The following is a 113,955-nucleotide window of genomic DNA, read 5'->3' on the forward strand; positions in this document are numbered from 1 at the left end:
ATATGACCTGCTGACTTCAATTATCTGCAGCTGCATTCACACATTTAACCGAACCTGCTGCTGAACCAGGCAAAAACTACTGAAAAGGTGAGTTTATTCCTGTTTCTGACTCAAAGAATAACCTTTTATGTCTTCTTCTGCTTTTAAGGCTTTTTGTCATTTAACTTGTTTTGCACTTTACCTGAACTAACATGTTTCCGGGTTATCAACGTGAGCAGGAACGATTCCCAGGTGGTATTATATCACTTTTACTTAATTAATGTACTTCTAAAACCTGTAATGTGAGCTGTTTATTGGTTTGGCTGTTTGAAATCAGCTGAAAACAAACTACTAGAGTTTAGCACAAAAATTCTCTCTCCACCAAACCCCGCTCAGTTAGACTACAAGTAATATTTGCTTTGTCTTTGTGTAAAACCAAGACATTAAGTAAACACATGTATAGAAATTTTCGGATTAGAACCCCTTTCCTCTCAATTCGGCAGAAAGACAATCAACCTCAACCTTTGCTACCTGGTAGAAATCCTGTTTCTGACTCGTCCCCTTTAGCACTACGGCGCCGTGATCAACAAACAGCCGCAGACCTCTGAGTTGTTGGACAAAGTGAAACCGACTTTTTTTTAATGTTAGTTTGAAGAAGTTTTCAGAAAACATATTACATTTGATGATAAAGGAGAGTTTCCGTATGAGTTAAAGTCATCTGTGTTTATTTGCATTTAGCATGAGTGTGTCTGACTGAGGCACACAACGTGATATGAAACTGCTGACGCTCTGCGCTCACATCCACCGTCTCCCCCCAGACCTCATTTAAAAAAACCTTTAATCTGTTATAGTTCCTCTCTGGGAGAAGAGATTGAAGTGATTCACTTAGGATGAGATATGCTATGAATCAGTATTTTATAGTGACAAAATCGGCTTCTCAAAAATTTAAATTGATACCTCACTTCTTGAGTTTTGCATGTTTAAATATTTTACTCAGGGTGCTTCCTTATCTTTATGCGTCCAGTGCTGTATCTTATAAAAGGCTTTTGCAAAAGCACTCTGCCTCATGAATGTAAAAATCAAAACATAAAACATAAATACATTTTACTAAGAGACTCTGGATGTCATTGAGTTGGTTCCATAAACTCATCATCTGCATCGTCATGGATCATTTCGCCCAGTTAGCAGTTTCCATTTAATCATAAGACACTAGTTTCATATCCTGGTTTATATGATTATAATATGATGTCACATTTGCTGTTAACCAGATGCAGGCAGCGTTGCTGTGTTGCTTCCTGTTCTCTTTGCTGGGCAGTGAAGCGGCTCCAGCTGCAGATGAGGTGACCTACCTGCCCGGTCTGCAGAAACAGCCTAGCTTCAGACAATACTCTGGATACCTTAGTGTGGCCAATGGAAAACACCTGCACTACTGGTCAGTAACACACCTGACACATCAGCATCATAACAGCTCACAGCACTTTATTTTACCTTAATTCAAAATACAAATGCGGTCACATCCTCAGGTGAGAAACACTTCATAATTACACTTCTTATGGAGCTCAGGTGTTGCAGACCGCACCCTTTACCAACAGGAGTTCACAACCATGCAATCAATTGTAGAAGTGTAACACAGGACTTTCACCGGATCCGTGTCCGGTCTGTCTCCGATTCGATGGGGTCCGGCTCCATGCTCTCGTCAGTCAACACCCACTGGTTGCGTTTTCAGAATGCAGCATGGAGCAGGACTGCAGGACAGCTGGAGTAATGTGACCGAGGTTTTCCCACGGTAATCACTGAATCAAGCATTCTCCGCCCCCTCTCCTCATCCATGTTGTCTTTACGGTCCTCTGAAAACCTCTGACCTGTTGACTCCAGGCTTGGCTCCACTCATCATGACGATTTGCTGTTGTAGTTAAGTGAAATACAATCTGGTGATAACAGTGTTTTATTCTGAAAATTCACTGTAAGTTTTCTTTTTTTTTTTGGTGCCTGACTTCCTGTCCCACACCATCTGCTCTGTTGAGATTGATCCATTGTGCTCTGGCATCCTGCAAAGATAGAAGTCTTGCGTATCTGATCCGGAGGGCTCTGGCGTGCCGAATCAGAGACGCAGCCTGAACACAACAGAGCGGATCCAGTGGGAGTTTACACATTGACTAGAATAGAAACCTATCAGATCCATAGCTGTGGATCAGAGGCAGACCGGACCTGGATTTGGTGGAATTTGGCCATCAGAATTCATTTAATGGCAACACTAGCTGAGAAACCCAGAGTACCTGCATGAACACCTGCATGAGTCCTGAGGCTCACTGCATCACCTGCAAGTCCAACTACGGGGCTAGACAGGCAGGTGACATAGTAAACCAGTGCCACAACATCACCAACAAGTCTACCTGAGAAGCCCCAAGTACTCGCAGGTCCACCTGATGCTCACTTCATCACCTGGAAGTCATCCTGAGGCCCTGCTACTTCACCTACAAGTCTAACACAGTCACAACATTACCAGAGAACCTCCAGGTCACCTGCAAGTCCTATTGAAGCCGACTCAGTCACCTGCAGTTTTATCTGAAGAGACCCAGGTCCCTGCATGTCCACCTGAGTCTTACTATTTCACCTTTAAGTTCACCTGAGGCTGGTCATGCCCCTACAAGTGTGGCTGAAACTCGGTGGTAACATCCACCTGCCCCCCTCCCTCACCTGTCCTCAGGTAAACCAACCCTGTTCTTGTTGTTTTCAGGTTTGTGGAGTCTCAGAAGGACCCGTCGGCTGACCCAATGGTGCTGTGGTTGAACGGTGGCCCAGGATGCAGCTCTCTGGACGGACTCCTGACTGAACATGGACCCTTCCTGGTAGGTCACCTGTGACTCCACCCACAGTCACCTGCATCTGTGTGATGTCAGACACCTGCTGACCTCTGACCTCTGATGTTTCAGATCCAGGATGATGGAGTGACGCTTCAGTACAACCCGTACTCCTGGAACAAGGTCAGTTCATCTGTCTTTACCTGCTTCCTGTCAGGGGACTCAGCAGGTGTTGAGATCAGCGGTGAACATAGGAAGACTTCCTGAAAGCTGATTGGTTAATTTTTTTTCTGTGCAGATTGCCAACGTGTTGTACCTGGAGTCTCCAGCAGGTGTCGGCTTCTCTTACTCTGACGATCAAAATTATGTCACCAATGACACCGAGGTCAGTCGCACTCTGCAAATTGGCTCCTGATTGGTTCTCAGGTGTTCAGGCAGGTGTGTAAAGTTTTTGGTTTTTTTCATTCCCTCCTCAGGTGTCCATGAACAACTACCTGGCACTGAAGGAGTTCTTCCGCCTGTTTCCAGAGTTCAGCAAGAATGAACTTTTCCTGACCGGAGAGAGTTACGGAGGAATATACATCCCAACGCTCGCAGAGAGAGTGATGGAGGACGCCAGCCTCAACCTGCAGGTACACACCAGTAATGAAGCTCTCCTAACACTGCAGTACCACACTAATCATGCTAGCTGTTTCTCACCTGTCTCATCTGTTCTGCAGGGCATTGCTGTGGGAAACGGGATGTCAAGTTACGAGATGAACGATAACTCTCTGGTGTACTTTGCGTACTACCACGGCCTGCTGGGGAGCCGGCTGTGGAGCGAACTGCAGAAGTTCTGCTGCAAAGACGGACAGTGCAACTTTTACAACAACCACAACCAGAACTGCTCACTCAGCGTGAGTATCAGACAACTGGACCTGGTTTATTTGTCATCTGACACGCGTCGACATGTCTTAACCAATCTGAACTGGTTGATCATAATCGGGGTTAGACCACTTTATCTGTTTTCAATAGAGTAAACAAAAGGAAGGTGAGGTTATCTGGCTAATCCTAAATCCTGCCCTGGAGTAGATTTAGCTGGATTCAACCATGCAGATTGTGTTTTTTATTTGCAAGACAAACAGACACAAACACTGATGTAGGAAGACAACTATAATCGGGAAATGCGCAGATTTCAAATTTCTGACCACTCCAAAAACTGTGTTTAATGATAATTGGTTTGTGTCTGTGATTATGGACTTGAAGCAGAGAAAGAATCTTGGATGGTTCTCTGGCAGTGGAGGTTCATGGTTAAAGAAAACATAAAAAATAAGAAACTCAAGAAAACTTAAAATGAATAAATATATTAAATTATGTATAATTACTATAATCATCACCATAATACCAAAAATAAAATAATACAAGTTAAAAAAAATAGAATAAGATATTGCTGGATTCAACGATGCAGATTGTATTTTTACTCAATTCAAAGCTGCAGTGTGCTGTTGTCCAAAAGAAGTCTGAAAGCTCATGGTTTGATGGGAAACGGGAACATGAACCTGGATTAAATGTAATCCAGTCCTGGGTTTAATCCAGTTTGTGTTTTCAACTTTTGAGAAGAATTTTGGTAACTTTAATCCTAAATTAAGGATTATCCTGGTCCCAGCAGAGAGCTGGATTCAGTCTGGATTGCAGGAACTAAATGTCAAACAAAACAACTTTTTTACGATCATGCTCATAACTTTGACATTTTTTTCTTTTTTCTTTTGAATTTTTTAACTTTAATCTACAGAGACATGAAATAAACATAAAGGTGGTGGAAAAAGAAAGTCTTTTAAAGTGAACGTCAAAGCTAGAATATTGTGAAAAAGGTTTTTTTTGTAATAAGTCAAAATTGGTCAAATAACTTAAATAGAAATATTAAAATTTTCTCATGTTTACTTTGGAATGTGAATGTTATTACAAAAATGAATATAGAGAAATGCTTTAAAAAATTAAGTTTTAAAAGAAAAGTCTGAAATGTTATATTTTCACTCTCTTAAATAATGATGGAAAATATTATAACTTATTGTGATCTGAGATAGGGATGGGACATGATTCGAGTAATCAGTGTTAATGTGAAAATTATCTCTTAAAAACATAATTTTCCATTCTTTTTTCTGGTTCCCTGGTTGTAATGTCGTACTCCCACCAGATGGTGTCTGCAGTGCTACTGGAAGAAGATTAAGGCCCTGTCCCATTTCTCCACACTTAGCGGAGTGTGCTTTGATATGGCACACTTTAGTGATGTTTTGCCACGTTACAGGAACATTTGCATATCGTGTTTAAGCACTTATTCAGAGATCAAGTGTGCAGGTATTTTTAAAAGTAATTGGAACACACTTGCCGACACCCTTTTCATCACGCAGTAGATTGAGTAGATAACAGTCTGTAAGTCAAATATGCAGCTGATTGTGCTGGTGTTATTTGGCACTCTGCTTGGGTAATTTCTTCAGCCCCTTTGCCCCCCTTGGAAAAAGTATGTAACCCAATTCAGTGCCCTGGTGGTCCAGATTTATCAATCCTGAAGAGTCTGCTTCTGGAGAAGGTTGATCCAGTCCAGTGTCTTTTTGAGAAAGAAAGAGACATGATTAAAACAGATAAGCCAGAAGACCGGGTCAGCTGGGCCGAAGAGGTCTGACGCTTTTTCTACGTCAAGTGTAAACCAGTTTGTCTGCAGCTGGATTACACCTGTTTAATCTGGATTAAGTCTGGTTTTATCCAGTTAAGAAATTCAATCTCAGTGGTTTGTTTGTCCTGCAGCTGTCTGAGGTTCAGGACATTGTCTACAGCTCAGGACTGAACATGTACAACCTGTATGCTCCCTGCCCAGGTGGAGTCCGCCAGAGAGTCAGGTGAGCTGTGACCTCTGACTCATCTCTACATACTGTGGTGTAAATTCAAACAACCATGTAGTCCATAACTGTTACCTTAAATAGGAGCTCACCTGCCCGTGCAGATTACACGTGCTGGGCGAACAGGTGACAGTGTGGCTTGTGTTGATTTATTTCATGTATTTGATTGATTGTTATTGTTTGTCAGTGTTGAAGAAGGTCAGCTGGTGATCAGGGACCTGGGAAACTCATTCATCAGTCATCCGTGGAATCAGCTCTGGAACCAGGTGTGTATTCACCCACCTGGTGTCTTTACATTAAAGTCCACTTATCTAGACATGCATGGATACCTGGTTGTCCTCTGACTCTGTGTCTGTGTGTGAATAGAAGTTACAAGGTCTGGCGGCTCTCCACCTGTCCGTCCGTCTGGATCCCCCCTGCACCAACTCCACCCCCTCCTCCCTCTACCTGAACAACCCATACGTCAAGGGTGCCCTGCACATCAGCCCCAAGGCTCTGGACTGGGTCATCTGCAGGTAACACAACTGAAAAAACGAGCAGTACACACTTCTTCTTTGAGACCTTTGAATACAGTTTTAAATTAGACCTCTGACTTCTCTTGTGTTGCAGCTCTGAGGTGAACCTGAACTATGGTCGAATCTACATGGAAGTCAGGAAACAGTACCTGAAGCTGCTCTCTGCTCTGGTCAGTGAACACACCTGTGATGACTGCTGTTCTCTTACAGATCTAACTTCATTCACAGAATTAGCATTTTTTTACTGCCCAAGTCACAAAGACACACATGTACACTAACATCAGTTCTGACCTGGTTAATCCAGAGTGGATGGGGCTTATTTATCCAGGTGGGTGGTGTCTGTCCTTGTTAACAGTTTTATGTCCTCTCTGCAGAAGTACCGGGTGTTGGTGTATAACGGTGACGTGGACATGGCCTGTAACTTCATGGGGGACGAGTGGTTTGTTGAGTCTCTGCATCAGCAGGTAACTAAGGATCAGACTTATAAACGATGAAGTGATTTAAATGGTGAATCCAGCTGTGAAACACCTGCAGTGTTTGCTGTGGATTCAGTTGAACTGATGATTGACTTAGACAAAACAGTCTGTATGGAGAGCAAAAGCAGGAGAAACACAATCCAGTGTAATGACATCCTGGCTCCCATGGTTGGTAATCTGAGGAGGATGTATTTCTCTATATAAACAGATATCTGTATGAAGACCAGCTAAAAATCTGTTCTAAATCAAACATTTACACTGAGACACAAATCTGCTTGATGCTGTGTCACTAAAGACAATCAGCGTTGAGATTTCCTGACTTCCTGGAATGCATCAGAAATAATGGATCCCACCTCCATTCAACAAACAAACATTGTAAAAGTAGTTTTCTTCTCCTCTTGATGACAGACCTGACAAAGCTTTTTACTCTCAGTTAAAACTAACCTGTAATTATAGATTCTGCATAAACATGTTGAATCTGTATCTCAGGGTCTGGATTTTAATCTGAGAAGACTTCTGGGCTCTGTCTGTAGTCTGAGTAGTATTGACCAATCGGGTATCTGCAGGCTTTGGTGTCTGAAGGAAAAATAGTATGTATGGAGAGCAACAGCAGGTGTTAAAGAATTCTGAGAAAAAAACTGAACATTCCCTGAAGGTCAGACCTAAAAACATCAAAGTCTCTAATCCTCTTTCATAGACCTCCATTCAACAAACAAACATTGTAAAAGTAGTTTTCTTCTCCTCTTGAGGACAGACTTGACAAAGCTTGACTTTTGACTAATCTGCATCATGATGTCGTTATTACCCTTAATTACAAGAACATCAGTTTCTGTTTCAGGTTCATACCGCTGAAGGAAGCCAGAGTGAAGCCTCTGTGGAACTTAATGTTTACTGTGAAACTGAGACTCACCACAAACTGATACATTGGTTCTCCAACAAGGGGATGTAATGAACTAAGAACTGATGTTGTTTATTTTGCAGACATATCTGATTATAGTCAAGACTAAGGGAGTTACCCTTGATTTGATCAAATGCATGTTGACTGTGGTGATGCGATGCATACAGTGTGTTAACGTAATTACACTTTGTTATTGAAAACATGACATTACAGCCCCACAAATTCTCATACATTAGCTGATTACCTAGCTAGGTTTTTAAAAAAGAGCGAGCATCATGACACTGAAACGTAGTCTCAACAGACGAGGCTTACCTTCCTTAGTGGTAGACTTCACAGGTGGAGTCAAATACCTTTTTTTTAAAAAAAGCAGAAGAGAAAACATTCTGTAGTTAGGTGTGATTTCAGGCAGCCTCCAGGTGTGTTCACCTCTCTGATGTCACTCTCAGGTTGAGGTTCAGAGACGCCCATGGCTCTATGACGATGAAGAGGGTCGGCAGGTCGGAGGCTTCGTCAAAGAGTTCGACAACATCGCCTTCCTCACTATCAAGGTAAAACAGACCATCAGGTGACCCTCCTTTAAGACCTCATGATTTCATCCAGGGGGCAAGGCTCTGCAGTAGATCACCTGTTAGCTTCTATCCACGTCTGCATGGAGCTGATGATCAGTGACTTTATTTAAACCCTGCTGCTTACCTTTGACCTCTGTCATCCTGCAGGGATCTGGCCACATGGTGCCATCAGACAAACCAATTGCTGCCTTCGCCATGTTCTCCAGATTCATCAAGAGACAGCCCTACTAAACCCTGACCTCTGACCTCTGCTGGTCCCCCTTCAGGCTGCCACATTTTAATTTGACTTGATTTTTTTCCCACTGCCAGTCAATCAGCTCAGCTCTGCTCCGCTGCAGAAATTTAAGCCTCAACCTCCACCAATCACATCACTCCTCCAGGTCTACTTGCAGAAACGTGCACTGCCCTCAGTCTGTATTATATTTAATGTGAAACTTTCTTTGGTGTTTTTGTTGATTCAAAGGGAAAATAAAGTATGACTTCTTTACTTCACTCTGTTTTCATTTCGTCCTGAGCAGCAGTTTGGGAAAAAAAACAATTACTTCAAAAAAAAAAGACACTGATAAGTTAGACTATTGTTGTTATGCTCTTGAATTGCTACCTTGATAAACAGATACGGTTCCCTTTCAGTGTCAAGAGGTGCAAAAAAAAAATATTTAGAGCCGCTGGTAGGATCTTCTAGTTTGTGTGGATTTTGGCTCCCCCTGTGGACAAAAAAATGTAGCACATAGTCCCATAAGAGCTTTGGTAATCTTCAAGAGTCTACATCATTAATTGTATTTCAGTGTGGTCCGCATGCCTTCATCTCTTCCCCTTCTTAGACACGAAAGCCAAAAAGCTGCCTCAATGGGCACTGGCATTGTACCGCCCCCACCAAAACATATTTAACTCATAGATGAAGTGTCGCTCCCTCAGGGGGTCCAGTCCACAGCAGAACAGATTGTTGTGTGGGTTTGAAGCAGAAATGGTTATGGAAAGTTGAATGACTCTTGTGTTAGTGTTTGTTACGTTTCCTCTACTCTGATAATCTGATGCACACAGTGCTGCAGGAGCCTCATTGGTCAGCAGAGCTGTCAATCAATGGAGGAGAATTCTACCTGATCTCAGAATTACAAGATTCAAAATTCTGAAGAAAAGTTGGATCTAAAAAGGAAATCTAATTTGTTCCTTTCCCTCTTTCCTACTTTATAGCCCTTTTTATATCATCAAATAACTAATTCAAAGTAAACTAGTCAGTAAAATGAACACTGACACAAATCAGCATAAGAACTAACTATGGTCACAGAAACCATGTTTGAGAAACATTTATTTTACCTGTATATTAAATTTATATTCTGACCCATGTCCCATTGGTTAAAATGGAGGAGGAGGGCTTTACGACCTATACTGCAGCCAGAAATCAGGGAGAGCTCTAAAAGTTTTACCTTCACTTCTTTGAGTAGTGTTGCTCTGTTGATGTTTGATAAAGTCTATGGTACCTGGATCATGTAGATCCTGTCCAGGTTTTCAGTGAAAATACTGGTACAAAAGATGGATTAGCTGATCCTGGAGAAAAGGAAAGCTGGATCATACATATCCAGATTAAACATTTGGAATATCCAGGCCCGCTGTCACAGCAGCCAGCAAAACCTAAGACTGTCATTATTGTTCTGTTATGTAAAGCCTTTTCTGTTTATCACTGAAACTGGTTCAGTCTGTTTATTGACAGTAAACTTAATCAGGGTTTCTGTACAAATCAGTTTTATGTGAGGTCTGAGCCTGGCAGTCACAGCTCAGGGAGAAGAGGACACAGCTCCTGGTTAAAGTTTCCCAGCCGTCCCTGAAGGCAGCAGTGACAGCAGGTGAGTTTTAAGTTCAGAGTGTTGACATTCAGAATGACCTGACCGTTTTAACTGTTGGTCTGTTAGCATTTTAGCTCACCTTTGTATCAGTGAGTAGCTTTACCTGGACTCACCTGTACAGGTAGGACATTTATCTTCATTCTATCACATCAGTTTGACATTAGAGACACACAGCTGTGTTTAGAACTGAATGTTTGTCATACTTAAAACTGCCAATACCTAAATTGTGCCTTTTTATGAATAAAAGGAGAAGACATTTAAATATGTTTTATATTGTGGGATTTAAATACAGAAGGGGACATTAACAGAGTATTTAATCAAATAGACAAACTATAATATAAATGGTGGTGATTATCAGCTTATTTTATATTCATAAGAGGGAGAATGTGATCTTTTTTTTTTTTTTCTACCTCAGACCTTTTTCTCCCCGAAAAAAAGTTGAGTTTGCAAACCTAACTTTTGTCTGCAGGTCGACCTTGTAGACTGCTTGCTTGCCTCAAACCAATGATAGCTTCTTTATAACCTTACAGGCAACATCTAATAACCAGAAATGAGTGCTGTTGTTAGCTCACACTTATATGTGTGACCTCGCTCTGCAGAGGATATTTAAATCAAGCTGAAAGGGTTAAAGTTAGGTTCTTATAATCCTGGCTGAACTGTAAATAGTCACAGTCTCCGTTAAAGTCCAGATGTGTTAATGAGTCTGAGTGTCATGTTGCTTTAATTCAGTGTTCAACCAACACTCATACTCTTCAATGACTTAATTGTCATGAAATAACTTCCCTCAGTAAACACTGCTGTCACTGTATTAAATGAATATCATAAAATATCCAAACAGACTTCAGACAAATTTGACGAGAGAAGGTGTGACACGTCAAAGTAAATAAGCATGATTAAACAGGTTCTGCAGGGTTAATGTCAGAGTCATTACAGGAGATGAAGAATCAGAAGTTATTAAAGGACAGACTCCAGGACGTGTCAGTTTGTGTGTGACGGAGGAGAGTCATTGAGGGGTTTGTCTTTAAGTGACAAGTGGAAAGACTTGTCACTCTGTGTGGCATAGAAGCAGTCTAACAGTACTGTACTTTACTGTACCGTACTGTACGGAGACCCTCCTCTGACGTTTTTGAAAAAGTTATTTGTGGCCCCGATTTAGTTATTGTCTGTGACTTCTTGTTAACACATCCAGAAGTGATGCATACAGTGTTTTCCACCGTTGTACACACACTTTCCCTTCACCTTTAAGTTTATACATTTTGAAAGCATCTAATGCAACAATGAACAGTCTGAACTGAAGAAGTGTCTTCCTCTTGCATTTGGGCTCTGGACTTTTTAACAAGTTTTAGTTTTGGCGGCTGTTTAACATGTAGTTTTAGTATCAAGGCCAGAGATATGCTTGCAGTTAACTATGCATACGCAATCACAAATTTGCTGCCACGCGTCCCCATTGTTGGTTTGGTGCTTCGACTCTGCATGTCCTCAGAACTTAAAGTGCCGTGGATGTGAGGTGCAGTACCTTTGTTAACAGCAGGGGCAGTGTAGAGGCACCATGAGCGACACATACTCAACCTCGTCCCGTCTGGCTTTATGTAGTGGCCTTGCATAAACACAGCTGGTTGAACTCTGCTTCTCCTCATCCTTCAAATTATCTCCTCTTTTAAAACGGTGTGCCATGACAGCCGCTCTTTTATGTTGTACTTAACACTGACTCAGAGCAAGGAGTAAAATTTAAGATGTAAATTATGCCAATGTTGGAACTATCTCAGCCAGTGCAACGCCCAAAACGTTAGTAGAGAGTAACCTCCATCCTAAATTAGAAATTACGTTCAAACTAGGCTACGTTTGATATATATTAATATATTAGATATTTTTACAGTTACGCTCATCACGCAGCCAGATTTGTACACGAATGTAAGGGTACACAGCAAGTATATCTCTGACCAGAGACAGATACGTCTGTTAGTTTTAGTCACGTTAGTCTTTTATGTCCTTTATAGGTTGAGTCTAGTTTAATTGGATGATAACTCATCCAAATATTTTAGTCATTACTTCCAGTCAAAGCGTTCTCTCTCTTTAAACTTGTTCATTTAGTCAATCAGTTATTTGGCTCAAGGTTTAAATATGCAACATTTAACTCTCTGAACACTTTTGTTTGTGTGTTTCTTGGATTTCCTACCTTAATTGATAACCTTTTAAACAGCAGAAAAAACATGTTTGCTAATTAAACTTCTGTCTCTGTCTGTCTGTTACTCTTTAACCCAGGTGAGGCCTGATTGGCTGGAATGGACCAATCACTGTCCAGTGGGCGGGGTCATGTGAGCGTACTTAGTTGTTTCCCGCCTGGCGTGGGGAAAGATGTTGCTGTGGCTTTGGTAAAGCCCCTGAGAGCTGGCCTGGGAAACCCTGATACCCGCAGCCTGCTCCGCACAGACAGTCAGGTGTGTGTGTGTGTAACCTCTATGGTAACTGTACACAAACACTAAGTGTTGATGTGTAATCTGTGTTCAGTGTTTGCTCACAGCTGAAGTTGAGTGTGAAGATCATTCACCCAGTCAGGGAACACTGTTCATTGAATTCTTTATTTAAAACGTGGACGTAACAACAGTGACACCTGTCTCACCTCACCTGTAACAGAGGTTGCAGCAGCTGCTCAGTCCTCCACACATACAGGTAGTCTGCAGCAATGGGACATTTAATACTAGTCGCTTTCTGTCAGTACATCTCCTCCCCTTCCCTTTGCAAAAAAAGTAAAGCCAAAATCCCCCTGTGACAGGAGCTGATGTACACAGAACACATCCTTAACTCACCATTAAAGTGTCAAAGCTCCCCGAGGTGGATCCAGTCCACAGCAGAACAGTTTCTTGTGTGGGTTTGAAGCAGACACTCACGGTTATGGAAAGTTCAATGACTCTTGTGTTAGTCTTCGTTACATTTACTCTGATAATACGGTACATACAGCGCTACAGAAGCCTCATTGGTCAACACAGCTGTGAAAGAATGGAAGAGAATTCCGCTTGTGCGATCAAATTGATCCAGAATTCCAAGAAAAAATCTAAATTCTGAAGACTACTTGGATCTAAAAAAGATATTTAATTGCCCTTTATACCTCTTTTTATAGAATCAGATAACAAATTCAAAGTAAACTAGTCAGAAACATGAACACTGTGACATAAATCAGTATGATAAGAATAAACAATTAAAGCCGCAAGCGGCGATGAACGGGCCCTCGCACACCTGCAGCTGCCGCTTACGCGAGCCATCCGCCACATGTAAACCGCCGCCTGATATTTGCCACCACATGATGTGAAAACAAGATCTGAGAGTATATACTGCCTGTGTCCCTTGGGTGGTGCAAAATGTTCCAAGTTTTTGGCAGATTGCCAAGAAAACCTCAAACTTTAGAGTCTGCCACGCCCACAATTTCAGTCTGAACAGAATTCCTTTAATAATTTTTACATTTCCACATTGAAATCTGTATGTGCATTGATGCACTCCCTGAAAGTCAGCATCGCCTGTTCTGGCCACCGCCTGATGATTTTTGGAGATTTGGGCATTTGAAAGTCTTAAATAGACATTTTTTTGGTTTATGTTGAGACTTTTGCTTTAATTTGAATGCAAAGTTATTTGGAGAAGTGTTTCGGCGGTTTGATGTTAGTGTTTGGAAGGTTGTTTTTATTGTCCTGGTCAATAGAATGTGAAATACATGTAACATGTGTAACAATGAGCGTTGTTCTTAGTGTTACTTTGGATAGCAGTGATGTGAACCTTATAGTGTTCATATTTATGTATTAATATGTTTCAGTCAGAGATGATATGAAACAGACTGATTTTTAGAAAACAGACATTTATTACCAATTTTAAGAAGAACTCAAAGGAAATACAAATAAGAGCATTTGACATATGTAAAAATAATTGTGCCCACAAAAACAATATAACACATTAATAACAGTAATTGACATGTCCAAGAAATAATATATTACCAAAAATTAAGAAACAGCTTAAACACAACAGTATTTGTACATCTGGGAAGTGGTTCATCAGCAAGGTGCTGGCATCTGATCAGGTGGCCTCATGGTGAGTGAGCTTGTCTGTGGGAAAAGCTAATAGACATATTATCAGTATAAATTGTATATTATAATGTGTGATAAGAAACACTAGAATCACTTAAACACGAATTGGTATATGAATGAAATTTGTAGGAAAGTACCATCTGCACTGTAAGATGAACCTGTTTGTCCTTCTTTGTCATTTATCCAGTCTGCATCCACTGAAGAGTTGAAACATAGAAAGATACATTAGGCAATGATGTTTTCCATGGAAAGTGTGCATTGTTTGTTCAATTGTGTTGTTGTTGTGTTGTCACACTGCTTTGTTCAAGTCGTAGGGATAGTTTGATAATACCAATGTTTGTTCATGTCTTGTTTAAGCATTAATTAGTAACTACATGAATTGTTTTTGAATCAAGGATAATGAAAGTACTTACTTCCTTCGGCAAATGCTTGGACAAGTATTTTAGTTTCCTCCATTTTGTTTTGTAATTTTTCCTGTTACTTCTGGATGGTGTTGTCCTTTATTTCCAGATGTGCAGCTTGACTCATCACAACAGATTTTTGCTGCTGGATCTCCTTCCTTGCATATTTTAATGAGTTCTGCAGGGCTTGTTTCTCCTTTGCGTTTTGATGCACCGCCTGAAAGTCTGCCACACCCACAATTTTTGTCTGAACTAAATGCCTTTAATGGTTTTATAATCGTCAATATGTCTGCTATAGAATGTGCCTTGTTTGGACTGAATCGGAGAAAAACTCTAGTAGGAGCTCTCAAAAGTATGCACCCTTATTCGGGCTTCATTCTTCACATTCAAAGCTGTATGTGCGTTTGATGCCCCGCCTCAACAGCTGCCACGCCCACAATTTTTGTCTGAACAGAATTTATTTAACAATAATTTAATCGTCAATATGTCTGCTATAGAATGGGCCTTGTTTGGACTGAATCGGAGAAAAACTCTAGGAGGAGCTCTCAAAAGTATGCACCCTTATTTGGGCGTCATTCTTCACATTCAAAGCTGTATGTGCGTTTGATGCCCCACCTGAAAGTCTGCCACGCCCACAAATTTAGTCTGAACGGAATTCTTTTAATTCTTAAAACAAGTATTAATCGTCAATGTGTCTGCTATAGGTTGCCCTTGGTTTGGAATGAATCAGAGAAGTGGCTTCAGAGAAGATAACGAAAGTATGCACCCTTATTTTGGCCCCGTTTTTCATGTTCAAAGCTAGGTGGCGCTCTTCCTGTTGAGTTTGGGATATGGGTGCAAGAGGCTTTTTTGTGCGTCCTGATGCCATGAATATGCGTAAAATTTTTCAAGCATGTAGCTCAAAATAACCCCTACGGGGAGGGGGTTTTGAAAACTGTAGGGGGCGCTTGTGAGCACATTTTTTCTACATTTTTTGCGAAACCCCAAAAATGTCGCAATTTTCCCAGGACTGATGAGTGTGTTGGAAGAGGTGAGATTACGTGCATTTTAAAGTCACAAAATTCCATTTTCCGACGTTTTTTTTTTTGATGCCCCGCCCCAAACTCTGACACGCCCACAACTTTCGTCTGAACGGAATTCCTTTAACAGTTTTTAATTGTCAATGGGTTTACTATAGATTATGCGTAGTTTGGACTGAATCGGAGAAAAGCTCTAGGAGTTAATAGCAAAAGTATGCACCCTTATTTGGACGTTTTTGGACGCTTTTTGGAGCCATTTTTGGAGCCATTTTTGATTTTCAAAAATAGGTGGCGCTCTTCCTGTTGAGTTTGGGATATGGGTGTGAGCGGCTTTTTTGTGCGTCCTGATTCCATGAATATGCGTAAAATTTTTCAAGCATGTAGCTCAAAATAACCCCAATACGAAGGTGTTTTTAAAAATTTTAGGGGCTGCTAGCGAGCACATTTTTGCAAAAAAAAATTTGAGACCCATAAATTCGTAAATTTTTCACCAGGCCCGATGAGTGAGCTAAAATATCCATGCTTTCTTTCACGTTCAGGGGTCCAAAAATGCGTTTTAAGTGGCAGAAGAAAGGAGAAAAATAATCCTTAGGGTTATAATAGGGCCTTCGCCACCAGCGGTGCTCGGGCCCTAATTATAAAGTATAAATGCCGAACATTGCAAAACATTGATAGATTACGAGTCTGTCACACTGGTATAATGTCATCACTCTTGATTGATGGAAAACTGAGACAGTAGATAGCTTTAATGTGCAGGGACTTCAGGAAATATATATGTTTAACTTTTTACCATCATGACTTGAATTTTCTATCAAACTGGACAATAAGGTAATGCTGAAGTAACACTGATACCACAGCTGCCTGATAGAGATGATGTGACAGATGGAGGTTAAATCTGTGTGTGTTTTCAGGTGAAGTGGACAATGGAGGTGTTGTGTTACGGTTTGACTCTGCCATTGGACGGAGACACAGTCAAACACTGTGTGGATGTGTACACTGATTGGCTGATGGCGCTGGCTTCCCCGAGAGACTCCATCCCTCTACCAATCATCAGAGAGCCCAACCTTTACGTCCAGAAGATCCTCAGACACCTGTGCAGCCTGTTCCTGCCTAGGTACTCTGACACACATAGACTGAACCCTATAGTGGAGAAACCTTTCTATTAAAGATTCTAAACGATGCTCCCTCCCCCTCATAGGTCAGACCAGGTGAGCGCGGTCTACCTGTCTCTCTGTCAGCAGGTGTTGTGTGCAGTTCAGTCACTGGCCAGAGAGAGCGCTGTGATGAGCAGAGACACCTGGGAGACGCTGCTGCACTTCCTGCTCCGCATCAACCATGTAATGCTGGCTCCGCCCACCTCTGCAGGTCAGTCAGTGGCCCCACCCCCTTCTGTGTCTTCACCTGTTGGTGTCATAGGGTGCATCTCAAAGCTCTTAACGTCCATCCTCGCGTCGTTTCCTTGCGTTGTTTCCTCGCGTCTTAGCCCCGCCCACCAGAGATGCGAGGAAATGAATCCAGAAGAGAGAGGAAAGAGGAGATTTGTATTAAGAGAAATGAGACGTCATCTCCTGCGGAGCGTCACGTGAAGCAACATCGGTTTGTGATGACAGCTTTACTTCACATGAAGAGAATCTGCTCTCTGTTTATTCTGTCCTGACGCATCACAGATCCATTCACTTTTAAAATGCCTCATTATCAAATTATTTATTACTTTAAGGGAAAATAGAAACCATGCACCTCTTTTCAAACCCCGGGCTTATTAATGATCAGCCTCATGAAACTTTATTTACCTGACAGGAAATATAACAAGTGTTTTTACTAACAGACAAACTTTACTGTCAGACTTCTCTTCATGAAGAAAACGAGAACAAACGAGGAAACTAACAGGAGGAATAACTGATCATTAATATATAATCTATCTATGATATTAGACTCTATTACTCTATTTTGTTAGACATTGAATCTGACAAAAACAATCAGATATAACATAATCCATCCTCTGTTATATTGAATTTATGATTTTATGTTCAGTATTTTGTTTTAAAATCTCACATCAAACACTTTTCAATCTCAGCTCATCACATATAGACTGTTTAGAAACCGACGTATGTTTATTATCTGTTTCAGGGCACCCTTAGTGACTGTTTTAAGGCCCGTCTTTTCTCTATTATTAAACTCAAGTGACGTGAAGTCCGAGCCGCTGCAGCGTCCAATCAGTGAGTGATATTCGATAAGGGGGCGTGTCTGTCAGAGAAAAGACTTCCATGAAGTCTGCTCTCATGTTTCCTCGATTATCCCTCCTCCGATCAGTCTCCTCGCTCATCGCTCCTCTCTCCTCCAGCAGCGTTAAGAGCTTTTGGACGCAAGTTAAAATGGCGGGTCAGTAACTACTTCGGGTTCGGCCGAGGAGTGGACGCAGCGAGGGAGGAGCGAGGGAGGAGCGAGGGAGGAGCGAGGGAGGAGCGAGGGAGGAGCGAGGGAGGAGCGAGGGAGGAGCGAGGGAGGAGCGAGGGAGGAGCGAGGGAGGGGCGGCGAGAGAGGAGCGGCGGGAGAGGAGCGGCGGAGCGGCGGGAGAGGAGCGGCGGGAGAGGAGCGAGGAGCATGACCTGTCCTGTCTGTCTCTTACCTGTCTGTCTCTTACCTGTCTGTCTCTTACCTGTCTCTCTCTTTGTAACCAGTGTGTATGAGCAGACATCTGACTTGTTTGTCTGTCTCTGTCTTTTAGCTGTCTATCTCTAACATGTCTGACTTTCTGCAAGTAGTCAGTCTCCCATCTTTCTTTCTCTCACCTGTCTGTCTCTCACCTGTCTGTCCCTAACCTGACTGTCCCTCACTTGTCTGTCTCTCACCTCTCAGTCCATCACCTGTCTGTCGTTCACCTCTCACTTACCTGTCTCTCTCTCACCTGTCTGTCTCACCTCTCTTTCTCTCATGCCTCTCTAACTGGTCTCTCTCTAACCTGTCTGTCTTACCTGTCTGTCTCTCACCTGTCTCTCTCTCTGTAGGCAGTCTGTCAGATCAGCTGTCAGAGCTGTCGATGGCGGTTCTGTTTGAGGTCTGGTTGCTGTCTTGCTCTCGATGTTTCCCTTCTCGCTCTCTGTGGCAGACAGGCAGACAGATGTTGAGCAGCTGGAGACATCAGCCTGCCATGGTGGAGCAGTGGTGTCGGGTCGTCTCCGCTCTGACCTCCAGGTGAGCAGGTAAACCGGTGAACCTGTAGTCCTCCTGTAGTCCTCCCAGTAATGTATGTCTGTTTTGTCTTCAGATTGCTGCTGCTGACGTTCGGCCCGTCCTTCCCTCAGTTTAAAGTCCCAGATGAAGACGCAGCTCTGATCCCTGCTGACATGGACGATGAACGAGTCTCTCACACCTGGTTCAGATTCTTACACCTGCTCAGGTAACACACAACCCTCTGACAAGATAAAAAACAGTCGCTGCTTTTTTAGGTTTGGAATTGAAAAAGGTAAAAATGAAGCAAACATTTATTAGACGGATAAATATTATTTTATGTTTTGTTGTCTATGTTAGCCTCAGTTCAGCCTTGGTTTAACACAAGACATTTCAGGTTCTGTCTCTGATGTTGACGACATCAACATCAACAATTGTTTGTTTCAGTAACCCAGTGGACATCAGTCGCCCGACAGCTCCTGGTTCATCTCCTTCCTCTCTGGAGGAGACTTCAAGAGGAGACAGTCAGCTGCCGAACATCTTCTTCAGAGCCATGAGAGGAGTCAGCATGCTGGTGGACGCCTTCCTGGGTACATTGACCTCTGACTATGTCTCTGTAAACAACCCTGACAGTCTAACTGTTGGACTCCAGCTGAGGGGGAAGAGTTCAGAGAAAAAATGTTAAGATTAAAGCTTTCAGAAAAGATTAGAGGGATAAATTAACTTTATTAGATATCTTAAGTATGAACAGATGGGTGACAAACTGCTGGAAACAGTATGTGATAAATAAACATCAGCTGAGGGGACAAAAAAAAGATAATTTGATTTTCCAGCCTGAATTGTGTTGTTTTTTTACTTTACTTTGTGTTTCTGCAGGTGTAGCTGTGGCCGACAGAGAGCCAACAGAACAACTGCTGTCACAAGCTGGTAAACTAAACACTGATTTCGACCTACATACTCTATTAATGTTGAACAAAATGTACAGGTTTAGGAGTGACATATGCTGCCATCCAGACAATGCCTTGTTCAGGAAGACCTTACATAATTACGCAAGACTATCCCAAACCTCATTATGTACGTATTACAACAGCATGGCTCTGTAGTAGAAGAGTCCAGGTGCTGAACTAGCCTGCCTGCAGTCCTATCAGTGTTGTTTTTGTCGCTGTTGTTTCTCATGTTGCTGTCATTGTTTGTCTTGTCATTGTCATTTAATGTTGCTGTTTCAATAATTTTAACTCTGGTTGCAGTCATCGTTGATGTCTTTGTCCTTCTGCAGGAATAACATCGCGGACTAATTTCAGAGATCGGTTGCCTTCTCTTGGTAAACAGATAAACCCAAACTGATCAGGCCAATTTGATTCATGATTTAATAACAAGAACGTGGTCTGCTCTGAAACATGTTGACTCTATTAATGAAGTTGATAAAAAAGTTAAGTCCCTGTATCATCCTCATACATTCAGATTTCTGTTTCAAAATTTTTGTTTTTTTAATCATCCCCTCCAAGGAGTTTCTGTGAGCAAGAGCCCGTTCAGAGACCGCATCCCCTCCTATGGTAATCCCGCCCTTCTACCCTGATGTGATTGGTGGTTTTGATGTCTGGAAAGAGAGCCTTGAGGTTCACGTCATTTACTCTCAGCAGGTCTCTCTCGCCCTCGTTCTGGCAGTGCCCCGCCCACTCCAGTGAACGTACTCAGCCTTCCCACTGCCCCGCCCTCCTCCACCAGCTCCCCCCCCACACACATCAAACGACTGAAAGCTGTCAACGTTTCCAAGGCAACAAGCAAACCTCCAGTGGTACGTCACAAGGTACCAGGTACTGCAGCAGGTATCTTTAAATGTCCCAGAACATGCCTCTTTACCTGCATAGGGTCAGTTTCATTCATGTCCAGGGAATAGTTTCTTTACATGTGCAGGTATTTGTAAACTTACCCGTTTAGCTGCATGTCTCATCAAATACTTTACCTGTACAGGAACATGTCTTACTACCTGTCAGGGTAGATTTATCTTTACCTGTCCAGCTACACCTCTCATTTCTGGTAGAGGGACATTGTTTTGATATAACTAAATTTATGAATATTACTGTCCATCTACATTCTTAAGACCTGTCCAGGTACACATGTCTCTACCTGTCCAGGAACATTTGCCTGTCCGGGTACATCTGTCTCTACCTGCACAGCCACATGTTCAGGTTGACTTCTCTTTACCTATTCTGTTGTACGACTCTCTTCGTTCCCTTTCCGCTTCTCTTTAACTGCACAGGTACAGACTCTTAACCTGTCCTTCAACAGCTTTCATCACCAGCTCTGGAGCATTTGTTTTTACCTGCACAGGTACACCAGTCTTAAACTGTATACCTTCACATGTCTCGTTACATCTTTTTACTTGTCCTGGTACAAGCTCTGCACCTGGCCAGGTAAATGTTGCTTCACCTGTCCAGCTTTGTGTTTATTTCTGTATCTCTCTATCACCTGCCTTGGTACAAGTTTTTGTAACTGTGCAAGAAATTGTCTCTTTATCTGTCCAACTACATCTCCTTACCTGCACAGGTAAGTGTCTCTTTGCCTGATTATGTCTCTATGACTGTGCAAGTACTTTTCTTTTTGCATGTCCTTCAACATTTCTGAACACCATCACGAGTACATCTCTCTACCTGCCCAGCTTGCCTGTTCATTATCATGTCTCACTACCTGTTCAGGTCCAAGTGTCTTTACCTGTGCAGCTATATTTTTTACTCACCTGCACAGGTAATGATTTCTTAACGTTTCTCTACATCTTTTATACCCAGCATGGGAACAGGTGTTTTTCATTTCTTTACCTGTCCAGCTACACGTCTTGTTACCTGCACAGGTAAAAGGTTTGAGCGATGTTGGGATTTATTGTCTTTATCCTCTTTTCCCCTTTTCTCAGGTGTCCTCATCCCAACATCCCTGGAGGGCACCCACCTGTCCTCCTCCCTTCTGCCCACCTCTATACTCCTCCCCCCGACCATCTCCCTCCCCTCTCAGGTGTAATGTTGACTCTCTCCTCCACCTGTTTGGCTCCTGGCTGTTTGATGCTGCTCTGGTCAGCAGAGACCCTGGTCTACCTGGTCAGTAGTTTATACAACATAACCACATAGAGTGCTACTGCACATAACACAACACCTGGTGCTGCATGCAGTACATGGAATAAAGGTGTTTTATCCTCTATGTATTGCTTCAGTGAAGCAAACCTCTATGTGTGTCTTCTCTAGGTGATCATTGTGATGTCATTGGGATGTCAGAGAGGTGGGCGGCTGGACAAGCCGAGGCCTGCGGGACAATCTGCAGGATATTAACCTGTAAGAAAACCGCAGAGGACATCCTGCCAGTCTACCTGTCCAGGTACATTTCACTTTACAGTGTCGGTCCAGCTACGTGTCTGCTTACAAGTCTCTCACAGTTTGGGTACCTGTGTATCTTCACTTCTGTCTACCTGTCATGGTACCTGTCGGTCTGTCTAAGTACACACCCTGTCTGTCCACCTATCCAGTATAAAGTCATTTTATGTGTTCATCTACACTCCCCCTTTACCTTTAGTTTTCAGGTAACAGTCTAACAGTCTATGTTCTTCTGGGTACTTGTTTGTCCACCTGTTCAGGTACAGTCCTCTAATGCTGGTGGGCGGAGTCAGAACACCTGAGATAATCAGCTTGTTTATTTCTGATTGATTTGTCTTGATAGATAACTAAATTCTGTTTGAAGTGTGTGTTATTGTCCCTCTGTCCCACCTCCAGGTTCTACCTGGTTCTCCAGCAGAGTCTCAAGGTGCCTGAGGAGGCATGCCCCCCTGTTCTTGCCTCCATCCTGTTGAACTCTACCTCTCTGTTCTGCTGTGACCTGAGAGGAGTCAACGTGCTGCTCCCCACCTTCATCTCCACTTTGGAGAGCGTGCTGCTCGACAGGTAGATAACACACACAGGGCTGAGGCTGTCATATCTGAAACCTCGACCTGCAGGTGTGTTTATGACCAGATGTCACCTGCAGGAAGAGAACCTGTGACACCAGGTAAGTGCTCTCTCTCTCTCTCTCTCTCTCTCTCTCTCTTTCTCTCTCTCTCTCTCTCAATTCAATTCAATTCACTTCAATTCAAAGGGCTTTATTAGCTTGGAAAACATACATAATCATTGCTAAAGCTTAAAAAGAAATAAAACACAAAATTACAAAAAATTACAGAATAATAAGATTCAATGTTAAACTAACAGAGCTGTATAGAAGAAAGAAAATATATGAATATTAAAAATAATAATGATAATAAAAATAAAAATAACAATAATAATACTAACAACAACAAAAATAATAATTACAACAGTAATACTAATAACAACAACAATAATAATAATAATATTTTCATTTATCTTTTACAGATGACTATAGATTATTTACAGAAATGTAAAATTAAAATATAAAGATTTTAAAGAGGAAAGATGTTCAGCTCTGTGATGTGTGTGTGTACAGGTCTGTGATGTGTGTATGTACAGGTCTGTGATGTGTGTGTGTTCTCTCTCTCTCTCTCTCTCTCTCTCTCTCTCTCTCTCTCTCTCTCTCTCTCTCTCTCAGGGAACTGCTGAGATTTAAGGGTTTTGTGAACCAGGTGGATTTGAGGCGAGGTTCAATCCTCATCCTGCTGTCCCTGCTGCCTCTTCCACTGCACTTCCCTTCTGTCCAATCACAGGTGAGCTCCTACCCAACATCTACACAAACTTGTGCAGAGATGACTGTAACAAACGACTGTGTTACAGGGTTCCTCAGCCGAATGACCATAGTAGATGCCACTGTGAGCACTCCTTTATTTTAAAAACACAAAACACAAAACTACTTCTAATGCTTTTTAGAAGCGATAACTCAGAAGCTGCATGGCAGGAGACTGCTCTTGCTCCTGTGGCTCTTCTCTCCTGTCTGCCAGGTCCAGCATGCCACTGCAGGGGAAAAGGGGAGCAATCAACAAACAGTCTTCACCTGTGTTAATTGCCCTTGCACGGTTCCCCCCAACACCTCCCCCACATCTCTCCCTTGCAGCAATTTTATGTTTTTGAGTTCAGCACCGAAATCAGCGCAAGTCATGTCAGACCCAGTGACATTCAACCGTGTGTGTGTATTCAGATGCTACTGGACAGGCGGCTCAGTGGTGATCACATCACAGCAGCTAGCTTCCTGTCCCTGAAGCCTCGCCTCATCAGTGTCCTGATGGGAGCTCTGCAGACGGAGACAGACACCTTCAACACACAGATCATCCTCTGTGAGTCTCAGACTTCTGACTCCTGCTTCATAATGATATCTTCCATATGAAAAATGGTTCAACAGAGCTCATGTACATTTCTAACTTCGTAACCCAATCAGACATTTCTAGACCGACCCTGTTTAATGGAGGTGGGAAGCTGATAAATACCAATATATTGTTTTAGCTAGTGTACCTGACTTATTATCATGGGTTACATACCATATTAATGCTAATAAATAACTTTTCTAACGAGTCTAGTTCACTCCACGAGGACAACTGATAGTGATACCATATTAAAAATGTATGCTGAAGCAAAAAGTTGATGTGCAATATGTAAATTAACAGTTTCTTAATAACAACAAAACATTGTTTACCCAACATGTTGATGACTAATGTTACGTCAACTCTGTAAGTCAGGCACCAAAATCTCACCTGAGTTGTTGTTCCAACTGGAGTAGTCATTCACATGCTTTTTCCAATATGGTACCTTGTGTTCCGATTTGTCCAACACCACATTAATGGAGCATTAAAAAGATTGCAGTGAAGCCACACCCCCTTTGGATGAAAATTGGCCGACTGGTAGGAAGCTAGGAAGCTATGGATGATTAGCTGGAGTTGACAAGCAGTCTTTCCTGTGTTGGTGTCTCCCTGCAACATCTGTGTATTTGAATACAAGAAGATCTTGAAAAGTGAACTACCCTCTTCTATCTATCTTTACTTTCTGTAACTTTACTTTTAAAAACAACATCTGGAAACTGCTCTAACGTTGTAGACTTTTACTTTGGAAAGAAACCTGCACAGTACTCAACCCTGCATGACAGCAAACATTTGACAGATTCACCGACCGTCTAGAGCAGGGGTTTCAAGCTAATTTCAGTTCAGGGGCCACATACAGCCCAAGTTGATCTGAAGTGGGCCGGACCAGTAAAATCATAACATAATAACCTATAAATAATGAAAGCTCTACATTTTTCCCTTTGTTTTAGTGCAAAAAAAGTACAAGAACATTCTGGAAATGTTCACATTTAATGAAGTATCTTTCTACAAAAACAGCTGTTGTATTTTTGCTATGATGAGTCTCATAGTGGGGCGGAATATTTTACTCTTTAAGCCCTGAAACCTGCTGCGAACACATCAAACACACAGGTTACCCATTCACCTGACACGGAGTGAAATGTTTATATGTTTGTATGCAAGGGTGTAGTGCTAGTATTTGTAGTGACAGAGCGCACCATGCACATGTATGGTAAGCATGCGTACAATATGTGGCCCCATTTGAAAATTGTGGATCCACCGTTCAAATGTGACAAATGTACATATACGTAAACTTTAGAGTTGATTGGATCACAAAGCACTCTAAAAAGTCTTCCGAATTTCAACCGAATTGTGCAAACAGCAAGTAATCTATTTTTCTACTTTGAGAAAAAAAATCCCGGAGAGCCGTTCTGGTTCTGGTGCACTCCGTCAGTATTATGATTTTATACGACCCCAAGAGGACTAATTTGAAATATTAGTTACTTTTACAATTTAAAAATTGCAGTTAATTCTCTGTAATTATTTTACTTTGCAAAGTTGTCCAGCGGGCCAGATTGGCACCTCTGATGGGCCAGTTTTGGCCCGCGGGCCGAATGTTTGACACCCCTGGTCTAGAGGACTTAGATAATCTTTATTTTTATTTTGTTTTTTATGTTTTTTTTTTTTTACTTTTTTGCCTTTATTTTATAGGACTGCTGAAGAGAGACAGGAAGTGTGGGGAGTAGAGAGAGGGGAAGACATGCAGGAAATATGGGGAGTAGAGAGAGGGGAAGACATGCAGGAGATGGTCAACCTGCCGGGAATCGAACCGGCGACCCCTGCGACGAGGACTGTAGCCTCTGTATGTGGGGCGCTGGTGGCCTAGCGGTCTAAGCAACTTAGATAATCTTTAGAAGAGGATCAATAGTTTCATTATTAATATTGGACATTAAGAGTCAAGATTACACCTGAATGTGGAACTAATGTTTTTTGTAGCGGCCATGTTGAACCTGGTTCAGGACTCGGCTCTGTTGGAGGCAGCAGGACAAATCCAGCAGGTCGGTACCCAAACATTCAATCAGATCTACTGAATATCGTAAAACTCTTAATTCACACTAAGTTAAATTAAAATCCTGAACTTTAATAAAACATTTGTTATCAGTAAATGAAATTGCTCGATCTCTTTGTTTTCCAGAAAACTGAATCCCAGCGCAGAGGAGCCATACCAAATAAATGGAGCAGAGGAAACGGTAAACGATAAAACTATGATGATTTCAATTAGCAGCAACTCAATTGTGTCTAAGTTTTTTCAAACCTTGTGTGTTGCCATGGTCACCGACAGTCCAGTCAGGCTCAGCGGGGATCCTCTGGGTTCAGTTTGTCCGCCTGCTGACTCAGCGTCTATCGGCTCAGTGGAGGAATGACTCAGCACTTTGTCTGTCAGTACTGGAAGTGCTGGGAGGACTGGCCAAGGTGGACACACACACACACACACACACACACACACACACACACACACACACACACACACACACACACACACACACACCACAGACAAACATATAAACACAAACACACACAAACACACACAACAAAAAATACCTGTTCCTCCCTGTGATGCCATCCTGTGGTCTTGCAGGTGCAAGTGAGCGTGGAGGAGAACGAGAGGAGGCGAGCGCTTGGATTGATCTGCAGTCACATCGTGTTTCAATGCAGTCGTCCTCCTCCGCTTCACTCCAGAGATCTGCACTCAATCATTGTAGCTGCTTTCTACTGTCTAAACGTCTGGTTAACGCAACATCCATCAATGCTCCACAAGCAGGTAACTCATAGACAGGTAGATATCCAGGAAACCCCAAGACAGGTAGAAATTCAGGTTATTTAAAACAGAGATATCCAGGTCACCCAAAACAGATAGATATTGTTGTGGAAGTTTTTCCCGTTACTGGTGAATAATGAAATAGAGACTTCTGCCAACCAACAAGGTTTTATTTTCTTTGCAAAGAAAAGGTCAGTCAACACACGAGCGGTTAGAGTGAAGAAAGACCCCGAACATGGGGAAAGCTTAAACATTTATTTTCGGGGTTGTGTATTCATAAAGGAGGTTTCAGGGGTCTAGACGTCACACTTAAAAAAACAAAGGAAAATGATATCTTTGTTAGGGGACAGGAGACGGGGCGTCTCAGGCAGTTAACCACAAAGAAACCAAAATTACCATTACAATATGCAGGTAACTCTAAGACAGGTAGATATCCAGGTAAATAAAAAACAGGTAGATATCAAGGTACCAGGAGGAAAGGTCGAATCAAATGTATTATTATTAATTATTATTATTATTATTATTATTTATTATTATTTTTTTTTTTAGGTAAATATCAAGGTAACCGGGTGAACAAAAACAGGTAGATATCCAGGTAACTCTAAGATAGATTGATATCCAGATAAACAAAAACAGGTAGCTATCCAGGTAACTCCAAGGCAGGTAGATATCAATGTAACTCCAAGACAGGCCGATATCCAGTAAACTAAAAAAGAGGTGGAAATCTAGGTAAAAAGAAGAAAGGTAGATATCCAGGTAACTCCAAGTAAGGCAGATATCCAGCTTACTCATAGATTGATTGATATCCAGGTAAACAAAAACAAGTAAAAATCCAGGTAATTCCAAGACAGGTCTATATCCAGTAAACAAAAAAAAGGCAGATATCTAGGTAACTCCAAGATAGATTGATATCCACTTAACTCCAAGTAAGGCATATATCCAGGTAACTCCAAGATAGATTTATATACATGTAAACAAAAACAGGTAGATATCCAGGTAACTCCAAGACTGGCCGATATCCAGCAAACTTAAAAAAGGTAAGTATCCAAGTGAAAAGAAGACAGGTAGCTATCCAAGTAACTCCAAGTGAGGCAGATATCCAGGTAACTCCAAGATGGATTGATATCCAGGTGAATAAAAACAGGTAGATATCCAGGTAACTCCAAGATGGATTGATATCCATTTAAATGAAAACAGGTAGATATCCATGTAGCTCCAAGTAAGGCAGATATCAACAAATTCCAAGTTGGATTGATATCCAGTAAACTCAAAAACACATAGATATCCGGATCATTAACACACGTAGATATCCAGGTAAATCCAAGACAGGTAGATATCCATGTAACTCCAAAACAGGCCGATATCCAGTAAACTAAAAAATAGGTAGATATCCATTTAGATCCAAGTAAGGCGGATATCATAGTGAAAAGAATACAGGTAGATATCCACATATTCCCAGCAAGGCAGATATCCAGTAAACTCAAAAACACGTAGATATCCAGGTAACTCAAAGATGGATTGATATCTAGGTAAACAAAAACAGGTAGATACCCATGTAAATCAAATCAGGTAGCTCCGAGACAAGTAGATATCAAGGTAACTCCAAGGCAGGTAGATATCCAGGTAACTCCGAGAAAGATTGATATCCAGGTAACTCAGAGAAAGGCGGATATCCAGTAAACTAAAAAAACAGGTAGAAATCCAGGTTAAAAGAAGACAGGTAGGTATCCACGTCATTTCAAGTAAGGCAGATATCCAGGTAACTCCAAAGTGGATTGATATCGAGGTGAACAAAAATAGGTAGATATCCAGGTAAATCAAAGACAGGTAGATATCCATGAAGTTCCAAGTAAGGCAGATATCCAGGTAAAAAGAAAACAGGTAGATATCCAGCAAACTCAAAAACACGTAGATATCAGAATTACTCAAACGATGCCGATATCCAGGTAACTCCGTGACATGCCGATATCCAGTAAACTAAAAAACAGGCAGATATCCAGATAACTCCGACATGGACTGATATCCAGGTGTAAAAAAACAGGTAGATATCCAGGTTAAAAGAAACCAGGTAGATAGCCACATATTCCAAGTAAGGCAGATATCCAGCAAACTCAAAAACACGTAGATATCCAGGTAACTCCAACATGGATTGATATCCAGGTGTAAAAAAACAGGTAGATATCCAGGTAAAAAGAAGACAGGTAGATATCCATGTAGCTCCAAGTAAGGCAGATATCAAGGTAAAAAGAAGACAGGTAGATATCCACATATTCCAAGTAAGGCACATATCCAGCAAACTCAAAAACGCGTAAATATCCAGATTATTTAAAACACGTAGATATCCAGGTAACTCTGAGACATGTAGATATCCAGGTGACTCCAAGGCAGGAAGATATCCAGGTAACTCCAAGATAGATGCATATCCAGGTAAAAATAAGAAAGGTAGATATCCATGTAGCTCCAAGTAAGGTATATAGCCACATATTCCAGGTAAGGCAGATATCCAGGAAAATTCAAAAACACGTACATATATTCTAATTACTCAAAACATGTATATATTCACTTAATTCCGAGACATGTAGATACCCACGTAACTCCAAGGTGGATTGATATCCAAGTGAACAAAAATAGGTAGATATCCAGGTAAAAAGAAGACAGGTAGATATCCATGTAGCTCCAAGTAAGGATGATTTCCAGGTAAAAAGAAGACAGGTAGATATCCACATATTCCAAGTAAGGCAGATATCCAGCAAGCTCAAAAACACGTAGATATCCAGGTAACTCCGAGACATGTAGATATCCAGGTAACTAACAAACTGGCAGATCCAAGTAAGGTTGATATGCAGGTAAAAAGAAAACAGGTAGATATCCACGTATTACAAGTAAGGCAGATATCCAGTGAACTCAAAAACACGTAGATATCCAGATTATTTAAAACACGTAGATATCCAGGTAACTCTGAGACATGTAGATATCCAGGTAACTCTGAGACATGTAGATATCCAGGTGACTCCAAGGCAGGAAGATATCCAGGTGACTCCAAGATTGATGCATAGCCAGGTTAAAATAAGAAAGGTAGATATCCATGTAGCTCCAAGTAAGGTATATAGCCACATATTCCAGGTAAGGCAGATATCAAGGAAAATTCAAAAACACGTAGATATTCTGATTACTCAAAACATGTATATATTCAGTTAACTCCGAGACATGTAGATACTCACGTAACTCCAAGATGGATTGATATCCAGGTGTACAAACGGGCAGATATCAAGGTAAAAAAAAACAGGTAGATATCCACGTATTCCAAGTAAGGCAGATATCCAGCAAACTCAAAAACACGCAGATATCCAGATTATTTAAAACACTTAGATATCCGGGTAACTCTGAGACATGTAGATATACAGGTGACTTTAAGGCAGGAAGATATCCAGGTAACTCCAAGATGGATTGATAGCCAGGTAAACAAAAAAAGGTAGATATGCAGATAAAAAGAAGAAAGGAAGATATCCACGTATTCCAAGTAAGGCAGATATCCAGTGAACTCAAAAACATGTATATATCCGGATTACTCAAAACACGTAGATATCCAGGTAACTCCGAGACATGTAGATATCCAGGTAACCCCAAGGCAGGTAGATATCCAGGTAACTCCAAGAAAGGCAGATATCCAGGTAACTCCAAGATAGGCCGATATCCAGCATACTAACAAATAGGTTGATCCAAGTAAGGTTGATATCCAGGTAAAAAGAAGACAGGCAGATATCCACATATTCCAAGTAAGGCAGATATCCAGCAAGCTCAAAAACACGTAGATATCCAGGTAACTCCGAGACATGTAGATATCCAGGTAACTCCAAGGCAGGTAGATATCCAGGTAACTAACAAACAGACAGATCCAAGTAAGGTTGATATCCAGGTAAAAAGAAAACAGGTAGATATCCACGTATTCCAAGTAAGGCAGATATCCAGTGAACTCAAAAACACGTAGATATCCGGATTACTTAAAACACGTAGATATCCAGGTAACTCCAAGGCAGGCCGATATCCAGTAAACTAAAAAACAGGCAGATATCCAGGTGTACAAACGGGTAGATATCCAGGTAAAAAGAAGACAGGTAGATATCCATGTAGCTCCAAGTAAGGCAGATACCAAGGTGAAAAGAAGACAGGTAGATATCCATGTAGCTCCAAATAAGGTTGATATCCAGGTAAAAAGAAGACAGGCAGATATCCACATATTCCAAGTAAGGCAGATATCCAGCAAGCTCAAAAACATGTAGATATCCAGGTAACTCCGAGACATGTAGATATCCAGGTAACTCCAAGGCAGGCCGATATCCAGTAAACTAAAAAACAGGCAGATATCCAGGTGTACAAACGGGTAGATATCCAGGTAAAAAGAAGACAGGTAGATATCCATGTAGCTCCAAGTAAGGCAGATACCAAGGTGAAAAGAAGACAGGTAGATATCCATGTAGCTCCAAGTAAGGTTGATATCGAGGTAAAAAGAAAACAGGTAGATATCCACGTATTCCAAGTAAGGCAGATATCCAGCAAACTCAAAAACACGCAGATATCCAGATTAGTTAAAACACTTAGATATCCGGGTAACTCTGAGACATGTAGATATCCAGGTGACTCCAAGGCAGGAAGATATCCAGGTAACTCCAAGATAGATGCATATCCAGGTAAAAAAGAAGACAGGTAGATATCCATGTAGCTCCAAGTAAGGTTGATATCCAGGTAAAAAGAAGACAGGTAGATATCCACATATTCCAAGTAAGGCACATATCCAGCAAACTCAAAAACACGTAGATATCTGGATTACTCAAAACACTTAGATATCCAGGTAACTCTGAGACATGTAGATATCCAGGTAACTCCAAATCAGGTAGATATCCAGGTAACTCCAAGATAGATTGATATCCAGGTAAACAAAAACAAGTAGATATTCAGGTAATTCCAAGGCAGGTAAATATCCAGGTAACTCCAAGACAGGCCAATATCTAGTAAACTAACAAACAGGTAGCTCTAAGTAAGGTTGATATACAGGCAAAAGGAAGACAGGTAAATTTCCACGTATTCCAAGTAAGGCCGACATCCAGTGACCTAAAAAACAGCAAGATATCCAGGTAACTCCAAGATGGATTGATAGCCCGGTAAACAAAAAAAGGTAGATATCCAGATAAAAAGAAGACAGGTAGATATCCACGTTTTCCAAGTAAGGCCGATATCCAGTGAACTCAAAAACACGTATATATCCGGATTACTCAAAACACGTAGATATCCAGGTAACTCCGAGACATGTAGATATCCAGGTAACTCCAAAGCAGGTAGATATCCTAATATTCCAAGTGAGGCACATATCCAGGAAACTCGGAAACACGTGGATATCCAGGTATCTCTTAGACATGTAGATATCCAGGTAACTCCAAATGAGGAAGATATCCAGGTAACTCCAAGAAAGGCAGATATCCAGGTAACTCCAAGATAGGCCGATATCCAGCATACTAACAAATAGGTTGATCCAAGTAAGGTTGATATCCAGGTAAAAAGAAGACAGGCAGATATCCACATATTCCAAGTAAGGCAGATATCCAGCAAGCTCAAAAACACGTAGATATCCAGGTAACTCCGAGACATGTAGATATCCAGGTAACCCCAAGGCAGGTAGATATCCAGGTAACTCCAAGAAAGGCAGATATCCAGGTAACTCCAAGATAGGCCGATATCCAGCATACTAACAAATAGGTTGATCCAAGTAAGGTTGATATCCAGGTAAAAAGAAGACAGGCAGATATCCACATATTCCAAGTAAGGCAGATATCTAGCAAGCTCAAAAACACGTAGATATCCAGGTAACTCCGAGACATGTAGATATCCAGGTAACTCCAAGGCAGGTAGATATCCAGGTAACTAACAAACAGGCAGATCCAAGTAAGGTTGATATCCAGGTAAAAAGAAAACAGGTAGATATCCACGTATTCCAAGTAAGGCAGATATCCAGTGAACTCAAAAACACGTAGATATCCGGATTTTTTGAAACACGTAGATATCCAGGTAACTCCAAGGCAGGCCGATATCCAGTAAACTGAAAAACAGGCAGATATCCAGGTGTACAAACGGGTAGATATCCAGGTAAAAAGAAGACAGGTAGATATCCATGTAGCTCCAAGTAAGGCAGATACCAAGGTGAAAAGAAGACAGGTAGATATCCATGTAGCTCCAAGTAAGGTTGATATCCAGGTAAAAAGAAGACAGGCAGATATCCACATATTCCAAGTAAGGCAGATATCCAGCAAGCTCAAAAACACGTAGATATCCAGATATTTAAAACACTTAGATATCCGGGTAACTCTGAGACATGTAGATATCCAGGTGACTCCAAGGCAGGAAGATATCCAGGTAACTCCAAGATAGATGCATATCCAGGTAAAAAAGAAGACAGGTAGATATCCATGTAGCTTCAAGTAAGGTTGATATCCAGGTAAAAAGAAGACAGGTAGATATCCACATATTCCAAGTAAAGCACATATCCAGCAAAGTCAAAAACACGTAGATATCCGGATTACTCAAAACACGTAGATATCCAGGTAACTCTGAGACATGTAGATATCCAGGTAACTCCAAATCAGGTAGATATCCAGGTAACTCCAAGATAGATTGATATCCAGGTAAACAAAAACAAGTAGATATTCAGGTAACTCCAAGACAGGCCAATATCTAGTGAACTAACAAACAGGTAACTCTAAGTAAGGTTGATATACAGGCAAAAGGAAGACAGGTAAATTTCCACGTAGTCCAAGTAAGGCCGACATCCAGTGACCTAAAAAACAGCCAGATATCCAGGTAACTCCAAGAAGGATTGATAACCAGGTAAACAAAAAAAGGTAGATATCCAGGTAAAAAGAAGTCAGGCAGATATCCACATATTCCGAGTAAGGCCGATATCCAGTAAACTAAAAAACAGGCAGATATCCAGGTAACTAACAAACAGGCAGATCCAAGTAAGGTTGATATCCAGGTGACTCCAAGGCAGGAAGATATCCAGGTAACTCCAAGATAGATGCATAGCCAGGTAAAAAAGAAGACAGGTAGATATCCATGTAGCTCCAAGTAAGGTTGATATCCAGGTAAAAAGAAGACAGGCAGATATCCACATATTCCAAGTAAGGCAGATATCCAGCAAGCTCAAAAACACGTAGATATCCAGGTAACTCCGAGACATGTAGATATCCAGGTAACTCCAAGGCAGGCCGATATCCAGTAAACTAAAAAACAGGCAGATATCCAGGTGTACAAACGGGTAGATATCCAGGTAAAAAGAAGACAGGTAGATATCCATGTAGCTCCAAGTAAGGCAGATACCAAGGTGAAAAGAAGACAGGTAGATATCCATGTAGCTCCAAGTAAGGTTGATATCGAGGTAAAAAGAAAACAGGTAGATATCCACGTATTCCAAGTAAGGCAGATATCCAGCAAACTCAAAAACACGCAGATATCCAGATTAGTTAAAACACTTAGATATCCGGGTAACTCTGAGACATGTAGATATCCAGGTGACTCCAAGGCAGGAAGATATCCAGGTAACTCCAAGATAGATGCATATCCAGGTAAAAAAGAAGACAGGTAGATATCCATGTAGCTCCAAGTAAGGTTGATATCCAGGTAAAAAGAAGACAGGTAGATATCCACATATTCCAAGTAAGGCACATATCCAGCAAACTCAAAAACACGTAGATATCTGGATTACTCAAAACACTTAGATATCCAGGTAACTCTGAGACATGTAGATATCCAGGTAACTCCAAATCAGGTAGATATCCAGGTAACTCCAAGATAGATTGATATCCAGGTAAACAAAAACAAGTAGATATTCAGGTAATTCCAAGGCAGGTAAATATCCAGGTAACTCCAAGACAGGCCAATATCTAGTAAACTAACAAACAGGTAGCTCTAAGTAAGGTTGATATACAGGCAAAAGGAAGACAGGTAAATTTCCACGTATTCCAAGTAAGGCCGACATCCAGTGACCTAAAAAACAGCAAGATATCCAGGTAACTCCAAGATGGATTGATAGCCCGGTAAACAAAAAAAGGTAGATATCCAGATAAAAAGAAGACAGGTAGATATCCACGTTTTCCAAGTAAGGCCGATATCCAGTGAACTCAAAAACACGTATATATCCGGATTACTCAAAACACGTAGATATCCAGGTAACTCCGAGACATGTAGATATCCAGGTAACTCCAAAGCAGGTAGATATCCTAATATTCCAAGTGAGGCACATATCCAGGAAACTCGGAAACACGTGGATATCCAGGTATCTCTTAGACATGTAGATATCCAGGTAACTCCAAATGAGGAAGATATCCAGGTAACTCCAAGAAAGGCAGATATCCAGGTAACTCCAAGATAGGCCGATATCCAGCATACTAACAAATAGGTTGATCCAAGTAAGGTTGATATCCAGGTAAAAAGAAGACAGGCAGATATCCACATATTCCAAGTAAGGCAGATATCCAGCAAGCTCAAAAACACGTAGATATCCAGGTAACTCCGAGACATGTAGATATCCAGGTAACCCCAAGGCAGGTAGATATCCAGGTAACTCCAAGAAAGGCAGATATCCAGGTAACTCCAAGATAGGCCGATATCCAGCATACTAACAATTAGGTTGATCCAAGTAAGGTTGATATCCAGGTAAAAAGAAGACAGGCAGATATCCACATATTCCAAGTAAGGCAGATATCCAGCAAGCTCAAAAACACGTAGATATCCAGGTAACTCCGAGACATGTAGATATCCAGGTAACTCCAAGGCAGGTAGATATCCAGGTAACTAACAAACAGGCAGATCCAAGTAAGGTTGATATCCAGGTAAAAAGAAAACAGGTAGATATCCACATATTCCAAGTAAGGCAGATATCCAGTGAACTCAAAAACACGTAGATATCCGGATTTTTTGAAACACGTAGATATCCAGGTAACTCCAAGGCAGGCCGATATCCAGTAAACTGAAAAACAGGCAGATATCCAGGTGTACAAACGGGTAGATATCCAGGTAAAAAGAAGACAGGTAGATATCCATGTAGCTCCAAGTAAGGCAGATACCAAGGTGAAAAGAAGACAGGTAGATATCCATGTAGCTCCAAGTAAGGTTGATATCCAGATAAAAAGAAGACAGGCAGATATCCACATATTCCAAGTAAGGCAGATATCCAGCAAGCTCAAAAACACGTAGATATCCAGATTATTTAAAACACTTAGATATCCGGGTAACTCTGAGACATGTAGATATCCAGGTGACTCCAAGGCAGGAAGATATCCAGGTAACTCCAAGATAGATGCATATCCAGGTAAAAAAGAAGACAGGTAGATATCCATGTAGCTTCAAGTAAGGTTGATATCCAGGTAAAAAGAAGACAGGTAGATATCCACATATTCCAAGTAAAGCACATATCCAGCAAAGTCAAAAACACGTAGATATCCGGATTACTCAAAACACGTAGATATCCAGGTAACTCTGAGACATGTAGATATCCAGGTAACTCCAAATCAGGTAGATATCCAGGTAACTCCAAGATAGATTGATATCCAGGTAAACAAAAACAAGTAGATATTCAGGTAACTCCAAGACAGGCCAATATCTAGTGAACTAACAAACAGGTAACTCTAAGTAAGGTTGATATACAGGCAAAAGGAAGACAGGTAAATTTCCACGTAGTCCAAGTAAGGCCGACATCCAGTGACCTAAAAAACAGCCAGATATCCAGGTAACTCCAAGAAGGATTGATAACCAGGTAAACAAAAAAAGGTAGATATCCAGATAAAAAGAAGACAGGTAGATATCCACATATTCCAAGTAAGGCCGATATCCAGGTAAAAAGAAGACAGGCAGATATCCACATATTCCAAGTAAGGCCGATATCCAGTAAACTAAAAAACAGGCAGATATCCAGGTAACTAACAAACAGGCAGATCCAAGTAAGGTTGATATCCAGGTGACTCCAAGGCAGGAAGATATCCAGGTAACTCCAAGATAGATGCATAGCCAGGTAAAAAAGAAGACAGGTAGATATCCATGTAGCTCCAAGTAAGGTTGATATCCAGGTAAAAAGAAGACAGATAGATATCCACATATTCCAAGTAAGGCACATATCCAGCAAAGTCAAAAACACGTAGATATCCGGATTACTCAAAACACTTAGATATCCAGGTAACTCTGAGACATGTAGATATCCAGGTAACTCCAAATTAGGTAGATATCCAGGTAACTCCAAGATGGATTGATAGCCAGGTAAACAAAAAAAGGTAGATATCCAGATAAAAAGAGGACAGGTAGATATCCACGTATTCCAAGTAAGGCCGATATCCAGTGAACTCAAAAACACGTAGATATCCGGATTACTCAAAACACGTAGATATCCAGGTAACTCCGAGACATGTAGATATCCAGGTGACTCCAAGGCAGGAAGATATCCAGGTAACTCCAAGATAGATGCATAGCCTGGTAAAAATAAGAAAGGTAGATATCCATGTAGCTCCAAGTAAGGTACATAGCCACATATGCCAGGTAAGGCAGATATCCAGGAAAATTCAAAAACACGTAGATATTCTGATTACTCAAAACATGTATATATTCAGTTAACTCCGAGACATGTAGATACCCACGTAACTCACAAGATGGATTAATATCCAGGTGAACAATAATATGTAGATATCCAGGTAAAAAGAAGACAGGCAGATATCCACATATTCCAGGAAAGGCAGATATCCAGGAAAATTCAAAAACACGTAGATATTCTGATTACTCAAAAACACGTACATATCCAGGTAACTCCGAGACATGTAGATATCCAGGTAACTCCAAGATGGATTGACATCAAGGTGAACAAAAATAGGTAGATATCCAGGTAAAAAGAAGACAGGTAGATATCCATGTAGCTCCAAGTAAGGTTGATATCCAGGTAAAAAGAAGACAGGTAGATATCCACATATTCCAAGTAAGGCACATATCCAGCAAACTCAAAAACGCGTAGATATCCAGATTATTTAAAACACTTAGATATCCAGGTAACTCTGAGACATGTAGATATCCAGGTGACTCCAAGGCAGGAAGATATCCAGGTAACTCCTAGATAAATGCATAGCCAGGTAAAATAAGAAAGGTAGATATCCATGTAGCTCCAAGTAAGGTTGATATCCAGGTAAAAAGAAGACAGGTAGATATCCACATATTCCAAGTAAGGCACATATCCAGCAAACTCAAAAACACGTAGATATCCAGATTATTTAAACACTTAGATATCCAGGTAACTCTGAGACATGTAGATATCCAGGTGACTCCAAGGCAGGAAGATATCCAGGTAACTCCAAGATAGATGCATAGCCAGGTAAAAATAAGAAAGGTAGATATCCATGTAGCTCCAAGTAAGGTTGATATCCAGGTAAAAAGAAGACAGGTAGATATCCACATATTCCAAGTAAGGCACATATCCAGCAAACTCAAAAACACGTAGATATCCAGATTATTTAAACACTTAGATATCCAGGTAACTCTGAGACATGTAGATATCCAGGTGACTCCAAGGCAGGAAGATATCCAGGTAACTCCAAGATAGATGCATAGCCAGGTAAAAATAAGAAAGGTAGATATCCATGTAGCTCCAAGTAAGGTATATAGCCACATATTCCAGGTAAGGCAGATATCCAGGAAAATTCAAAAACACGTAGATATTCTGATTACTCAACACATGTATATATTCAGTTAACTCCGAGGACATGTAGATACTCACGTAACTCCAAGATGGATTGACATCCAGGTGAACACTAATAGGTAGATATCCAGGTAAAAGGAGGCAGGTAGATATCCATGTAGCTCCAAGTAAGGTTGATATCCAGGTAAAAAGAAGACAGGCAGATATCCACATATTCCAAGTAAGGCACATATCCAGCAAGCTCAAAAAAACGTAGATATCCAGGTAACTCCGAGACATGTAGATATCCAGGTAACTCCAAGGCAGGTAGATATCCAGGTAACTAACAAACAGGCAGATCCAAGTAAGGTTGATATCCAGGTAAAAAGAAAACAGGCAGATCTCCACGTATTCCAAGTAAGGCAGATATCCAGTGAACTCAAAAACACGTAGATATCCGGATTACTTAAAACATGTAGATATCCAGGTAACTCCAAGGCAGGCCGATATCCAGTAAACTAAAAAACAGGCAGATATCCAGGTGTACGAACGGGTAGATATCCAGGTAAAAAGAAGACAGGTAGATATCCATGTAGCTCCAAGTAAGGCAGATACCAAGGTGAAAAGAAGACAGGTAGATAGCCACATATTCCAAGTAAGACACATATCCAGCAAACTCAAAAACACGCAGATATCCAGATTATTTAAAACACTTAGATATCCGGGTAACTCTGAGACATGTAGATATCCAGGTGACTCCAAGGCAGAAAGATATCCAGGTAACTCCAAGATAGATGCATAGTCAGGTAAAAATAAGAAAGGTAGATATCCATGTAGCTCCAAGTAAGGTATATAGCCATATATTCCAGGTAAGGCAGATATCCAGGAAAATTCAAAAACACGTAGATATTCTGATTACTCAAAACATGTATATATTCAGTTAACTCCGAGACATGTAGATACCCACGTAACTCCAAGATGGATTGACATCCAGGTGAACAATAATAGGTAGATATCCTGGTAAAAAGAAGACAGGTAGATATCCATGTAGCTCCAAGTAAGGTTGATATCCAGGTAAAAAGAAGACAGGCAGATATCCACATATTCCAAGTAAGGCACATATCCAGCAAGCTCAAAAAAACGTAGATATCCAGGTAACTCCGAGACATGTAGATATCCAGGTAACTCCAAGGCAGGTAGATATCCAGGTAACTAACAAACAGGCAGATCCAAGTAAGGTTGATATCCAGGTAAAAAGAAAACAGGCAGATCTCCACGTATTCCAAGTAAGGCAGATATCCAGTGAACTCAAAAACACGTAGATATCCGGATTACTTAAAACACGTAGATATCCAGGTAACTCCAAGGCAGGCCGATATCCAGTAAACTAAAAAACAGGCAGATATCCAGGTGTACGAACGGGTAGATATCCAGGTAAAAAGAAGACAGGTAGATATCCATGTAGCTCCAAGTAAGGCAGATACCAAGGTGAAAAGAAGACAGGTAGATAGCCACATATTCCAAGTAAGACACATATCCAGCAAACTCAAAAACACGCAGATATCCAGATTATTTAAAACACTTAGATATCCGGGTAACTCTGAGACATGTAGATATCCAGGTGACTCCAAGGCAGGAAGATATCCAGGTAACTCCAAGATAGATGCATAGTCAGGTAAAAATAAGAAAGGTAGATATCCATGTAGCTCCAAGTAAGGTATATAGCCATATATTCCAGGAAAGGCAGATATCCAGGAAAATTCAAAAACACGTAGATATTCTGATTACTCAAAACATGTATATATTCAGTTAACTCCGAGACATGTAGATACTCACATAACTCCAAGATGGATTGACATCCAGGTGAACAATAATAGGTAGATATCCAGGTAAAAAGAAGACAGGTAGATATCCATGTAGCTCCAAGTAAGGCAGATATCCAGCAAGCTCAAAAACACGTAGATATCCAGGTAACTCCGAGACATGTAGATATCCAGGTAACTCCAAGGCAGGTAGATATCCAGGTAACTAACAAACAGGCAGATCCAAGTAAGGTTGATATCCAGGTAAAAAGAAGACAGGCAGATATCCACATATTCCAAGTAAGGCAGATATCCAGCAAGCTCAAAAACACGTAGATATCCAGGTAACTCCGAGACATGTAGATATCCAGGTAACTCCAAGGCAGGTAGATATCCAGGTAACTAACAAACAGGCAGATCCAAGTAAGGTTGATATCCAGGTAAAAAGAAAACAGGTAGATATCCACGTATTCCAAGTAAGGCAGATATCCAGTGAACTCAAAAACACGTAGATATCCAGATTATTTAAAACACTTAGATATCCGGGTAACTCTGAGACATGTAGATATCCAGGTGACTCCAAGGCAGGAAGATATCCAGGTAACTCCAAGATAGATGCATAGCCAGGTAAAAAAGAAGACAGGTAGATATCCATGTAGCTCCAAGTAAGGTTGATATCCAGGTAAAAAGAAGACAGGTAGATATCCACATATTCCAAGTAAGGCACATATCCAGCGAACTCAAAAACACGTAGATATCCGGATTACTCAAAACACTTAGATATCCAGGTAACTCTGAGACATGTAGATATCCAGGTAACTCTGAGACATGTAGATATCCAGGTAACTCCAAATTAGGTAGATATCCAGGTAACTCCAAGATACATTGATATCCAGGTAAACAAAAACAAGTAGATATTCTGGTAATTCCAAGGCAGGTAAATATCCAGGTAACTCCAAGACAGGCCAATATCTAGTAAACTAACAAACAGGTAGCTCTAAGGTTGATATCCAGGCAAAAAGAAGACAGGTAAATTTCCACGTATTCCAAGTAAGGCCGACATCCAGTGACCTAAAAACAGCAAGATATCCAGGTAACTCCAAGATGGATTGATAGCCAGGTAAACAAAAAAAGGTAGATATCCAGATAAAAAGAAGACAGGTAGATATCCACGTTTTCCAAGTAAGGCCGATATCCAGTGAACTCAAAAACACGTATATATCCGGATTACTCAAAACACGTAGATATCCAGGTAACTCCGAGACATGTAGATATCAAGGTAACCCCAAGGCAGGTAGATATCCAGGTAACTCCAAGAAAGCCATATATCCAGTTAATTTCAAGATAGGCCGATATCCAGCATACTAACAAATAGGTTGATCCAAGTAAGGTTGATATCCAGGTAAAAAGAAGACAGGCAGATATCCACATATTCCAAGTAAGGCACATATCCAGCAAACTCAAAAACGCGTAGATATCCAGATTATTTAAACACTTAGATATCCAGGTAACTCTGAGACATGTAGATATCCAGGTGACTCCAAGGCAGGAAGATATCCAGGTAACTCCAAGATAGATGCATAGCCTGGTAAAAATAAGAAAGGTAGATATCCATGTAGCTCCAAGTAAGGTACATAGCCACATATGCCAGGTAAGGCAGATATCCAGGAAAATTCAAAAACACGTAGATATTCTGATTACTCAAAACATGTATATATTCAGTTAACTCCGAGACATGTAGATACCCACGTAACTCACAAGATGGATTAATATCCAGGTGAACAATAATATGTAGATATCCAGGTAAAAAGAAGACAGGCAGATATCCACATATTCCAAGTAAGGCAGATATCCAGCAAGCTCAAAAACACGTAGATATCCAGGTAACTCCGAGACATGTAGATATCCAGGTAACTAACAAACAGGCAGATCCAAGTAAGGTTGATATGCAGGTAAAAAGAAAACAGGTAGATATCCACATATTCCAGGAAAGGCAGATATCCAGGAAAATTCAAAAACACGTAGATATTCTGATTACTCAAAAACACGTACATATCCAGGTAACTCCGAGACATGTAGATATCCAGGTAACTCCAAGATGGATTGACATCAAGGTGAACAAAAATAGGTAGATATCCAGGTAAAAAGAAGACAGGTAGATATCCATGTAGCTCCAAGTAAGGTTGATATCCAGGTAAAAAGAAGACAGGTAGATATCCACATATTCCAAGTAAGGCACATATCCAGCAAACTCAAAAACACGTAGATATCCAGATTATTTAAACACTTAGATATCCAGGTAACTCTGAGACATGTAGATATCCAGGTGACTCCAAGGCAGGAAGATATCCAGGTAACTCCTAGATAAATGCATAGCCAGGTAAAAATAAGAAAGGTAGATATCCATGTAGCTCCAAGTAAGGTTGATATCCAGGTAAAAAGAAGACAGGTAGATATCCACATATTCCAAGTAAGGCACATATCCAGCAAACTCAAAAACACGTAGATATCCAGATTATTTAAACACTTAGATATCCAGGTAACTCTGAGACATGTAGATATCCAGGTGACTCCAAGGCAGGAAGATATCCAGGTAACTCCAAGATAGATGCATAGCCAGGTAAAAATAAGAAAGGTAGATATCCATGTAGCTCCAAGTAAGGTTGATATCCAGGTAAAAAGAAGACAGGTAGATATCCACATATTCCAAGTAAGGCACATATCCAGCAAACTCAAAAACACGTAGATATCCAGATTATTTAAACACTTAGATATCCAGGTAACTCTGAGACATGTAGATATCCAGGTGACTCCAAGGCAGGAAGATATCCAGGTAACTCCAAGATAGATGCATAGCCAGGTAAAAATAAGAAAGGTAGATATCCATGTAGCTCCAAGTAAGGTATATAGCCACATATTCCAGGTAAGGCAGATATCCAGGAAAATTCAAAAACACGTAGATATTCTGATTACTCAACACATGTATATATTCAGTTAACTCCGAGACATGTAGATACTCACGTAACTCCAAGATGGATTGACATCCAGGTGAACAAAAATAGGTAGATATCCTGGTAAAAAGAAGACAGGTAGATATCCATGTAGCTCCAAGTAAGGTTGATATCCAGGTAAAAAGAAGACAGGCAGATATCCACATATTCCAAGTAAGGCACATATCCAGCAAGCTCAAAAAAACGTAGATATCCAGGTAACTCCGAGACATGTAGATATCCAGGTAACTCCAAGGCAGGTAGATATCCAGGTAACTAACAAACAGGCAGATCCAAGTAAGTTTGATATCCAGGTAAAAAGAAAACAGGCAGATCTCCACGTATTCCAAGTAAGGCAGATATCCAGTGAACTCAAAAACACGTAGATATCCGGATTACTTAAAACATGTAGATATCCAGGTAACTCCAAGGCAGGCCGATATCCAGTAAACTAAAAAACAGGCAGATATCCAGGTGTACGAACGGGTAGATATCCAGGTAAAAAGAAGACAGGTAGATATCCATGTAGCTCCAAGTAAGGCAGATACCAAGGTGAAAAGAAGACAGGTAGATAGCCACATATTCCAAGTAAGACACATATCCAGCAAACTCAAAAACACGCAGATATCCAGATTATTTAAAACACTTAGATATCCGGGTAACTCTGAGACATGTAGATATCCAGGTGACTCCAAGGCAGAAAGATATCCAGGTAACTCCAAGATAGATGCATAGTCAGGTAAAAATAAGAAAGGTAGATATCCATGTAGCTCCAAGTAAGGTATATAGCCATATATTCCAGGTAAGGCAGATATCCAGGAAAATTCAAAAACACGTAGATATTCTGATTACTCAAAACATGTATATATTCAGTTAACTCCGAGACATGTAGATACCCACGTAACTCCAAGATGGATTGACATCCAGGTGAACAATAATAGGTAGATATCCTGGTAAAAAGAAGACAGGTAGATATCCATGTAGCTCCAAGTAAGGTTGATATCCAGGTAAAAAGAAGACAGGCAGATATCCACATATTCCAAGTAAGGCACATATCCAGCAAGCTCAAAAAAACGTAGATATCCAGGTAACTCCGAGACATGTAGATATCCAGGTAACTCCAAGGCAGGTAGATATCCAGGTAACTAACAAACAGGCAGATCCAAGTAAGGTTGATATCCAGGTAAAAAGAAAACAGGCAGATCTCCACGTATTCCAAGTAAGGCAGATATCCAGTGAACTCAAAAACACGTAGATATCCGGATTACTTAAAACATGTAGATATCCAGGTAACTCCAAGGCAGGCCGATATCCAGTAAACTAAAAAACAGGCAGATATCCAGGTGTACGAACGGGTAGATATCCAGGTAAAAAGAAGACAGGTAGATATCCATGTAGCTCCAAGTAAGGCAGATACCAAGGTGAAAAGAAGACAGGTAGATAGCCACATATTCCAAGTAAGACACATATCCAGCAAACTCAAAAACACGCAGATATCCAGATTATTTAAAACACTTAGATATCCGGGTAACTCTGAGACATGTAGATATCCAGGTGACTCCAAGGCAGGAAGATATCCAGGTAACTCCAAGATAGATGCATAGTCAGGTAAAAATAAGAAAGGTAGATATCCATGTAGCTCCAAGTAAGGTATATAGCCATATATTCCAGGAAAGGCAGATATCCAGGAAAATTCAAAAACACGTAGATATTCTGATTACTCAAAACATGTATATATTCAGTTAACTCCGAGACATGTAGATACTCACATAACTCCAAGATGGATTGACATCCAGGTGAACAATAATAGGTAGATATCCAGGTAAAAAGAAGACAGGTAGATATCCATGTAGCTCCAAGTAAGGCAGATATCCAGCAAGCTCAAAAACACGTAGATATCCAGGTAACTCCGAGACATGTAGATATCCAGGTAACTCCAAGGCAGGTAGATATCCAGGTAACTAACAAACAGGCAGATCCAAGTAAGGTTGATATCCAGGTAAAAAGAAGACAGGCAGATATCCACATATTCCAAGTAAGGCAGATATCCAGCAAGCTCAAAAACACGTAGATATCCAGGTAACTCTGAGACATGTAGATATCCAGGTAACTCCAAGGCAGGTAGATATCCAGGTAACTAACAAACAGGCAGATCCAAGTAAGGTTGATATCCAGGTAAAAAGAAAACAGGTAGATATCCACGTATTCCAAGTAAGGCAGATATCCAGTGAACTCAAAAACACGTAGATATCCAGATTATTTAAAACACTTAGATATCCGGGTAACTCTGAGACATGTAGATATCCAGGTGACTCCAAGGCAGGAAGATATCCAGGTAACTCCAAGATAGATGCATAGCCAGGTAAAAAGAAGACAGGTAGATATCCATGTAGCTCCAAGTAAGGTTGATATCCAGGTAAAAAGAAGACAGGTAGATATCCACATATTCCAAGTAAGGCACATATCCAGCGAACTCAAAAACACGTAGATATCCGGATTACTCAAAACACTTAGATATCCAGGTAACTCTGAGACATGTAGATATCCAGGTAACTCTGAGACATGTAGATATCCAGGTAACTCCAAATTAGGTAGATATCCAGGTAACTCCAAGATACATTGATATCCAGGTAAACAAAAACAAGTAGATATTCAGGTAATTCCAAGGCAGGTAAATATCCAGGTAACTCCAAGACAGGCCAATATCTAGTAAACTAACAAACAGGTAGCTCTAAGGTTGATATCCAGGCAAAAAGAAGACAGGTAAATTTCCACGTATTCCAAGTAAGGCCGACATCCAGTGACCTAAAAAACAGCAAGATATCCAGGTAACTCCAAGATGGATTGATAGCCAGGTAAACAAAAAAAGGTAGATATCCAGATAAAAAGAAGACAGGTAGATATCCACGTTTTCCAAGTAAGGCCGATATCCAGTGAACTCAAAAACACGTATATATCCGGATTACTCAAAACACGTAGATATCCAGGTAACTCCGAGACATGTAGATATCAAGGTAACCCCAAGGCAGGTAGATATCCAGGTAACTCCAAGAAAGCCATATATCCAGTTAATTTCAAGATAGGCCGATATCCAGCATACTAACAAATAGGTTGATCCAAGTAAGGTTGATATCCAGGTAAAAAGAAGACAGGCAGATATCCACATATTCCAAGTAAGGCACATATCCAGCAAACTCAAAAACGCGTAGATATCCAGATTATTTAAACACTTAGATATCCAGGTAACTCTGAGACATGTAGATATCCAGGTGACTCACAGGCAGGAAGATATCCAGGTAACTCCAAGATAGATGCATATCCAGGTAAAAATAAGAAAGGTAGATATCCATGTAGCTCCAAGTAAGGTATATAGCCACATATTCCAGGTAAGGCAGATATCCAGGAAAATTCAAAAACACGTAGATATTCTGATTACTCAAAACATGTATATATTCAGTTAACTCCGAGACATGTAGATACCCACGTAACTCCAAGATGGATTAATATCCAGGTGAACAATAATATGTAGATTTCCAGTTAAAAAGAAGACAGGTAGATATCCATGTAGCTCCAAGTAAGGTTGATATCCAGGTAAAAAGAAGACAGGCAGATATCCACATATTCCAAGTAAGGCAGATATCCAGCAAGCTCAAAAACACGTAGATATCCAGGTAACTCCGAGACATGTAGATATCCAGGTAACTAACAAACAGGCAGATCCAAGTAAGGTTGATATGCAGGTAAAAAGAAAACAGGTAGATATCCACATATTCCAGGAAAGGCAGATATCCAGGAAAATTCAAAAACACGTAGATATTCTGATTACTCAAAAACACGTACATATCCAGGTAACTCCGAGACATGTAGATACCCACGTAACTCCAAGATGGATTGTTATCCAGGTGAACAATCATAGGTAGATATCCAGGTAAAAAGAAGACAGGTAGATATCCATGTAGCTCCAAGTAAGGTTGATATCCAGGTAAAAAGAAGACAGGCAGATATCCACATATTCCAAGTAAGGCACATATCCAGCAAACTCAAAAACACGTAGATATCGGGGTAACTCTGAGACATGTAGATATCCAGGTAACTCCAAATCAGGTAGATATCCAGGTAACTCCAAGATAGATGCATAGCCAGGTAAAAAAGAAGACAGGTAGATATTGATGTAGCTCCAATTAAGGCACATATCCAGGAAACTCGAAAACACGTGGATATCCATGTAACTCTGAGACATGTAGATATCCAGGTAACTCCAAATCAGGTAGATATCCAGGTAACTCCAAGATAGATGCATAGCCAGGTAAAAAAGAAGACACGTAGATATCCATGTAGCTCCAAATAAGGTTGATATCCAGGTAAAAAGAAGACAGGTAGATATCCACATATTCCAAGTAAGGCACATATCCAGCAAACTCAAAAACGCGTAGATATCCATATTATTTAAAACACTTAGATATCCAGGTAACTCTGAGACATGTAGATATCCAGGTGACTCCAAGGCAGGAAGATATCCAGGTAACTCCAAGATAGATGCATATCCAGGTAAAAATAAGAAAGGTAGATATCCATGTAGCTCCAAGTAAGGTATATAGCCACATATTCCAGGTAAGGCAGATATCCAGGAAAATTCAAAAACATGTAGATATTCTGATTACTCAAAACATGTATATATTCAGTTAACTCCGAGACATGTAGATACCCACGTAACTCCAAGATGGATTAATATCCAGGTGAACAATAATATGTAGATATCCAGTTAAAAAGAAGACAGGTAGATATCCACGTATTCCAAGTAAGGCAGATATCCAGTGAACTCAAAAACACGTAGATATCCAGATTATTTAAAACACTTAGATATCCAGGTGACTCCAAGGCAGGAAGATATCCAGGTAACTCCAAGATAGATGCATAGCCAGGTAAAAAAAAAGACAGGTAGATATCCATGTAGCTCCAAGTAAGGTTGATATCCAGGTAAAAAGAAGACAGGTAGATATCCACATATTCCAAGTAAGGCACATATCCAGCAAACTCAAAAACACGTAGATATCCGGATTACTCAAAACACTTAGATATCCAGGTAACTCTGAGACATGTAGATATCCAGGTAACTCCAAATTAGGTAGATATCCAGGTAACTCCAAGATAGATTGATATCCAGGTAAACAAAAACAAGTAGATATTCAGGTAATTCCAAGGCAGGTAAATATCCAGGTAACTCCAAGACAGGCCAATATCTAGTAAACTAACAAACAGGTAGCTCTAAGGTTGATATCCAGGCAAAAAGAAAACAGGTAAATTTCCACGTATTCCAAGTAAGGCCGACATCCAGTGACCTAAAAAACAGCCAGATATCCAGGTAACTCCAAGATGGATTGATAGCCAGGTAAACAAAAAAAGGTAGATATCCAGATAAAAAGAAGACAGGTAGATATCCACGTATTCCAAGTAAGGCCGATATCCAGTGAACTCAAAAACACGTATATATCCGGATTACTCAAAACACGTAGATATCCAGGTAACTCCGAGACATGTAGATATCCAGGTAACTCCAAGATGGATTGATAGCCAGGTAAAAAAAAAAAAGGTAGATATGCAGATAAAAAGAAGACAGGAAGATATCCACATATTCCAAGTAAGGCCGATATCCAGTGAACTCAAAAACATGTATATATCCGGATTACTCAAAACACGTAGCTATCCAGGTAACTCCGAGACATGTAGATATCCAGGTAACCCCAAGGCAGGTAGATATCCAGGTAACTCCAAGAAAGCCAGATATCCAGGTAACTCCAAGATAGGCCGATATCCAGCATACTAACAAATAGGTTGATCCAAGTAAGGTTGATATCCAGGTAAAAAGAAGACAGGCAGATATCCACATATTCCAAGTAAGGCAGACATCCAGCAAACTCAAAAACACGTACATATCCAGGTAACTCCGAGACATGTAGATATCCAGGTAACTCCTAGGCAGGTAGATATCCAGGTAACCCCAAGATAGATTGATATCCAGGCAATACCGAGAAAGGCCGATATCTAGTGAATTAAAAGAAAGGCAGATATCGAGGTAACTCCAAGATGGATTAAAATCCAGGTGAACAAAAAAAGATAGATATTCAGGTGAACAAAAAAGGTAGATATCCAGGTAAAAAAGAAGACAGGCAGATATTCATGTAGCTCCAAGTTAGGTTGATAACCAGGTAAAAATAAGACAGGTAGATATCCACGTATTCCAAGTAAGGCCGATATCCAGTGAACTCAAAAACATGTATATATCCGGATTACTCAAAACATGTAGCTATCCAGGTAACTCCGAGACATGTAGATATCCAGGTAACCCCAAGGCAGGTAGATATCCAGGTAACTCCAAGAAAGCCAGATATCCAGGTAACTCCAAGATAGGCCGATATCCAGCATACTAACAAATAGGTTGATCCAAGTAAGGTTGATATCCAGGTAAAAAGAAGACAGGCAGATATCCACATATTCCAAGTAAGGCAGACATCCAGCAAACTCAAAAACACGTACATATCCAGGTAACTCCGAGACATGTAGATATCCAGGTAACTCCTAGGCAGGTAGATATCCAGGTAACCCCAAGATAGATTGATATCCAGGCAATACCGAGAAAGGCCGATATCTAGTGAATTAAAAGAAAGGCAGATATCGAGGTAACTCCAAGATGGATTAAAATCCAGGTGAACAAAAAAAGATAGATATTCAGGTGAACAAAAAAGGTAGATATCCAGGTAAAAAAGAAGACAGGCAGATATTCATGTAGCTCCAAGTTAGGTTGATAACCAGGTAAAAATAAGACAGGTAGATATCCACGTATTCCAAGTAAGGCCGATATCCAGTGAACTCAAAAACATGTATATATCCGGATTACTCAAAACATGTAGCTATCCAGGTAACTCCGAGACATGTAGATATCCAGGTAACCCCAAGGCAGGTAGATATCCAGGTAACTCCAAGATAGATGCATATCCAGGTAAAAATAAGAAAGGTAGATATCCATGTAGCTCCAAGTAAGGTATATAGCCACATATTCCAGGTAAGGCACATATCCAGCAAACTCAAAAACGCGTAGATATCCATATTATTTAAAACACTTAGATATCCAGGTAACTCTGAGACATGTAGATATCCAGGTGACTCCAAGGCAGGAAGATATCCAGGTAACTCCAAGATAGATGCATATCCAGGTAAAAATAAGAAAGGTAGATATCCATGTAGCTCCAAGTAAGGTATATAGCCACATATTCCAGGTAAGGCAGATATCCAGGAAAATTCAAAAACACGTAGATATCCAGATTACTTAAAACACGTAGATATCAAGGTAACTCCAAGACATGCTGATATCCAGGTAACTCCAAAGCAGGTAGATATACACATATTCCAAGTAAGGCACATATCCAGGAAACTCGAAAACATGTGGATATCCAGGTAACTCTGAGACATGTAGATATCCAGGTAACTCCAAATCAGGTAGATATCCAGGTAACTCCAAGATAGATTGATATCCAGATAAACAAAAAATAGTAGATATTCAGGTAATTCCAAGGCAGGTAAATATCCAGGTAACTCCAAGACAGGCCAATATCTAGTAAACTAACAAACAGGTAGCTCTAAGTAAGGTTGATATCCGGGCAAAAAGAAGACAGGTAAATTTCCACGTATTCCAAGTAAGGCCGATATCCAATGAATTAAAAAACAGGCAGATATCCAGGTAACTCCAAGATGGACAGATATCCAGGTCAACAAAAAAAGGTAGATATCCAGGTAAAAAGAAGACAGGTAGATATCCACGTATTCCAAGTAAGGCCGATATCCAGTGAACTAAAAAATACGTAGATATCCGGATTACTTATAACACGTAGATATCCAGGTAACTCCGAGACATGCCAATATCCAGGTTACTCCAAGACATGCCGATATCCAGTAAACGAAAAAACAGGCAGATATCCAGGTAACTGCAACAACGATTGATATCCAGGTGTACAAATACAGGTAGATATCCATGTAATTCCAAGTAAGGCAAATATCAAGTTGAAAAGAAGACAGGTAGATATCCACATATTCCAAGTAAGGCACATATCCAGTGAAGTCAAAAACACGTAGATATCCAGATTATTTAAAACACTTAGATATCCAGGTAACTCTGAGACATGTAGATATCCAGGTGACTTCAAGGCAGGAAGATATCCAGGTAACTCCAAGATAGATTGATATCCAGGTAAAAAAGAAGACAAGTAGACTTCCATGTAGCTCCAAGTAAGGTTGATATCCAGGTAAAAAGAAGACAGAAGGCTCAAAAACACATATATCCAGATTAGTCAAAACACTTAGATATCCAGGTAACTCCAAGATATATTGATTTCCACTTAAAAAAAGAGACCGGCAGATATCCATGTAGCTCCAAGTAAGGCAGATATCCAGGTGAAAAGAAGACATGTAGATAGTCACATATTCCAAGTAAGGCACATATCCAGCAAACTCAAAAACACGTAGATATCCGGATTACTCAATACACGTAGATATCCAGGTAACTCTGAGACATGTAGATATCCAGGTAAACAAAAACAAGTAGATATTCAGGTAACTCCAAGGCAGGTAAATATCCAGGTAACTCCAAGACATGCCAATATCTAGTAAACTAACAAACAGGTAGCTCTAAGTAAGGTTGACATCCAGGCAAAAAGAAGACAGGTATATATCCATGTATTCCAAGTAAGGATGATATCCAGTGAACTCAAAGAAACGTAGATATCCGCATTACTTAAAACACGTAGATATCCAGGTAACTCTGAGACAGGCCGATATCCAGTAAACTAAAAAGCAGGCAGATATCCAGGTAACTCCAAGATGGATTGATATCCAGGTGAACAAAAACAGGTAGATATCCAGGTAAAAAGAAGACAGGTAGATATCCACATATTCCAAGTAAGGCACATATCCAGCAAACTCATAAACATGTAGATATCCGGATTACTCAAAACACTTAGATATCCATATAACTCTGAGACATGTAGATATCCAGGTGACTCCAAGGCAGGAAGATATCCATGTAGCTCCAAGTAAGGTTGATATCCAGGTAAAAAGAAGAAAGGTATATATCCACATATTCTAAGTAAGGCACATGTAACCACAGTCAACTGCACTTTACTGCAGCTGGATGGTTTAATGAACTCTGCGTTGTGTATTCAAAGGATAAAGGAGGCTTGAAAGAGTATCCAGACCAACACTTTAAATCTGAACAGAGAAGGACATAACAAATGCTGGTCAGTTGCACAGTGGCTCGTTCAGTGTTTCATACACCACACTCCGGCAGATCTATACACACTGGCCGTATTACAAAGCATTAAATATACTTATAATTTGTTGTGATATTAGTTTAAGCAGGCTGTGTTTGTCTATTTTCAGGACTTAGAACAAGATCAGATCACATTGTATGACCAATTTATGCAGAAATCCAAGTAATTCCAAAGGGTTCACTTACTTTTTCTTGCAACTGTGGATATCCAAGTAACTCCAAGACAGGTAGTTATCCAGGCAACTCAAAGAAAGATACATTTCCAGGTTCAAAAAAAAAAAAGTAGATGTCCAGGTACTCCACTATAGATTGATATCCAGGTAATCAACAACAGGTAGATATCCAGGTAATTCCAAGACAGGTGTCTCCCTTTCTTGGAATTACCTGGATACTATAAAAAGGGTAAATGTCCAGGTTACCCAAAAAACAGCACATATATGTGGGTGTCTTGAGTATTAACTCACTCACAAAATGTGAAATTAGCCCACCAGTCCTTAGTTAGTGTCCTCTTGAGTCTGATCAGAATCAACCTGCATTATGACATCACCAGGCTTGCCTTATGACGTCACAATACGATTTTTCTTTGTCAAGTATTCCTGTGTCTTCAACTCCTCCACGTCACCTTCAGGGACACCCTAAAGCCTGTCATGGAGAAAATCAGAAAATCATACAAACATTTTAAAATTAATCAATTAATAATTAATATGATCATGACCATGCACCCCTAGACAGCGCGTCACTGCCTGAAGGTGGAGGTGCGGGGGGCGTTAATATAATATAATATAATATAATATAATATAATATAATATAATATAATATAATATAATATAATATAATAATCATTCATCAGTGTTTGCAGACATGTAGGGCTTTGGAGCTGTGTTTAACTGCATGTTTGATTTGTTGTTAAAATGTACATTTCATACTTTATGTCCCGCAGAATGTGCTGGAGAAAAGACGTTTTTGTTTCGTTTATTTCGATCTATAAAGTCAGCACAAGCAGCAGAGTCCTCCTGTCCCTCCTTTCACTCAGTGTAGTGTAGATTTCTCCAGATTTCATCCTGATCAACTTGTGGAGACTGTCTGTAATGCCGATCGATGCGATGTGCTCGCGCTTTGGATTTAATGCACCGGTTACAATCCGGTTGATCTTTGATCCCCCTCCCGCCTGTATGGGAGTCTCCTTGTTTACCGTCTTCCTCGGATATAAGTTGAAGTTAGTCTTGGTCTCCGCTCATTCTTTTATAATCAACAGAGAAGCGTTTCCCTGATATTTTGTGGAGCAGTCAGGTCTTATGCTGTCTCTCCGTGCAGCTGTCAATCAAACTTGACATGAGGCGTTTGGGTGACAGCAAAAATCCGAAACTTCACTGCACGTTGTGAACGAATGTGTATCTTATCTGTATTTAGTATTTTTTCCACCGGACATTTGGCAGATGATATCTCAATATGCCAGACAACTTTGTGTGTGGATTCTGCAATTACATCTGACTCCGGTTCAAACATATAAGGCCGGACAGTGCTGTCTCCTGCAGCACTGTAGACCGACACATATTATTATTGTTATTAATTAATTAATTATTATTATTAATATTATAATGTTAATATATCATATCTATATTATATATTATAATTGTATGTATGATATATTATATTATATAATATAAACATTTATATTATATTACATTATATTATATTATAATGTATAATTGAGTATTAAATGGTTGAAAAAGGGCATATGTCCCCTTTAAAGTGCTTAAAATATTTGTTTTGTAATGTTTCGGTAAAACAAACCCATTTTGATATAATATGTTGTAGTACTCACAAAACGCAGTCAGAGTTTTTTACAAAGGCTTCAAACCAGCCAACCATAATCGAGGATTTATGCATACAGTATATCATAAAAAGTATATCTGTGTTATGTTTTATGTGTTTTCAGGAGAGTCTGTTGGAGGTCTTGGAGATTGTGGAGTTGGGGATTTCAGGCAGTAAGTCCAGACAGGAACAGGACGTGAAGTGTAAGGAGGAGAAGGACTTCAACCCGGCTTCTCTGAGGGTGAAGGACGCGGCTGAGGCCACGCTGAGCTGGTGAGCAAAACAAACACCACTGTAGAGGTACCAGGTCAATGAAGGTGCTGACATTTTTGCAGCAGAATCTTCATTTTCACAGTTCAGATTGTGTAAACCATGTGAACTGAGACCACATTATTGATCTGCATGAGGGCTGATTATGGCCCGATTAGCTGCTTCTGACCGTCAAACGACTTCAGGGCTGTTGTTCCTGATTGTGCCTGAGCAATACGCTGCATGATGTGGACAGAGAGTAAGGAAGCAAGGTTGGTCAGGCTGTGGCAACAGCAGACATGCCTTTATCCCCTGCCTAAGACCGGATATACTGACAGCATTCAGTTCACCATTAGACCAGATTGGGAAAAGCCTGAATGGGAATGAGACCACATTAGGACCAGATTCCGATAACACCGAATAACACCACTGTTGAGTTTGACAGATGTCATGGTGTCTGTCAGGTTTTAATCTTTGTCTTTATATCTTAGTGTTATGCAGGTTTCAGGGGCTTTCCCTTTCCTCAGGATCCTGGCGGTCGAGGGCACTCAGATTAGCTGCTCCCCCTCGAGTGACAGCAGTGTGAAGAAGTTCAGATATTTTGTGGTGGACGGCTCAGTGATCCTGGCCTTTCTGGAACAACCACAGGGACCTGAACCAGGTCAGTCCTAACTCACCAATCCTTGACCAACGCTGAACTCGATAGAGGAGCCCCATTAACCCAAAAGCTCCCTTACAACATCAGATCAGTACAGGATCAATGCAGAATCTTAAAATAGTGTTGACAGCAAACCAGGAGAGATATAATTATTCATGTCTTTACATTCGGTTTGTGTAGAACCGTCACTCAGAGTTCTGATCAGAGGACCATCAGGATGTCACACCTGGACTCTACAGCAACACCTGCAGCCCAGAGAAGGAAGAACACACACTCAGGTGACCACTTAATGTTTACAGATTCTACGTAGTCTAATCTGATAAAAGCCAGATTTAGGTTCCAGGTGTTGTGGTTTCTGCTTGAAGTGCGAGTAGTATCCTCTCCTTTAGTTTCAGTGAACTTTGACAGTTTGCAGAAAACAGACAAGAATGTAATTGACTGGTCCAATGATTTTATTCGCATTTGATGTGAACACAACTCTGTTCTTTCAGCATGCACAATTCTATAATCTGTGCCCATAGTAGGACTCTGCGTCTGAAGTCTTTCTTGCTGACTGCTGGCCACAGTGAGAGTCCTGACAAGTTGACTATCACTCCCAAAAGGATATATTGATTACCACTGGATAACTAATGGGTTGACAACCGATCACTTATAACAGCGATGAGTAGTGAAATATTAATTATGAAACATATGTTGAACCCTTTGTCTTTCAAAGACTTTGTTTTGTCTCTATCATCTGATTATCCACAGCAGAAAACTCTGAGCCCAGAACCTGGTGCTGCAGCCCAGGAGGATGCTGGGATACGATGTGACATCACACATCAGCTGCTGCCCGAAAGCATAGACACAGTGGCCACAGTGAAAGCAGATCTAAGTATTCCAGATCTGCATGAAACTGTTAGCATTGAGGTAAGAATCTGCGCCCAGGAGTTAGGCAGTATTCCGATTTTAGGGGTTCAGTGAGTTTCATGGGTTCAGAAAGACCCAAGACCTAACCCAAGTCCTCAGACTTTGAAGCCATTATTTCACTATGAGTTCGAGGTCTGCCTCCTTTCTAACTGTTTAATAATATGTATATGTTTAAGCGAACTTGGAAATGAAACGGGATAAATATTCTTTTACTGTTCTGTTTTCTGTCATAAATGAAACCACTTAAAGTGAATCAGTGCTGTTTTTGTACCTGTTGTTCTTTGCACTGCTAAAAACCTGAACTGTCAAATGTCCTAATCAGAGCACTGATAATCCAGATTAGTTGATTTTAAAAATGATTTATACTAAAATCAGAGGGACATGATTATTTTTTCCTTAAACTTTTGGCACAAATCTTTGATGTGTAAGCTGATTTTGATAGAAATAGGGTTTTCAGTCAGTAGTAGTAGTCAGTAGTAATTCAGGTGTGTTTGAGGTCTTAACTCCTCCTCCTCTGTCAGGTGCAGAAGCAGCTGGAGTGTGTGAGAGCAGCTTTGAAGAGGTGCAGACAAGTCGAGGCTTGGCCACAGGTGAGCAAGCATCCACCCGTCATGACTACCAATAAGCTCCCACCACTTGCAACCAAGTTTCAGACGGCAAGACTCTTCCTGTCACACTTGGGCCTGCTGACACCTGAGACCCTGAAGGTACCAAAGACCACACTGAGACTGATTTATTGATTCAGTCTTGTTTTCTGTTTCACCAGTCTTCCTCTCACCCGTGTCTGCAGGATTCAGGGACTGGCACGGTCTTACCTGAGCTGGTGTCTCTGGACTCATCTCTTCCAGGTTTCACGGACGAACTGAGACGTTTGGATCACCTGCCGTCCAGAAACTGTGACTGTGCCTTTGTTTTCTACATGAGAGCAGGACAGAAGACAGCTGCTGAGGTCATACTTACCTGTCAGCCTCAGCTGTCTTTATGTAAACTGAGGTCATACTTACTTGTCAGTATCAGCTGTCTGTCTGTAAACTGAGGTCATACTTACTTGTCAGCATCAGCTGTCTGTTTGTAAACCGAGGTCATACTTACCTGTCAGCCTCAGCTGTCTTTGTGTAAACTGAGGTCATACTTACCTGTCAGCCTCACCTGTCTGTAAATCAAGGTCATACTCACCAGTCTGTTTTACCTGTCGCTTTGTAGATCCTAAATAATGTGGAGTCCAGCAGTAGCGTCACTTCTCACTTCCTGGACTTCCTGTTGTCTCTTGGTTGGCCAGTGGAGGCGGGGCATCGGCAGGTGTTAAACACACAAAGGGCAGGTCAGAGTTCTGATTGGTCTTTGGGACAGTGAGATGAGACACTTTTTTCTGAAGCTTATTGGCGATTTTCTTTTCCCCAGAATTCCCTGCTGTGCTCGGTGACAGTGGAGGGGGCGTGTTCAACGGAGAGAAGTTTGTCTTGATGTATGCAGACGCGCTTACAGAAATCACCTTCATCATCCCATCATCAACATCATCATCATCACCACAAAGTGAGTCTGTTAATCACAGCCCTGAGATCATTAGTCATAGTATCACCTGAGCCATGATGTCTTTTCTTTTTGTTTAAAGAGAGTGTTCGGTCAAAGAGTCTGCAGGGTCTTTTTGGACTGAGCCCAAACTCCACCCCCCAGCCAGTGGTATAGACTTTATCGGTAAAAGCTTTCTCATTTGGTTCTCATCTACCTGTCTCTGACCTGTCTCTCTGTCTCTTCAGAGCCCCTCGGTTGATGAAATGAAATCTTTTCCATCTGTGTCATCGTCAGTTGGCTCTGAGTCTAAACCACTGATCATATGGGTCGAACGCTTCGAAGACATCGGTAACTTATGCTTTATTAAAAAGTTTCTAATATGTAGCGTTCACGTTTAGACTGTGAAAGGACTTAAATCTCGCTATGATTTCTTGTTGGTCATGGTTGATTGATGGTCTGACTCTCCGACTGATAGTTCACAAAGTTTTATTAAGAGTTGTTCCCTTCAACATGGTAAGAGCTATTACTACTTTAGTTATTACTACTTTATGCACTTACTTTATGAGAGTTAGCACCTCCAAGTCTGAGGCCATGGTTCTCTGCCGGAAAACGGTGGATTGCCCTCTCTCGGTGGGGAGTGAGACTTTGCTCCAAGTGGGAGAGTTTAAGTACACTACCGTTCAAAAGTTTGGGGTCACCCAGACAATTTTGTGTTTTCCATGAAAACTCACACTTTTATTTATCAAATGAGTACAAAATGAATAGAAAATATTGTCAAGACATTGAGAATGTTAGAAATAATGATTTTTAGTTGAAATAATAATTTTGTCCTTCAAACTTTGCTTTCATCAAAGAATGCTCCCTTTGCAGCAATTACAGCATTGCAGACCTTTGGCATTCTAGCTGTTAAGTTGTTGAGGGAATCTGAAGAAATTTCACCCCACGCTTCCTGAAGCACCTCCCACAAGTTGGATTGGCTTGATGGGCACTTCTTGCGTACCATACGGTCAAGCTGCTCCCACAACAGCTCAATGGGGTTGAGATCTGGTGACTACGCTGTCCAGCTGCCTGCTTCTTCCCTAAATAGTTCTTGCATAATTTTGAAGTGCGCTTTGGGTCATTGTCCTGTTGTAGGAGGAAATTGGCTCCAATCAAGCGCTGTCCACAGGGTATGGCATGGCGTTGCAAAATTGAGTGATAGCCTTCCTTATTCAAAATCCCTTCTATCTGGTACAAATCTCCCACTTTACCTGCACCAAAGCAGCCCCAGACCATCACATTACCTCTACCATGCTTGACAGATGGCGTCAGGCACTCTTCCAGCATCTTTTCACTTGTTCTGCATCTCACTAATCTTCTTCTGTGTGATCCAAACACCTGAAACTTTGATTTGTCTGTCCATAACACTTTTTCCCAATCTTCTTCTGTCCAATGTCTGTGTTCTTTTGCCCATATTAATCTTTTCCTTTTATTGGCCAGTCTCAGATATGGCTTTTTCTTTGCCACTCTGCCTAGAAGGCCAGCATCCCAGAGTCGCCTCTTCACTGTAGATGTTGACACTGGTGTTTTGCGGGTACCATTTAATGAAGCTGCCAGTTCAGGACCTGTGAGGCGTCTATTTCTCAAACTAGAGACTCTACTGTACTTGTCTTCTTGTACTGTTGTGCACCGGGGCCTCCCACTTCTCTTTCTACTCTGGTTAGAGCCTGTTTGTGCTGTTCTCTGAAGGGAGTAGTACACATCGTTGTAGGAAATGTTCAGTTTCTTGGAAATTTCTCGCATGGAATAGCCTTCATTTCTAAGAACAAGAATAGACTGTCGAGTTTCATATGAAAGTTCTCTTTTTCTGGCCATTTTGAGAGTATAATCGAACCCACAAATGTGATGCTCCAGATACTCAACTAGCTCATAGAAAGGCCAGTTTTATAGCTTCTCTAACCAGCAAAACCGTTTTCAGCTGTGCTAACATGATTGCACAAGGGTTTTGAAGGTGTTTCTAATCATCCATTAGCTTTCTAACGCAATTAGCAAACACAATGTACCACTAGAACACTGGAGTGATGGTTGCTGGAAATGAGCCTCTATACACCTGTGTAGATATTCCATTAAAAACCAGACGTCTGTAGCTAGAATAGTCATTTACCACATTAACAATGTATAGAGTTGATTTCTGATTAATTTAATGTTATCTTCATTGAAAAAAGCAGTGCTTTTCTTTCAAAAATAAGGAAATTTCTAAGTGACCCCAAACTTTGGAACGGTAGTGTATCTCGGGGTCTTGTTCGCGAGTGGGGGTAAAATGGAGCGTGAGATCCACAGGCGGATTGGTGCGGCGTCAGCAGTGATGCGGACGTTGTATCGGACCATTGTGGTGAAGAGGGAGCTGAGCCGGAAGGTAAAGCTTTCGATTTACCAGTTGGTCTACGTTCCAACCCTCACCTATGGTCATGAGCTGTGGGTCATGAACGAACGGATAAGATCGCGGATACAAGCGGCTGAAATGAGTTTCCTGCGAAGGGTGTCTGGGCTCGGCCTTAGAGATAGGGTCAGGAGCAGGACATCCGGAGGGAGCTCGGACTAGAGCCGCTGCTCCTCCGCGTCGAAAGGAGTCAGCTGAGGTGGTTCGGGCATCTGATAAGGATGTCTCGCGGACACCTCCCTTTAGAGGTGTTCCGGACACGTCCAACTGGGAGAAGGCCCTGGGGTAGACCCAGAACGCGGTGGAGGGATTATATCTCCCGCCTGGTCTGGGAACGCCTCAGGATTCCCCAGGAGGAGCTGGAAAGTGTCGCCGGGGAGAGGGATGTCTGGGTCAATTTGCTTGGACTGCTACCCCCGCGACCCGACCCCGGATAAGCGGAAGAAAATGGATGGATGGATGGATGGATGGGCACTTACTTTAGCCACTTTAGCCCTTAAAATGACTTGTTCAACTTATTTATATTCATGAATTTAACGGTCTATTTAAACAAAATGTAAACCTCAAATTAAGCTGCATTCAAGTACACATCAGAAATACAAGTTTCTGAGTTGGAAAATGAAAGTAAACGCCTGCTCAAGTCCGAACAACAACTCGGACAACATCCTACCTCGACTAAACAGTCATGTAATGTTAAATCCATAGACTGTATAAATAATGGACGTAGTATCCATGACATCACTCATCTGTTTCAGAAGAGCTGTTTTGAAGCCGATCGCCGGCAGGAGCCATATTGGAAATGTTGAACTCCACCTATGTTCTGTCGAGCTAGTGTCAGATAAAGAGGCGGGCCAACAGCTTCAGTGTTCCCACCTGTCAATCAAGTCAGCTGTGCCTCTCATAATGGAAAACTTGTAATCTTAATAGCTTCAAAAATTGCCACATTATGAAAAAATACACCCCCTTACAGTGTGTGCGGATAGAGAAATTAGCTATCCAGACTACACACTGTACCAGGCTGTAAACATGTTTATTTGTGCTGTGAAGATCAGCTTTTTTGAATGGGTGTGTATGTGGTTTCCAGTACTTCTGGAGCCAGCCTCAAGCAGACACTTGAGGAACTGCAGTTTTTAATACTTCCGCATTGGCTTCAATTCTTGTGGGCGGATGTCACCGCTTGGTTAAACCTGACTTTCCAAATTGAAAGCGTGGGAACACACCCAAGTCGGAAGTATGACTTCTCAACTCGGAAACTGGGACATCTGAGGAGCACTTGAATGCAGCATTAGAGTGCTTTAGCTAATTAAGATTAAATATTCAGTTACTCTATTTAAATGAAAATAACATGAAATACATCCTTTAGCCTCCGCATACAGTATATGCAAGCTGAAACCCATGTATTGTGAATAAAACACTGACACAAAGCGTGCCTTAGTCGACGTGTTTCAAACTTAAACCAACTTCAAACATGACCATTGTTACAGTTGTAGGATCCTTATTAGCTTAAACACTCTCATCTAAAGCTTCACAAACTACAAAAATAGGTTACAAAGTCACTTCATGTTAATTTGTGTTAGAAATTAAATCTATCCAAACCTTGTGTCTCTATCAACCAGGTGCTTTCACAAAGTAACGCATTAACGATCATTTCTTTACAGTATTTGCTGCTTTACCGCTTCTCAACGAGGTACTTCCAGTCGATTTGTTTAAAAAAAAAAGCAGCAATCTTTTTAATATTATTAAACAGAAATAAAAACTTTAGTTTGAGGAGATACTTTCAAAGTTAAATAAACAACAAAAAATGTTATGGTCATTTAGATGCAGTGCGTTTTTTTTGTCACTGTTTTTGCTTACATTATTTCTGCAGCGACGTCACATGAGATTAGCTGCTTGAAATTCTGAAACAGAAAATGATACTTCATGGTGATCTCAGTGAAAATTAAAAAACAAACATCTTTATCATCTTTTATAATGTATGTATGATGATGTATGCGATTCAGTTCATTCACCATCTCAGCTCAGCAGATTAGGGATTGATGATGATAAACTCAGAACATAAAGGTGGATGCTGGAGTTTGATGTTGGGCTCTAATTGGCTCTAATCCATCTGAAACAAAGAAAGTCCTGAAGTTTGTTTTATTTGGATTAAAAAGGGACATATCTGTGTCTATGTGTTTCAGATAGTTTCCCTTTGTCTGATCTGCTGTTAGAGATAAAGACTGAAACACCAACAAGGTAAAAAAACAACAGTCAACACAGTGACAGTCAGATAAATAAAAACACACCTGAGACAGCCTCCTGTTTTTCTCTGTCTGTGTGTTAGTGTGTCAAACGTCCAGCTGATCTTCATCCATCCTCTCAAATCTGGACTGTACCGGCTGTGTTTTCATGGAAACCTTGCAAGCAAGTTCAATTTGATCATCCCATTGGTCAACGGGAGCGTGGTCAGCAAGAGGTCTCTGGGTATGTCTGCCTGCTTGTATCTATATTTGGACCATGATATTCTAAGTACTGGATTATCAAAGAAGAGGAGAAGGTTGAGAGGAATCGTAACAAATACAAACACAAATACAAACACAAACACAAACACAAGAGTCATTGAACTTTACATATCCGTGAGTGTCTGCTTCAAACCCACACAAGAATCTGGTCTGCTGTGGACTGGACACTGTGAAGGATGTTACCACAAACAAAAACTGAACACTGATTTAAAAACATCTGTCTTTTCTAACATCATTCTCCAGGGTTCTTGGTCAGAGAGACTGTTATCAACTATAGCCATCGAAGACGATTGGAGAGTGACTCCGCCCCTCCGCCCCATGTCAGAAGGAAACAGGTGATCAGTGACATCATCGCTCGTTACCGCAGCCGCTGCTCTGAACCCACCTTCTACTCTGCGTTGTTCCAGGACCCCTGAGCATCCTGAGCTTACATCATTCGTCTTAATTTCAATAACCATTCGTTTTATAGTGACTGAACTGAAAAATCACAGCATGTATATTAATTTTGTATTTCTCTGAGCTTTTTAGGAAGATTTTACTTTCTGATATTCCTCTAAATGCCAATAAAGAATACAATTAGATATTTTTCATTTTTATAAAGGAGGATGTGTGATTTAGTAATTAATGTCACAATGTGACAAAAATCTCTTAAATTGACTTGAAAGAACTAAATAAGATTTTTGGTATTTATCTTTTTTTCAGCTTTGGAGAGGAGAGGTAAATGCTTCAAAAACTTTTAAACTTGCTACCAAAATATTTTTCCTTTAATTTTTATCTGTTATTAATTTTGTTCACACTATTTCTCCTTAATTTAGCTTATAAACTTGATTAAAGCTGGGTTTGGTAGTCAGATTTAGATACACTTTTTATTTTAGTGGGTAAAATGATCTGTGTGTCCCGATGGCAATCAATACATAATGTGTTCTTAAAAAAGAGAGAAAAAAAGCCGTTATTTACAGCCAGAGTAAACCTGGGAAAACACCAACCAATCCCTGCCTTTAGGGTCCAATTTATAAAACCAATCAGATCCCATCCCGCCGTTCTGCCCGCCTCCTGCGCGTACATTTGCCCGGCATTCACTCCCCGTCCCCTGCCTCTGCTTCCCCTGCCCCTATTTACTGCCCCTCTCGCAATGACCTTGGGCATTTCCCCTCTGACCCGATGAGGTGCTTTGCTCAGGACTGCAGTCTGGATCAAAATCTAAAAAAAGCTCTCACCACCGGGGCTGTGACAAGCAAATAAATTAATGACATTTAGTAAGTCCTACAGAAAATGTTGATGTATTATAGCTTTTCTCCTGATATTGTGTCACCGGTACAACTGGATAACGCTAGCATGACAGTTGTGAGTACTAACAATAGCGATGTTTGTTTGTGTTTTTAACTTTCACTATGATAATGTTTTGGTGTTTTCTTACCGCTGAGTGAGACATGAGTTGACGTAGTGCAAAACACAAATGATGTGCTGAGGACCGGTTTTGAATCAACAGCGCTCGTGCATGTGAGCGGGGCGTCGTTTTTGGAGGCGCTCCGAGGGGAGGGGGGAGGGGTTAGACGGAGTCTGGAGGAAATGCTACATTCAAATTCATGCTAGTTTTCCGTGACTACCAACCCTAGCTTTAAATGTGATTTAATTTATGTGTGTTTGTGTAATGTCATGGCAAATTAAAATTATGTGGAAAATAACTTTTAATTTGGGAAGTTAGGGAAGTTTTTACAGAAATTAAGTGTTTGCTCTGTCAAGGTTTAGTGATGTCATCTGAGTCATGATGTCACCTGAGTCCTGAAACCTCTGCTGTTACCGTGTTTCTAATAAAACAAACAAACAGTGAGATTTATCATTCATTTATTTGAGCGTCAAATCAAAACTGTTCCCACTTGTGATGTCACAGCTTGTTAAATACTATCTTTTGCCCTCTCCTTCTTCTTCCTCCTTTTTTTCCTAAGCTTGTGTCCTCCTCCCCTTCTCCTTGTCTCCTCCGTTTCATATCCTTCCTCCACCCTCTTCATACTCCTTCCACCATATACTGTATGCTTCCCTCTCCTCTTCTCTCCTTACTCGCTATTCTTTTCTCCCTCTCCTGTCCTTCCCTCCTTTCTTTACCCCTTTCTCCTCCCTAATCCTCCCCTTGTCTCCCTCCTTCTTCCTTCACTCAACCACCCTTCACTTCTCAATCTGCTCCCTTTTTCCTCTTCTCCCTCCTCATCTTCCTGCTTCTCTTTCCTTTTCTTCCTCTCCCTTCTCCTTCTTCTCTCTGTACTCCCTTCTTCTCATCCCCCAATCTTCTTTACCCCTCTCTTTCTTTCATTCCTCCCCCTCTTCTCTCATTCCTCCTTACCCTCCTCTCCTTTTCTCCTTTAACACCTCCTTCCCCCCACTTTTCCCCCTTCTACTCTTCCTATCCTCTCTTCTTCCCTCTCCTGTCTTTTTCTCTCCCTCCTCTCCCTCCTCTGCTCTTCTCTCTCATTTCCTCCCTTATACACTTCCTTCCTTCCCTATCTTCCTCCTATACCTCCCTCTCTTCTCACATCTCCACTCTTAATCAACCCTCCCCCTTTTCAACTTTTTACTGCCGTCCTCTGTTGTATTCCTCCTCATCAACCCTCTCTTCTCCTCTACCTGCTTCTTCTTCTGCTCTCTCCCTCTTCACTCTTTGCTCCAAGTATCCTTCATTACTCCCCTGATCCCTTCCCTTCCTGTCCCCCTTGCTCCTCTCATTTCCTTCTGCCTCCTGCTTTCCTTTTTTCTCTTCTTCCTCTCTTCTTCCTCTCTTTTCTCTCTCATCTCTTCCATCCCTCCTCTCTCCCCCTCCATCCTGCTGTATTGTGATGCTGGTCTGTTTAGCTGGACCTGCCTCTCCTCCGGTTGCCATGGTTACCACCATCATATTTTCTGGTTTCCCTGGTAACGGACAGGGACTCGCACACTGCTCTTTCTCTCCTCGGTCATTAAACTGAGCATCTGATCAGGTGTTGATTTTTTTTTTTTTTTATCTGGGAGTGTGATCAATAACATCGCTGACGTCATTCCACATCCTTTTTCTGGGGGAAGTCGCTGAAGGGAGAGAAAAAAACTGCTGATCAGCCAATCTGCAGCTCCACTGTCTCTCTGCGGGTTTTGTTTCCCTCCATCCCTCTCTACTGCTCCCCTCTTCACCTCCTCCTCTGCTCCTCTTCTTCTCCTCCGCTCCGCAGCAGCGATGCTCCCGCCGGGCCTGGCCGGTCTCGGAGCTCTGTCCGCGGGCTGGAAGTAGATCTGCAGGTCGGTGCGGGTCGCGTCTCTCCGTCATGGTGCAGAAATCCCGGAACGGCGGGGTGTTCCCCGGAGCTCAGGCCGACCAGAAGAAGCTAAAGGTCGGCTTTGTGGGGTTGGAGGCCGGGGGAACAGAGTCCAGCCGGGACGGAGCTTTGCTCATAGCAGGTAAACAACAGCTGGCGGCTCGTGTGCGTTAATTACCGGAGACCGTTAACGGGAGGAATGTGGCACGTAGCTGGTTTTGTGTATGCGTCTGTATGGGCATGTTGGTGTGTGTGTGCGCTTGTTGTCTGATATGCTGAGTGTGAGTCTTTGTGTTTGTGTGATTTGTTCATGATGCTGCTCAGATATGATGATCTCATGAAAGGTGAGGTCCTGATTCTGATCTCAGGTCAGATCACAGATCTGCTGAAAACATCTCAATCTGAGCTGCAGGTTTGGTACAATGTGTTCAAACAATTACATTTAAGTTTATCAGTTCAGACTAGAGCAGAAATATGAATGGTTGATGGCTTTATTTGCTGGTGACATGACATGTTTACAAACATAATGTACCTTAAAATGAACATTCATATATTTTATATTTACGCCCTGATGAATCTTCTTCTGCTTTTTCACAGAGTGAAAATATCAAATAATTTGCTGAGTGTGAATAAAATAAATGATTAAAGTAAAAGATTCACAACAGTTCATCAAACAGAACGTTGTCAGTGATCACATTGTGGATGTTCAATAAAGTTGTGACTTCCTGTCACCTGTGCTCTCAGGTGGGGAGGAGGGGCCTCGGCGTCAACGCAGCAGCGTCTCAGGAGGAAAGAAACCTCCGAAGAGAAACGCCCTCTACAGGCGTCTGCAGAACTTCCTGTATAACGTGCTGGAGAGGCCGCGAGGATGGGCCTTCATCTACCACGCATACGTGTAAATACACACTTGCTAATACACCTGTCTGTCTGTACACCTCTCCGTACACCTGCTAAATACACCTGTCTGACTACTTACGTGTCTATCAGTACACCTGTCTATTTACCCATCTATCTATACACCTGTACACATGTGTGCATGCCTCGCAACCCGTCTACCTGTCTATTCACCTGTCTGACTACCTGTCAGTCTATCTGTCACTACACCCACTTGTCTAACTATGCACCTGGCCATTTTACCTACCTATCTATCTACCTGTATATCGTCTTGTCTGTGTACCTGTCTATTCACTTGTCTGTCTCACTATTTGTACACACACCTTTGTGTCTTTCTGTCTATTAACCTGTCCGTCTACCTGTTTAACAATCCTATTCCAAAGTCTTGACGTTGTGTAAAATGTTGATCAAACAGAATTCAGTGGTTTGAAAATCATTTAAAGTCTATATTTATTGGAAGAAGTGCAAAGATAATATAGCAAATATTGAAAATGTAAAATGTTATAGTTTTACATAAAATTATTGCTAATTTTAAATTTGATGTCGGCAACATGTTTCAAAAAAAGGGTTAACCCTGACCTGGACTCTTCTGCTACAGAGCCATGCTGTTGTAATACCTGCAGAATGTGGTTTATCATTGTCTTGTTGAAATATGTGAGGTCTTCCTGAAAAAGTCATTGTCTGGATGGCAGCACATGTTGCTCATAAACTTGTATATATTGTTCAGCATTAATGGAGCCTCCACAGATGTGTAAGCTACCCATGCCATGGACTCTTACGATCCCCTTACCATCAGGGATGCTGGCTTTGAACTGTGAGCAGATAACAAGCCAGGTGGTCCCTCTCCTCTTTGGAGAGAGGGAACATTTTGATTTCCACTACAGAGTCATATCTGTTTTTAATGAGGCGACTTCCACTACAGAGTCTGAGGGCCTGAAGATCAGGTCCATCCAGTCTTGGTTTTGGTCCTGTCCCTGTTGTACAGAGATGTCTTCAGACTCTCTTAATCTTTTAATGATATTATGTACTGTAGATGATGTAATCCACTCATTCTTTGTCATTTTACTCTGAGGAACATTGTTCTGAAACTGTTGAACTATTTGCTCTAACAGTCTCTCACAAAGTGGTGAACCTCTTCCCATATTTCCTTCTGAGAAACTCAGCCTCTCTGGAGTGTCCTTTTTATAACCAGTTATTTTATTCACCTGTTGATCATTGACCTCATTAGTTGGGAGATGTTGTATTTTTTCAGCATTACTCAACTTTTTATCTGTTTTGTTGTTCCTGAACCGACTGTTTGAAAGGTGTTGCTTCATCAAATTTTAAATGAGAAAATATTTGTATTGTTTTAACATCGAATAAGATGTCTTTTCACTATTTTCCATTAAATATAGACTTTAAATGATGCATGTAAAGTTAGCATTTCGTTCAGACAATCGCTTGGTTGGATCATATAAAAAAGGTATGAATCCTGGAGGGTCGTTAACAAGACACTGCAGTCTTTAAATTGTCTTCTGTCTGCAAGCATCCAGTTACTCTTGTCTGAACTTCAACGTGGAGGTGAAAATGACCTTTGCCGTCTCATCTAAAAGCTTCCTGACTCCACTTGAAACTCTAACCTAAAGACTTATGATTAACATTAGCTGGATTGATAGTTAACTGTAGCCTGCTCTGAGTTGGGTTTACAGTAACAGCTGAGGATCTCTAAATAGAGACGACTCTTGGATCAGGTGTCACGGGCTAAACCTTCCCTCTGAAACACAGATCTGAGGTCAGTTTTCAGAAACCTGAGCCCGAAGCAGAAACAGATTGTGTGTTTTTAATGACTGTTCTCTGTTCAGGTTCCTGCTGGTGTTCTCCTGTCTGGTTCTGTCTGTGTTCTCCACCATCAAAGAGTACGAGAAGAGTTCAGAGGACGCTCTGTACATCCTGGTAAAACTACATGACATTCATCTGCAAATCAGAGAGGGAATGCTGAAGTCTGAACGCGGTCTATAGATAAAACTGTCTCTGAGTTTATTAAGATTTAAACTTTCACTTTAAATCAGGACAAGTTTAACTTGACTATCTGCACAACGAATACACCGGAAATCCCACAGCAGCTGAGATCAAATCAGACAAGCAATTAAATATAGTAAACAAGCGATGAAAGCATACAAATATAGGTCAGAGAAGGACAAAAGTACCATGAAGAGTATGATATTAAAACAAACTGTGCAGTGATGTACACTGAGAAGAGGTTACTCAGAGTTATAGCACAGCAGATTGCAGCGATCTGTCGACTCATGTTTGAACAGCAGAAACCTCTGAGGTGCTGCTGAATCAGCAAAATCAATGTTTTTTATTGATTTTACGTTGCTGCGCCGGCTGGCTGGACAAACAGAGCAGACAAGGACATCTCCATTGAGAGAAACAGAAACTATCTGATGTTGACTCACGCCGCAGCTAAGACTGAGTGAAACTCTGAGGCGTGAAAACACATCAGGCTGGAGCAGGCGTGGGCTGATGTACACAAACAGGAATGAGTATAATGTGTTTACCCTTCCTGTCAACTTTACCTTCTAACATTTAAGTATCACACAGGTGGTGTGTTTCTGTTTACAAACAACTTTTTTATCTGTTTCAATCTCGTGTATTTCGTTGTTGATGGTGTTGATGTTTTTGTGCAACAGGAAGTGGTGACCATCGTGGTGTTTGGGGTGGAGTACATGGTGAGGATCTGGGCCGCAGGATGTTGTTGTCGGTACAGAGGATGGAGAGGACGACTCAAGTTCGCCAGGAAGCCTTTCTGTGTCATCGGTGAGTCTGATGAATTTAACAACATTTACAGATGTACATTAACGATATATTTATTTACTGTTAGACTGGTGACTGATGAATTTAACAACATGTCAGAATCTTTTACCGGTTTCTGTCTTTCTCTTTGTCCTGTCTCTCTCTCTCTCTGATCTGAATCTCTCTCTAACCTGTCTTTCCCGCTAACCTGCCTGTCTCTCTTACCTGTCTATAACCTTATGAACTCCTGCCTTTCTCTCAGTCTGACTCATCTGTCTTTCACATTCTCCATGACCTGTCTGTTTCCCTCTGACCCCCCCCCCTCCTCTCTCTCTGACATGTCTGCCTCTCTAACCCTGTCTGTCTCTTACCTGTCTGTCTCCCTCTCTCTCACCTGTTTGTATGTCTCTCACCCTGTCTCTCTCTCTGACCCTGTCGCTCCTTCTCAGACCTCTCACTTTTCTCCCTTACCTGTTTGTCTATCTGAACCGTCTTTCTTCTTATTTATTTCCCTAACCCGTCTCTCTCTCTGACCCCTCCGACACTCTTTTTGACCTGTCTCTCTCCTTAACTGTCTGTCTCTCTGATCTCTCAATTTACCATTCTCTCTCTCCGACCCGTCATCCTCTAAACTCTATGTGTCTCTCACCTGTCTCACAGACATCATGGTGTTGATTGCGTCAATCTCAGTGTTGGCTGCGGGTACTCAGGGGAACGTCTTTGCCACCTCGGCCATCAGGTCGCTTCGTTTCCTCCAGATTCTGAGGATGATCCGGATGGACCGCCGGGGGGGGACATGGAAGCTGCTTGGGTCAGTCGTCTACGCCCACAGCAAGGTAACTTGGGAAATACATGCCTATCTGTCTTAAACTGATGTTTGACTCCTGACATGCCATGCTTACCATCGAACATTTCAGTCATTGCTGATTCTTTCACTTCAGCTTGTGGTGGGTCTCAGTTTCACTGTAAACAGTAGGTTTCACAGAGGCATCGCTCTGGTTTCTGTCGGCGGTATGAACCTGAAACAGAAACTGATGTTCTTGTGATTTTTTGTAAGTAAGGGGTCTTAAGTTTGCTGAAATAACAACATCATGATGCAGATTAGTCAAAAGTCAAAAGTCAAGCTTTGTCAGGTCTGTCCTCAAGAGGAGAAGAAAACTACTTTTACAATGTTTGTTTGTTGAATGGAGGTCTGTGAAAAAGGATGACAGACACTGATGTTTTCAAGTCTGATCTTCTTCACAGAATTCTGAGATCAAAGACAGAATTCTGGAGACCCTGAGAAACAGATTCAACGTGTTTATGCAGAATCTGTAATTACAGGTTAGTTGTAGCTGATAGTAAAAAGCTTTGTCAGGTCTGTCCTAAAGAGGAGAAAAAAAACTACTTTTACAATGTTTGTTTGTTGAATGGAGGTGGAATCCATAACTTCTGACGTGTTCCAGGAAGTCAGGAAATCTAAACGCTGATTGTCTTTAGTGACACAGCATCAAGCAGATTTGTGTCTCAGGTTTGTCTTAAATAACACCCAAACCCAGAAGATAGTGATAGTGTCAGGTGTCTGATGAGCGGGCTAATGAAAAGAGCTGAGGCAGCAGTTTTCAGATGTGTCAGGATCATTGTTATCATTTCTATTGACCACACACCTAGGATTTTGTCTTTAAGTCTTAAGTTGCTTTGACTTTCCTCCCTCATAGAAGACAGTCGGTCTCTGTGTGTGTGTCACTGTGTTTGACTGTGTTTCAGTGTGTCAGCAGTATAGGCTTATTTGTATCTTCTTCCCTGCAGAGAGCTCGACATCTGAACCTTGATCAATCACAGTTATTGATTTCTGCTCCATCCTGCCTCACTTTCTGGGTCTAACTTCTGTTCATGGCTCTGTATGATCGAGTTCCAGCTTTATTGGATTTATAGATAGCACTTTGAATCATTTATATAGCACTTTCCTTCATTCGTATATTACACCTGATTTGATTTATGTATCATTGATAGGGCACTTACAGAAGAAGACAGGTGTTTACCACAGAGCCTCAGACCTATTGTAGGAATGTATTTGGGTCCAATCCAATCCATAAACACTCTCGTAGTGCACATTGTTTTCTTAATTGTCCCTCTAAATGTTATTGAAGGTTTAATGCGGATTACTTTGGAGGAAAGTCAGTGAAAGTCAAGACTCTGGTGTGTTTGGGGTCATTGCCCTGCAGCAGTGTAAAAAGAGAAGTGTGTCTTTAGATAATAACGGGATGCCTCCCCTTGGTCAGTGCTCACACTGACCAACTGACCTGCTCACACAGTTCAGTGCAGGCATCCGAGGACCTATTTTACAGTCTGTTTGTAATTCATGTAGATTGGATTTCACCAATCAGTAGTACCAAGAATTGTGCCTCATTTCCCCCAGTCTTAAAAAAAACGTCCTGAATAGTTTCAAGCACAATCATGTCCATAAAGTTCTGCATCTCTGCGCCGTTTGCTCTTGTTTTGCATCTTCCTGGGGAGATGAGCTGTCAGTATCTCCTCTCTCTGCGGCACAGAGCTTTGCTGTGCGCTCTCTTCCTTACAGAGCTCTGATCTGTCCACTTAAAGATGATGAGCAGGGTGGGATGGGACACTTCCTATCAGTTCATTATGAAGTTGAGTCATGACAGATGAAAGCCTCCTCCCTGTATCGAGCCAGCGAGAGCAAATCAGTCCAATATAAAAGAACCAGTTGTGTATAACGCCTCCACACTATCTCCATGCATATGCAAAAGTGTCCCTGACAGCCACAGTCTGATTTAAGTCCTGATTATAACAATAATAGTAATGTCAAAGTGATATTAACAGACTTTATGTACAGATATAATAATTTTAGGTCATCCAGAAGTGGAATTGTTGTCATGATCTCTTTTAGAGTTTGAGCGAGACATCCCTCGAAAATACTGTGATGTAGCGCCGGTGTTTGTGAATAAGATATCTTAAGCATTGAAGCTTGTTTGCATAGAAAGAGGCCAATTTGGCGCACAGAGACGCTATTTGTTCTGCAGCACAGTTAGAGGTCTGTTTAACCCTTTGTGTTCTCTGTAGAAGTAGACGATACCTCTTTTGTCTCATTTACAGGTTTAGTGAGCACAGAAGCTGCAGAGGTCCTCCGGTTTATAAACTGAACTGTTATCCCCTCCCCTGTTGGCCTCCTTACATGCAGTCCATTGTTTCTCCAACCTGATTGTCTTACCTGGACTCCCCTCCTGAGTGGTGGTTTAGAAACTGTTATCTGTCCTCTGAGATCACCACAAGCTGCCTTCGGACAGTACCTTTGCTAAATGGAGACGTGTATTCTTCACTGAGCAGATTCTGTTCCTGTGATGACGTTGCCTTTCCATTTCTCATTGCGATGTTTTGATCCCCTGATGATGCAGCCATTTTAGTTCTACCTGAGTGTGCTTTTGGATCCAGTTTGTAAAGGGTTCAAAGGTCAACCTACTACCCATTAAAAAACCTTAAGTGTGCACGTTTTTCCGCTGAGAGACTCCTGACACATATCTTAGTTCTGATGCTAGCTACACTTCCACAAACACACAGCTGCTTAATAAGCAAATATCATATGGACAACTTCAAACACAGCCATCTCCATGACAGGTGAGCTCTGTCTGAAAGTTGAGCTACTGTACGGGTGCTCTTTTTCTCTTCTGCTGTCTTCTTTTTTGCTTTTTCCTTGGAGGCCTCTGTGTTAGATAGCCCAAGTTCTCAAAACAACTCAGTTGCAAATAAACGTATAATTATTTACAGATTCTACATAAGAATCTAGAATATGTACTCTGTGGTCTGGGTGGTCAGGAAAGCGCTTTTTTGTGGTACATTTGTAGTCTTAGTAGTATTGATCAATTTGGTGTCAGCAGGCTTTGGTATCTTTAATAAAAACAGTCTGCATTTTGTGTTGAGCGTCGCCAGCCTGTCTGAGAAAGAAGAGGCTGACGTTGATTTTATTAAAAACTTTAAGCCCCTATAAAGTATCCTGCAGCTGGAAGTCAGGGTGAAGAAATCTACTTAAAACCAGTTGATGAAGTCCATCAAGTTTCATCTGAATTCTGCTTTAATGGAATAAATACAACCCAAAAGTTCAAGTTCACTCCATCAGCCCAATAAAAAGGCTTAAATCATACACTCCTTTGTATTTGTATGTTTCTGAATCTGTCATTCTCAGTATTTCCAGGTTGATGTGAAAATATTAGGGAGTCTTCTTTGTTCTATGACTTTTTGACCCCACTGTATAGAAATGTACACATATACAAGTATATAATCTGCATGCATAACAGGTTTCATAATCCTTCTCTGTCTGTTGTTATTTTTATCTCTCTGTCTCTCATTCTCTGTAGGAGCTGATCACCGCCTGGTACATCGGCTTCCTGTGTCTCATTCTTGCCAGTTTCCTCGTTTATTTGGCAGAAAAGGAGGACAATGAACAATTTGAGACTTATGCAGATGCCCTCTGGTGGGGACTGGTAAGATTTAACACAATAATAGCGTCTCATATCTCTCCGTCAAGTTTGAAACAGAAGATCCACAAACTTATGAAAGTAAAATCTCATTTAGTCGGAAAGCAAAGTGAAACTTTAAAGGACTGCTGCTCTGTGGAGCTCTGTATATCTGGACACTAATTCTTCAGTGATGGGATAATCTGATTGGTTATTATCTGTCTCTGTCAGATCACCTTAACAACCATTGGGTATGGAGACAAGTTCCCCATCACCTGGAACGGACGTCTGCTGGCAGCCACCTTCACACTGATCGGAGTTTCATTCTTCGCTCTGCCTGCTGTGAGTCATTTCAATATCTACACAATTTCACCTGAATCAGATTCACCTGGTTCGCCAAGCTCACCCCTCTCTCTCTCTCTCTCTCTCTCTCTCTCTCTCTCTCTCTCTCTCTCTCTCTCACTATGTCTGTCTCTTAGGGGATCTTGGGTTCTGGCTTTGCTCTGAAGGTTCAGGAGCAGCACAGACAGAAACACTTTGAGAAAAGGAGGAACCCAGCAGCTGGACTCATACAGGTAAAGAACAGACGCTGATGAATCCACTTGAACTGTTAGCCCAGCAGTTAAAGCGTGTGCCCCATGTACAGAGGTCATAGATATTGTTGGTACAACTCTGGTCCAGGAGTTTGCCGCAACGTGTTCCCTCACTCTCTTCTCCTCACATCTCCTGTTTCTCTTCCGCTGTCCGATCTAATAAAGACAAAAACGCTCCATAATATGACCCTAAAAAAAAACTCAGTGAAGGGCCGAACTTCAGAAGTTGGCTGAAAATCATCAAGATTCAAGTTTCCATCAGTACTAGAGTATTGCAGTGATAGTGGTCTGTAAATCTACAGATACCCTGCAAACAGGGGCTGCTAACTTCCCCTTTGACATACTGCCGTGCTTTAAGAAAATGGTAACAAAAAACATGTCAGATTTTGTAGCTGTTTTCATGGAAACATCGTCTCCTCTGTCCCTGCAGGCGGCGTGGAGGGTTTATGCCACAAATCTGGCCCGAACTGATCTCAACTCAACCTGGGATTATTACGAGAGGACCGTCTCTGTCCCCATGTACAGGTGAGACTCCACCTATCAGAGCACATAGGTTTAAAATCTTCTAATGATCAGGATGGTTTTTTTAACAGTAACCCTCAACATGTTTGTCTTCAGGTTGATCCCGCCTCTCAATCAGCTGGATTTGTTGAGGAACCTGAAGAACAAATCTGGACTGTCATTCAGGTCTGAGAAGTTTGATCCGTGCCGTCACTTCACAGTGAAACACGTAAAAAAATACACTAACATTCAATTAGACAGAATCAGCTGTGAAACCATTCTTCTGTTTTTTATTTGTCTGCAGGAAGGACGCCCAGCCTGAACCATCCCCCAGGTCAGAGTCCAGTACTGGATCTTATAAACAAGTCCTGACTTGACTGACTTAATTTAAGCAGAGTCTGTTCAGTAGTGGCTTTATTAAAACCCAGAATCGGTTTATTTTAGAGTCATGCTACAATCACTGTCACATAAGATTTTGTCCAACATGTGGAAGACAATCCAGGACTTAACAGGACAACGCAGAAAACCAGCACAGCCCTGTGGGGCTCAACAGGAGAGTCAGCTAGGCCCAGTTAGTTTTGACCTCAGTTTCCATGAAGGTTTCACAAGAGTGACGGGTGGATCGACTTTACCCCCTTTGGACCCATCATGTACCTTTGCCAGCTGTCTAAACGGCATGCCCACTTAAGCCCATGTGTTACTTCTTGGATGCCCATGTGGGTCCAAATATAAGTGCACTCAAAGAAACACTCTAGAGGTGCCGGTTTGGCCTAGTGGTTGAGTCATGCACCCCATGTACAGAGGCTATAGTCCTCAGGTGGGTGGCCTGGTATCTTGATCTATCCACTGTCCTATCCTCTCTAAATAAAGGCATAGAAAAGCTCAAGAAATAACTATTCATCCATCCATCCATCCATCCATCCATCCATCCATCCATCCATCCATCCATCCATCCATCCATCCATCCATCCATCCATCCATCTGTCCATTATCTTGACTGCTTATCCCCTTTGGGGGGGATGACCCAGACACCTTGTAATGGACCCTTGCTATCATCCGGTGTCTCCAACAGTAAGACCATGTAATCAAACTGACCAGCTTCAGTTCCGATAAACTATAAAAAAAGAAAATTGTTGGGAAAAGGGCACTTAAGACCTTTCTCCTCTGTCAGTTTGCTGTCATCGTCATGCAGGATCCCAAAACTTTAAAGATTATTTTAAACCTTCCTTTCCGTGTGTCTTCTTGTCTATTGTCCCAGCAGTCAGAAGGTCAGTCTGAAAGAGAGGGTCTTCTCATCTCCTCGGAGTTCAGGAACCAAAGGGAAAGGCTCCCCTCAGCACGGTGGGTGTTAAAATAACCAGCAAGTACAGAGCAGGATCAACAGTTAAAATCCTGCTGTGTCCAGTCCTTTAAATTGTTTTCTCTTCCCTTCCTCCTACCTGTCTCTAGTGGTTCCCGCAGCTGTCCCTGCTGGTACTCCATCCGTGGGTCCCAGTCAAGGAGTTCCTGGGAGCATGGGGGGCGTACAGGCCTTGCGGCGGTCCCCCAGCATGGAGCCAAGTCTCGAGGACAGTCCCAGCAAGGTACCAAAGAGTTGGAGCTTTGGAGAACGGAGCAGAACCAGACAGGCCTTCAGGATCCGAGGAGCAGCTTCACGCCAAAACTCTGAAGGTGACAAAGGCTTAGCCAGACCAATCAGAGAAGTCCAAACTCAGACAGGCAGAGCTTTAACATCCAAAACAACTGAGGGGGCCTGTCCTCTCATGACGTGGTCCACAATCAGAGTTCAACACATCTGCAAAAACTCATGTTCTGGTGTTTCTAACACTATCACTACCTTCAAATCTAGAAGCTGCATTCAATATTTCCTCTGTCTGTAACACAACACATCCAGAGGAGCAAGGAAACCCTCAGTTTTACCTTTTTGGTTTCCTGCATAGTGTTCAATACTTTTGAAGACTCACAACAAGTCCGATACAATTAAGGAAGCCTTTATTTATGTACTTTTATCTGGTTAAAGAAATATACGACCTGTGCATCAACGCCATCAAATAAGCTAAACTTCTTCAAGCGCTACACTTCAAGCAGGAGTTCTTTTCAAGGTCATGGTGCAGGCTAAACAGGTGAGTCTGCAAAAAAACTACATGGAGTTGCAGCTTGTTCCATTAATTTCTAGCCATGACATGGAACTATTTGGATTCTATTTTAAAGTCTAAATGTCTTAGGTCCAAAGTTCTTCTGGCTTTGGAGAGTAATACCATCTGTGCAGGGAACTTTAAGGGGGGAGATTATCTACCCTGGAACTAAATTTAGATGTCAAAACACTCAGAATTCATCAAAAGGTCAGTAGTTCCTGGGGAAAGTTCCTGCAGTTGAAAAGCACCTTTTGATCTCCATTTGTTATACATTGGATGTCAAAAAAAGCTTATATTAAAGACACAAATCACAATTTAAATTTAAAGGCTGCAAAGCTGGCTAAAGAGAGTATTGGTTGTTGAACAGGACATAATTGTTAGAAAGAGAGATTCACATTAATGAGAACAAACATTTTTATTTTTTCTGTTTAACTGTGATTTATTAAAGCACAAAATAATGTGCCAACATTTCTGCCCTGGAGGATGTGCCTGATTTTGAATTCAGCTGACGCACACACTTCGTTCTGCTGTGCCTGCTGTTTGGGACCTCTCTGCTTTGTGTGTGTTTGTGTGTGTTTGTGTGTGTTTGTGTGTGTTTGTGTGTGTGTGTGTGTGTGTGTGTGTGTGTGTGTGTGTGTGTGTGTGTGTGTGTGTGTGTGTGTGTGTGTGTGTGTGTGTGTGTGTTTGTGTGCGATGCTCAACCCTGCTGCAGACCTGCAGCTTTTAAGCATCAACTTAAAAAGTGAGTGGAAAAACAGACACAGCAATGTAACTGGGTCACTACATTTATTTTCAGATTCACTTGACAGTGTATCTGTGCATATTTACACATTAATGACTCTACTGGACCATAGAGAATATAGCATTATTTACATATTCACCACAGGAAGCTGGAATCTGCTGAGTGTGCTGCAGTTTTAAATCTCCTCCGTCATGTGAAACAAAATGTGGAACAATGAACCATCAGCAGTTACAGTTATCCCAAAAGGGCTGACTGAGCCAACGGCAATAACAGTTACTTCATAATTAGTGCCTGGAGGCCTATACACTTGTGGCCATGATAATTTGTATACAGGCAAGGTAGATTCATTTATTTAAAGATCAAATTGAAAGTTATTTATGTAACAGAAAGGAGAAATGTGTATGGTTGTGTAGACTTGCACTTACCATAGGCAGCAGGTTAAAATACCACTTGCACACTACTCATTAGGAGGAATATTCTTGTACACATATCCCAGCATGTTATCAGTCCTACAGCTAATTCATGCAGAGCCACAATTTCAACTTCCAGTTTTGTCACGAGCTACATCAAAATGCATGAGAAGCTTTATTCACATTATTTCAGGGAGCTTCATGGACATACCAGCTTCTTGCATGTGTCTGGCACGGCATCAGACTGAGTTCATGAGCGCAGACAATTTTGATTTTCTTCTTAGCTTGAGTGTAGATGCACTATAAATCCATTGCAGAGGTTTGGTGAGTCTGTGGGTGGCAGAGGCGGCACTGTTCAGCAGTGGGATCCTGTAGCTCTCCTGGCTGGCTCGCCAATATGGTTAGCTTTTTTTTCTGCATAGTTTTTTGAATGCAAGATGCTTTTTAAGGACTAAGAGCTCCCTAGTACAATCAACTTTAAGCTAATCTGACTGCTGTAGGTCTGAAGCAAGGTCCTCTGAACCCCATTTCATGTACTCAAACAGGACTTCAAACACTGAGCTCAAAATAACACAAATAGATGGTACTCTTCTTCATTATACATCACAATTTTTTTTACTGTTTCTTAAGATGAACTGTACAAACAAAGCTGAACTGTCTTGAGAACTTACCCAACACAGAGGCCCCCAATAGAACTGAGTAATAGCTACAAAGCAGAGGACAGAGTTGGGATAGAAAAGACAAAGGAGGCAGAAGCTGCCCCAAAGCTGCCTTTTTATAATGTAACTGTTTCATCTATACCCTTTTAGCTTTACGTCACAGCTAGTCCCAGTCATGCCCAATGTTCCTGAAAAAGAAGACAAGCCTGTCTCCTTATGACTGCATGTCTCCTAACTGTCCTTCTGGCTTCTCATGGTTATTATTACAGGGTCCCCAGGTCTCCTTTGGTTTGTATATGAGCAGCTAACAGTCCAGCCATGTTTTAGACCTGATTGTTATTCTACACCCGCTTAAAGCCACCTTGACTTCTATTTCTTATCAGCCTTGGTTTGTCCTCTGGTTTTGTTGAAGGCTTGGCTTGTCTCTTCTTTCATGCAAACAAGAGACTCACCTCTGAGTTCAACGAGTTCTGAACAAAGACCAAATGTAGCCACATGACACAGTTAGCAATCTTTTTAGCTCACAGGTGCTGATGAGAGCTGGGAAAACATTTCTCCCTCTACAAAACATCTTTCACAGTAAAAATACAAAGAAAACATTAAGCAAAGTTTTTGTCCCAAAACTGGATATGGTCCTGAGAGGACACATGACAACGCTCATCGTTTGACTGGTTTTAAATGGTTTCTGCTTCCTTTTTTTTTTTTTGCCTTACATGGTTATTTTACCAGTTCTGGGAACTGTTTTGCCTCCTAGGCATAGCTGCAATATGAAACCTGAAAACTAGAAGTTATTCTTTTAGTTGTATGTCTTTGTCTGTCGAAGTTTCTGTGCCAAGTTAAGATACAAATTATCCTTGCTTCCAGTGTTTTGCTAAGCTAGGCTAATTGTTTCCCTATGCCTCCATTGTTTGCGCTAAACTGCTAGGCTAACTATTTCCACTGCTTCGAGTGTTTGTGCTATGCTATGCTAAAAGATTTTCCTTAATTTCAGTTAATGCTAGGAGAGTCTGGTTGTTTTCCCCCTGCTTGCATTGTTTGAGCTAATCATGGCTACCTGCTTCTCCTTGCTTCCAGCACTTGTTCTCAGCTAAGCTAACAGCTCTTACCTGAATATTTATTTGTGCTAATCTAGTTGAATAGTTTTTTCCTCCCTCTATTGATGTGCTCAGCTACTCCAAACATTTCCCCCTGCTTTCAGACTTTGTGCTAAGCTAAGCCAGGCTAAAAGCATTTCATCTGACATTGACATGAAAACAAGTTGATGTTATAAAAAGTTTGGTGAGTTTGTTGCTTCTCTTTCATTGGTGTTGGTGAAGAGGATAAAACCCTGATGGTGACGTTGATAAGTAGAATGTAATCTGCCTCTGATGAAGGTTTGTCTCCTCTCTCCTCCTCCTCCTCCTCCTCCTGTAGTGCTGATAGAGATGCAGGATGAAGAGTTCAAACAGAAGGGCTCCCCAGGTCAGCACACATACACCAACACATACACACTAACACAATTTATTTTCTAACCAGTTTTAGAAAATACATATAAATCAGGCAATTTGTGTGCAGCTAACTAGCTGGCTAACCATTAGCTTTTGATTTGTCCCTGTTTTGTTCTTGTTTCACACTCAAGTGATTTTATTTTGAAATCTTGGCCTCATATTGATTAATTCTGAAGCAGTTATTAGTCTGTTTGTGGTGAGTCTCAGTTTTGTGTAAATAGTAAGTTCTACAGAAGCTTCGCTCTGGCATCTTTCAGCGGTATGAACCTGAAACAGACTGATTTTCTTTTCTAACATCATGATGCAGAATAGTCAAAAGTCAAAAGTCAAGCTTTGTCAGGTCTGTCCCCAAGAAGAGAAGAAAACTACATTTACAATGTTTGTTTGTTGAATGGAAGTGGGATCCATCTTTTCTGATGCATTCCAGGAAGTCAGGAAATCTAAACACTGATTGTCTTTAGTGACACAGCATCAAACAGATTTGTGTCTCAGTGTGAATGTTTGATCTAGAACAGATTGTTAGCTGCTCTTCATACAGATATCTGTTTATAGAGAGAAAGAAATCCTCCTCAGATTACCATCCGTGGGAGCTGGGATGCCATTACGCTGGATTGTGTTCCTCCGGCTTTTGCTCTCCATACAGACTGTTTTTCCTACATACATGAAAGCAAATACCACAATGAACACATACCAGGACCTGCCTATAGATCTACTCCTCTCTAACTGTAGTCTTTAAATACAGAATAAATCAACACGAGCAGGAACATACAAAGTATAGTCTCAGCACCAGAGGACGGTTCTTCTAGATGCACAGCGAATGTGTGACACACATATTCAGATGGCCATAGTTGGACATGTCTCAACTTCTCCACCTGTCCCTGGTCCACCTGCTGTTATATAATACATTTTATGTAACCTGTTAAGTAGTCTGCCGCTGCTCAACCTATTTCAGGTAGGGGGCTGAATGTCACAGTCCTTCAGCCAGTGTGTTGCTGTTACAGATGCCAGCCTACCTGGTGAAGACCTGGTTGACGACAACAAGAGCTGCCACTGTGAGTTCGTCCCTCAGGATCTGACCCCGGGGTTAAAGGTCACCATCAGAGCCATCTGGTACGGAGAGTTTGAGTTCAGTTTCATTCAGAAAACCATTTTGTTTTATCATCGTTCATCGCTTTACTCACTGTTGATTTGCTGGTTATATGCACTGAATTCATTCTGCTTTTTATTCACGTTATTTTTTTGTTTTTTTTTGGTTTATTTTTCGCTCACCCCAGGGTCAAAGGTCATCATCAGCTGTTGGGTAAGACCAGTCAGTCTGAGCTCCAGTAGATTCACTGTTTTTTGTTGTTTCACAGTTTTTTTGTTGTTTGCCACTAAAACCGCTCTACCATGAGAGACATTCATTCATTTATTCTTATTCTTATTCTTATTCTTATTCTTATTCTTATTCTTATTCTTATTCTTATTAGTAGTAGTAGTATTATTGTTGATGTTCTTGTTGTTGATTTCCTTGTTGCTGTTGGTTTACATCCTATAGTCGTCGTACAGCTCCTCCTCTGTTGGTGATTTTGTCAAAGTTTCAGCAAGTATTAGCAATATTGTCAATCAATGCAAATCCCAGTCCCTCAACAAGTTTTAGCACCGATAACAGTGTATGTCAAAAAGTGTAGCATTACATTTTTTGCCAGTGGGTCTGCGTTTCCTGGTCTTGGTTTGGGATCTTTGTAACAACCAACCAGTCTTTTATCACTGGTCCTGGTCCTGGATAAGAGACTTAAATGCAGACTAATGCAGACTGCTTTGTCAAGGGGTTAGACTTCAGTACCACAGCTTCATCAGTCAAACCCTCTCCCTCAGACTCTGGCTCCATTGGTGTCACTAGCACAAGATGTCAGTTTTTTTTTGGCTTCACTTTATCCAACCCCAATTCCCCAAAAGTTGGGATGCTGTTACTCTGAAAGGTGGGACAGGGTCGTATTTACCATTGTGTTCATCAGCTCTTCTTTAAGCAACACTCTGTAAACGTTGGTGAACCCAGGAGACCGGTTTCTGGAGTTTAAAGTGAAATGTTGTCCCATTCTTCCTGTCAGAGGATTTCAGCTGCTCAACAGTTCAGGGTCTCCTTTGTCGTGTTTGTAGTTTCATGATGTTCCAAATTTTTTCAATGGATGACAAGTCAGGACTGCAGGCAGGCCAGCTTAGGAACTGGACTCCTCTACTACAGAGCCATGCTGTTGTAATACTTGCAGAATGTAGTTTGGCATTGTCTTGTTGAAATATGTAAGGTCTTCCTGAAGACGTCATTGTCTGGATGGCAGCGTATTTTGCTCCTAAACTTGTATATATTGTTCAGCATTAATGGAGCCTTCACAGATGTTTAAGCTACCCATGCCATGGACTCCCCCCCATACCATCAGGGATGCTGGCTTTGAACTGTGAGCTGATAACAAGCCAAGTGGTCCCTCTCCTCTTTAGAGCGGAGGACACAGCGTCCATGATTTCCAAAAAGAATGTCAGATTTGATTAATCAGACCACAGGACAGATTTCCACTTCCACTCAGTCCATCTTAAACGAACTCAGGTCCAGAGAAGTCTCCAGTGTTTCTGGATCATGTTTAGGTAAAATATCAATGGTGGAGGGATACAACAATATGGTGGTTATTCTATTAACCTCCTGTTTCACATAGAAGTCATGGCATATATAGTAACAGTTCTTCAAATATTCAACATCGGTCATTTCGCAGAATCTATGGGGTTGACTTCCGCTTGATCTCCTGTGTTCAGAGGATTTACTTAGTCCTCAGATCTATGACACTTTTTGATTGTCAAAGACTGAAAAATGGAACCATCTTTGTGTTGGTCTATCCAGTTCGTCTGTTGATCCAGCTCCTCCTTGACAATCCAGAGGTACTTCCATCACTGATAGGATTGATCATCTCTCCAATATGTTTGAGATTTTTCCTAAGGATCCCTCTGGTGCTTCCTCAGTCAAAAACCTCCTCAGGAAGGATCCTGTTCAAAAGTTGCACCACCTTATTTGACTCTTTTCAGCTCAAACAAGCAGTTGATTTTCCTGATTTTCCTCTGAGGTCCTCACCCTGTCTTTAGGGTCTAAACACCCAGCTAAGAAGTGCAGACCCACTGTCAGGAGACGTGTTTGTGTGAATGAATCTAGTATACAGAGAGCGGTCTGACCTAGAGTCACCAAATGAATCCTGTTTGTGCCAGAGACCACCTGAGCCGCCATTTGAAGTCTGGTAACAGCAGTCGTCCTGTTCTGTCTCTCTCTCAGTATTATGCGTTTCATGGTGTCAAAGAGGAAGTTTAAAGAAAGCCTTCGTCCCTATGATGTCATGGACGTGATTGAACAGTATTCAGCTGGACACCTGGACATGCTGGCTCGTATCAAGAACCTGCAGTCAAGGTAACAGAAACTTACACACTGGTATGTATGTTTTAGTTGTCTTTAGGATCTCCCGATATACTCCTTGCTGGAGGAACAGTCTATTAATGTACTGCAGGAGGTCACAGTCTTCAGACTCAGACTTTTTGTGTTTTGATGGGCAGGGTGGATCAGATAGTTGGCAGAGGAACACCAATAGCAGACAAAGACCGTCCCAAAGCAGCCAATGAGGAGCTTCCAGAGGACCCGAGCATGATGGGACGACTGGGGAAGGTGGAGAAGCAGGTGATCTACTGGAATCAAGATTAGCCCTGAATGCTCATGGGCTCCAAAGCTGCTGATTTTTGTGATGCAGCTTTAAATTTGATTGCTCCTCTGCTGATCTTTTGTCCCCCAGGTCCTGTCTATGGAAAGGAAGTTGGACTTCCTTGTTAACATCTACATCCAGCGGATGGGAATTCCTCAGGCTGAGACTGATGCCTACTTTGGATCCAAGGAGCCGGATCCGGCCCCACCCTACCACAGTCCAGTGAATCAGCTGGAGAAGAGCCAGTCCATCTCCAAGATCATGCAGTCAGTGTCTACCTGGGTTACAGTTTGTTTCTGACATTTTGTTTACCTTGTTCCCGATGTTGTTGTTGTTGTTGTTGTGCAGATGCTTTCTTTTGGTCAAGGATGTTTCTGATGTGTGTTGTGCAGGGTGTTGCCTGGTGAACACGTTGAAAAGAGTTGCAGCATGACAAAGATGGTCCGCTCCAGCAGCTCTACTGGACACAGGAACTACAACACCCCTACCTGTCCACCCTCCACCTCCTGGCAGCCAATCAGCTCTCAGCTATGCCAACAGGCTCCTCATCCTCCCCAGCGAAGTCATGGTAACACCCCGAGTCCAGTGGGGGATGGGTCTCTTGTACGACTCCCACCTCCTCCGGCCGGAGAGAGGCACAGCGGGAATAGATCAAACCGGCACAGCACAGGAGACCGAGGGGGAGGAGAAAGGGGAGGAGAAGGGGCCAATGGAACTGCAGGAGGAGGTGTAGAGGAGGTGAAGCCGGACAGCGAGACCTCCATCTCCATCCCATCTGTAGACCATGAGGAGCTTGAGCACTCCTTCAGTGGCTTTTCCATCTCTCAGTCCAGAGAGAACCTGGACTTTCTCAACAACAGCTTCTACTCATCTTCTGCCAACATGGGAGACCACAGAGGAGGAGGAGGAGGAGGAGGAGGAGGAGGAGGAGGAGGAGGAGGAGGAGGAGGAGGAGGAGGAGGAGGTGTTGCCCGCTGTGCCACTGTGCGGCCCTTCATTGCAGAGGGGGAGTCAGACTCTGACTCAGAGCTCTGTGCTCCCTCACCTCACACCGATCGGGCCTGGACTGGAACCCAGTAGAGAGTGAGCCAGAACAGAACCAGCAAAACACGATAATTATAATGTGATTTAAAAAACTACGAAACTGGGGAGAGAATCAGGTACTAGATGACTGATGGAGATTTAAACACCAGCCGAGGTTATGGACTGAAGCATCATGGGGACTGTGGGAAGAGACAAAGCAGTGGATGGAATTCACACTGTTTTTATTCATGTGAAAGTTTGAACATGCACAGCAAATGTTTGTCTTCACTGTCACTGACTCGCTCACTGCTTGGACATGCTCATCTGTGACGAGTCCTCCACAACGTCTGCTCACCTCTGACTGCTGAGATATAACATCTGACTGGTCGACTTCAACACCATGCTCACCTGTGACAGGTCCACATCAGGGACCATGTGACACTTGACCGGTCCAGTGCAGCTTTACAGCTTGTTTGTTGATTCAATGTTAAAGAAGAAAGCAACTGCTTCACATAACCACGGCAAACTCTTTACATGTTACATTATGTTTTTAAAAGTTAACACAAAGCATCATAACAACAACATGAAGAGTAGACTGCCAATCGCAGAGCAAACATGTAGAGTTTTTGTCTGTATATTCTGTCAAGCGTTAAAACACTGTAAGATAAAAAACTGGAACTTTATCAGGCAACGTACTGAGGGAGGATTTTATGAAGAATGGACTGTGGTCGCCAATATCATGAAGGTTTGTGTCTCATTTGCCCTCACTCTCTGCTCTATCTCAAGGTTTGATTCACAAAGCAGTTTGCTCCAGTTTTACATTTTTATTTACAGAGTGGAGATGAGCTGCCTCATCTCCACTCTGTGCTGCGCAGAGCTGTACTGCGCGCTGTCATCTTATAAGGGCACTGAATTCTATCCACACGTGATGTCGAATGTAAGGAGAAACTTCTCACCAATTTATTGTGGTGTCAATCTTTAACAGTGACACAGATTAAAATGTCACTGTTTATAACCAGCTTTCTTCCCAGAGCGAGCTAGCCAAAAGCAGCTAATCCAGATTTAACAAAAACACCCAAACACTCAGCCTTGTGTAACAGCACAGCACATATGTGCACAAGTTGAGCCTGTAACATCAACAGACTTTATGCACATGTATATTATTTCTAGTTATCCAGAGTTTGAGATATTGTTTTGATCACTGAAAAGTTTGAGTGTAATAACACTGATACTCAGTTACCACCAGCTCCCAACAGACGGTACATTTTTCACTTTAACTGCGTGAGGTTGTTAGAGCCAGTGTTTGTGAATGAGGTGTTATTTGCAGTGAGGATCATTTGAAAAGAAAAGGGTCTACTTTTCTTCAAATGAATGTGTATTAGCTCATTCAAATTTATGCAAATGACACTGGTGAACAATTTGTGGAGCATTAACCCTTTGCATGCTTTGTGAATTAGACGTTGTCTTTTGGGCTCAAATGCACACGATAAGAAGTCGCAGAAGCTGCGCAATCTTTTTGTGAATCAAGTCCTAAGCTTTCAGAAAGGGAGACAGCAGAGGAAAAGGGTGTGATGTTTTTACCCCACCTGACCTCTTCTTGAAATTGTATTTGGGGACTGGAAGGAAAAGTTTAGATGAAGCCTGGATGAAGAAAATATCTGCTTGTGCTTACACGTGCAGCATAGAGCAACAGCAGGGACAGGGCTCAAAGCAGGAGCCCATAGATGGGCGCAGACTAAACCAAATACCTGCATCACTTTTTTTTTAGAAAATAAATTATATATAGAGGCTTTTTTGACCAGGTAGAGTCAAGCTGAAGGCTAATTTGATTTCTGTTGCTAACACGTGTGATTAAAAATGTCACTATGACTCCGACTTAAACCGGTTGTGACGGATTGTCTTGCTATTTTATTCCTCATTAATCCTAGTGTTAGAGGTATGGGCTAGTTGGCTGCTGCTCTAACGTATTTTATTTTGTTTTTCAACAGTATATTTCACTTTTACAGAGATAAATCTTTCAGAGTGAGTACCTACTTATGGCTATGGTTGTCTCAGGTAAATCTCCCCAACCCCTTAAACTACAGATCAGGACATAGCCATTGACCTTAGCTGTAGTGCTGACAGCACCTCAGACTATCCCCAACACAGTGGTTGTTTTTATCCCAAACGAGTATTATATGTACGTTACCTGTTACCCCACAAAGTAGTGTAGTTAGCTTAGCTTCAAGCTTTGGTAAAATTGATTTACAACGTAGGTAGTTAGCTTGTTGACACGAAATGCTAATATTGATACACAGTTGATTTTATTCAAATCACTTAGCTGTCAAGTACACACTTACTCACTATATATTATCCCTCTTTTTACCCAGCTACAAGCTAAAAACAAAGATGTTTTGTTGATTTAAAAATGTTTTATTTGTAAAGCTTAAAAAGATATTCCCTCTGATTCCTCGGCCCGTAACGCCTCCAGCGACAGATTCTTATCAGCCTCCTTGTGGGACGAATTAGCATTACACCAACATTTAATATCACACTAAAGATCAAACCTGATCCTGCTTATTTATTGTAATCCACATTAAAGAGAACATTTCCATTGAAGGTAACATTAGACGAGGTGACCGAGACTTCTGAAGGAATATTGATATTGACATTTCTGTCCTCATTCAGCTCTCCTCCTTCTTTTTAATGTTGAATCACCTTTAAACATAGATGCTGCCGTTGTCTGGATCACAGGACAGGATGCTGCTCCACTTTTCCCTTTCAGAGATGGTTGGGGTCCAGTAGCTCCTCAGGCGGCTCTGAGTTGGTTGAGTGGTTTATTAAGGTTGGTTCGTGTTTGTTTTCTATCCGATATCTTGTACAATTCAGCATACAGCAACAGGAATGTAAACAACACAATAAAGAGTCTGCTGACCAAAAAAAGAAGCAGATCTGTCGAGCAGGACGGAGTAGGGAGTATCAGAGTCACTTCAGGAAACTCAAATACGACAAACTTACCAAAATAATCGTCTCAATCTCAGCCTGAGGTCTTTACTTCTGTCTTTACTAAACGTTTAATGTGTTCGACCAGCATTGAAGCTAAGTGTTATGTTTGTGCTGAACAGGTCATTATTGTTAAGCCCCACCCACAGAATCCACCAATATGAGGTTAAAGGTGAAACTTAATGAAGATGATTAGTTTGTGCGTTACTGTTAAATGAGCTGTGTGTGCGTCTAATGAGCTGATCTTCTTATCATCAATGTGTGATGATCCGATCCGAGCTGTTTGAGGAACTGATGACCTGTTAACTTTTTTTAACACAATCATTTGAACAAAATCGCTCATCTACTGTCTCTATGGTGTTATGTTTCATCTGTCCATCCACATGTCCAACATTCAGACCCATCCTGGAATGATGTCTGAATAACTTCTGATCACACGCGCCGCTCTCTGTCCGTTCACACAAAAATTTAGTTGCATTCGCTTCAAAATGTTTTAAATGTGTTTGAGAAAATCGGTACGACTACATCTTATTTCTGTGTCACACAAACTGTATCTGTCCATAACGTTGCCTGTTGATTGTATTTAAATATTGATTAAAGATCTTTAACCAGAACATGAAACACCTTTCTGTTTCTCTATTACTGCTTTAGATCATTTATTGATGAACAAACGCTGCTTCAGGTGCGTCTCTTTCACCATCTCTACTGAGGGAAACATTTCTTATTCAAGCCCACTTACACAGTTTTTAAGAAGACTGACATTAACCAGTTTAACATGGTAGTGCAAAATTGAATATTGTATTTTCCTTCATTTTACACCTGGACGACAGAGTAGTCAATTTGTATTTGAATGATGTTATGTTAGATCTAAAGTGCTAAATTTTCAATCCTGAGTGTAGACCAGGATCTTAGCTGACATTATTTTTAAAGTCATGTTGAAAAACGAACACATTCACAACAACAATAACCGCTTTTTCACATGGGTATTTAGGCGATGAATCAGTCGGAGTTATTATTTCACAGGGGCAGCTTTTACTTTTCTTCTGTTTTTTAAAGTTATATTTTTGGGCAATTTTACCTTTGATGGATAGGACAGCTGAAAAGAGACAGGAAATGTGGGGAACAGAGAGCAAGGGAAGACATGCAACCAGGTGTGGAGCTAGATTTCAGCACAAAAGGGGTGCTAATCATAACCCTAACCTTAATCATAACCCTAACCCTTATCATAGCCGTAATCATAACCCTAACCCTAATCATAACCCTAATTATAACCCTAACCCTAATCATAACCCTAATTATAACCCTAACCCTAATTATAACCCTAACCCTAATTATAACCCTAATCCTAATCATATCAGTAATCATAACCCTAACCCTAATCATAACCCCAACCCTAATCATAACCCTAATCCTAATCATAACCCTAACCCTAATCATAACCCTAATCATAATCCTAACCCTAATCATAACCCTAATCATAACCCCAACCCTAATCATTACCCTAATCATTGCCCTAACCCTAATCATTACCCTATTCATAACCCCAACCCTAATCATAACCCTTCCACTAATCATAACCCTTAAGCGTATCATAACCTTCATCATAACTTTAATCATAACACTAGCCCTAAACATAACCCTGATCATAACCCCAATCCTTATCATAATTCTAATAATAACCCTACTCCTAATCATAACCCTGATCACAACCCTAACCCTAATCATAACCCTAATCATTACCCAGCCCTAATCATAACCCTGACCCTAAACCTAATCCTAACCCTGATCATAACCCTAACTCTAATCATAACACTAACTCTAATCATAACCCTAACCCTAATCATAATCCTAATCATAACTCTAACACTAATCATTACCCTAACCCTAATCATAACCCTTACCCTAATCATAACCCTAATCATAGCCCTTACCCTAATCATAACCCTAACCCTAATCCTAACCCTAACCCTAATCACTAACCCTAACCCTTATCATAACCCTAACTCTAATCATAACCCTAAACATAACCTTTATAATAACCCTAACCCTAATAATAGCCCTAACCCTGATCCTAACCCTAAGCCTAATAATAACCCTAATCATAGCCCTAACCCTAATCATAACCCTAACATAAATCCTAACCCTAACCCCAACCCTAATCACAACCCTAACCACAACGCTAACCCTGATCATAACCCTAACCCTAACCTTAACCCTAATCATAGCCCTAACCGTAATCATAACCCTAACCCTAATCCTAAGCCTAACCTTAACCCTGATCACAACCCTAACCACAACCCTAACCCTAACCCCTATCATAACCATAACCTTAACCCTAATCACAACCCTAACCACAACCCTAACCCTAATCATAACCCTAACCCTAATCGTAACCCTAACCCTAATCATAACCCTAAACCCTAATCATAACGCTAACCCTAACTCTAACCTTTACCTTAATCATAACCCGAACCCTAATCATAACCCTAACCCTAATCATAGCCCTAATCCTGATCATAACCCTTGCCATAATCATAACCCTAACCCTAATCATAGCCCTAATCCTAATCCTAACCCTATCCCTAACCACAACCCTAATCATAGCCCTAACCCTAATCCTAAGACTAACCTTAACCCTAATCACAACCCTAACCACATCCCTAACCACATCCCTAACCCTAATCATAACCCTAACCCTAATCATGACCCTAACCCTAATCAAAACCCTAACCAGCCCCTAACCCTAATCATAACCCTTACCCTAATCCTAACCCCAAACCTAATCATAACCCTAACCCTGATCATAACCCTAACCCTAATCATAACCCTTATGATAGCCCTAACCCTTATCATAACTGTAATCCTAACCCTATCCTTACCCTAATCATAACCCTAAACCTAATCCTAACCCTAATCATAACCCTTATCATAACCCTTACCCTAAACATAACCCTAATCCTAATCATAGCCTTTACCCTAATCATAACCCTAAACCTAATCCTAACCCTAACCCTAATCATAACCCTTATCATAACCCTTACCCTAAACATAACCCTTACCCAAATCATAACCCTAACCCTAATCATAACCCTTACCCTAATCTTAACCTTAATCAAAACCCTAACCCTAACCATAAACCTAACCCTAATCATAACCCTAACCCTAATCATTACCCTAATCAAAACCCTTCCCCTAATCATAACCTTTCCACTAATCATAACCCTTAACCTTATCATAACCCTAATCATAACCCTGATTATAACCCTAATCTTACCATAACTCTTAACCATATCATGAGCCTAATCATGACCCTAATCATAACCCTGATCATAACCCTAACCCTAATCATAACACTAATCATAACCCTAACCCTAATCATAACCCTTATCATAACCCTTACCCTAATCATAACCCTAGACCTAATCATACCCCTGATCATAACCCTAATCATAACCCTAACCCTAATCATAACCCTTCCACTAATCATAACTCTTAACCTTATCATAACCCTTACCCTTATCATAACCCTAATCATAACCCTAACCCTAATCATAACCCTAATTATAACCCTAACCCTAATCATAACCCTAATTATAACCCTAACCCTAATTATAACCCTAACCCTAATTATAACCCTAATCCTAATCATATCAGTAATCATAACCCTAACCCTAATCATAACCCCAACCCTAATCATAACCCTAATCCTAATCATAACCCTAACCCTAATCATAACCCTAATCATAATCCTAACCCTAATCATAACCCTAATCATAACCCCAACCCTAATCATAACCCCAACCCTAATCATTACCCTAATCATTGCCCTAACCCTAATCATTACCCTATTCATAACCCCAACCCTAATCATAACCCTTCCACTAATCATAACCCTTAAGCGTATCATAACCTTCATCATAACTTTAATCATAACACTAGCCCTAAACATAACCCTGATCATAACCCCAATCCTTATCATAATTCTAATAATAACCCTACTCCTAATCATAACCCTGATCACAACCCTAACCCTAATCATAACCCTAATCATTACCCAGCCCTAATCATAACCCTGACCCTAAACCTAATCCTAACCCTGATCATAACCCTAACTCTAATCATAACACTAACTCTAATCATAACCCTAACCCTAATCATAATCCTAATCATAACTCTAACACTAATCATTACCCTAACCCTAATCATAACCCTTACCCTAATCATAACCCTAATCATAGCCCTAACCGTAATCATAACCCTAACCCTAATCCTAAGCCTAACCTTAACCCTGATCACAACCCTAACCACAACCCTAACCCTAACCCCTATCATAACCATAACCTTAACCCTAATCACAACCCTAACCACAACCCTAACCCTAACCCTAACCCTAATCGTAACCCTAACCCTAATCATAACCCTAAACCCTAATCATAACGCTAACCCTAACTCTAACCTTTACCTTAATCATAACCCGAACCCTAATCATAACCCTAACCCTAATCATAGCCCTAATCCTGATCATAACCCTTGCCATAATCATAACCCAAACCCTAATCATACCCCTAACCCTAATCATAGCCCTAATCCTAATCCTAACCCTATCCCTAACCTTAACCCTAATCATAGCCCTAACCCTAATCCTAAGCCTAACCTTAACCCTAATCACAACCCTAACCACATCCCTAACCCTAATCATAACCCTAACCCTAATCATAACCCTAACCCTAATCATAACCCTAACCCTAATCATAACCCTAACCCTGATCATAACCCGTACCCTAACCACAACCCTAATCATAGCCCTAACCCTAATCCTAAGCCTAACCTTAACCCTAATCACAACCCTAACCACATCCATAACCCTAATCATAACCCTAACCTAATCATAACCCTAACCCTAATCATAACCCTAACCCTAATCATGACCCTAACCCTAATCAAAACCCTAACCAGCCCCTAACCCTAATCATAACCCTTACCCTAATCCTAACCCCAAACCTAATCATAACCCTAACCCTGATCATAACCCTAACCCTAATCATAACCCTTATGATAGCCCTAACCCTTATCATAACTGTAATCCTAACCCTATCCTTACCCTAATCATAACCCTAAACCTAATCCTAACCCTAATCATAACCCTTATCATAACCCTTACCCTAAACATAACCCTAATCCTAATCATAGCCTTTACCCTAATCATAACCCTAAACCTAATCCTAACCCTAACCCTAATCATAACCCTTATCATAACCCTTACCCTAAACATAACCCTTACCCTAATCATAACCCTAACCCTAATCATAACCCTTACCCTAATCTTAACCTTAATCAAAACCCTAACCCTAACCATAAACCTAACCCTAATCATAACCCTAACCCTAATCAGTGCACTAACCCTAATTACAACCCTAACCCTAATCATTACCCTAATCAAAACCCTTCCCCTAATCATAACCTTTCCACTAATCATAACCCTTAACCTTATCATAACCCTAATCATAACCCTGATTATAACCCTAATCCTTACCATAACTCTTAACCATATCATGAGCCTAATCATGACCCTAATCATAACCCTGATCATAACCCTAACCCTAATCATAACACTAATCATAACCCTAACCCTAATCATAACCCTTATCATAACCCTTACCCTAATCATAACCCTAGACCTAATCATACCCCTGATCATAACCCTAATCATAACCCTAACCCTAATCATAACCCTTCCACTAATCATAACTCTTAACCTTATCATAACCCTTACCTTTATCATAACCCTAATCATAACCCTAACCCTAATCATAACCCTAATTATAACCCTAACCCTAATCATAACCCTAATTATAACCCTAACCCTAATTATAACCCTAACCCTAATTATAACCCTAATCCTAATCATATCAGTAATCATAACCCTAACCCTAATCATAACCCCAACCCTAATCATAACCCTAATCCTAATCATAACCCTAACCCTAATCATAACCCTAATCATAACCCCAACCCTAATCATTACCCTAATCATTGCCCTAACCCTAATCATTACCCTATTCATAACCCCAACCCTAATCATAACCCTTCCACTAATCATAACCCTTAAGCGTATCATAACCTTCATCATAACTTTAATCATAACACTAGCCCTAAACATAACCCTGATCATAACCCCAATCCTTATCATAATTCTAATAATAACCCTACTCCTAATCATAACCCTGATCACAACCCTAACCCTAATCATAACCCTAATCATTACCCAGCCCTAATCATAACCCTGACCCTAAACCTAATCCTAACCCTGATCATAACCCTAACTCTAATCATAACACTAACTCTAATCATAACCCTAACCCTAATCATAATCCTAATCATAACTCTAACACTAATCATTACCCTAACCCTAATCATAACCCTTACCCTAATCATAACCCTAATCATAGCCCTTACCCTAATCATAACCCTAACCCTAATCCTAACCCTAACCCTAATCATAACCCTAACCCTTATCATAACCCTAACTCTAATCATAACCCTAAACATAACCTTTATAATAACCCTAACCCTAATAATAGCCCTAACCCTGATCCTAACCCTAATAATAACCCTAATCATAGCCCTAACCCTAATCATAACCCTAACATAAATCCTAACCCTAACCCCAACCCTAATCACAACCCTAACCACAACGCTAACCCTAATCATAACCCTAACCCTAACCTTAACCCTAATCATAGCCCTAACCGTAATCATAACCCTAACCCTAATCCTAATAATAACCCTACTCCTAATCATAACCCTGACCACAACCCTAACCCTAACCCCTATCATAACCATAACCTTAACCCTAATCACAACCCTAACCACAACCCTAACCCTAATCATAACCCTAACCCTAATCGTAACCCTAACCCCAATCATAACCCTAAACCCTAATCATAACGCTAACCCTAACTCTAACCTTTACCTTAATCATAACCCGAACCCTAATCATAACCCTAACCCTAATCATAGCCCTAATCCTGATCATAACCCTTGCCATAATCATAACCCAAACCCTAATCATACCCCTAACCCTAATCATAGCCCTAATCCTAATCCTAACCCTATCCCTAACCTTAACCCTAATCATAGCCCTAACCCTAATCCTAAGCCTAACCTTAACCCTAATCACAACCCTAACCACATCCCTAACCCTAATCATAACCCTAACCCTAATCATAACCATAACCCTAACCCTAATCATAACCCTAACCCTGATCATAACCCGTACCCTAACCACAACCCTAATCATAGCCCTAACCCTAATCCTAACCTTAACCCTAATCACAACCCTAACCACATCCCCAACCCTAATCATAACCCTAACCCTAATCATAACCCTAACCCTAATCATAACCCTAACCCTAATCATGACCCTAACCCTAATCAAAACCCTAACCAGCCCCTAACCCTAATCATAACCCTTACCCTAATCCTAACCCCAAACCTAATCATAACCCTAACCCTGATCATAACCCTAACCCTAATCATAACCCTTATGATAGCCCTAACCCTTATCATAACTGTAATCCTAACCCTATCCTTACCCTAATCATAACCCTAAACCTAATCCTAACCCTAATCATAACCCTTATCATAACCCTTACCCTAAACATAACCCTAATCCTAATCATAGCCTTTACCCTAATCATAACCCTAAACCTAATCCTAACCCTAACCCTAATCATAACCCTTATCATAACCCTTACCCTAAACATAACCCTTACCCTAATCATAACCCTAACCCTAATCATAACCCTTACCCTAATCTTAACCTTAATCAAAACCCTAACCCTAACCATAAACCTAACCCTAATCATAACCCTAACCCTAATCAGTGCACTAACCCTAATTACAACCCTAACCCTAATCATTACCCTAATCAAAACCCTTCCCCTAATCATAACCTTTCCACTAATCATAACCCTTAACCTTATCATAACCCTAATCATAACCCTGATTATAACCCTAATCCTTACCATAACTCTTAACCATATCATGAGCCTAATCATGACCCTAATCATAACCCTGATCATAACCCTAACCCTAATCATAACACTAATCATAACCCTAACCCTAATCATAACCCTTATCATAACCCTTACCCTAATCATAACCCTAACCCTAATCATAACCCTTATCATAACCCTTACCCTAATCATAACCCTAGACCTAATCATACCCCTGATCATAACCCTAATCATAACCCTAACCCTAATCATAACCCTTCCACTAATCATAACTCTTAACCTTATCATAACCCTTACCCTTATCATAACCCTAATCATAACCTTGATCATAACCCTCACCCTTAATATAGCCCTAACCCTTATCATAACCCTAACCCTAATCATAACCCTTACCCTAATAATAACCCTAACCCTTATCATAACCCTTACCCTAATCATAACCCTAACCCTAACCCTAATCGTAACCCTATCCCTTATCATAACCTTACCCTAATCATAACCCTAACCCTAATCATAACCCTAACCCTTATCATAACCCTAACCCTAATCATACCCTGATCATAACCCTAACCCTTATCATAACCCTAATCATAGCCCTGACCCTTATCATGACCCTAACTCCAATCATAACCCTAATCATAACTCTAACCTTAATCATAACCCTAACCCTAATCACAACCCTAACCACAACCTAACCCTTATCATAACCCTAACTCTAATCATAACTCTTACCCTAATCATAACCCTTACCCTTATCATAACCCTAACCCTTATCATAACCCTAACCCTTATCATAACCCTAACTCTAATCATAACCCTAACCCTAATCATAACTCTTACCCTAATCATAACCCTAATCCTAATCACAATTCTAACCTGAGCCGTAATCATAGCCCTAACCCTTATCATACTTATAACCCTAATCATAACCCTAACCCTAATCATAGCCCTAACCCTTATCATAACCCTAATCATATCCTTAATCCTTATCATAACCCTAACCCTAATCATAACCCTTATCATAACCCTAATCATATCCTTAATCCTTATCATAACCCTAACCCCTAATCATAACCCTAACCCTAATCATAACCCTTATCATAACCCTAATCATAACCCTAACCCTAACTGTAATCATAACCCTAACCCTAATCAAAACTCTTACCCTAATCATAACCCTAATCCTAATCACAATTCTAACCTGAGCCGTAATCATAGCCCTAACCCTTATCATACTTATAACCCTAATCATAACCCTAACCCTAATCACAACCCTAACCCTAATCATAACCCTAACCCTAATTATATCCCTAACCCTTCTCATAATCCTAACTCTAATCATAACCCTAATCATAACCCTAACCCTAATCATAACCCTAACCCTAATCATAACCCTAACCCTAACCACAACCCTAACCCTAATCATAACCCTAACCCTAATCATAACCCTAACCCTAAACATAACCCTAACACTTATCATAACCATAACCCTTATCATAATCATAACCCTAATCATAACCCTTATCATAACCCTAACCCTAAACATAACCCTAACCCTTATCATAACCCTAACGCTTATCCTAACCCTAATCATGACCCTAATCATAACTCTAACCCTAATCACAACCCTAACCACAACCCTAACCCTTATCATAACCCTAACCCTAATCGTAGCCCTAACCCTAATCATAACTCTAACCCTCATCATAACCCTAACCCTAATCATTGCCCTAACCCTAATCATAACCCAATCCTAATCATAACCCTAACTCTAATCATAACCCTAATCATAACTCTAACCCTAATCATTGCCCTAACCCTAATCATAACCCTAACTGTAATCATAACCCTAATCATAACTCTAACCCTAATGATATCCTTAATCTTTATCATAACCCTAACCCTAATCATAGCCCTAACCCTTATCATAACCCTAATCATATCCTTAATCCTTATCATAACCCTAACCCTAATCATAACCCTTATCATAACCCTAATCATATCCTTAATCCTTATCATAACCCTAACCCCTAATCATAACCCTAACCCTAATCATAACCCTTATCATAACCCTAATCATAACCCTAACCCTAATCATAACCCTAACCCTAATCATAACCCTTATCATAACCCTAACCATAACCCTAATCATAACCCTGGCCCTAATCATAACCCTTACCCTTATCATAACCCTGAGCATAACCCTCACCCTTAATATAGCCCTAACCCTTATCATAACCCTAACCCTAATCATTACCCTGATCATAACCCTAACCCTAATCATAACCCTAATCATATCCTTAATCCTTATCATAACCCTAACCCTAATCATAACCCCTATCATAACCCTAATCATAGCCCTAACCCTAATCATAACCCTTACCTTTATCATAACCCTAATCATAGCCATAACCCAAAAACTAACCCTAGCCTAACCTGAAAGCCAACCATACCTTTATCATAACCCTAACCCTAATCATAACCTGAACCCTAACCCTAACAGGAACCCCAAAAGTAACCCTAACCCTAATCTTAATCTCAACTCTTACCTAATATGAACCCTAAAAGTAACCCTACCCCTAATCATAACCTGAACCATAACAGGAACCCTAATGGTAACCCTACCCCTAATCATAACCCTAACCATACTCCTAACCCTATCCCTAACCCTAACTCGCAACCAATGGTCAAGGTCAGAATCGAACCTGCGCCCCCAGCGATGAAGGCTATAGCCTCTGTGGATGGGTCGCACTTAGACCGCTAGGCCAACATTGCCCCTACTTTTCTTATGTTACTGAAAGTTTTCTTTGTATATGGATGTGTGCTCACACCGCTTGACCAACCATACCCATAAATTTAGTTTCACTTCATCTGGTGTCCGTCTTGATGGCAGAGTTCTCTAAATGATTGATATCCCATGTTTCTGATTGTAGTATACATTTTAGGTCTAGATCGAACACTACCAAAGATTAGAAATCCACCTGTTTGTGTTTGAGTGGTATGTTTCAGTGTTTAGTTTTGTGCTCTGCCTCCCCTATCCTCTCTTCTGTCATGACATAGGAGAGTAGGGGAGGGTAGACAGTACAGCTCAGCCTGGCGTGGCTGAGCACCTTTAGGCTTGAGCTAAAACAGGCTTCTCATCCTGGCTCTCCTTTCACTGTCCTTTTTCTATTATTATCTTTCTGCAGACTTGTGTTTTTTTTCTCTTCTATCGTGATATAGGGAAGTGAGGGGAGGTAGAACTTACAGCCTAGCCTGACAGGTTGTACCCTCTTGAGCTCACAGAAACAGAGCCGGGTCTGTTTGTGCACAGGGCCCTGCAGCCTCATGTCCTTTTATGGGCATTAAAGGGGCGCTTACCTGCTCATTAGGAAAAACTTGCACAACCTTCGAACTTACGAGGACACAAAGTTAGGTACAGGGTCATGAATCTAGACATCTCTCAGGAATATATTCAGAAAAAACTACAAACCTTTAGAAGAAGCTACAGAGATATTTTATACACAGAATACTTTATTTAAAACTTTTTTAATGAACAATACTGAAAACATTTACAGATGTGAACGTAAAGGTAATGTGGAAAATTCATGGAGCTGACACTGCCGCTCCAGGTGACCATCTCTCTTCAGCCTCTCACTTCTTCTTCTTGAACCTGACAGAGAAATACCTCAGTCAGACATCTTTACTCTGTTGAACGCCTCTGCAGGAACACTCAACAGAGAAGATCAGACTCACCTGGAGTTACCAGGACGTTTCCTGTCCATACCGAGACGCTTCCTGTCTGCGAAAGATGGCCTGTAAGAAGAGAGAGACGTATGAGACAGGTACACACTGACAGAACAAAGACAGACAGACAGACGGACAGATGGACTTACCCAGCTCTGTAGCTTTTGAGAGCTTTGCTGCTGGTGTTGGTCAGCTCTTTGTCAAACACGGACTTCTTTCCTCCTTTTCCTGATTTTTGTTTGGCCACTGCAGAGAGACAGTTATGAGTTACACACACCATTTATTTTATTTTAGTTTACTGAAATAAAAATCAAAATGAGGATTTGTCAAAAGAGCTCCTGAAACTTGTGTTTATAGAATGTACTTCAAACTAACAAATAAAAGTAAATCAAATATGAAAAACAGTCTTCAGTTTTTGACACATTTCTCTGATCTGCATTTACCAGTAAATATCAACGGGACACAGCAACAACAAAGGTGCATAAGTATCGATTATATATGTAAATCTGTGTTTTATCGAGTCTCTATCACTCAGTTTTAAAGGTAGTAAAAGTGTGTTTGTAGTTAGTATTCCTGAGTCTATGTCTGTGTTCATATTTAAGTATGAGTATTTTTCAGTAACTTAACTTTAGGCCTGTTTTGTATATCTGTATATATCTGCGTCATATCTAGAGGTGTTTTTGGACCCCAGGAACTTTACCCCAGAACTACATGCTTTTCGACCGGAGGTCTGATTGGTAGATTACCTGCAGTGTTTTTATTCCACCCGCTGTCCACAATAACATCCCACACATCTGTGATTCACTTGATTTCTCTATCTTTAACTGGTTATATATTTTTTTGTACGTGTGTCCTTTTAAAAAAATAAAAGAAGCTGTGATTCACTTGATTTAACAGCTTGTAACAGTGTTCTTCTCTCGGCCCACCACGAATGCGTCTCTACTGGTGTTATGGTTTTAAAAGTGACCCTGTAAACTGGAGACTTTCAGCTGAACATGTCAGTGTTTGAGAGTTTACAACAGCTGTAAAACACAGGAGTCCTGTGGAATGCAAACTAGTTTAGTTTTTATTCAAATGTCAAAATATCCTCATCAGATAAGTATTTAATGATCATCCCTCATTTATGAGGGATGCATCCAGCTGAAAGTCGGTAGTTATGCTTGACTCAAATGCACCTTAGTATAGCTGTGTGATGGTTTAGTACACCAGTGTGTTTGTAGGTAGTGTATTTATATATATTTACTGTTACAGTATCTCTGTGTAACGTAGCTGATGTTTTATTCTGACCTGGAGTCGGCGCCTCATCCTCCACCATCGCTCTTGCTCTCTTCGGCCGTCTCTCTCTTTTGGCCGCCCGCTCAGCAAACATCTGGGCCTTCAGGATCTCGAACTGAGCACGCTCCTCAGGCTGATGGAGCGACGACAAAGAGCATCTATTTTGACAAGAGGTCTCACTCTGACGTCTTGTTCAGTTCCTCTGACTGAACTAAACTGATTATACCAACACTTATTCATTCATGTGCTGCATTCAGGCGCCGTGGGAGAGACCGACAGTGACAGAAAGACTCTTTAAATACTGGACTAACTAATTAGTTCAGTTGTTACCGTCAGCTCTTTCTTCTTCCCACCATCCTGCAGGAACTTTTGTCTCTTCTTCTTTCCTCTCAGGGCGAGATCGAATTCCTGCAGAGCCTTCGACACTGACGAAGAGGAGAAGCAGTTAATAAAACTATGAGCAGAAGACTCAGCGCTCTACTAGAGAGCAGAGTGTATCAATACTCACTGCGGTTCTGCTTCCTCTCCTGTTGAGTCTGAAACCAAACTCTCTGAGCGTCAGAGGACGAGGTGGTGCCATCCAGACGCTTCTGAGCAACACTCAGCTACACACACAGAAAAATAATAATTAAGAGGTTCAAATATTATAAGATAAGCAACATATTTAAGAACAGTTCAACGCAATACAAATGTTTTTACAGTAAATACACAAAAGTACAGCAGACGTGAGAAATACAATTGCAACATTTGTTTCAGATAAATACATTAAGTTATATAAATGTAGATCTATAAAGGAGTGTATGCACTGATCAATAGATGAACTCAAGAGGCCATTATGTAGATTGAATCAATAATAAAACAAGGAGTAACTGTGTGGTCTGTAGTTAATTATGGAGCAGGATTACTGATTACTGAGTGTCAGACATTGATTAGAGCGAGGTTTTATGTTCAGTGGGGTATTTCACGTCATCGTCTCGTCTTCGTCGAGGAGAAAAAGATTGTTGAGGAACATTTATCGTCTTTATTATCCGTTAACAAAATTCACACTGCTCGGGGTGACCACGATGGTGTTTACAGTTATTGGTGTGTTGAATTGTGTAGGTGTGAAGATAAAAAGGTGTGCAGGTGTACCTTTGCCTCAGACGCTGCCAGCTCTCTTTCCTCTCTCTCAAGCTTTATCACAGCCCAAACATCTTTCTCCAGTTTGGTGATCAGATCTCTGAACTTTAGGATGACATCTGGGGGGGAGAGCGAGAGAGTGAGAGCGAGAGCGAGAGCAAGAGAGCGAGAGAGAGAGAGAGAGAGAGTGAGAGAGAGAGAGAGAGAGAGAGAGGTCACACACCAGTAAAAACTTTGACCTGTGACTTCTTCTGCCTTTTGTTCCAACCACCAGGATCACAACGGCTCAATGACGTTACGCTGAGGTTCCCTGAACTATCCATCAACTCAAAGTTCATAAACTCAGACCCCTTGTCTGAATACCTGCGTACCTGGTGGCAGGACTCTGGCCTTCACGGTGCTTTTGGCGGACTTCACCACCTCCTTCAGCATCTTCCTCTCCGACTCTCCGACCAGAGATACCGAACGCCCTGAACGACCCGCTCTGGCTGTCCGGCCGACACGGTGGACGTAGTGCTTCAGTGTGGATGGCATGGTGAAGTTTATCACCTGAGAGACAGATAGGGAGGGAATGAACAGATGAATAACAATGTTTTCCTTTTTTTTTTTCAAATGAAAAAAAGAAGAAAAGAGGAAAACGGCTCAGAAACATAGAGGGATGTTTAAACACATGGGGAGTGGAGTGAAAGAGACATCTCACAAAGTGAAGAAAACAGAAACAAAGTAAACACAAACCACAACGCGGTTTTCAACCCCGGTTTACAAGCCGTCAAAACTGTGGGACATTTTGTTTCAGCTGTATAAATAAATATTTTTAAAATTAATGAACTCATCATACATTATTCCTTACATAAGAGAAGAACCCACAACTGGTTTTATCAAAGTCATTTACTACCACACAAGCAGTGACTCACCGTTTTTACTCCGTCAATATCCAGACCTCTGGCTGCTACATCTGTTGCCACCAATATATCAATCTGATCATCTTTAAAACGCCTGGAGAACAAGGGGGAAAATTGAATTTAAAACTTCAAGCTATCAAGCGGAGGCATTTTTCTCTTCGTGTACCTGAGGTTCCCACATATCTACTTCTGCATGCATGCACTGTGGGCTCTCCTGTTTTTGGTTGTGTGTTTATGTTCCTGATGTTCTTCAGTGTGTGATTACAGTGTGTCCACTTTTGTAAGTATTTGGATTTGTGTGCGTGTGGTGCTTTCTGTTAACTGAGGTTCTCCCGTCTATAGTTCTCTATGCGTCTACCTGAGTTTCTCCTGTATTCCATTCTGTGATTAGGTATCAAAAGTTCTGAGAATATAAGGTCTGTGTGTATACCTGAGGTTCTTCAGCGTCAGGGTCAGTGTGTGTACCTGAGGTTCTCCAGCCTCTTGTTTTGTTTTGTGTAGCTGAGGTTCTCCAGCCTAGTTCTGTATCAACATTGCTGTGGTTTTCTTTTCTCTGGTTCTGTGTATACATGAGGTCACCAGCCTTTGGTTCAGTATGTATATACCTGACGTTCTCAAATCTCTGTTTCTGTTTGTGTATCTGAGGTTCTCCAGTATCTAACTCAGTGAGTGAACCTGGGTTTCTCGTTCAGTGTATAAATGTGAGGTTCCCCAACATCTGGTTCTATGTTTGTACCTGAGGTTCTCCAGCCTCTGGCTCTGTGTGTATATACCTGAGCTTTTCCAGCTTCTATATCTGTGTATATACCTGAGATTATCTTTCCTCTGGTTTTGTGTTTATGTACCTGAGGTTCTCCAGCCTCTGGTTCTGTGTGTATATACCTGAGCTTTTCCAGCTTCTATATCTGTGTATATACCTGAGATTATCTTTCCTCTGGTTTTGTGTTTATGTACCTGAGGTTCTCCAGTCTCTGGTTCTGGCTCAGCTCTCCGTGCAGTTCTCCAACCTTTAGTCCCATCAGTCCCAGCAGGATGTGCAGCCTGTGAGCTTGTTTTCTGGTCTGAGTGAAACACATCACGTGATCCTGGAACGTTCGAGTCAGCAGAGCTACAAGCACAAAACAGACACCGTCAGTACTGCAGTATGAATACAGCTGTAGAGTACTAGTACCGGTACTACAGTATTACTCAGTAATACTGCGGTGTCAGAACCTACCAGCCACCACGGCCTCTCTGTCTCCTTCTCTGTTCTGTCGGATACGGACAAACTCTTGTCGCAGAAACGGAGCGACGTCTGTGTTACTGTTCACAAAGATTCTCACTGGCTGCTTCAACGAGACTGCTGCCAGGTCTTTCACCTGGAGACAGAAGTCACATGATACAAATGTAAACACGTGGAGACACAGGTCATGTGTTAATAACTTGAGACATAGGGACAAGCATTAAAACACCTGAAACTGGAGGTGAAATAATACACATTTTTAAATCTCAAGTCACATGACAATAACCAAAATGGCAGCACAGGTTATATGAAAAACATAACGTCCGAGACACGGGTCACATGACACAGGTATGTATGTATGTATGTATGTACAGTCATGGCCAAAAGTTTTGAGAATGACACAACTATTAATTTTCACAAAGTCTGCTGTTTCAGTTTTTATAATGGCAATTATAGCATGCCAGGGAGAATTGCAGAGGTCTTGAAAAAGAAGGGTCAACACTGCAAATATTGACTTATTGCATGAATTCTGTGTAATTCTCAATAAAAGCTTTTGATACTTATGAAATGCTTCTAATTGTATTTCATTATACCATAGAAACATCTGACAAAAACCCCTAAAAACCCTGAAGCAGCAGAATTTGTGAAAATGTAATATTTGTGTCCTTCTCAAAACTTTTGGCCATGGCTGTATGTATGTATGTATGTATGTATGTATGTATGTATGTATGTATGTATGTATGTATGTATGTATGTATGTATGTATGTACGTACCTCCTCTGTCATTGTGGCGGAGAACAACATGGTCTGTCTGTTGTAGGAACACAACCTGATGATCTCTTTCATCTGTTCCTCAAAGTACTCGTCCAACATCCTGCAGAGACACACAGATACACAGGTGTGTTGATGTTTAGATCGTGTTGTCATTTCTTTGACAATAGGTGTCATTTATTACCTGTCGGCCTCGTCCAGGATCAGGATCTCGATTTGCGTGAGCTCAAAGCTCGGTGTGTTGTGAAGATGATCGATCAGCCGACCAGGTGTAGCGATCAGAACGTCTGGCCCTGCCCTCAATGCCACCTCCTGAGACTTCAGGTCCAACCCACCTGGAGAAGCACAGAGACAGGTAACTTTAGGGAGGGACTCATGAACAACTTACAAGCCTTAAATCAGAATTGGTGTAAAGGAGGTGAACAGAGTGAAACAGGTGGAATGTTTTCAGATCTTAATATTTAAAAAATAAAAACACAAGATTATTCAGATTCAGTCTGTTAGCAGTCATACCGACAGCAAGGCAGGTGGTGATGGAGGTGAACTGGGCTAGCTGCCGGGCCACAGAGTGAACTTGAATCCCCAGCTCTCTGGTAGGAACCAGAACCAGCACACGGGTCACCTGGGACGTCCTGGGCTTATAAACCAAACGCTCCAACACTGGCAACATGAAGGCTGCCGTCTTCCCTGCAGAGAGGAGAGGGGTTATGTCATCAATCTATCCTGAACCACTATCGAGAAACAGCTGTGGCCTGGGGGAGTCAGCGGTACCTGTCCCAGTAGCAGCACAGGCGCACAGGTCTTTGCCCAGCAGGCCGACAGGAACACATGCCTTCTGGATGGGAGTCGGCAGCTTGAAGCCCAGAGCTGTGATGGCCTGCAGGGACACAATCAGAGATCATCAACAACAACAACAACAACAACACATTAAAGGCATTTGTTCTTTGGTATTCAGTTCATTTCTCAGGTGTTTGTTGTCATATCTTTGTAAACACAGAATCACTCAGCTACACCCCTCAACACAGAGGTCATGTTTACCTTCAGGATGGGTCGGGACAGGTTCATGTCATCGAAGGTCAGCTTATCATTGAACTGAGACGCGTCTTCATGGAACGACTCCGGAGCCTGAAAACACACATGGTTGTTACTATGGTTATCGAGTACGAATTGTAAACAAAGCTGTGACATCATCAGCCTATCTTCCTCACCTCCTCTTCGGCCTTCCTCTTCTTTCCTCGTCGCTCTTTGTCCCTCAGAGTGTCTGAAAAGCATTAAGATAGACGTAAAGTTCAAACTGAAATATTCAACCTTTCATTCATTCTTTATTGATTATTGATTGTTAAAACACGAGTCAAAATCTCACCTGATTTGGTCAAAATCTTCTCATCATCTGAGTCAAATTCATCATCTTCCTCCCCTTCTACTTCGTCATCATCATCATCATCATCTGCCTCTTCTGCAGGAGGCTTCACATCCTCTTCGTCATCCTCTTCCTCCTGGTTCATCCCTGAAGAGCCTTCTGCAGGGTCACTGTCAGCGGATTTCTCCTGCAGACCAAAACAAACGTCACCTTTAAAACAGGAAGTAGAATCTGACCAAAACAGGAAGTAGAAAGTTACTCTGGACTCACCTCCGCTTTCCTCTTCTTCCTGATTTTCTCGATTTTCTGATCCAGAGTGGTCACAGTCCTCTGCAAACACAGAACAACGTGAAGAAAGATGCATGACCATACAGCCACTGCAGATGCACAATGTGATTGTATTTTAAAGTCACTTCAGGCGCTGGCCCGTGGAAATTATGCAAATCAACCCAGTGATGTATGGAGAAGCAATAAAAATTAATCGCACTACAGCCAGACCAGTAGAGGGCAGTAAGTAAGACACAAAGGCCATTCAACAAAGATGACTCCATAGAAGGAGACAGACAGGATGACATCATCCACAGTTAGCCTGAAGGAGATTTCTCTTGTGCTGTTTTTGATCGTGCTTTATTAAAGATGACTTAACTGAATCAAGATGCTGAAGGAGACGAGCTCTAGAGACAAAGAGGATTCAAAACGCCTGAAACACTCGACTTAAAGCAAGAAGACGGATTTTAAAAGCCATGACAGAGATTGGCAGATGTTTCAGTCTAAAGAGCAACCCTGTTAACTTGAGACTTTCAGCCAGATGCGTCCCTCACAGACGTTTTTAGATGATCATTGAATATCTGATGAGGATATTTTGACATTTGAATAAAAACTAAACTAGGATGCATTCCTGAGGACTCCTTCTGTGGTTCAACAGCTGCTGTAAACTCCACAAACACTGACACGTTCAGCTGAAGGTCTCCAGTTTACCGATCACTCTTCAGACTGTAACACCGGGAGCTGACAGAGACGCACTCACACTATCAGGCTCAGAGATCAAGTACCTCAGAATTAGATTTAGACCCTGGTTCCTGCTATTGAAGAACACAGAGTTTCTCAAAAAGTCTCTAGTTCTTGGGGAAAGTTCATGCACCCATAGTGTACTACTGTCTCTTATCAATCAGCTCAATCCTACTACTAAAGTTTCTGAGACTGTAAAGTTCTCCTTCTGTTTCCCAGACCAACAGTAGAACACACACGCTCTGTTAGAGCACCACCCTGTGGAGGAAGCAGGTCCTACCTTGTTCTTCAGCTGCTTCATGACATCAGCCATCACCCAGTCATCGTCAATGACCAACCCGTCTCGCCCTCCGAAATCAAAGTCAGTGTTGAAGTCTTTCGCCCCGCGAGTCCCCAACTTCTTCTTCCTATTCAGGATGATCGGCTTGTCCTGAAACACGCACGCACGCACGCGCGCGCGCGCACACACACACACACACACACACACACACACACACACACACACACACACACACACACACACACACAGTGCAGATTAACACACAGAAACACCTCTAAGGACGATGAGGTGACGAAATACCTAAGTAACCTTAAGGGCAGCGACAACAAGCGTTAACCGTTAACATGTCAGCTGTATGAAAGTACTTTGAAGTAACGTAAACAGAGAAGAAAATTAAGGTGGCCCTAAGGAGCCAAACACAACAACAAACAGGAACACACAAAGACATTAACTTCTTACTGAAAGGTAGGTGTCTGCTGGGTGTCAAAGTGCTTAACAGACAAAAATATAAAAGCAGAAATAAAAACACTAATAGACATATATATATATATATATATATATATATATATATATATATATATATATATATATGAGAAAATATACAAATATATATATATATATATATATATATATTAGGGGTGCAACAATACGTGTATGTATCGAACCGCTGATACAGTGGTCACGGTTCGGCACGCCCTATAAACCGGACAATACGCAATTTTATATTTATTTTATCACCTTCTGACGAGGCGCTCTGCGCTGAAAGTTCAGTGAATCTGCGCCGACTCCTCCGGGCTGCATTGTCGAGCACAGGTCCACTGAACTGCGCGCTCCTCCCACATTCATTCAGTCCAAGCTAGTCATGTTTGTTTTAACTTCATCTGGAAATATATATTCACGTATGTGTGTGTGAGCGCGCGCCCGCACGAGAGCGAAGCACGAGTGTCCCGCCCCCCCCTTGGAGGTCAAAGCAGAAGTGATTGTAGGTTCCCTCTGTCATAGATCAGGTCTATACCTTGTTCTTTTATTTAACAGACTAAATATCCTTAAGTTATTTATCTAATTTACATGACGGGATGTCATTTCTGTCTCTACATGGTCGCGCGTTCACAATTCTCCTCTGCGCTCTATCGCGCACGGCAGATGCGCGCGCACGCACACACACACGCGTATATACATATACATACATATATGAATATATGTATGTATAAATATATGTATAATAATATTTAATAATCGTAATATATATAAAATAAGAATATTTTAAACTGTGCCTGTGGAGCACAGGTGATAGAAAAGGGGGAAAAACAACAGGGGCAGTTTAACATGGCTAAAGAACCATCAGTCTAAAGGGCGCCTCCAGAAAACCTGTAAGCTGCATCAACTTCAGTCATTTCACAAAGCTAAGAAGTAAAGCAGCTTCATATTTCTGAATTCCAACAATTGAAAAAGAAAATATTGATCATAGGTAGAGTCCGATTATGTTTGTTTTGATCTATGTATGTATTTGTAGAACTACAAACCGTTGCAATAAGAGTAACAGGTAAACTGAAGCACAGGAGAGGTGTTATTTGCTATGGAATAAAAAAGCTGTGCATATATCTGCACGAGTATCGGCCCCAATGTGTTTGAAAATATGGGCAAATAGGTCACAATCCACGACCATGCGTCCGTAATGAAAACTCCCTTTAACTCTTTATGTTAAACATAAATCATGTTTGGTATTAAGCTCAACGATTAATAAGATTAAACATGACAACAAATCAGAAACTGTGTTAAATGATCACCTTTGACACTGTCAATAAGCTTTTATGATAAAGGAAAACGAATCATTATCACAAAACAGAGAGATCAATAGTTAAATCTATGCTTATGTGTTTTTTAATGAGCTTACTGTCATATCAAGAAGACACTACACATCAAATATCTTCATAAGAAAGATGAGTTTGATTATTTGAGATATAAACACAACATTTAAAAATGAGTCCATAATGAGGACATTTAAAGATAATAACCGTGAATAATAATGTAACATATAGAGAAATAAAATGACCCGCTTTAGTGCAGTTTTAAGAAAATGCATTATTTTAATCCTCTCTGGAGCTCTCAGCGGTCAGTCTGCTGTGTTCCAGCCGGACAGACTCACCTCCTGCTCGGACTCGGTGTCGGGTTCCTCCGGGCTCTCATCATCGTCCCCGATGGTCCCGATCAGACCCAGTTCCTCCAACATAGCGGACTACACTCTGGACCGGAGAAGAGACTTTCAACGAACTGCGTACAAGCTGCAAACGGGTTCTAAAAGGGTTCTGGTGAGGTTCTCTGCAGTTCTTCGCCACACATATACACGTGTGTTGACAGAAACAGGAAGTGAACGAGGATGTGTTTCCGGGCAGCGTGCTTTCTTCTTCTTCTTTAGGTTCAGGGTACACTGTACTGAAACACTGCCTCCTTGTGGTGGTCATGAACTCAGTGCTCTCAAAAGAGGTACATTCTTAATAGAACCTGTTTCTTTTCTTTACTGTGTCCTTTTTCTGTTTACAGCATTCTCTGAACAAGTGATTTCTTTTGTAATAACTACCAAAACTGCTAAATATGTGAGGTGATGAATAGTGAACAGTGGCCGACAAAGTACACAGCTTCATTACTTAGGTCAAAGTATAGATACTCAAGGTCAAATATTACTCCAATAGAAGTGAAAGTTGCTCTGTCAAATTATTACTTGAGTTAATGTACTGAAGTATTTGCTTTTAAAAATACTTAAGTACTCAAAGTACTTTTTTAAATATCTCAAAACTTTGCATTTTCACAATACATAAATGCAGTCAAGAATACATAGGAGTACATTCTATTACATCATGTTTGTTTAGGAGCTATTACTTGAAATCTCTAAAAACTATACCATGGAATAAAAACAGCAACTAAGTTACTCCAAGTACAGACAACTTAGTTTGAAATGTTCATCCTGATTGAAAAAAATGTTACATAGCTCAACACGCTTTCTCGGGTTGGACAGTAAGTTTTTGTGTGTTTGGGCAGAAACAAGGTGAACATTTCAAACCATACATATCATTATTCATTTCAAACACCTCTAACACTGGCTGAAGATATGACCATGGGTGCTCAGGTGGAGAATTATAGCCATCATTACCACCTCTAAATGAATGGCCTGATGAATTTGCTCTGTGTTTGCTCCATGTTCAACTGTGGAGACGCACGATATACAGGTACGACTAAGCCACTGAGGCAAACAGAACTACACAAACGCAGTTTACTGTCTTTGGGATCAGATTTCAGAAAATAAAATTCATGAGATGACTTCAAAGCAAAAGTAGTGAGTAACTAGAGCACTGATAGTAATGTAGTGGAGTAAAAAGTCCAATAATTGTCTTCTGAATGTAGTGGAGTAAAAGTAATAAGTATCCTCAAAAAATAATACTCAAGTAAATTACAGATACTCAAAAAATGTACTTAAGTACATTACTCAAGTACATTTACTCTGTTACTGTCCACCACTGATAGTGAACAGGTGGTCCTGAACCAGTAGAATCCAGACAAGGTGAGCAGGACCAAGACTTGAAGCAGAAGTTATCCTGTCTCAAAGTGAACATTTCAATTAAAGGTTATTTTGGGTAAGGTCAAAAACACAAAAGAAGTCAGACACATCGCCCCCTGCCTGTTGACTCTGTGGTTAAAAACGTTAGAATGGAATTCTTCTGACTTCTCAAAGCCAAAGAACAGCTCTGATTAATTCCAGACAAAAGGGATGCTTGAGACAACCTGATCACACGTTATATCAAATCACTCCACAGAAAGTAGTCCGTCTCATTCCCCCTCTGCCTGTTGATACTGTGGTAAAAACGTTAGTGTGGTCTCAGGCTGGTCTTGAGTGTGGGGAAATAATGACAGCTAGTGGGCATAGATGTGAGAGCAGCCTGGGGAGCTACTGGACCCCAACCATCTCTGAGAGTGAAAAGTGGAGCAACATCCGGTCCTGTGATACAGACAATAGCAGCAGAATTGGAGAGAGCATCTCTAAGCTGCTGATCTCTACAAAGTCACTTAAACCAGGAGAGGTAGAGATAACAGCAACAATGTTCAAAGATGAGACATTGGACTCATTTATGTTTAAAGATGAGTCAATGTCAAAAAGAAGAAGGAGAGCTGTATGAAAACAACACTGAAAGGCTGAAACAAAGAAGATCATGTTTCCTAAGATAAGTGTAAAAACATTGCAAAGATAAGTTTCAAAACTGGTGATAACAACAAAATGTTTATATTTTACTGGATTAGTGTATCTTCAGTCAACTTGATAATACAGTTATGAAACCTAACCAGCTAACTTTTAACATGCGACTAATCAACTTTTATGAACTGTGGAGTATTCCTGCAGCACCTGACCTGACGCTCACGTGCTCACCTCTGTCTCAAAAGTAGAACGTGTGAGTTAATGTGATGCGTTGATGCTTTCAGGCTGTTTCTGCTTCAGTTAAACCAAATCATCTGCGTATGACTGCAAACAGCTGGACCCCAAACACACACACGCTGGACTGCTGTACATGTGAGGACTCAGGCTGACCTTTACAAACTGGAACTTCCTGGAAAGGTTTGATTTTCCTGGAAAGTGGATCCTCTGAACCTGTTTACACTTGGTTTACATTCTGAGTCTCAGATCCCAATCAAAGAGAGATTAATACAACTGTCATTACTCACACCAAGCAGATGTCTGGGACACATCTGAGTGTTTTTGAGGTGTGAACGGAAAACTGTCCCGAAGCTTTCATTAGCAGATCACATCAGGTAAGAGCATGATGAGTGCAGGATGAGGTGTTTATTATTGTGACAGCAGGAAAACATTAAAAATAAGGGAGATGGAGCGGCAGTGAGGCTTAGCGAAATAGAAAAAAAGAATAATGGATATAAACAGTTTGAACATTTATACCATTCAGGTTTGAACACATAATTGAATGTTGTGACCCCAGAGGTTACTGAAGTTACTCACAGAATTAAATACAGTGACTCCAAGCATCAATGTTGCGACCCCTCAGATTGATGATGAACCTTCGGACCCCTTAGGTGATTGTTTAGAGCCCAAAGTTTAATGTTGTGACCCCATAGATTAAGGCCCCCTTGGATTGAATATTGGACTCTGTCAATTAAAGCTGTGACTCAACAAAATAATTTTGTGCCCCCTACAGGTGAAAATTGTAACGCTTGGATTATTTTTTTGACCCTCTGTATAAATATTGTGACCTCAAAGTTAAATTATTTAAATTTTCTGAACTTTTTTATTTAAATAGTAACCCACGGTTAAATGTTTTGACCCCTTATAATTAATGACACATGGATTCAATGTATCAACCCTTTAAGATTATTTTTTGACCTCACGAGTCAAGTTGTAAACCACCTTGGAATTCATTTTTTGACCAGTTAATGTTCATTTCACCTTAGGAGTTACATTTTGACCTCTTTGTATTATTTAATGAAACTTCTGAGATTAATTTTTTTGACCCCTAAAAAATAATTTATGACCACCTGGTGGCAAGGTATTGAACACTTTGGATTAAAGTTGGATACATGTATGACCCCCTGGGATTAATGATTAAACCCCTGTGTGTTTTTGACCCCTAAAGATTAATATGATGACCCATGCAGATTTAGTTATTAAATCTGGAACAGTTTCAAAATACTACCAACTGCATCTTTAAATAGTAAATACTACACACTGTAGCTTCAAATACTACACACTGTACCTTAAAATACTACACACTGCACCTTTAAATACTACACACAGCACCTTAAAATATTGAATACTGCATCTTTAAATGCTACAAACTGTAACTTTAAATTCCACAGGCTGTACATTCAAATACTACGCACTGTACCTTTAAATACTACTCACTGTTCTTTTAAATACAATACACTGTACATTAAATACTACACACTCTACCTTCAAATACTACACACTGCATCTTTAAATGCTACACACTGTACCTTTAAATACTACTCACTGTACCTTCAAATACTATACACTGTACCTTTAAATACTACACACTGTATCTTTAGATACTGCACACTGCATC

At 41.1% G+C, this 113,955-nt stretch overlaps 4 protein-coding genes and 1 long non-coding RNA gene across 8 annotated transcripts in view; 3 read left to right on the top strand and 2 right to left on the bottom strand.

Annotated features, from left to right (window-relative positions):
* Nucleotides 1–8,603, top strand: part of ctsa (cathepsin A) — an 8,629-nt gene extending 26 nt beyond the window's left edge. The window contains exons 1-14 of the mRNA XM_034679853.1: nt 1–87; nt 1,248–1,411; nt 2,717–2,828; nt 2,913–2,963; nt 3,079–3,165; nt 3,257–3,412; nt 3,500–3,676; nt 5,562–5,653; nt 5,841–5,919; nt 6,020–6,168; nt 6,263–6,338; nt 6,543–6,632; nt 7,989–8,090; nt 8,259–8,603. The exon at nt 1–87 is cut by the window's left edge and continues 26 nt beyond it. Of these exons, the coding sequence (XP_034535744.1) occupies nt 1,248–1,411; nt 2,717–2,828; nt 2,913–2,963; nt 3,079–3,165; nt 3,257–3,412; nt 3,500–3,676; nt 5,562–5,653; nt 5,841–5,919; nt 6,020–6,168; nt 6,263–6,338; nt 6,543–6,632; nt 7,989–8,090; nt 8,259–8,342 (1,419 nt within the window). The 5' untranslated portion in view covers nt 1–87 and the 3' untranslated portion in view covers nt 8,343–8,603. The remainder of the gene's footprint in view (nt 88–1,247; nt 1,412–2,716; nt 2,829–2,912; nt 2,964–3,078; nt 3,166–3,256; nt 3,413–3,499; nt 3,677–5,561; nt 5,654–5,840; nt 5,920–6,019; nt 6,169–6,262; nt 6,339–6,542; nt 6,633–7,988; nt 8,091–8,258) is intronic.
* A 1,383-nt stretch (nt 8,604–9,986) lies between these two features.
* Nucleotides 9,987–63,484, top strand: LOC117819474 (ral GTPase-activating protein subunit beta-like). Its single transcript, XM_034692869.1, has 33 exons — nt 9,987–10,073; nt 12,215–12,390; nt 16,354–16,556; nt 16,641–16,807; nt 18,448–18,634; nt 18,708–18,839; nt 19,058–19,200; nt 19,487–19,537; nt 19,887–19,931; nt 20,116–20,163; nt 20,251–20,405; nt 21,519–21,699; nt 21,844–21,973; nt 22,366–22,533; nt 23,189–23,303; nt 23,732–23,867; nt 25,860–25,921; nt 26,059–26,113; nt 26,206–26,336; nt 26,503–26,685; nt 54,431–54,579; nt 55,047–55,216; nt 55,394–55,491; nt 55,964–56,122; nt 56,644–56,829; nt 56,913–57,071; nt 57,326–57,443; nt 57,524–57,655; nt 57,735–57,802; nt 57,880–57,982; nt 62,234–62,288; nt 62,377–62,516; nt 62,798–63,484. The coding sequence occupies exons 2-33, from the start codon at nt 12,235–12,237 to the stop codon at nt 62,968–62,970; spliced, it is 4,158 nt and encodes a 1,385-aa protein (XP_034548760.1). The 5' UTR covers nt 9,987–10,073; nt 12,215–12,234; the 3' UTR covers nt 62,971–63,484.
* Nucleotides 23,188–30,555, bottom strand: LOC117819483. Of its 2 annotated transcripts, XR_004632559.1 has the most exons (4): nt 28,234–30,555; nt 26,179–26,327; nt 24,282–24,506; nt 23,188–23,547 (listed from the first exon to the last, which is right to left on the bottom strand). It is a non-coding gene; the product is annotated as an uncharacterized LOC117819483 (long non-coding RNA). The 2 variants fall into 2 exon arrangements; XR_004632558.1 differs by having other exon boundaries at nt 23,188–24,506.
* Nucleotides 63,485–65,482: 1,998 nt separating the features above from the next.
* LOC117817810 (potassium voltage-gated channel subfamily KQT member 2-like) lies at nt 65,483–88,808 on the top strand. Of its 3 annotated transcripts, XM_034690573.1 has the most exons (19): nt 65,483–65,974; nt 66,577–66,727; nt 68,568–68,658; nt 69,399–69,525; nt 70,162–70,337; nt 73,854–73,979; nt 74,184–74,294; nt 74,432–74,527; nt 74,976–75,070; nt 75,164–75,232; nt 75,351–75,380; nt 76,308–76,387; nt 76,496–76,717; nt 80,406–80,453; nt 81,481–81,589; nt 83,772–83,903; nt 84,047–84,167; nt 84,280–84,455; nt 84,582–88,808. In XM_034690573.1, exons 1-19 carry the CDS (start codon nt 65,842–65,844, stop codon nt 85,267–85,269), a joined length of 2,781 nt encoding a protein of 926 aa, XP_034546464.1. In that variant the 5' UTR covers nt 65,483–65,841; the 3' UTR covers nt 85,270–88,808. The 3 variants fall into 3 exon arrangements, with proteins under 3 accessions (XP_034546464.1, XP_034546470.1, XP_034546479.1); XM_034690579.1 differs by lacking the exon at nt 80,406–80,453 and having other exon boundaries at nt 65,495–65,974; nt 76,305–76,387; XM_034690588.1 differs by lacking the exon at nt 80,406–80,453 and having other exon boundaries at nt 65,495–65,974.
* A 10,897-nt stretch (nt 88,809–99,705) lies between these two features.
* On the bottom strand, nt 99,706–110,269 carry ddx27 (DEAD (Asp-Glu-Ala-Asp) box polypeptide 27). Its single transcript, XM_034689381.1, has 21 exons — nt 110,022–110,269; nt 107,876–108,025; nt 106,858–106,917; nt 106,591–106,774; nt 106,436–106,488; nt 106,266–106,352; nt 105,999–106,104; nt 105,741–105,914; nt 105,412–105,562; nt 105,231–105,330; nt 104,451–104,592; nt 104,189–104,342; nt 103,247–103,328; nt 102,704–102,881; nt 102,345–102,451; nt 101,722–101,818; nt 101,544–101,638; nt 101,226–101,346; nt 100,088–100,184; nt 99,948–100,007; nt 99,706–99,864 (listed from the first exon to the last, which is right to left on the bottom strand). Exons 1-21 carry the CDS (start codon nt 110,103–110,105, stop codon nt 99,846–99,848), a joined length of 2,301 nt encoding a protein of 766 aa, XP_034545272.1. The 5' UTR covers nt 110,106–110,269; the 3' UTR covers nt 99,706–99,845.
* Nucleotides 110,270–113,955: the final 3,686 nt, after the last annotated feature.

Source organism: Notolabrus celidotus, chromosome 1 (assembly GCF_009762535.1).
Source record: "Notolabrus celidotus isolate fNotCel1 chromosome 1, fNotCel1.pri, whole genome shotgun sequence".
Taxonomy (NCBI): domain Eukaryota; kingdom Metazoa; phylum Chordata; class Actinopteri; order Labriformes; family Labridae; genus Notolabrus; species Notolabrus celidotus.

What these genes read in the sequence shown, in the direction of transcription:
- LOC117817810 (XM_034690573.1), top strand. Translation starts at nt 65,842, where the DNA reads ATGGTGCAGAAATCCCGGAACGGCGGGGTGTTCCCCGGAGCTCAGGCC. An exon ending in CAGCAGCTGGACTCATACAG is followed by an intron (nt 74,528 to 74,975) that starts GTAAAGAACAGA and finishes CTGTCCCTGCAG; the next exon opens with GCGGCGTGGAGGGTTTATGC. An exon ending in GAAAGGCTCCCCTCAGCACG is followed by an intron (nt 76,388 to 76,495) that starts GTGGGTGTTAAA and finishes ACCTGTCTCTAG; the next exon opens with TGGTTCCCGCAGCTGTCCCT.
- ddx27 (XM_034689381.1), bottom strand. Translation starts at nt 110,105, where the DNA reads ATGTTGGAGGAACTGGGTCTGATCGGGACCATCGGGGACGATGATGAG. An exon ending in GGAAGAAGAGGAAAGCGGAG is followed by an intron (nt 106,775 to 106,857) that starts GTGAGTCCAGAG and finishes TTTGGTCTGCAG; the next exon opens with GAGAAATCCGCTGACAGTGA. An exon ending in GGCCAGAGTCCTGCCACCAG is followed by an intron (nt 102,452 to 102,703) that starts GTACGCAGGTAT and finishes TCTCCCCCCCAG; the next exon opens with ATGTCATCCTAAAGTTCAGA.
- LOC117819474 (XM_034692869.1), top strand. Translation starts at nt 12,235, where the DNA reads ATGGACCAATCACTGTCCAGTGGGCGGGGTCATGTGAGCGTACTTAGT. An exon ending in ACAACTGCTGTCACAAGCTG is followed by an intron (nt 19,538 to 19,886) that starts GTAAACTAAACA and finishes GTCCTTCTGCAG; the next exon opens with GAATAACATCGCGGACTAAT. An exon ending in AAGACTGAAACACCAACAAG is followed by an intron (nt 62,289 to 62,376) that starts GTAAAAAAACAA and finishes TCTGTGTGTTAG; the next exon opens with TGTGTCAAACGTCCAGCTGA.